This window comes from Rhinatrema bivittatum, chromosome 2, assembly GCF_901001135.1.
Source record: "Rhinatrema bivittatum chromosome 2, aRhiBiv1.1, whole genome shotgun sequence".
Taxonomy (NCBI): domain Eukaryota; kingdom Metazoa; phylum Chordata; class Amphibia; order Gymnophiona; family Rhinatrematidae; genus Rhinatrema; species Rhinatrema bivittatum.
The window spans coordinates 5,725,990-5,870,168 of NC_042616.1; the positions used below are offsets into that span (position 1 = coordinate 5,725,990).

General features: G+C 47.0%; 3 protein-coding genes across 7 annotated transcripts; 2 read left to right on the forward strand and 1 right to left on the reverse strand.

Annotated features, from left to right (window-relative positions):
• The first annotated feature begins 11,086 nt into the window (after positions 1–11,086).
• On the forward strand, positions 11,087–87,328 carry LOC115083446 (zinc finger protein 585A-like). Of its 2 annotated transcripts, XM_029587264.1 has the most exons (4): positions 11,087–11,208; positions 21,965–22,088; positions 41,609–45,538; positions 83,295–87,328. In XM_029587264.1, exons 3-4 carry the CDS (start codon positions 41,699–41,701, stop codon positions 84,132–84,134), a joined length of 4,680 nt encoding a protein of 1,559 aa, XP_029443124.1. In that variant the 5' UTR covers positions 11,087–11,208; positions 21,965–22,088; positions 41,609–41,698; the 3' UTR covers positions 84,135–87,328. The 2 variants fall into 2 exon arrangements, with proteins under 2 accessions (XP_029443124.1, XP_029443123.1); XM_029587263.1 differs by lacking the exon at positions 83,295–87,328 and having other exon boundaries at positions 41,612–46,786.
• An 11,804-nt stretch (positions 87,329–99,132) lies between these two features.
• Positions 99,133–117,880, reverse strand: LOC115083451 (zinc finger protein 567-like). 4 transcript variants are annotated; one of them, XM_029587272.1, is made up of 3 exons: positions 117,572–117,880; positions 103,968–104,078; positions 99,133–102,324 (listed from the first exon to the last, which is right to left on the reverse strand). In XM_029587272.1, exons 1-3 carry the CDS (start codon positions 117,645–117,647, stop codon positions 101,468–101,470), a joined length of 1,044 nt encoding a protein of 347 aa, XP_029443132.1. In that variant the 5' UTR covers positions 117,648–117,880; the 3' UTR covers positions 99,133–101,467. The 4 variants fall into 4 exon arrangements, with proteins under 4 accessions (XP_029443132.1, XP_029443133.1, XP_029443134.1 ...); XM_029587273.1 differs by having other exon boundaries at positions 99,133–102,321; positions 117,572–117,876; XM_029587274.1 differs by lacking the exon at positions 117,572–117,880 and adding an exon at positions 105,654–106,709.
• A 1,629-nt stretch (positions 117,881–119,509) lies between these two features.
• LOC115083448 (gastrula zinc finger protein XlCGF57.1-like) lies at positions 119,510–142,571 on the forward strand. The gene is made up of 3 exons (XM_029587267.1): positions 119,510–119,639; positions 130,488–130,614; positions 140,250–142,571. The coding sequence occupies exons 1-3, from the start codon at positions 119,613–119,615 to the stop codon at positions 141,677–141,679; spliced, it is 1,584 nt and encodes a 527-aa protein (XP_029443127.1). The 5' UTR covers positions 119,510–119,612; the 3' UTR covers positions 141,680–142,571.
• The last annotated feature ends 1,608 nt before the right edge of the window (positions 142,572–144,179 follow it).

The window sequence follows — 144,179 nt, forward strand, 5'->3', positions numbered from 1 at the left end:
AATCAGCAGCCAAGAAAGCAAATAGAATGCAAGGGATTATTAGGAAAGGAATGGAGAATAAAACAGAGAGTATCATAATGTCTCTGTATCACTCCATGGTGCATCCTCATCTTGTGTTCATATATCATACACAAACAGAATGCTGGGGATTATTAGGAAAGGAATGGAGAATAAAACAGAGAATATCATAATGCCTCTGTATCACTCCATGGTGCATCCTCATCTTGTGTTCATATATCATACACAAACAGAATGCTGGGGATTATTAGGAAAGGAATGGAGAATAAAACAGAGAATATCATAATGCCTCTGTATCACTCCATGGTGCGACCTCATCTTGTGTTCATATATCATACACAAACAGAATGCTGGGGATTATTAGGAAAGGAATGGAGAATAAAACAGAGAATATCATAATGCCTCTGTATCACTCCATGGTGCATCCTCATCTTGTGTTCATATATCATACACAAACAGAATGCTGGGGATTATTAGGAAAGGAATGGAGAATAAAACAGAGAATATCATAATGTCTCTGTATCACTCCATGGTGCATCCTCATCTTGTGTTCATATATCATACACAAACAGAATGCTGGGAATTATTAGGAAAGGAATGGAGAATAATACAGATAATCTCATAATGCCTCTGTATCACTTCGTGGTGCATCCTCATCTTGTGTTCATATATCATATACACAAACAGAATGCTGAGGATTATTAGGAAAGGAATGGAGAATAAAACAGAGAATATCATAATGTCTCTGTATCACTCCATGGTGCATCCTCATCTTGTGTTCATATATCATACACAAACAGAATGCTGGGGATTATTAGGAAAGGAATGGAGAATAAAACAGAGAATATCATAATGCCTCTGTATCACTCCATGGTGCATCCTCATCTTGTGTTCATATATCATATACAAACAGAATGCTGGGGATTATTAGGAAAGGAATGGAGAATAAAACAGAGAATATCATAATGCCTCTGTATCTCTCCATGGCGCATCCTCATCTTGTGTTCATATATCATACACAAACAGAATGCTGGGGATTATTAGGAAAGGAATGGAGAATAAAACAGAGAATATCATAATGCCTCTGTATCACTCCATGGTGCATCCTCATCTTGTGTTCATATATCATACACAAACAGAATGCTGGGGATTATTAGGAAAGGAATGGAGAATAAAACAGAGAATATCATAATGTCTCTGTATCACTCCATGGTGCACCCTCATCTTGTGTTCATATATCATACACACACAGAATGCTGGGGATTATTAGGAAAGGAATGGAGAATAAAACAGAGAATATCATAATGCCTCTGTATCACTCCATGGTGCATCCTCATCTTGTGTTCATATATCATACACAAACAGAATGCTGGGGATTATTAGGAAAGGAATGGAGAATAAAACAGAGAATATCATAATGCCTTTGTATCACTCCATGGTGCATCCTCATCTTGTGTTCATATATCATACACAAACAGAATGCTGGGGATTATTAGGAAAGGAATGGAGAATAAAACAGAGAATATCATAATGCCTCTGTATCACTCCATGGTGCATCCTCATCTTGTGCTCATATATCATACACAAACAGAATGCTGGGGATTATTAGGAAAGGAATGGAGAATAAAACAGAGAATATCATAATGCCTCTGTATCACTCCATGGTGCATCCTCACCTTGTGTTCATATATCATACACAAACAGAATGCTGGGGATTATTAGGAAAGGAATGGAGAATAAAACAGAGAATATCATAATGTCTCTGTATCGCTCCATGGTGCGACCTCATCTTGTGTTCATATATCATACACAAACAGAATGCTGGGAATTATTAGGAAACGAATGGAGAATAAAACAGAGAATATCATAATGTCTCTGTATCACTCCATGGTGCATCCTCATCTTGTGTTCATATATCATACACAAACAGAATGCTGGGGATTATTAGGAAAGGAATGGAGAATAAAACAGAGAATATCCTAATGTCTCTGTATCACTCCATGGTGCATCCTCATCTTGTGTTCATATATCATACACACACAGAATGCTGGGGATTATTAGGAAAGGAATGGAGAATAAAACAGAGAATATCATAATGTCTCTGTATCACTCCATGGTGCATCCTCATCTTGAGTACTGTGTGCAGTTCTGGTCACCACATCTCAAGAAAGATAGAGCAGAATTAGAAAAGGTACAGAGAAGGGCGACCAAGATGATAAAGGGGATGAACAATTCCCCTATGAGGAAACACTAAAGTGGTTAGGACTCTTCAGCTTGGAGAAGAGACAGCTGAGAGGAGATATAATAGAGGACTATAAAATAATGAGAGGAATGGAACGAGTAAATCTTAATCATTGTTTACTCTTTCAAAAAGTACAAACACCAGGGGACACACAATGAAGTTACTGGGTAATACATTTAAAACTATTAAGAATATTTTTTTTACTCAACGCATAATTAAGCTCTGGGATTCATTGCCAGAGGGTGTGGTGAAAGCTATTAGTGCAGTTGCATTTAAAAAAGGTTTAGACAAGTTCCTGGAGGAAAAGTCCATAAACCATTATTAAGGTGGAGCTGCAGAAATCCCCTGCTTATTCCTGGCATCAGCAGCTTGGAACCTCTCTGTCCCTCGGAATCCTGCCGGGGACCTGTGACCTGCCTTGACCACTGTTGGAAACAGGATTCTGGGCTTGATGGACCCAGTATGGCAATTTCTTATGTTCTTATATTCCCCTGCCCCCCAGGGAATGCCTCTTTTCTGAGCGGTTAAGGGCATATGCAGTGTTGTACACAATGTGTAATTTTACACAGGCAGAAAACTGTTTTGCATGCCTAAGTATGTTTTCACCCATGTAAAATGGGTAGAAAATTGACATCTGTTCGTCGCATGAGAAATTCGTTTTCATTACATTTCATGTTCAGATAAAGGTTGTTCATGGGCTGTTTGGGATGGGGTCCCAAGAGTAGATGCTAAGGAAATGAAATCAGTCAGTAAGTATTCAGCACAAAGTGACTGGCACACAAATGGAGCAAATTATGTAGAGAGAGAAAAAAAACACATTTTTTGTTAATTACAGTTTGATATAGTTCATACGCATCTTAATGTGGCGTGGGGAGTACAAAAAGCAAAGCATGGATTATGTAGAAATGGCAAACTAAAAGCTTTTGATCCACTTCCAGAAATATGGTTATTACGGCTAGACAATCACAGCATGCAAAAAAAAAAAAATGATGATCTCCAAATGGAGCTAGCAGAAGCCATGTGGGGATTAAGGAGACACTGGCGGAATTCAAAAATAGGTCTTTAAAAGATATGCTAATATTTTTATATGATGCCAGAAATGTGTAAAGAAAATCAACACAACTCTGCCAGACAAGGCGCCGTCATAATTCCCCAATTGAAACTCTAGCACAGACTTAGACAAAATAACGTTACATCTGGACATTGTGTAGACTGCATCAGTGCCTAACTTACTAGGACGTCATCAGGGCACGCCAGCCGGCTAAGTTGAGAAGCCAACCTGAAGGCCATAAGGGAAGCAGGTTTGGTATCGTCTGTTCACTTGTTACCCAGAGATCTGCCAGGGTATTTAACCTTGTTTGCAACCAGGGCAACAGGACACGGATAGAGGAGGCGATTGTAGAATTCAACTAGCAGTTGGGTCTGTCTGTCTGGCCGGCTGTGCAGGGGACATGGGAGGCTACATGTCTGGGCAATGTGCGATTAAAAGATGAAAGGCGAGGGATACTCGAGTACAAAAGCATGGAGTGCTGAGGAGAAAGGTGACCAAAGCTGTTCCTGGCAGCTGGGATGAATCCATAGCAGCGTTGCTTACCTGTAACAGGTAATTCTCCCAGGACAGCAGGATGTCAGCCCTCCCACGTGGGCGACATCATCTGATGCATGATATCACCCGTCTCGTGAAGATATCTTGGACAAAACACCTGTTACAGGTTAGCAACTCTGCTTTCTCCAAGGACAAGCAGGATGGCAATACTCGCACCCGGGTGAATCCCTAGCTACAGCTTGCCTTCCAATAAAAAAAAAAGGGGACAACAAAACCAGTGCCAATAATAATATTTTTGTTGGCATCGGGCCTTTTTTTTATAATGTATATACCCTAAAGGGGGGGTTGCAACCTGAACAAAAACCACGGGCCCTAGGTGGGAGCACAGTTTGGGCTCTGTCAGAACTGAGGGGACCCACACGGGAGCAGCCCAGGACTTCAGGGCAAGACAAGACAGAGCTGGAGAATCTTCTGCCTATGGCAGCCGCCTCCCCTGCAGGTTGAGCCTTTGGCATTCTGGTGGCCGGCAGGACTTGGGTTGTGGCTGAAGTTGAGGTATAAGACTGGAGACCAAGGCAGGTTTGGAGCTTGAACATTGTGCAGGGACACGTGGAGCTGGAACAGAGTGGAACATCATGTAAGTAAGCGAGGAGCTGGAACAGAGTGGAACATCATGTAGGTAAGCGTGGAGCTGGAACAGAGTGGAACATCATGTAGGTAAGCGAGGAGCTGGAGCAGACTGGAACAGCATGTAGGTAAGCGAGGAGCTGGAGCAGACTGGAACATCATGTAGGTAAGCGTGGAGCTGGAACAGAGTGGAACATCATGTAGGTAAGCGAGGAGCTGGAGCAGACTGGAACATCATGTAGGTAAGCGTGGAGCTGGAACAGAGTGGAACATCATGTAGGTAAGCGTGGAGCTGGAACAGAGTGGAACATCATGTAGGTAAGCGAGGAGCTGGAGCAGACTGGAACATCATGTAGGTAAGCGTGGAGCTGGAACAGAGTGGAACATCATGTAGGTAAGCGTGGAGCTGGAACAGACTGGAACATCATGTAGGTAAGCGAGGAGCTGGAGCAGACTGGAACAGCATGCAGGTAAGCGTGGAGCAGGAACAGACTGGAACATCATGTAGCTAAGTGAGGAGCTGGAGCAGACTGGAACAGCATGCAGGTAAGCAAGGAGCTGGAGCAGACTGGAACAGCATGCAGGTAAGCGAGGAGCTGGAACAGAGTGGAACATTATGTAGCTAAGCGAGGAGCTGGAGCAGACTGGAACATCATGTAGGTAAGCGTGGAGCTGGAACAGAGTGGAACATCATGTAGCTAAGTGAGGAGCTGGAGTAGACTGGAACAGCATGCAGGTAAGCAAGGAGCTGGAGCAGACTGGAACAGCATGCAGGTAAGCGTGGAGCAGGAGCAGGAACAGATTGGAACATCATGTAGCTAAGTGAGGAGCTGGAGCAGACTGGAACAGCATGCAGGTAAGCGAGGAGCTGGAACAGAGTGGAACATCATGTAGCTAAGTGAGGAGCTGGAGCAGACTGGAACAGCATGCAGGTAAGCGAGGAGCTGGAGCAGACTGGAACAGCATGCAGGTAAGCGAGGAGCTGGAGCAGACTGGAACAGCATGCAGGTAAGCGAGGAGCTGGAGCAGACTGGAACAGCATGCAGGTAAGCGAGGAGCTGGAGCAGACTGGAACATCATGTAGGTAAGCGTGGAGCAGGAACAGAGTGGAACATCATGTAGCTAAGTGAGGAGCTGGAGCAGACTGGAACAGCATGCAGGTAAGCGAGGAGCTGGAGCAGACTGGAACAGCATGCAGGTAAGCGTGGAGCAGGAACAGACTGGAACATCATGTAGCTAAGTGAGGAGCTGGAGCAGACTGGAACAGCATGCAGGTAAGCGAGGAGCTGGAACAGAGTGGAACATCATGTAGCTAAGTGAGGAGCTGGAGCAGACTGGAACAGCATGCAGGTAAGCGAGGAGCTGTAGCAGACTGGAACATCATGCAGGTAAGCATGGAGCTGGAGCAGACAGGGATAGGACAGACTGAACAGAGAACAATGAACAAGATGCCTGAAGGCAGCAAGCTAGATTAGAGAGCCTGGGAGGCCACAAGGAAAAGCTAAACCAAAGGCCACAGGGCAAAACAAGAACTGAAGGCCACAGGACAAACCTAGCACAGGAGGCCTGAAAAGGCCATTAGGCTACACAGGACAGGCTGGAAGGCCCAGAGGCCAGAGAGTAGTCCAAGGCAGGACAGGGCTAAGCAGGGATCCAAGTAGATTTGATGACAAGGCCCTGAGCTGTGCAAGAGGCAGGGTTAAGTATGCTGAGCCCTGCTAAGTCGAGGGATCACAGAGACTCTAAGTGGAGCAAGGGCAGGAATAGCTCCGTGGAGATCTCTGCTGGCAGGGAGGCTGCCTATCAGGCAGGATCCTAACAGGTTCTACACCTCAAACAAGTTCCAGAGGACAGACTGGCCAAACCTGCTGTCAAATCGGCCATGTGTGTTGTGAATGAGTGAAGTGAATTTCATATTGCAGCCTTGCAGATCTCCTCCATGGAGACTGGTTGCAAGTGAGCCACTGACACTGCCATGGCTTGGACAGATTGAGCCTTGACATGGCCCATGAGATCGAAACCTGCCCAGGCATAAGAGAAGGAGATGCAATCTGCCAGCCAAATGGAGATCATCTGTTTGGCAACGGTGATCCTCATCCTGTCTGGTCAAAAGAAACAAAAAGCTGAGTGGACTTTCTATGGGCTTCTATCTGTTCCAGGTAGGGACGTCAAGGCTCTTTTTCAGTCCAAACTGTGCAGGACTTGTTCACCTTGCTGAGCCTGAGGCCTGGGGAAAATGTTGGAAATTCAATTAACTGGTTAAGATGGAAGTCCAACACCACCTTAGGAATGAACTTAGGGTTCGTACAAAAGACCACCCTATCGTGCAAAAATTTAATGTAAGGCGGATAAGTCACTAAGGCCTGGAGCTCACTGATCCTGTGCGCTGAAGTCACCGCCACTAAAAATATGACCTTCCAGGTCAGGTACTTCAGGTCAAAAGGAGCTTTCATCAATTGAGCCAAACAGAATGTTGGGAATTATTAGGAAGGGAATGGTGAATAAAACGGAAAATGTCATAATGCCTCTGTATCACTCCATGGTGAGACCCCACCTTGAATACTGTGTACAATTCTGGACGCCGCATCTCAAAAAAGATATAATTGCGATGGAGAAGGTACAGAGAAGGGCAACCAAAATGATTTTATTTATTTATTTGTCGTTTTTTTTTGTTGGTGTAGCCATCACAACGGTTTAACAAATTCTAGTACAAATAAAACTGCGTACTAAAAAATAAAATACAATAATATTCATGATAAAAATAAAATACAATTACATATTAAAAGAAAAAATATTAAAAACATATAAAAGAATAACGTCTTCTGCTGTTAGTGTAGGATGGGTAAGGGGGGGGAGCGAGGGTTATTATGAATCTTGGTATGCCTTGGTAAAAAGCCAGGTTTTTAGCTCCTTCTTAAATGTTTTTAGACTCGATTGTAGTCATAATTCTGTGGGAAGTGCGAGACATGATTTTGGACTGGCAAGTGAAATTGCACGTTGGCGAACTAACGCGAGCTGCGCTGAGCCCTAATGATGGAATTGTTAATAGGCTTTGTTGGCTGACCGTAGGTTTCGTGGAGGAACGTGAAGTTTAATTGCTGCGTTTCGCCAAGCTGTCTGTTCTTCGTATATAATTTTATGTAAGATGGAAAGTACCGTGTATTCAGTTGGTGATTTTATTGGAAGCCAGTGTAGTGATGTTAGAATTGGGGTTATGTGTTCATACTTTTTGGTGCCTGTTAAAATTCTGGCAGCAAGTTTTGAAGGATTTGTAGAGGACGAATGGTGGAAAGCGGTAGGACCAAGTAAGAGCGAGTTACAATCATCGAGATTAGAAAAAATGAGTAGCTGCAGAACAGTTCGGAAGTCATCTGAAGTTAGAAAGGGCTTTCATCGTCTCAGGGTTAGTAATTTATGATAACCATCCTTCACTTTAGCCACAATGTGTGTTTAGAAACATAATTCATTATCAATGATGATTCCAAGATCTCGTGCATGAGAGACAGGGGAGATTTCTGACATCTGGTTCTCGAGGTTTAGAGGAGGTAGAGGGGTTGGACTAGTTTTTCTTTCTAGGAGTATGATTTCTGATAAAGGGGATGGAACAGCTCCCCTGTGAGGAAAGGCTGAAGAAGTTAGGACTTTTCAGCTTGGAGAAGAGACGACTGAGGGGGGGATATGATAGAGGTGTTTAAAATCATGAGAGGTCTAGAACGGGTAGATGTGAATCGGTTATTTACTCTTTCGGATAATAGAAGGACTAGGGGGCACTCCATGAAGTTAGCATGGGGCACATTTAAGACTAATCGGAGAAAATTCTTTATCACTCAACGCACAATAAAGCTCTGGAATTTGTTGCCAGAGGATGTGGTTAGTGCAGTTAGTGTAGCTGGGTTTAAAAAAGATTTGGATAGGTTCTTGGAGGAGAAGTCCATTAACTGATATTAATCAAGTTGACTAAGAATAGCCACTGCTATTACTGGCATCAATAACATGGAATAGACTTAGTTTTTAGGTACTTGCCAGTTTCTTGTGGCCTGGATTAGCCACTGTTGGAAACAGGATGCTGGGCTTGATGGACCCTTGATCTGACCCAGCATGGCAATTTCTTATGTTCTTTTGTAATTTAGGAATCCTGCCGGGTACCTGTGACCTGGATTGGCCTCTGTTGGAAACAGGATGCTGGGCTTGATGGACCCTTGGTCTGACCCAGCATGGCAATTTCTTAAGTTCTTATTGATGACATGGACCCATGGGACAGTGATTCCTAAAGGTACAAATCAGTTACTACTACTAATTATCATTCCCATAGTGCTACTCGATGTACATAGCACTCTACAAAAACATATAAAAGACAGTCCCTACTCAATAGAGCTTATAATGTAATCAAGACAAACATACAGTGCAAAAGAGACATTGGGCATTTCATTTCATCTTTTAAGGAAAGTGGTTCCTGTTCGTACCCTGGATCAGTCCAGAAGAGTGATTTTATGCATCCCTCTAGGACTTCAGGACATCACCTCTAGGACTGGAGGGAACAGGGGATGGGAGCAGGGATACAGAGCCTGTCACCTCTAGGATTGGAGGGATCAGGGGATGGGGGTGCAGGGATAGAGAGCCCGTCACCTCTAGGACTGAAGGGATCAGGGGATGGGAGCAGGGATACAGAGCCTGTCACCTCTAGGACTGGAGGGATCAGGGGATGGGAGCAGGGATACAGAGCCTGTCACCTCTAGGACTGGAGGGATCAGGGGATGGGAGCAGGGACACAGAGCCCGTCACCTCTAGGACTGGAGGGATCAGGGGACGGGAGCAGGGACACAGAGCCCGTCACCTCTAGGACTGGAGGGATCAGGGGACGGAAGCAGGGATACAGAGCCTGTCACATCTAGGACTGGAGGGATCAGGGGATGGGAGCAGGGATACAGAGCCTGTCACCTCTAGGACTGGAGGGATCAGGGGAGGGGTGCAGGGATACAGAGCCTGTCACCTCTAGGACTGGAGGGATCAGGGGATGGGCGCAGGGATACAGAGCCTGTCACCGCTAGGACTGGTGGGATCAGGGGATGGGCGCAGGGATACAGAGCCTGTCACCTCTAGGACTGGAAGGATCAGGGGATGGGCGCAGGGATACAGAGCCTGTCACCTCTAGGACTGGAGGGATCAGGGGATGGGAGCAGGGATACAGAGCCCGTCAGCTCTAGGACTGGAGGGATCAGGGGATGGGAGCAGGGACACAGAGCCCGTCACCTCTAGGACTGGAGGGATCAGGGGACGGGAGCAGGGACACAGAGCCCGTCACCTCTAGGACTGGAGGGATCAGGGGACGGAAGCAGGGATACAGAGCCTGTCACATCTAGGACTGGAGGGATCAGGGGATGGGAGCAGGGACACAGAGCCCGTCACCTCTAGGACTGGAGGGATCAGGGGACGGGAGCAGGGACACAGAGCCCGTCACCTCTAGGACTGGAGGGATCAGGGGACGGAAGCAGGGATACAGAGCCTGTCACCTCTAGGACTGGAGGGATCAGGGGATGGGAGCAGGGATACAGAGCCTGTCACCTCTAGGACTGGAGGGATCAGGGGAGGGGTGCAGGGATACAGAGCCTGTCACCTCTAGGACTGGTGGGATCAGGGGATGGGCGCAGGGATACAGAGCCTGTCACCTCTAGGACTGGTGGGATCAGGGGATGGGCGCAGGGATACAGAGCCTGTCACCTCTAGGACTGGTGGGATCAGGGGATGGGCGCAGGGATACAGAGCCTGTCACCTCTAGGACTGGAAGGATCAGGGGATGGGTGCAGGGATACAGAGCCTGTCACCTTGAAATTTTAACTGAAATTGGTTCAGATCTTTACCTACCTAATTCTATTTGATGCTTGCATGGCATGTGTGGGTGATTTGAGAATTACATTCACAAATAAAATAAACAGTAAACATTAATTATCTTTACATTCTATGTGTTGATTTTGATCATGGCTAACTATGTTTCACAGTAAGCTTGGTACAGCAGATTAGGAAGCTTGTAGGAGGATCCTGTTTCCCTCTGCCTTCTCTACAGTCTTAACCGAGTGCCTTCTTTCCTCACATGGGCAGCAGCAGTCGCAGAATGATGACTCATGAGAGGCAGCAACCCCGCCAGCAGTCGCAGAGCGATGAGTCATCAGAGACAGCAGCCCCCTCCAGCAGTCGCAGAGTGATGAGTCATCATAGGCAGCAGCCCCCGCCAGCAGGCTCAGAGTGATGATTATCATAGGCAGCACCCCCGCCAACAGTCGTAGAGTGTTGACTCATCAGAGGCAGCAGCCCCCGCCAGCAGGCGCAGAGTGATGATTATCATAGGCAGCACCCCCGCCAACAGTCGTAGAGTGATGACTCATCAGAGGCAGCAGCCCCGCCAGCAGGCGCAGAGTGATGATTATTTTAGGCAGCACCCCCGCCAACAGTCGTAGAGTGATGACTCATCAGAGGCAGCAGCCCCCGCCAGCAGTCGCAGAACGATGAGTCATCAGAGGCAGCAGCCCCGCCGGCAGTCGCAGAGTGATGAGTCATCATAGGCAGCAGCTCCGCAAGCAGTCGCAGAGTGATGACTCATCAGAGGCCGCATCCAATCGGAGGGGGCAGGAGGTGAAGTCAGCAGAAGGGGGCGGTGCCTGCGGAAGAGGAAGACGCACGAGGTCAGGCAGAGGGAGAGCTCCTCCCCCCCCCTCCTAACCCGGGAATTTCCTTTTCTTAAGGAGAAATCAGCGACTGCAGTAAAGCTCAGCCCCGCAGGGTAAGCGCGCGCGCTCTCTCTCCGGCTGCTCTTTTTCTTTTTCTGGGGTCCCTGCCACATTTTCTAACACAATGAGGGGGAGTCCCCTCTTCAGGGGAGGGGGGAATAGGAAGGGCCCCTCTACCAGTCCTCTGTCAGAGGAGGGAAGAGGGCACCCAGCAGTGCAGAAATTAAAGAATTCAGACTGGGGAGGGAGGGCAGCAGATCACCCTGTGCACTGCACACCCCTGGCTGAACTCCCCCGCCCGGCTCTGCTTTTATCCGGGCGCGCACCACTGACCCCGGCCTGCATCCTCTGCCTCCACCGCCTGACTGAGTGCCTGGCAGCGGACGGGAGAAAGGTGACCAGGTCCTCCCTCTGGCGCAGAGGCCCCCCCCCCCCCCTCCTGGTCGCTTGCCCGTAGATCAGCAGGGGGGGGGGAATTCAACCAAAAGCCCGAAAATAATCCCTTAGGAAAGGCCAGGGCAGGGGTCACCCTGGGACACTTGAGTCCCAGGTGGGAAAAGGTCCTCCTCCCGACCGCAGAAAGGACAGGAGGGGTCTGCCCTGCACCTGCCGGCGGCCACGGCTCCGTGCAGCAGCCTCCAGGAGCGGTTCCCTTCGTAGCCGGGAATCATCCCAGAGTAGAACGATTCCCAGTGGGGACTCTCCTGTCTCCCTGGCCCACTCCCAACTCTTCCTGCCAGGGCGTGTGAGGCGCTGCACCCTGTGGGTCACCAGCAGGCCCAGGTCCTACCAAGACACAGTTAGGATCTACCCGTTAGGGGCAGATCCGGCTGTGGGCCCAAGGAGGTTAGGTTTCCCGGGAGGACCTGCCTCTTGGTACCGTAGGCCCTACCAGCAGAACCGGGGGGGGATCCCCAGCTTGCAGGGTCCTCTCGGGTATAGCGTCCTCTAGAATTCGGAGAGCGCCGGCACCTTCTGGTAGATGCGCTCGACAGTAGCGATCGGGGCTTCTAGCAGGTCCCTGATCATATTCACCCGAGCCACGACCAGATGACGTCTCAGGCCCGGGTTCTCCAACCCCTGCAAACCCAGAGCGGGGTTATGCAGAAGAGGTTCTCCCAGGAAGACCCGGTTCCAGGTAGCCATTCCCCCGGTCATGCCCAGCAGTCTCCAAACCGTCAGCATATCTTTGTAGAATTCCAGCAGCCGCGAGAGGCAACGAGGGGAGAGTCCTCTCGTGTCTAAGACAAGTAGCTGACAGTCGTATCGCAGGTTGTCTGCTTGCCGGAAAAAATGCATCGCCAGCGGTCACCTTCGCAGAGCGGGCTCCATGTACAGATATCTCTGCAGGGCCCGAAGACGGAAGGTGTGCACCAGACTTCTCAGGCACACGATCCCTTGTCCACCCTCTCCCCAGGGAAGAGCCAGGTCCCTCGCGGAGACCCAGTGCTCCCTATCCGCCCAGAAGAAATCCAGCAGCTTCAGGGTCAGGCTCAGGGCGGTGTGGCGATGCCACAGCGTGCTACTCCCCAATTGGTTCACCACCAAGGCCTGACCACGGAAGGAGACCAGTCACGGCAGACCCCCTCCACGTCCCGAGGCGAGCTTCGACTTTCTCTCCAAGCTTCCTCCAGGTGGACTCCCAGGTTCCTGAGGCTCTCCCTGCCCCACAATAGGATTGCAGTCCTCTATAGAAGAGGAAATTTTACCTTTAAATTTGGAGAAAGATTGAGCTAAAGGAACTCCCCCAGTCGAGAATTCTTGAAGTGATTTCCGAGATCCCTCAGCGGTGAGCCTTAGTCCGATAGCCAGTTCCTGGCATGGACTTTGCTGCTGAAGCAGCTGAAAGGCAGCTGGTGCAGGAAGCTGAGAGAGGCACTCGAATTCAGCCGCTAGCCGGCTGAACACACAGATTACCACTAATTATGGCTCCTGCCTCAAAGAAGCACAAGCGACACTCTTTGTGCTTTCCCTATGAGGGCTGCACCGTGTGACCTGGAGTCCTTCCTGTGTCAGCACTGTGAGGAGGCCCATTGAGGTTTGGACTCCCCGAACTTTTCCAAGCCCGGCAACTCCCATTCAGAAGATGGGTCAGCCACGATGTTATCTGGTAGCACCCCAGATCCGAGTGATGCCGGGGTTACGTCCGCCTCAGGAGAGGGCAATCCAACGGCCATTCGCAAGATCGAGCACCACTGGAGATTAGTCCTTCTAGTGGCTCCGGACGCCCGTGGTACGCAGACATGTGGAGGCTTCTGGTGGAGAAACCCCTGTGCCTCTCACCACACAGGGATCTGCTCCAGCAGGGTCCGGTCCTTCACGAGTATTTACCACCTTGCTCCGCGCGCATATACGCGGGTCTGGGGATTATTTGAGGGTTAGTGCGAGGAACGCGGTGTTGCCCCTCAGACGGCCAAAATCCCTCTGGTTCTGGAATTTTAGCAGGACGGCGTGAATAAAGGGTTGTCCCTTATAACTCCTTAAAGGTCCAGATAGCAGCTCTCTCCTGTTTCAGAGGCGAAGTGAATGGAACCCGCCTGTTGGAGCATCTGGACATGGCCCGTTTTCTGAAAGGGGTAAAGCACCTCCGGCCATCCTTGCAGAGGCCAGTTTTTGGCAGGGCCTCCCTTTTGGCCACTGCCCAGTCTGCCCTTACACCTGTTAACTTCGAAAATGATGTTCCTGCTGGCAGTATACTCAGCTCGTCGCATCTCTGAACTACAGGCATTGTCATGTCGCGAACCATTCCTCCGGATGACCCCAGGGGCATTACAGCTTTGCACTGTTACACCCTTCTTGCCTCGCTCTCTTTATCAGAGGTGGATCGAAATCACCAGTAATCGTTTTGCCTTCTTTCCACCTTTCTTAATGTGTGGAATACATCTGGACTGTGCTTCTAGGATGGTATTTTTTAACAATATCCACGCCTCTTGCACACTTTTTACCTTTATAGCTGTTCCTTTCAGTTTTTTTCTAACTATTTTTCTCATTTTACCAAAGTTTCCCTTTTGAAAGTTTAGCACGAGAGCCGTGGATTTGCTTATTGTCCCCCTTCCAGTCATTAATTCAAATCTGATCATATTAGGATCACTATTGCCAAGCGGCCCCACCACAGTTACCTCTCTCACCAAATCCTGTGCTCCACTGAGAATTAGATTTAAAGTTGCTCCCTCTCTCGTCGGTTCCTTTTAAATCTTATTCCTTGATTATTTCTTACAATCGGGCCGATACAGTACAGTACGCCATTGGACGCGCGTTTTCCCTTACCCCTTATTCAGTAAGGGGCGGAAAACGCGCGTCCAATCCGCCAATCCTAATAGCGCCTTCAACATGCAAATGCATGTTGATGGCCCTATTAATTATTCCCGCGCGATTCAGTAAGTAAAATGTGCAGCCAAGCCTCACGTTTTACTTTCAGAAATTAGCGCCTACCCAAAGATAGGCGCTAATTTCTTCGGGCATCGGGAAAGTGCACAGAAAAGCAGTAAAAACTGCTTTTCTGTGCACCCTCCGACTTAATATCATGGCGATATTAAGTCGGAGGTCCCAAAGGGTAAAACAAGTAAAGAAAAAAAAAATTTGAAGTCGGCCGGCGGCTGTCTGGTCGAAAACCGGATGCTCAATTTTTCCGGTGTCCAGTTTCTGAACCCGTAGCTGTCAGCGGACTCGAGAACTGACGCCAGCAAAATTGAGCGTCGGCTGTCAAACCCGCTGACAGCCGCCACTGCGAGCCAAAAGGAGGCGCTAGGGACGCTCTAGTGTCCCTAGCGCCTCCTTTGGCCCATTTCTACCTCCGGGCCTCGTTTAAATACTGTATCGCGCGCGCCGGGAGAGCGGACGTTCACACGCTCTCCCGCGGACTTTACTGAATCGGCCGAAATGTCATTAATTGTTAAACCATTTTTGTAATAAAATTAATTCCCCACGTCTCTTTTGCCCTGTATGTTTATTTTAATTAGATTGTAAGCTCTCCTGAGCAGGGACTTTCTCTTCTATGTTTTTGTACAGCACTGCATATGTTGAGGAGCGCTATAGAAGTGATAAGCAATAGTAGTGATACAGTCAGAGTCCTCGTGTACCTCCTGATATGTCCTGGACAACAGAGAAAACAGTTAGGGGAAAGCACAGTGTACACTTGTACTTTTAGAGCTAATCTGAAGAAGAATTTCTGTGCATAAAACCCAGGATTGTGCCTGTAAATGGGCTTTTGAACATTGTCCTCGGGTTGTGCGTGAAACAGTAAGAGAGAGGTGTGTTCTGGGGGAAGAGCTGGGGCGGGGATACTGTTTACATACAAGAGAGTATAAATGCATCTGCGCACAGAGATTCACGTGCAACGGCGAACACAAAAAGCAGACTTATGCGTAATTAGTAGATGCAAACTTTAGCTCTAAATGAGCCGCTAACTCTCACCCACTTCGAGATTTAAAGTCAACCACACAGATTTAGAATAAGTCTCCCGGAGGAAGTGACGTCACTCCTTGTGCGAGCAGCTTAATCTCCTTGCTCCCCATGCACACTGGGCATAAAGCACGCCTTATATTCGCAAAAGAGCCTAAAAACTGACCCAGCGCCTTCTAAGGTCTTCCTTAACGGATCAGTAATGACCACGAAGAGGAGAGCTATCGACCTGCGCAAATATTCGTTCACCCGTGGTGGAGACGATGCTGACCCAGGGAGATCCAATACGGCGACGGAGGACCCGATCACCGAAATGGAGGAAGATTGTGGCGATATGAATGATCTGGACAGCGCATACCCTACTCGCACGGAGATAAGAGGCTGGTTTATAGAGCTCCGGCAAGATTTCAAAACGTATAGATCGGAGATAGCAGCATTAGTCGCGGATATGCGGGAAGAAACAGCAGAACTAGGCCGGCGGGTCGATGAGGCTGAGATCCGCCTCGATATTCAGGGAGAAAGCTGGGCCACCATGCAGAGGGAACACCTATACCTCCAAGAGACTTGTCGCACCCTATCTGAGAAGCTAAAGGATGTTGAAAATCGCAGTTGGCGGAGCAACATTCGCATCCGGGGGGTGCCAGAGTCAGAGGAATTCTCAGACTGCATCGCAGTGGTAGAAAAAATCTCTTTTTTTCTAAATGACTGCGCTGCACTCACTGAGGCCCCTGAACAAACCATCATAGTAGATCAGGCCCATAGGACTCTAGGGCCCAAGTTGGCTAATAAACCTAGAGAAATAGTGGTATGCTACCATTCATTTACTATTAAGGAGAAAATATATATTTCCTAGCGTGTAGCAGATGGACTCAGGACCAGTGGATTATGTTCTGTTCTGCTAGCAGATGGGAGAAGGAGTCAGATTTCAAAGCTGAGGTCACTCTAGATAGACCCCTGCAGTAACCTCAGTTTCCTAGCATGTAGCAGATGGACTCAGGACCAATGGGTATAGTGTACTCCTCTTAGCAGTTGGAGACGGATCAGATTTCAATCTGACATCAGCTCCTAGTACATTTACCCCTGCAGGAAGTGCAGCTCTTCAGTATTTTCCATCTCCATAGCAGTTAGGGACTATCTGCACGCTCTCACAGCGTTAGAGCAAATTCAACAGAGAAAAACCCTAAATTCGGAAGAAAACTTACTCTACAGACAAGCCCCACTCTCCTGCGGTGATACCCTTGGATCCCTTCCCCAGTCGAGAATTCCCGAGGTGATTTCCATGGTCCCTCGGAGGTAAGCCTTGGTCCGGCGGCCGATCCTCGGCAGGGACCTAGCCCCCGATTTTGGGCGTGGCTGAGGCGCAGCGGGTGCATCCTGAGCGCGGCGGTGAAGGTATTTGCCCTCTCCCCCCGCCGCCGGAGACCGCCCGGAACGAAACAGGGAAGCGCCTAAGACAAGGTAAGGTAGAAATCTTCTCCTAAGACTCTGGTCTCCGAGGTTCGAGGAGTCGCACAGGTCGCCAGCCGGGACCAGTGCCACCGAGTTGATCCGCCCTAGCAGGGCTAGGCCCGGTTAGAATTAAACATTGTTTGTAAAAACGGTATACAAATAAATAAATTTTTAAATAAATAAATAAAGGGTCCCTCCCACATGGAGACCCTCCGAAGTGGTTGTCATATTGCCCACGTGGTCGCCATCGCCATTTTGGCCCCATTCGTTCGCTTCGACCCGGACACACAAGGCTCACTAGGCGCACAAAATCTCATGCGCGCACAAGTTACACGCACAAGAGCCGTGCACATAAGATACGCGCACTGCACGCGTTTACTGGGCCGGGCTCATATCTACGGCTTAGGCGCACTCCTGTGCGCACACAACCCGCGCGCACATCTTCACACTTAAGCGCATAAATATTTACGCGCCAATTAAATGCACCACAGGAAACGGAGATCAAGGCCCAAGGCCTCTGCCCAGCATGCCATATCAGAGCCGCCCAAAACGAAGAGGCCAGCGCCCTGTGCGTCCAGTGCGAGGAGGCCCTGGGAGATCCAGCTCAGGGCCATCCCACCCAGGGCCGAGTACTAGCTCCTCAATGAGTACCCCAGACCTAGAAAATTTCAGCGGGACTCCCCTTCAAAAGGGAACCCCCAGGGACTCAGCGCCCCCTAGCTTGGACCCAGCATCCATCTCATGGGTGGAATTCTTCAAAGGCCTACACACCTTCGTTCACATGCAGACGGAGCCTCCGGCAAATCAGTCACGGCCTCCACCAGAAGACCTCCATGTCCCAGGCCCCAGTTTCCACCGCCCAGTAGTCCCATCTACGGGGACACGGACAACTCGGAAGAGGAATCAGAGCCCCTAGAAGAGGGGGAACCCTCCCCGGGGACAGAGCTTCATCGGACCATGAGACACTTCTTCACCAAGGACGAGCTCCCAGACCTGGTCACCCACAGCCTGAAGGAGCTCGCTATCCCGGGCACAAACGCTTCAGGGAACCTAAGACAAATCCCCTGCTAGAGGGACTCCGCCAGACTTCCCGCCATTTCCCTCTGTTACAAGCCGTCCAGCAACTAATTGACCTGGAATTGAGTGCTCCAGAGTCCTCATTCAAAGGGGGACGGGCTATGGCAGCCATGTACCCCCTGGACCCGGCGGCCAAAGACCTTCTGACATGCCCAAAAGTGGATTCCATGGGCTGCGCAGTCTGGAAGCGCATCACCTTCCCAGTGGACTGTGGTGCAGCTCTCAAAGATGCTCATGACCGATGTCTGGCATCCATCCTTAAACAGTCCTTTGATGTCGCCGCTATGTCCCTACAAATAGCGGCCTGCTGCACCGTGGTGACACATGCCTGCCTATCACAGACCAGGAGCAACACCCCTGGGGAAGCTATGGAACCAGCAGTCTCATTTCTTGTGGATGCTGCTTCCGATCTGGTGCGCATAGTGGCTAGAGGAGTGTCATCAGCTGTGGCAGTCAGGAGGCAACTCTGGCTCCGAAGATGGTCGGCAGACGCAGCTTCCAAAATGCGACTCACAAGGATGCCCTTCAAGGGATCCCTCCTGTTCGGCAGCAAACTAGAGAAACTGGCTGACAAATGGTGTGAATCTCCATTGCTGCGACTACTGGAGGACAAGAATAAGAAACACCAATGACCCTTCCCCCGATCCTCCAGGGGCAGAGGTTCGCAACGCTTCAATCCATACAGAAACCCTTATCATGCGCCTCGTCCTGCAGGCAGGAACCAGTCCTTTCGGAACAAGGACAACAAAAGGGGAACCAGCTCGGGCCCCGGCACCAGCCGCACCCCACAATGAGATTCGGCCTACCCGTCCAATGGAAGAAGCCATAGGGGGCAGATTTGCCCTCTTCTACCAAAGATAGGTCGAGATAACTTTGGACAAGTGGGTCCTAACCATCATTCGAGAGGGGTACTACCTGAACTTCCTCAGAACCCCTCCGGACAAGTTCGTGGAATCCCCCTGCCACGACCCCTACAAGAGGATGGCAGTGGAGGTGACTCTGACCAGATTACTGGCCCTAGAGGCCATAACCCCAGTGCCTCCGCAACAAATAAATACTGGACACTATTCCATCTATTTTATCGTCCCCAAGAAAGAGGGAACGTTCAGGCCCATCCTGGACCTCAAGTCAGTCAACCGCCACCTGAGGATCCCCCGCTTCCGCATGGAAACCCTACGCTCTGTAATAAGGGCAATACAACCGGGAGAATTCCTCACATCCCTGGATCTGTCGGAAGCCTACCTACACATTCCGATCCATCAAGAACATCAGCGCTTCCTTCGCTTCAAAATCCTGGACCATCACTACCAGTTCCGGGCTTTACCCTTCGGGTTAGCCACAGCACCCCAGACGTTCACCAAGATAATAGTGGTGGTGGCAGCACTGAGGAAGGAGGGAATCCTCATATATCCTTACCTAGGCGATTGGTTGATCAGGGCGAAATCCCCAGAGGAAAGTCGCCGGGCAACAAGCAGAGTCCAGACCCTGCTGGAGAGTCTCGGATGGGTGGTCAACACAAACAAGAGCTGTCTGCAACCCTCACAGACCCTCGAATACTTAGGAGTCCGATTCGACACCAGGGAAGACAAGCACCTGGTCTTTAATTTACCTAGGCGATTGGTTGATCAGGGCGAAATCCCCAGAGGAAAGTCGCCGGGCAACAAGCAGAGTCCAGACCCTGCTGGAGAGTCTCGGATGGGTGGTCAACACAAACAAGAGCTGTCTGCAACCCTCACAGACCCTCGAATACTTAGGAGTCCGATTCGACACCAGGGAAGACAAGCACCTGGTCTTTAATTTCCTTGACACCGGCGAGGAAATTAAAACTTACGAACCCTGCTTGGAGAACATCGCCCCACAGCATGGGATTACCTACAAGTCCTCTGTCTCATGGCATCCACTCGGGAAGTAGTACCATGGGCACAAGCTCATATGAGGCCCCTATAGCGCTCACTCCCATCGCGATGGAGCCCACTGTCTCAGAACTACACCGTACGTCTACCGCTCCCGGGCAGAGTTCGAACCCAACTACGGTGGTGGCTACAAGACTCTCCTCACCGACCTGGATCCTACTCACCATGGATGCCAGCCTACGAGGATGGGGAGCACACTGCGAAGAGCTAACCGCCCAAGGGCAGTGGAATGCAGAAGAATCAGGGTGGAACATCAATCGCCTAGAAGCCAGAGCAGTCAGACTAGCCTGCCTACGGTTCGGTCACAGACTCCGAGACAAAGCGGTCAGGGTAATGTCGGACAACGCCACTACAGTGGCATACATTCACCGTCAGGGAGGAACCAGAAGCCAACAGGTGTCCCTGGAAATAGACCCCCTAATGTCGTGGGTAGAAGGGAACCTCCAGGAGATCTCGGCCGTCCACATCGCCGGGAAAGACAACATCACGGCGGATTACCTCAGCAGAGAGAGTCTAGACCCAGGGGAATGGAAGCTGTCGACCACAGCGTTCCAATTGATAGTGAACCGTTGGGGGAACACCAACCATGGATCTTCTGGCAAACCGGTCCAACGCTCAAGTACCTAGTTACTTTAGCCGCAGACGGGAACCTCAGTCCCCAGGCATCGATACCCTGGTTCAGACATGGCCACAGGAGACACTGCTATACGCCTTCCCACCGTGGCCCCTACTAGGCGCAATCATTCACAAGATAAACTTACACAGGGGACAGGTGCTTCTTGTGGCCCCGGACTGGCCAAGAAGACCATGGTGTATGCAATGCTGATGTCGCTTGAGGATTACTCACAATATTTCATCTACTTTCCCTGATCACGCTCACCTTTGTGTAGGGTACCTATAAACCATCTAATCACCACTACAGCCATCTCAAGCATTGGGGGGGGGGAGGAGGGAGGGCTGGGTCTTTTGGGATAAAAAGGACACGAAATGGATAGGACATACTGGTTACCGATGAATCTTTTATTTCTTACGTTCCTTTTCTGTATGTTGACAATCTGCATTGGTACCAGTATCTATTTTGATGTACAATTCCGGTTCCAACTGTATGCATACAGGATTGTCTGTTGGATTCTTACGTTTTTATTATGGGTTTCTGACTTCTGTTGCATATGTAATATTGCGTCTTCAATAAAAACATTTAAATGTAAAAGAACATGTCTCCCAAAATGTCCCACCTACCCCCAGAGTGCCTCTCTCTTATGTCACCAAATTTGTGCAGGCTATGAAGTCATGCAGGTACTTACAGAGGTGGAAGCTATAGAAAACCATAAATGTACATTTAAATGTAATACATCACTTAATGGCCCGGCATATGAGCCATGGAAATAACTGGAAATGGGAGCCGTGTTACTGCCCAGGACACCAAACTCTTCCTGACCTGTTAATTGTTTGATTGATTGTATTTCATTAGTCTCCTGATTTGAAAAAAGACTAAGCAGGAGCTGATAAGAGAGGGGATGAGGGTTTTGGGAGCAGGCTCAGAGAGGAAGGGATAAATGCACTTTGGCAATGTTTTGGATGTGCAGAAGGAGGGAACGGCATCAAAGATGACCCAAGGTTAGGGGCTGAGCAGTCAGGAGGATGAGAGCACAGTGACGTCTCCTGATGTGACAGAATCAGATGTTCCTGAGGTTCTGGGTAATGCTCTGTCAGATCCTGGGTTTTATTATTCACTGATTTATCCAGGCAGAGGCATTTGATATTCTGTGTCTCTGGGATCATAGAATCTTTTCATAGTTAGACTTGCAAACCCCGAGATCCAGAGAGGAATCTGACTCCAGGGGAACAAGTCTGGCAGATCCTGGGGATGAGGGGTCCTGGTGTCCCCTCTTCCATGATAAAATGATAAGAGATTAAAGCCAGCTGAGCCCCTCCAAGTGTCCCTGAGCGTTTCAGGTTTGTGTTTCAGGTGCCGGTGATGTTTGAGGACCTCGCTATCTCTTTCTCCCAGGAGGAAGGGGGATGTTTAGATGAAGGACAGAAGGAGCTTTACAGGGATGTGAAGGAGAATTATGAGATCCTGAGCTCTGTGGGTAAGGATTGCATTATCTCTATTTTTAGTAAATACAGGGGGTGTTTCACTAAAAGTCATTTTTCCCTGGGTCAGCTCCACACCAGAGATGTGCAAGAAGGCCTGGATATACCAATAGGTGCATGAGGCCTAGAAAGGATGGCAGAAAAGACCAAACGGCCCATCCAGTCTGCCCAACAAGCTCCCATACTTATCAGATTTGCAGACCGCCAATGTCAGGGTCTTTGTTGGTTACTGTTTGATTCCAGTTTCCTGCTACCCCTTGCCTTTAAAGCACAGAGTAATTTTGGAGCTGCATCAAAAGTGAAGTATCAGGCTTATTGGTTAAGTGTAGAAACTGCCGCACCAAGCAAGTTACCCCCATGCTTGTTTGTTTCCCCAGACTGTACAGTTCAGTGTCCTTGTTGGTTGTTGTCTGAATCCTATTCCTGTTTTCCACATTTCCCCCTGCCATTGAAGCAAGGAACTATGTTGGAGTTACATTAACCATAAGAAGGTTTATTGGTTAAGGGTAGTAACCACCACACCAGCAAGTTACCCCCATGCGCTCTTTTCTTCATTCCCATCCTCTAGCCTTTAGGGACCCACAGTGTTTATCTCATGCCCCTTTGAAATCCTTCACGGTTTTAGTCTTCACCACCTCCTCTGGAAGGGCGTTCCAGGCATCCACCACCCTCTTCATGAATAAATATTTCCTGACATTGGTTCTGAGTCGTCCTTCCTGGAGTTTCATTTCATTACCCCTAGTTCTACTGATTTCTTTCCAGTGGAGAAGATTTGTCGTTGATTGTGCATCATTAAAACCTTTCAGGTATCTAAAGGACTGTATCCTATCTCCCCTGCACCTCCTCTCCTCCAGGGTGTACATATTTAGGACCTTCAACCTCTCCTCATAAGTCATTTGATGGAGACCCCACCACCATTTTGGTTGCCCTTCTCTGGATCGCCTCCATCCTGTCTCTGTCCCTTCGGAGATACGGTCTCCAGAACTGAACACAGTACTCCAGGTGAGGCCTCACCAAGGACCTGTACAAGGGGATTATCACTTCCCTTTACTTACTCGATATTCCTCTCTCTGTGCAACCCAGCATCCTTCTGGCTTTAGCTATCACCTTGTCACATTGCTTCGCCATCTTCAGATCACCAAACACTATCACCCCAAGGTCCCTCTCCTGCTCCCTACACAACAGCCCTTTATCCCCCATCACATACAGCTCTTTTGGATTACTGCACACCATATGTATTACTCTGCACTTCTTGGCATTGAATCCCAGCTGCCAAATCTTCAAATACTGTTCAAGCTTCCTTAAATCACTTCTCATTCTCTCTACTCCTTCCGGCATGTCCACACTGTTGCAGATCTGTTGCGCCCGTCACTGCCCGATGTCTCCACTACGCCCACCTTACCTCTTTGGCGACTCCCTCTTTGCCTGTTGGAAGTTTGGCTGCCGAGGCGTCATCGTGCCGTTCTCTTCCGGCGTCCCCAGACCGGCTGGATGCCGCACTCCGCCATGTTTCCCAGCAGCCTAAGGGCACGCGCATGGCGCGGCCCCGACTCAAGTACCAGCAGTGGCGCGTCCCCCTGAGGTGATGTCATCTCCACCGGATATTTAAGGTCTCTGATATCGCTAACTAATTGATTTAGCAAAGGATAGGTTACTTCAGGATTTCCTTGCCTAGTCTGCCTCCGTGGACTTACCAGGGGTACCCGCTCCTCAGGGGCCTCGCTTTCTCTTTGCTTTTCAGATCGCAGTCTGGAACCGGTACTCGCTCCTCGAGGGCCCTCGTACTCGTACTTGCTACTGAATACTACTTCTGCCTGGAAGCCATCGCTGCCTACTACACCAGTGAGTTATCTTCTCTCTCTCAGAGCTTTCCCTGGAACCAGGTACTCGCTCCTCGAGGGCCTAATCCTTTCCAACTCCTGGGCTGCTTCTAAGAGACTATTGTGTGAGTGTTACCATCAAGGTTCTGTTCCTGAACTCTGCGTACCCCGCCTACTCTATATTCAGTTTCTCTACAGCTCAGTCATCCTGGGATCGCTGTTCCAGTATCTGAGGGACTACAGCCCAGCCAGGCACTTCCAGCTCACTACTGCCACCTCTGGTGGTTCCATATACTGTCTAATAAAAGAACTAGTGTGTGTCTGTCTCCAAACTCTGAGCCTGACCGGTGGCCCCTCTCTGGATCTTCCCCCGGGGGTGTGGCCATCTGCCACCGGCCCAAGGATCCACCCACAACTACCTCGTACACTATCAAGATCTTAGAATCATCCGCAAATAGTCAAACTTTACCTTCTATCCCTTCCGCCGGTCGCTCACAAAGATATTGAACAGAACTGGTCCCAACATGGATCCCTGTGTCACTCCACTTACCACCACTCTCTCTTCAGATTAGGTCCCATTTACCATCACACGCTGTAATCCATGCCATCATCTTGGAGCTCACTCCCAACCATTTCATTTTATTCTCAAGCCTCCTATGTGGGACTGTATCAAAGCTATGCTGAAATCCAAGTAGATCACATTGAGACGGTCCTTCTCCAGGGTCCTCTTTAGTGAACACTGAACTGAAGTATTTGATTATTTCTGCCATTTCTTCGTCTCTCTCCACACATTGCTCCTTATCCCCTGTCAATTTCCCTATACCACTTCGGACCTTTCTCCTTTCTCTGATGTATCTAAAAAATGTTTTGTCATCTCTCTTTACCTCTTTGGCGATTCTTTCTTCCGCCTGACTTTTTGCTTTCTTAATTTCTTCGTCTCCCTCAGTTTCACCAGATATTCTTCTCTGTGTTCTTCATTTTGGGATCCTTTATATTTCTTGAATGCTGTTCTTTTTGCTTTTATCAGCCTTTGAGAACCAGATCAGTTTCTTATTTCTCTTACTTTTGTTTACTTTTCTAACATATAGATTAGTTGCCTTGGTAATTGCTCCTTTTAGATTGGTCCACTGTTGTTCCACATCTCTCTCGTTCTCCCAGCCTTTTAGTTCTTCCTCCAGGTACTTTCCCATTTCCTCAAAGTCCTTGTTTTTGAACTGCAAAACTTGGGTCTTCGTGCTTCTTCTCCGTATCCAATTTGTGATATGAAACCATACCGTTTGATGATCACTGGTGCTGAGGTGGGCACCCACCTGGACATTAGAGACATTATCTCCATTAGTGAGCACTAAGTCGAATATAGCTCCCTCCCTCGTGGGTTCCATTACCATTTATTTGAACAGAGCCCCTTGCAGGGCATCCACTATCTCTCCACTTCTGTTAGATTCTGCAGAAGGGATTCTCCAGTCCACGTCCGGCAGATTAAAGTCACCAACAATCAACACTTCCCCCTTCTTTCCCACCTTTATTATTTCTTTGATCAGATCTCTGTCTAGTTATTCTGTTTGAGTCGGGAGCCTGTACACACCACTCCAGTAAAAATGGATGGCCCCGGAGAGGCGATGACGTCACGAACCGGTATGGCAGCATGAGATTGAGCTCCCGAGCTCCATGATCCGTTAACAACCTAAATCGCCATCCATCCTGCCCCGTGCGAGGTGATTTGTAGAGGGGGAGACTACCACGACTCTAACTAAATGTCAACTAGACGGAGAGTAACTGATTTGAAGAAATATTCATACCAGAAAACGAGAGAAACGTTGGAGGGCCTGGGGGACAGCGAGGAGCCTAAGATGGCGGATACTCTCGGGGAGGACCTGGGCTCGGCAGAAGCTGAACCACCTCTAATGGAAGAGAGTCTGCCTACCCGAACTGAGTTTCGGCAGTGGTTTAGTGATATTCGACGAGATATGAAAAATAACAAAACGGAACTCATGGAAAAAATGTCGGAGCTCCGTGAAGAAATGGGGGAGATTGGACGCCGGGTGGATGATTGTGATCTCCGCCTTGAAGTGCAGGCCGAGAAAATAGAGACACTTAAAACCCACTGCGAGGAGCTGACAAAATCGGGGGAGGCCCTGACCATGAAAGTCGAAGATTTGGAAAATAGAAGCAGGCGCTGCAACTTAAGATTCCGTGGTATACCGGAGACTGAGGCATATAAAGACTGCGCATCTGTGGTACGGACTGTGAGTAAATTCCTGCTCAGTCAGGGTGGGGGAAAATTCACGGCGGAGCTCCCTACCGATATCGATATCGAACGGGCACATAGAGCGTTGGGCACCCGGCCGGGTAACCTCCCCCGGGACATCATCGTCTGTTTTACACGCTTTCCGGTGAAAGAACTCATCTGGCAGTGTTCCCGGCAGCAGCAGTCCTGGCTGTGGGAAGGGCAGCAAATAGAAGTCTTCGCGGATTTGGCCCCGGGTACTCTCAAACGGAGGCAAGCTTTTCAGCCAGTAACGGCTTTACTGCGGAAGGAACAGCTTAGATACCGCTGGTTGTTCCCGGTGGGGATAGCCATCACCATCAAAGGCATTACGTCCAGAGCCACGACCTTAGAGGAAGCAGCGGCCATTTTGAAAGCGGCGGGGATGGCGGTCCACATCAACACCGAGAAAGTGCACACTTACAGAATGGATCCACCGCGGTGGCAGAGGGTCACAAAGGGTGGCAAGCAACTGCGGCGCAATCAAGAAACAGTGGACGCCAACGAGGCGACTGGCACCGGATGATTGGATGGGCCACTGCTCAGACGGAACACCTCGTGGACTTAGGGACTGAGTCCTTGGTTGAACTGAGTTATTTCGTTATTTTGAAGTTTTACATTCACAGGATGATGTGATTTTGCACGTTTCATGTTGCTTAATTCATGGTGGTGGATTGGTATGAGGGGGGTCACTGCAGAATTGGATGGGGACACGTATAGCACTGGATAGGCAGGATTGTGGGGCAGGGCATGTTGCCTGCCAGGTTTGGTGATGTTCATCGACCTAGCCTGCTACTGCAGGGATGCCGGAGAACTCTGGCGGGGGAACAGCGGGAGAGGGGAGGGGGGAGGGAACGGGGACAAAAAATGTGACTCCAATATCAGGGTGGAGATTGGTCCCAGGGGGTAACACTGGGGAATGCAACGCTCTAGGAGGTATACGTAGCTCCAATGCTAATCAGGGGCCGGAGGGGTTTGAGGAAAGGTGGGGAGATAGGGGGGATAGCCCCTTAGGGATAGCTGTAGACTTATGATGGCTCTTACACTATTTTCCCTTAATGTGAAGGGGCTGAATACCCCGAGGAAAAGGCATCTCTTGAAACAGGATCTTAATCATAACCCCGCAGGCATTATTTGTTTACAAGAAACACACCTACAACGACGGTACGACCATCTAGTGAATTGGCCCATGTTTGCACATAGATTTTCTGCACATGCAAATACGCAGCACAAATATGCGGGGGTTAGTGTTTTCTTTGCCCAAGGGTATGATTATATTATCAAGGCACAAAAAGTAGACGTTGCCGGCAGATATGTTCTAGTGAGATTTGAGTACCAAAAAGAAAAGTTTACTATCTTAAATGTATATGCTCCCAATACAGACCAGAAAGAGTTTTTGGACAAAATGGACACTCTTTTACAGGATGAGGGGGATGGCCACATTATAGTGGTGGGGGATTTTAATTTAACATTATGTCCTCCTTTGGATAACTCAGGTGGGCAGGGCGGGGGCACGAGACTGGCTAGGAAAAGGTTGAAATCCTTCCTTACTAAATGGAATTTGGTAGATGTTTGGCGTCTGAGACATGCGCAGGATCGCCATTATACATTCTTCTCGAATCCCCATCAAACCTATTCCCGTATTGATTACTATTTGGTGGATAAATCCCTGGCGAGCAGGGTGAGGGATGCCTCTATTGCTGATATAATCTGGTCCGATCACGCCTCCATTAGATTGGAGATAACGGACAGAATCCTAGAGAAGGGATTCCGCCCCTGGAAGCTCAATGATACTCTCCTGGTAAATGAGGATTTTTGTAAACACCTGTTTAATGAAATTCAGAATTATATTAGCACTAATTCGGGAAGTCCGGCCATTATATGGGACTGTCTGAAAGCAGTGGTAAGGGGGCATTTAGTAGCACAGGGATCTCATGTTAAACACCTTAAGCAACAGGTCGTCCAGAATCTGTTAAGGGATATACAACAGTTGTCTGCCCACCACAGGCAGACACTGTCCAAAAACAGTTATGCAAAACTACAAAAAGCTAGGGACGAGTTGAGAGTCTTGGCAGACAATGACCTTAAGGCTAAAGCGTTTTTACTGCTTCAAGGCAAGTTTGAGTGGGGAAATAGATCCGGGAGATTGTTGGCTCGGTACCTGAAGTTGAAGGTATCGCAGTCTTTTATTACCGAGATTAGAACCGCTCAAGGGGACCTACTGACATCGCCCCCAGACATCCGCAGTCGTTTTCAAGAATTTTATGGGGACTTATACGATGCACATTCCTCGCCCACCGAGGATCATATAGCCAGTTATTTGCAAGACTCAGCTCTACCCTGCTTAACTGAACAGGAGCGGGAATATTTGGACATGGAGATCTCGCAGATGGAGATTTTAGAGGCTATTAAAGGGCTTAAAGCTAACAAAGCTCCAGGATTGGATGGATATACCCCCCAATTTTACAAAACATTCTTGGAACGTCTAGTGACCCCCTTGCAAGACTTATTTAATTCTCTCCGGGCTGGGTCTTCGCTGGGGCCAGGGGCAAACGTAGCGGGCATTACCATCTTGGGTAAACCGGGGCGAGATTTAACATACTGTGGTTCTTATCGCCCAATCTCACTTCTTAATATTGACCTCAAGCTATTGGCCAAAATTTTGGCTACCCGGCTTAATAGAATTATTGCCCGATTAGTACACCCCGACCAAGCGGGATTCATACCAGGGAGGATGGCAGCGGACAACATTAGAAAGGTGGTGAACTTATTGGGTTGGGTGCGACACCAACATATCCCGGCGGTCCTATTATCCGTCGACGCTGAAAAGGCATTCGACATGGTCCACTGGCCTTTTCTTTTCCGGGTATTACAACAGCTAAATTTTGGGCCCTTCTTTCTAAATTGTATACAGCAACTATATACTGATCCCAAAGCGCGTGTGAAAGTGAATGGGCTATACTCTGACTCATTTCCCATCCGTAGAGGGACACGGCAGGGGTGCCCACTCTCTCCGTTGCTATTTGCGTTATTCCTAGAACCTTTGGCTAATAGAGTCCGAAGGAACCCGGAGATAGAGGGCATTGATGTTGGGGGTGTAACCTATAAAATGGCAATGTTTGCTGACGACGTATTATTTACTTTAACAAACCCGGCTCACGCTCCAAGCCACGCTGGATGAGCTGCACACATTTAGCTCAGTATCGGGATTTAAGCTTAATATTGAAAAATCGGAAATTTTAAATGTTACGGTACCAGCGGGGGAAGTACCTCAGCTTCAGGTGTTATTTCCTTTTCAATGGGCTCAAAAGAAAATTAAGTACTTAGGGGTATACTTGAGTGGGGACCCTTCAGAGCTCTTTATGCTAAATTATCCACCTCTCATCCAAAAAATTTTTGGAGATCTCGATCGCTGGTCAGAATTATATCTCTCTTGGTTTGGGAGAATATCATCCGTCAAAATGAACGTGTTGCCGCGTCTAGGGTATCTCTTTCAATCGCTACCAATTAATATACCTAATAAGATTCTCAAAAAATGGCAACAGAAAATTTTTTCATACATCTGGGAAAGGAGACCCCCAAGAATAGCTCGTCTAGTTATGTACCGATCTAAATTGAGGGGTGGGTTGGGGGTGCCCAACTTAACCTGGTATTTTATAGCTGCTCAGGTCTGAGCTGCGGTGGATTGGAATCGAAAGGGGGTACAGAAACAATGGGGGATTATCGAACAATCTTTTGTAGGTCAGATGCCTCTAGCAGCACTACTTTGGCTGCCCAGAGGGGCATGGCGACCGCTTATTTATTTATCCCTTCCAGTTCAGACTACTATCTCAATTTGGGAAAAATGGGAAAGTTATCTGGTGGGGGATAGACAGTATTTTCACACCTCCAGCATCCAGGACAATTGTGTTTTGTTTGCGGGGGGTTTTCAGAAAACATATCAGGGTTGGGCGAACAAGGGCATTCGAACATTGGGACACCTGTGGACAGGAACTCATGTGATGTCCTTAACACAGTTACAGGAACGCTTCCAGCTGTCTTCAATGGATGTGTTCGCATACTTGCAAATTCGGCATTTTGTCCAAACAAAGGAAGTTAACAGAGGCCTGGGTATGGGCAAAACACAACTAGAACATTGGTGTGAGCAGGCAGATACCTTTCAGAAGGCAATCACGCAACTCTATAGCTACCTTAATAAAGAACCCCAGACTAAACCTAAGCATATTAGAGCCTGGGAACTTGACCTGGGGAGAGAGTTAACTGAATCGGAATGGGATGCAGTATTATTAGCAACAAAACGGGGTTCACCGTATACTGTTTTAGCAGAGAATTGTTATAAAGTTTTACTGAGATGGTATCTTTCGCCAGAACGCCTTCAAAAGATGTCGGCTTCCCAAGCCGGTTAAGGTTGGAAGGGATGTGGGCTTGTCGGCACTTACTATCACATGTGGTGGACTTGCCCCAAGGTGTTGGCCTTTTGGGCCACTATTTCCGAAGTGCTCAGCGGCATTATGGGGGTAGAGGTGATTTTGAAACCTGAACACGCCCTTCTAAACTTACCCTTAGAAGTCTCTACTCCTAAATGGAAGTTATCTCAAATCAGAAACTTACCAGCCAACCAGAGAAAGCCCGACAGGGCTTTAAATCCCGACTGCAGGCGCCATTACCTCCTTTTCCTCCTGCTACACGCGGCGACCGAAGACCTGCGCGACCGGCGCCGGAGCCCCACCGGGGGAAGGTCAGGTCAGTGCTCGGCCTCCCCACCCGGGGGACCCCAACGCCAGCCGCGCGCGCCGAGGCCCAATCCGGCGGACACCACGAGGTAAAACGCTAAGGCCCGCCCAAATCAGAAACTTACCAGCCAACCAGAGAAAGCCCGACAGGGCTTTAAATCCCGACTGCAGGCGCCATTACCTCCTTTTCCTCCTGCTACACGCGGCGACCGAAGACCTGCGCGACCGGCGCCGGAGCCCCACCGGGGGAAGGTCAGGTCAGTGCTCGGCCTCCCCACCCGGGGGACCCCAACGCCAGCCGCGCGCGCCGAGGCCCAATCCGGCGGACACCACGAGGTAAAACGCTAAGGCCCGCCCAAATCAGAAACTTACCAGCCAACCAGAGAAAGCCCGACAGGGCTTTAAATCCCGACTGCAGGCGCCATTACCTCCTTTTCCTCCTGCTACACGCGGCTTGCCCCTTTGTGTGCCCCTTCGTGTGAACCTGAGCACAACAAGAAACCACCTATGCTAAACGACTCTGCCACACAACCCAGCCTACACTACAGAAGCACGCTACATCAACGTTATCCAATCCATTTGTCCAGCGACCTCATTCTCCAGGGCCCATACACATAACAGCCTTTCCAACACTCACAAGCTGCTCCAGCATGTAATCAGACTCTCCAGCATTCATCCAGCATTCTCCAGCACTCATCCAGCCTCCAGCCTCTCCAGCATTCATCCAGCATTCTCCAGCACTCATCCAGCCTCCAGCCTTTCCAGCATTCATCCAGCATTCTCCAGCACTCATCCAGCCTCCAGCCTTTCCAGCATTCATCCAGCATTCTCCAGCACTCATCCAGCCTCCAGCCTCTCCAGCATTCATCCAGCCTCCAGCCTTTCCAGCATTCATCCAGCATTCTCCAGCACTCATCCAGCCTCCAGCCTCTCCAGCATTCATCCAGCATTCTCCAGCACTCATCCAGCCTCCAGCCTCTCCAGCATTCATCCAGCATTCTCCAGCACTCATCCAGCCTCCAGCCTCTCCAGCATTCATCCAGCATTCTCCAGCACTCATCCAGCCTCCAGCCTCTCCAGCATTCATCCAGCATTCTCCAGCACTCATCCAGCCTCCAGCCTCTCCAGCATTCATCCAGCATTCTCCAGCACTCATCCAGCCTCCAGCCTCTCCAGCATTCACCCAGCCTCTCCAGCATTCACCCAGCCTCTCCAGCATTCATCCGGCCTCTCCAGCATTCATCCGGCCTCTCCAGCCTCTCCAGCATTCATCCAGCCTCTCCGGCATTCAGTCAGCCTCTCCAACCTTCTCTCCAGCCTTCTCTCAGCATTTTCCAGCATTCAGTCCAGCATTCAGTCAACCTCACCAATACTTAGCCCAGCATCTTCAATATCGAAACATTACTCCCAACCAACTGAACCACAACAATGCACCTCTGCACCATACCCAAAATCTGGCATAACCTCAGAAAGCACACAAAACCTGCAATTCATCACATCGCACGACAACAAAGGCTTTTACCAATAATGATATCACCTATAACACAAATCTTAGGACTCTCTTTATTTACATTAACTCTATTCAATGCTCAGTCTCTTTCCAAAAAAATGGACATCCTCAGTGACTATCTCATAGAAGTCAACCCAGATATCTGTGCAATTACAGAGACATGGCTAAAACACACAGATACTGTACTTACAAATCAACTGCCCATTCAATCTTATGACTTATTTTCTGTCCCTAGACCCAAAAAAAGAGGTGGGGGACTCCTCCTTGCAGCAAAAAAAGGACTTAATATAACTTTACAACTTACCAACGCCTCCACCAAACTAGAATTCTCCCTCTTTAAATCGGATCAAATCCAAATAGCCTTAGTCTACGCCCCACCAGGTACCCTAGAACTGGATCCCTCCCCACTGATCGAACTTATAGCTAAACACATAAACACTGAAAAACCTGCTATAATCCTCGGAGACTTTAATTTACATGTAGACGCTACTCCACAATCTATCAACTGCCAAACCTTTCTTTCCTCACTCAACCACTTGGGCTTCGCTCAAATTATCAACAGTCCTACCCACAAGGCAGGCCACACTTTGGACCTCATCTTTATTAACGAACTCTTCAACATTTACACCAACCCCACTTGTTTACCAGTTCCATGGTCAGACCACAGAGTCATCCACACAACCCTTAGGATCAACAAACCTCCACCTCAAATCACTACCAAATCCACCATCCAATTCAGGAAACCTTGCTCTCTAGACATACTCAGTGAAAAGATGTCCGAAGCTTTAAATCAACTTGACCTCACAGACGCAACAACTGCTACCACCTCTTGGATCAATATTAACAATAAAATTGCAGATAAAATCTGCCCAACCACAACTAAAACCATACAACCTACATTAGACAATAGAAAACCTTGGTTTACAGCCGAACTTAAATCCCTCAAACAATCTCTTAGAAAAAAAGAGCAAAGCTGGAGAAAAAACTCATCCACTTCGACACAAACCATCTACAAATCCCACCTCAACTCCTACAGGAATACTATCCTTAGAACAAAGAAAGAATTCTATGCAAAAAAAATACACAACTTCATTTTCGACTCAAAGGCCCTTTTTTCTTACGTCTCCTCTCTAACCAAACCATCTCCTCTCACGATCCCAGACCACCAAGCGCTCAACAAAGCTAACGAGCTAGCCAACTACTTCAAGACTAAAATCACTAACCTTACCCATTCAATTACATCCAATAGCCCCACCTTAACACACCATCTAACAACAGTGCCGCAACAAAACACAAGCTTGGACTCATTCGAGCTCACTTCTTCACTGGAGATCGAAAATACACTCAAAAAACTAAAACCATCCTCACACCCATCAGACCCATTACCAACAAATCTCCTCATTGCCATACCAAACACCATCTCAAAACCAATAGCAGAAATTATCAACACATCCCTGTCTCAAGGCTCAGTTCCTAACCAGTTAAAATTGGCAATCCTGAAACTGTTACTGAAGAAACCAAATGCTTCTCCATCAGACCCAGCTAACTTCCGACCGATTGCAAACTTACCACTCATCGCCAAACTGATGGAAAAAATTGTCAACAAGCAACTGTCAGAATATCTGGAAGATCATAACATTCTATCCTCAGCTCAATATGGCTTCCGAAAACGACTAAACACCGAATCTCTCTTTTTATCGCTCACTGATACCATCCTCGTGAACCTGGAGAAAAAACAATCTTACCTGCTGGTTCTACTTGATCTTTCTGCGGCGTTTGATACGGTAAAACATACTACACTTATAGACCAACTAACTAATATAGGGATCAAAGGCACAGCTCTCAAATGGTTTCACTCCTTCCTAAGCAACAGATTCTACAAAGTAAGGATAAACAACAAAGAATCGCATCCAATCCTTACAGAGCAAGGAGTCCCGCAAGGATCCTCACTTTCTCCCACCCTATTCAATATCTACCTCCTCCCTCTCTGCCACCTACTCTCAAACCTCAAGCTTACCCATTACCTCTATGCAGACGACATTCAAATCCTTCTCCCGATTACAGAATCCCTTCAAAAAACCATCACTTACTGGAACGAATGCCTACAGCCCATTAAGGAATTACTCTCAAGCCTCAACCTAGTATTGAATGCCAATAAAACCGAAATGCTCATTGTCTCTCAGGATCCTCTCACAATCTCCTCTAGCTTCTCTCTACCAAACGCTAATAACATGTTCTCACCGGACGTCAGAAACCTTGGAGCATGGCTTGACAATCATCTTAACCTAAAAAAGTTCGTAAACAATACCACGAAGGACTGCTTTTACAAACTGCAAGTCCTCAAAAAACTTAAACCCCTCCTTTATTTCTCCGACTTCAGGCTAGTACTTCAATCCATAATATTATCAAAGCTCGACTATTGCAACTCCCTGCTACTAGGTCTACCCAACAACACGATCAAACCATTACAGATGGTACAGAATTCTGCTGCCAGAATTCTAACAAGCACTAACAAAAAAGATCACATCACCCCAATCCTTAGTAATCTACATTGGCTTCCCATTAAACAAAGGATACTCTATAAGGTACTCACAATCATCCACAAAGCGACAAACAAAATAGCTCCCATCACGTTAAGCTTTCAACTCCAACCGCACACATCTTCCAGACCTATCAGAAGCGCTTACAAAGGATCACTGCATGCCCAACAAGTAAAATCATCTCTGAACAAAAGAGCGCTATCCTTAGCAGGCCCCCACCAGTGGAACATGCTCCCCCCAAATCTAAGACTTGAACCCAATCATCAAGAGTTCAAAAAAAGGCTAAAGACTCTTCTTTTCCAACAAGCCTTCCCAGACTCACAATCCTACCAAGACGGAAAGTCTTCCAAATAAGAAGTATCCCCTAATTATGGTCACATACCAAGTCCTACCTTCAGGTCTCTGCAAATAAGAAGTATCCTCTGCAAATCCTCTGCAAATCCTCTGCAAATAAGAAGTATCCTCTTCCAAATAAGAAGTATCCCCTAATTATGGTCACCATACCAAGTCCTACCTTCAGGTCTCTGCAACTGGACAACAATCTTTGAGTTCTAAAAATTAATCTTATTTATATTTTCCTCTGCAACTGGACTACAATTTCTAAGTTCAAAATTCATTTTATCTTATTATTTATATTTGGCATGGTTAATATGTCACTATATCCAAGTTAAATATTTAAATTATACAGTTTATATTACATAATTTTATTAATTACAAGTAAAACTATTCTATATTATTGATTATCATTATGTTAAATTGTCATCCAGTTATAATGTTCCATATGTACCACTGTTCTATGTAAAGCCCCCTTATCTCTGTTGGGCAGTTTATCGTTATATGTAAACCGGAGTGATTTATAGTCTCTATAAGAACCTCGGTATATAAAAATTAAAAATAAATAAATAAATAAATAAAATCTCACATAGTTATTCTGGCGGCTAGGAGCACACTAGCTAAGTCGTGGAGATTGCCAGGGGTGCCAACTATACATGAAGTTAAAACTAGGCTGCTCCAGCTATGGGAGATATACAGGGGAATGGCTAACACTAATGTTCGGAATAGGAGATACTTGAAACTATGGCAGCCAATATTGGGATGGCTTACTCAGCAAACCTAAAGGTCAATTGGCAGCGGAGGGAGGCCGCAGATCAAGAGCTGCGAATGCCACAAATTGTAGGGCTGGGCCCAGGAGATACTGGTGCATCGGGAGGTATTGTGTCAGAACCTGCATTGGTTCTCTTTCCTCTCACATTTTCAGAAGGTTAAAGGACACTTGGAGTACACAGTTTACCTACTTGCATCGTTAAGAATTGGGGGTAGGGGGGTAGGGAGGTTTATTGTTTGAGGGGGGGATAAATGGGGGGGGAAACAAAAAACTAGAAACGACATTTGTGGTTGGAAAACTTGGTTTATTGTTGTGACATTTTGGTTTGTGTTATGGATGTTTTCTATGAAAGAACCCAATAAAGTACAAATTGAAAAAAAAAAAATGGATGGCCCTGTAATGCCTCTTCTCTACCCCACTTTCCTTGCAGTTCAGTTGCTTGGATATTATTTTTGACATAAAGTGCTACTCCTCCCCCTTTTCTGCTCTCTCTGTCCTTCCTTAACAAGTTATAGCCCGTTATGGCCGTATCCCAGTCATGAGAATCTGTGAACCAGGTTTCCATAACAGCAACAACGTCCAAGACCACCTCTACCATTAAGGCCTGCAGGTCTGGGATTTTATTGCCCAAACTGCGAGCATTTATAGTCATAGCTTTCCAATTTTTCTCCCTTGCTATGTCGCTCTTCCTAGGAACCTTTTCTGTTTTTTTGAGCTGATTGATTATGTTATTTTCACTTTGCATGACCGTCACAGGTCTTATTCTGCCAGAGCCTACTGTTATCCAATTGATTCTGTGTTTTTGAATCCTGGATGTCTGATAACTCTGTGGGAGTGGAGTTGAGGTACAGGTTGCTATAAACTTGGGGAAGGTGGGTGCCTGATTGTCACATATCTAGTTCTACCAGAGCCCGCTGTAAAACATTACTTTGCTGAAATGGGAAAATTCCTGGATGTGGAACTAGAAGATTGGGAGAAAATGGGAGAGGTGGAACAACAGCGGGCCTGACTTCCGTCCTTCCCCTCACCCTTTTCCTGGCCCTCTCTCTTTCTCTCCTCACCCTTTCTCCTGGCCCTCTCTCCCTCTCCTCTTCCTATGCCTGGTCCTCCCTCTCCTCTCCTCATCTCTGGTCCTCTCATCCTTTCTTCCATCCCTAAGAGCTCCTCTCTCTGCTGATACTTGAGATCACTTTCTCTCAATAAAAAGAAAATAAATTTATACAGACACACGTAAGGTTGGAAAACAATTTTATTTATATAATGTAATAGAGAAGATGGAAATGTTAGGGATGTGAGATATTTTTAAGTGATCTGGGCTTTAGATGTAGATATGCTGTGATATAATGATAGCGTTAGGGTTCACATTAATTACAGATAGACCGACACACAAAGCAGGGCACTCCCTTGACCTGACATTTATCAACCATAGCTTCTTAGCACCAATTATAATCAAATCCCATGGTCAGATCCTTTTCTTATTCAAACTACCATTAAATGCCTGTCGACACAAGAAATACAAAAAAAGGAACCACTGGAGTACAAATATTGCCCACCATATAACACTGAAATACTAAAAAACAAATTAGAAGAGAAATTAACACACTTTGACCACAAAGACTGTGAAGCCGCAACAACAGCATGGCTAACAACCATGAATAAATTAGCAGAGGATCCCACAAAACAAATAAGAATCTATAAGCCTAAACAAATAAACCTATGGTACAACGAGAAGATACAGGAAGTAAAACGTAAGCTGAGAAAAAAAGAAAAGGATTGGAAAAAAGATAAAACAGAGAATCTAACCAAATTCAGGAAACAAGTAGCTTATTACAAAAAAATAATTCTTGACGCAAAAAAACAATTCTTCAGCTCAAAAATTGAAAAATTTGCAAACAACCCAAAAGCTCTATTCAACATAGTAAAAAAAATCTGACAAATGATAAAACAGAGGCTTCCCATAACCTACCAGAGAATAAATGCAACGAAATAGCACACTATTTCATAGACAAAATTACAAACCTAAAAACTAAGATCCCAAACGCAACCAAACAGGATATTAAAATGCTCAAAAGAGATGTAACACAATGGTTAATGTTTGATGAAGTCTCAAATCTTGAAGTAGAATCCATGCTAAAAAAACTAAATCCTGCCCCACATAAAATCGACACCATATCTACCATGGACATAAAAATACTAGTCCACACAGCTTCCCATACATTAACCAAAATCATAAACCTATCCCTTAACGAAGGATCGTTGCCAGATGTACTTAAAGGAGTTATAATCAAACCAATACTAAAGAAAAAAAACAGCGACCCAAATATCTTAAGTAACTACAGGCCAGTGTCAAACCTACCCCTACTTGCTAAATTAATAGAAAAAACGGTACAAAAACAACTAGCTGAACACCTAGATAACAATAACATACTCTACCCCTCGCAACACGGCTTCAGAAAGCACTATAGCACTGAAACATTATTAATCTCTCTAACAGACAATGTACGGCGAGAATTTGATAGTGGTAAACACTACATAATGGTACTATTAGACTTGTCAGCAGCATTTGACACAGTAAACCATATCATACTACTAAAAAGGCTTGAAGAAATAGGACTTCAAAATAAAACAATTGGCTGGTTCAGATCCTACCTAAACAACAGATACTTCCAAGTACAGATAAAAAACACAATATTGGACAAAATAGAGCTAAAAACAGGAGTACCCCAGGGATCTTCACTCTCAGCGACACTATTTAACATTTACCTGCTACCCCTATGTCACCTCCTGGCTGGACTAGGTATCACACATTACATATATGCAGACGACATTCAACTAATTTTACCCGTAGATGAAACAATTGAAAAAACATTAAACCTAGCAATTATGTATCTAGATATAATTAAACAACTGCTAAACCAAATGGAGCTAGTAATCAACATTGAAAAAACGGAATTTATAAACCTAGAGCGAAAAAGCATTGAATTGATTCAAACCCCAATCAGACTTAAAAATGATAAAAAAGTAGAGCTAGCCGAGAAAGCTCGAAACCTAGGTGTAATAATAATCGACACGGAACTCAGCCTTAAGCAACACATATCACTGAAGGTTAAAGAAGGTTACGCCAAACTTTTGGTTCTCAGAAGGCTGAAACCCTTACTAACCCTAACACACTTTCGAACAGTCCTACAGGCACCTATATTCACCAGCACAGACTACTGCAACACACTGTTTCTGGGATTACCGTATTCAACGATAAGACCACTCCAAATCCTATAAAACTCTGCCGCCAGAATACTTACTGGTAAAAATAAAAGAGACCACATCACTCAAAACACTTGCCAAACTTCACTGGCTACCAATAGAACAAAGGGTTCAATATAAAACACTCTGCACAATTCACAAACTAATTAATGAAGAAAAAGCAGATTGGTTAAACACAGCACTGCGCTTACATGTCCCCAGAGAAATCTTAGATCAGTCAATAAGGCCCTTCTAACCATCCCTTCAGTCAGAACAGCCAGACTGACCCAGATTAGAGAGCGAGCCCTATCCTTAGCTGGCCCAATTTTGTGGAACACAATGCCCCTGGAAACTAGATTAAAGAGAGATTTAAAACTATTCAAAAAAGTTTAAAAACCTGGCTTTTTAAAAAGCTTTTTACAATGAAAACAGAGAATAGAACATCAACATACAGCACAAAGTCACACAGATGCATACTTGCATATTTTTATTTTTTTTTCGCACATGTTAATTCTAATGCTAGATAGAGACAGTATAAAGTACTATAATTATGTAGTTACCATATTAATCATACATTTGGAAAAGTTTAATGTCACCTTTCATGTAGATGGTATTATTGAAACATGTAACCGAAATTATATTGGCACTTTGTAAGATAGCATTTCCCAAGCTGAACATTAAATATATGTGTCTCTGTGTAAACCGTTGTGATGGTGCTTGACCAAACGACGATATAGAAAAGATTTTAAATAAATAAAATATTGTATGTATATTAAATGTGGTTTATTATTATTTAATTTATTATTATAATTCACTTAGTATTGCAGGTCCACTATAAATGGATAATAATAAATGTTTTTAAAACATTTGTGGTTCCTCTGGATAAGCCCAGAGAAACCAGACCCACAGGAATCCTAAAGGAGGGACCTGTGTGATCTCCAGCGTTCCTGCATTATGCCAAAAAGAGAGATCATATCACCCCAATTCTCAACCATCTCCACTGGCTTCCGATTAAATACAGGATCCAGTTCAAGTCTTTAATGATGATACATAAGGCCTTACACAACATCGCACCTCTCAACCTAACATTCCAAATTCAATTACACACATCTGTGAAACCAACCAGAAGCGCCTATCAGAACAGACTTATCACACAACCTGCGAAATCCGTTCTGAGGAAACGTGCATTATCCACAGCGGGCCCTTCACTTTGGAACTCGTTCCCTCCAGACCTTCGTTTGGAACCATGCCACTCTACTTTTAAAGGGAAACTTAAGACTTGGCTTTTCAAACAAGCTTTCCCCTAGAGCCAAGAACACAAAGAAAAGTCTTTTCAAGCCCATAACGAGTTATTCAAATCTATTTTTTCTTCCTTTGTTAATCAGAAATTTACACATGATGACTTCAATGTAAAAAATCTTGTTTACTTAGTTTTTGTTCAATGTAAAACTTCTTTTATTCTGTTCTATGTAAACCGCTATTTGTAGCGATAGTTACTGTTCTTTGTGAACCGGGGTGATATGTATATTATACAGGAACCTCCGGTATATAAATTATTTAAATAAATTTAAATAAATTATGCATTACAGCAGCTTTATTGCTTCTCAGATAAAAATGTCACATCATTAGTGGCAGTAGAAAGTATGATCACAACTCCTGTGTTAAAAGATCTTCACTGGCTCCCTGTGCAGAGTTGTTCTTAGTTGAAACTGATGGTGATATTCAGAAATAAAGGGTTTGATGTCTTCTAAGTTAGGACATTATGAGCCACTGCTATCATTGAGGGCTGAAGGGACAGGGATGCTTCTGTTCCCTCTGTTCGTGAACACTGCTTGCTACTAACACGTAAGAGAGCCTTTACTTCCTCCTGCTCTTCCAGCTGAGTTCAGTATGGAGGGTGATTTATGAGTGTTTTAAAACTTTGTGTAAAGATGTTTTTAATTTATCCATTTTATTTGATGTTGTTTTATCTGTTTTATTTGTGATTAAATGTGCAGGTATCTTTGTAACCCAGCCTGAACAATTGCATTGGAGGAGGCGGGGTATAGGTTTTATAAATATATGAATAAATAAAATAAATTGTACATAGTATGGTAAAGAGAACCACAGGAGCTGTATAAAGACATCACACAGGAGTTTTCACAGGCATCTCCTAAAGCTTCTGCTACTTCACAGAATTCTCCAATATCAGAGATCCCATGTGATCATTGTGTGATCCTTCAGAAAGTCTGATCCCAGGTCTTTGGAAGCTTTCCATGCCATTGTCACTGATACATAATTGATTCCTTCTTTTTATATCCAGCAGCCAAGGGGGTCATACAGGAAGAGAAGAGGGAGGAGAATCGAGAAGAACACCCTATAGTACTGGCACTTATACCAAGACAATCAGGAAATGTCTCTGAGAATCTTTCCCAGAAAGCTGAGTGGGGAGACTTGCCAAAATCAGCAGGCATTGGAGAAGAAGCAGCAAGACCCTGCAGGAGATGCTCCAGATTGTGTCACCACGTGTGTGAGAAGTGACAGGGAGCTCACAGACAACCCTGAGCATCAGGGAGACCTGAGAGCAGAGAGACCCTTCCAATGTACTAACAGTGATCAAATGACTTCTGACCTCCACCAAATAGAGGAGAAAGGGAAGAAATCCTTTCACTGTGACACCTGTGGGAAAACCTTTGATAGGAAATGTCATTTTGTATTGCACAAGAAAACCCACAGAGGAGTGAAACCTTTTCCCTGCTCTCAGTGTGGAAACTTTTTCAAACATAAGTTTACCCTGAAATTACACCAGAGAATCCACACTCAAGGGAGCACTTTCACTTGTATTGAATGTAGGAAAACCTTTTCTAGCAGGGAATCCTTAGTAATACACCAAAGAACACACACAGGTAAGAGTCCCTTTCAGTGCCCTCAAGATGGGGAATCTTACAGCTCTGAGTTCTCTTTATTAAATCACCAGAAAATGGAGACAGAAGAGAGAACATTTTCATGTTCTGAAAGTGAAGCAAACATTCACAAGCAAGACCTAAATGCAAACCCAAACCCACAGAGAGAAGAACAATTATTCATGTGTACTGGTGGTGACAGAACCTTCAATCAGAAACAACACTTCACAGAACAACTAAAACTCCAACCAGGAGAGAGAGCAATTACAAGTAATGAATGCAGTGAAAGCTTATGTGAGGGGAAAGTCTTTTTAGGAGGCAGAAAAAACCTTACTGGTGAGAGAACATTGTCTTATATTCAGTCTGAAAAAAGCTTCAGTAGGAAGGCAGACATCCCACAACAGAAGAAAATCCCCAAAATAGAAAACCATTTTATATGTAGTGAGTGTGGTAAAAGCTTCAGGAAGAAGCACAACCTCATCATCCACCAGAGAATCAGCAATGGAGTGAAACCATTTATATGTCCTGAGTCTGGTAAATGTTTCAGTCAGAAGTCATCTCTCATATTGTACCAGAAAATACACACTGGAGAGAAATTGTTTACATGTAATGAGTGTGGTAAAATTTTCCATTGGAAGGATAACTTCAAATGCCACCAGAAAAGCCATACTGGGGTTAAAACATTTCCATGTTGTGAGTGTGAGAAAAGCTTTAGGACAAAAGGAGAGCTTCAGATTCACAAGATCCATATGGGTGGAAAACAATTTACATGTAGTGAATGTGGTAAAAGCTTCAGTCAGAAGATTTTTCTTATATGGCATCAAAGAATCCACACAGGAGTCAAACTGTTTCCATGCTCTGAGTGTGATAAAAGCTTTAAGACAAAGGGAGAATTGAAAAGCCATCAGAGAATCCACACAGGAGAGAAACCATTTACATGTAGTGAATGTGGTAAAGGTTTCAGTCGGAAAGAACATCTCAAATCCCACCAGAGAATCCACACAGGAGAAAAGCCATTTACATGTAGTGAATGTGGTAAACGTTTCAGTCAGAAAGCAGTCTTCAAATGCCACCAGAGAATCCACACAGGAGAGAAGCAATTTGCATGCAGTGAGTGTGGTAAAAGTTTCATGCAGAAAGAACATCTCAAATCCCACCAGACAATCCACACAGGAGTGAAGCCATTTACATGTAGTGAGTGTGGTAAAAGTTTCAGTCAGAAAGAAAGCTTCGAACGCCACCAGAGAATCCACACGGGAGAGAAACCATTTACATGTAGTGAATGTGGTAAAAGTTTCAGTCGGAAAGAACATCTCAAATCCCACCAGAGAATCCACACAGGAGAAAAGCCATTTACATGTAGTGAATGTGGTAAACATTTCAGTCAGAAAGCAGTCTTCAAATGCCACCAGAGAATCCACACAGGAGAGAAGCCATTTACATGTAGTGAATGTGATAAAAGTTTCAGTCAGAAAGAAAGCTTCGAACGCCACCAGAGAATCCACACGGGAGAGAAGCCATTTACATGTAGTGAATGTGGTAAAAGTTTCAGTCAGAAAGGAAACTTCAAACGCCACCAGAGAATCCACACTGGAGAGAAGCCATTTACATGTAGTGAGTGTGGTAAAAGTTTCAGTCAGAAAGAGGACTTCAAACGCCATCAGAGAATCCACACAGGAGACAAACCATTTACGTGTAGTGAATGTGGTAAAAGTTTCAATGTAAAAAAAATTCTCAAATCCCATCAAAGAATCCACACCGGAGAGAATCCATTTACATGTAGTGAATGTGGTAAAAGTTTCCGTCAGAATGAATATCTCAAATCCCACCAAAGAATCCACACAGGAGAGAAACCATTTATATGCAGTGAATGTGGTAAAACTTTCAGTGAGAAAGGAAGCTTCGAACGCCATCAGAAAATCCACACGGGAGAGAAGCCATTTGCATGCAGTGAGTGTGGTAAAAGTTTCATGCAGAAAGAACATCTCAAATCCCACCAGAGAATTCACACTGGAGAGAAGCCATTTGCATGCAGTGAGTGTGGTAAAAGTTTCATGCAGAAAGAACATCTCAAATCCCACCAGACAATCCACACAGGAGTGAAGCCATTTACATGTAGTGAGTGTGGTAAAAGTTTCAATCAGAAAGAAGACTTCAAACGCCACCAGAGAACCCACACAGGAGAGAAGCTATTTACATGTAATGAGTGTGGTAAAAGTTTCAGTGTAAAAAAAAATCTCAAATCCCACCAGAGAATCCACACGGGAGAGAAGCCATTTACATGTAGTGAATGTGATAAAAGTTTCAGTCGGAAAGAACATCTCAAATCCCACCAGAGAATCCACACAGGAGAAAAGCCATTTACATGTAGTGAATGTGGTAAATGTTTCAGTCAGAAAGCAGTCTTCAAATGCCACCAGAGAATCCACACAGGAGAGAAGCCATTTACATGTAGTGAGTGTGGTAAAAGTTTCAGTCAGAAAGCAGTCTTCAAATGCCATCAGAAAATCCACACAGGAGAGAAGCCATTTACATGTAGTGAATGTGATAAAAGTTTCAGTCAGAAAGGAAGCTTCGAATGCCACCAGAGAATCCACACGGGAGAGAAGCCATTTATATGTAGTGAATGTGGTAAACGTTTCAGTCAGAAAGGAAACTTCAAATGCCACCAGAGAATCCACACAGGAGAGAAGCCATTTACATGTAGTGAGTGTGGTAAAAGTTTCAGTCAGAAAGCAGAATTCAAAGGCCACCAGAGAATGCACACAGGAGAGAATCCATTTACATGTAGTGAGTGTGGTAAAAGTTTCAGTCGGAAAGGAAACTTCAAACGCCACCAGAGAATCCACACTGGAGAGAAGCCATTTACATGTAGTGAGTGTGGTAAAAGTTTCAGTCAGAAAGAGGACTTCAAATGCCACCAGAGAATCCACACAGGAGAAAAGCCATTTACATGTAGTGAATGTGGTAAACGTTTCAGTCAGAAAGCAGTCTTCAAATGCCACCAGAGAATCCACACAGGAGAGAAGCCATTTACATGTAGTGAGTGTGGTAAAAGTTTCAGTCAGAAAGCAGTCTTCAAATGCCATCAGAGAATCCACACAGGAGAGAAGCCATTTACATGTAGTGAATGTAATAAAAGTTTCAGTCAGAAAGAAAGCTTCGAACGCCACCAGAGAATCCACACGGGAGAGAAGCCATTTACATGTGAATGTGGTAAAAGTTTCAGTCAGAAAGGAAACTTCAAACGCCACCAGAGAATCCACACTGGAGAGAAGCCATTTACATGTAGTGAGTGTGGTAAAAGTTTCAGTCAGAAAGCAGACTTCAGACGCCATCAGAGAATCCACATTGGAGAGAAGACATTTACATGTATTCAGGTGAAAGTTTCAGTCTGAAAGGAAACTTCAAATACCACCAGAGAAAACATTTACATATATTGAAAGTGGTAAAAGTTTGTCAGAAGATATCTTTCACATGGCAATGGAGAAACTACACTGGAGTGAAACCAAGTCCTTGTACTTTGTGTGGTAAAAGCTTCAGAACAAAGGAAGAACTTTCAAGCCACCAGAGAAGCCACACAGGAGTCACATGCATTTTATGCACTCTCCTATAGTTTTGGAATTGTAGAATGGCCAGATAAAGATATTAAAGAGTTGGATGCAAGAACAATACAACTTTTCCCTATGCATCAAGTAACTTCTAAGAGTCAGTATAAGCTGAGATTGTACTTTCCAAAAGCTGAAGGAAGTGTGGGCCTTACAGATGCAAATACTCAAACAGTGCTGAGGTACGAAAGTGAATGGCCAAAATTGGTCTCCATCCTTAAGCTTGGACAATTGTTAGAATGAGTAGAAGGAATAAGTGAGATTCCTCCAGTACATGAGGTGAAAGAAGCAATGAAATTTGCAAAACAATAGCAAAAGCTTTGCAAATGATTGGACCAGTAAACAAGGAAAATCAATTCCCCAAAACACAAAAATAGTGGGAAATACAAAGAGTTACTTCAGAAACCCCATAGGGCTCAAAACCTGACACAGGAATGGCCCTGGAATGGTGAGTTTAAACACAGAGATGAGAGATTGATAACTGAAGTACAGGATAGTGGATGGTTCACAGCAGGCAGAGATAAAACCTGACACGGGAATGGCCCTGGAATGGTGAGTTTAAACACAGAGATGAGAGATTGATAACTGCAGTACAGGATAGTGGATGGTTCAAGCCAGCAGAGATAAAACCTGACACGGGAATGGCCCTGGAATGGTGAGTTTAAACACAGAGTTGAGAGATTGATAATTGCAGCACAGGACAGTGGATGGGTCACAGCCAGCAGAGATAAAACCCGGTAGAACAGATAAATGCAGGGTCTGTAAAACAGAACTATAATTAGTTACACAGCTTGCTGCTGGAGGTCAGGTGCTGATGTGAGAAGGCCTGGATATAGAAAGACATAATAAGTTGGCCCGGCTCATCCTTGGAAGCTGTGTAAACATTATAACATCGCTGAATTAGGAAAGCACAAGCAGATTGTGATAAATTGCAGGAAGACCTTGTGAGACTGTAAAATTGGGCATCCAAATGGCAGATGAAATTTAATGTGGATAAGTGCAAGGTGATGCATATAGGGAAAAATAACCCATGCTATAATTACACAATGTTGGGTTCCATATTAGGTACTACAACCCAAGAAAGAGATCTAGGTGTCATAGTGGATAACACATTGAAATCGTCGGTACAATGTGATGCGGCAGTCAAAATAGCAAACAGAATGTTGGGAATTATTAGAAAGGGAATGGTGAATAAAACAGAAAATGTCATAATGCCTCTGTATCGCTCCATGGTGAGACCGCACCTTGAATATTGTGTACAATTCTGGTCGCCGCATCTCAAAAAAGATATAATTGCGATGGAGAAGGTACAGAGAAGGGCTACCAAAATGATAAGGGGAATGGAACAACTCCCCTATGAGGAAAGACTAAAGAGGTTAGGACTTTTCAGCTTGGAGAAGAGACGACTGAGGGGGGATATGATAGAGGTGTTTAAAATCATGAGAGGTCTAGAACAGGTAGATGTGAATCGGTTATTTACTCTTTCAGATAGTAGAAAGACTAGGGGGCACTCCATGAAGTTAGCATGGGGCACATTTAAAACTAATCGGAGAAAGTTCTTTTTTACTCAACGCACAATTAAACTCTGGAATTTGTTGCCAGAGGATGTGGTTAGTGCAGTTAGTATAGCTGTGTTTAAAAAAGGATTGGATAAGTTCTTGGAGGAGAAGTCCATTACCTGCTATTAAGTTCACTTAGAGAATAGCCACTGCCATTAGCAATGGTTACATGGAATAAACTTAGTTTTTGGGTACTTGCCAGGTTCTTATGGCCTGTTGGAAACAGGATGCTGGGCTTGATGGACCCTTGGTCTGACCCAGTATGGCATTTTCTTATGTTCTTATCCTGATCCTGAGAGAAAAGCGGACATTGCAGTAACAGAAAAAAACACAAGAAGAGCATTGCTGATAAAGGTGTCAGTAGCAGGTGTATACTCTGTGGGGTAGATTTTCAGACGAGCGCGAACAGCCTACTTTTGTTTGCGCTCCAGGCGCAAACAAAAGTACGCTGGATTTTAGTAGATACGCGCGTAGTCGCGCGTATCGGCTAAAATCCTGGATCGGCGCGCGCAAGGCTATCGATTTCGTATAGCCTGCGCGCGCCGAGCCGCGCTGCCTACCCCCGTTCCCTCCTAGGCCGCTCCGAAATCGGAGCGGCCTAGAAGGGAACTTTCCTTTGCCCTCCCCTCACCTTCCCCTCCCTTCCCCTACCTAACCCACCCGCCCGGCCCTGTCTAAACCCCCATCCTACCTTTGTCGGGGGATTTACGCCTCCCAGAGGGAGGCGTAAATCCCCGCGCGCCAGCGGGCCCTCCTGCGCGCCGGGCCGCGACCTGGGGGCGGGTACGGAGGGCGCGGCCACGCCCCCGGGCCGTAGCCACGCCCCCGTACCCGCCCCCCAAACGCTGCGACACGCCCCCGCAACGCCGCGCGCTCCGGCCCCGCCCCCCGACACGCCTCCCGACACGCCCACTCCGAAAACCCCGGGACTTACGCGAGTCCCGGGGTTCTGCGCGCGCCGGTGAGCCTATGTAAAATAGGCTCACCGGCGCGCAGGGCCCTGCTCGCGTAAATCCGCCCGGTTTTGGGCGGATTTACGCGAGCAGGGCTCTGAAAATCCGCCCCTGTGGATCATAGGGGAAATCAAAGACCCTTAAGTGCCATAAGATGGAATCAGAGACCAAGAAAATGTGGCAGAAGGACGCAAAACTGGTCGAGATGTATTGGGTGCCAGTGGCCTGATTAAGAAGAATTTTCAGGTACAGCTGGAGCTGTTGCCTGTACTTATAACATCGTATGATCTCCAGAAGGAGGCTCTCTTTAGCACAATTCAAGTATTATGAAAGGCATTAGCAATGAATGTGAGAGACTTGAGATCTTATTCTACAAAACCTGACTTAGCATTTGTCTGTACTGAATGTGACAAGAAAGTCAATCAGCTCCTCACCTTAAAAAGCACCAAGTGCTCCATTCACAGCTAAAGGACAGAAAATAATGGAACAGAGTGATTCTTGATATTCCTTGCCAGTACTTTCACTTGGTACAAAATCTATTTTCTTCAGATGGATCCTTCTTCCAGTTTTTCAAGGATTTTTTTTTTGGCTAAAATAGCCTCTTTCACCTCACCTTTTGTGGATTTCAAGCTGGTTAAAAGACAGGAAACAGAGTAGGATTAAATGGTCAATTTTCTCAGTGGAAAAGGGTAAACAGTGGAGTGCCTCAGGGATCTGTACTTGGACCGGTGCTTTTCAATATATATATAAATGATCTGGAAAGGAATACGACGAGTGAGGTTATCAAATTTGCAGATGATACAAAATTATTCAGAGTAGTTAAATCACAAGCAGACTGTGATACATTGCAGGAGGACCTTGCAAGACTTGAAGATTGGGCATCCAAATGGCAGATGAAATTTAATGTGGACAAGTGCAAGGTGTTGCATATAGGGAAAAATAACCGTTGCTGTAGTTACACGATGTTAGGTTCCATATTAGGAGCTACCACCCAGGAAAAAGATCTAGGCATCATAGTGGATAATACTTTAAAATTGTCAGCTCAGTGTGCTGCAGCAGTCAAAAAAGCAAATAGAATGTTAGGAATTATTAGGAAGGGAATGGTCAATAGAACAGAAAATGTCATAATGCCTCTATATTGCTCCATGGTGAGACCACACCTTGAATACTGTGTACAATTCTGGTCGCCGCATCTCAATAAAGATATAGTTGCGATGGAGAAGGTACAGAGAAGTGCAACCAAAATGATAAAGGGGATGGAACAGCTTCCCTATGAGGAAAGGCTGAAGAGATTAGGGCTGTTCAGCTTGGAGAAGAGACGGCTGAGGGGGGATATGATAGAGGTCTTTAAGATCATGAGAGGTCTTGAACGAGTAGATGTGACTCGGTTATTTTCACTTTCGAATAATAGAAGGACTAGGGGGCATTCCATGAAGTTAGCAAGTAGCACATTTAAGACTAATCGGAGAAAATTCTTTTTCACTCAACGCACAATAAAGCTCTGGAATTTGTTGCCAGAAGATGTGGTTAGTGCAGTTAGTGTAGCTGGGTTCAAAAAAGGTTTGGATAAGTTCTTGGAGTCTCCCCTGCAACTCATACATACGCACATACTAGAGCAATTCCACCTCCCCTCAGAAAACACCCTATCCCTCTCCCTCCCCATCTCCCTCTCTCCCCCTGCAACTCATACATACGCACATACTAGAGCAATTCCACCTCCCCTCAGAAAACACCCTATCCCTCTCCCTCCCCATCACCCTCTCCCCTGCAACTCATACATATGCACATACTAGAGCAATTCCACCTCCCCTCAGAAAACACCCTATGCCTCTCCCTCCCCATCTCCCTCTCTCCCCTGCAACTCATACATACGCACATACTAGAGCAATTCCACCTCCCCTCAGAAAACACCCTATCCCTCTCCCTCCCCCCATCTCCCTCTCTCCCCTGCAACTCATACATATGCATATACTAGAGCAATTCCACCTCCCCTCAGAAAACACCCTCTCCCTCTCTGCCCTGCAACTCATACATACGCACATACTAGAGCAATTCCACCTCCCCTCAGAAAACCATACAAAGGTATTTCAGATTGCCAGCCTCCTAACATAGAATCCCATTTCAACTTAGGCTTAGGCTTATCTAAAAGGGCATAAAGAGAGGAAATGGTTGGCTATGAAGGATCCTCCACATCAAAAATCTCAGATAAAAGTAATCCCTGTTCTGACCCCCAATTTGTCACCCACAAAGATTGAATTATAATGACGTACTTGCAGATATGCAAAAAAATGTTTATTTTCTAATTCATATTGGTCTCGCAGTTCCTGGAAAGATAAAATCTCTCCCTCTTCCATAAAAAAAAAATTTGCGATCCAATTTATACCTTTTTGTGACCAATGGTTAAAGACGCGGTGGGATCGTCCCGGTAGAACATAAAAACATAAGAAATTGCCATGCTGGGTCAGATCAAAGGTCCATCAAGCCCAGCATCCTGTTTCCAACAGTGGCCAATCCAGGTCACAGGTACCTGGCAGGATTCCTAAATTACATAAGGACATAAGAACATACGAAATTGCCATGCTGGGTCAGATCATGGGTACATCAAGCCCAGCATCCTGATTCCAACAGAGGCCAAACCAGGCCACAAGAACCTGGCAATTACCCAAACACTAAGAAGATCCCATGCTACTGATGCAATTAATAGCAGTGGCTATTCCCTAAGTAAACTTGATTAATAGCCGTTAATGGACTTCTCCTCCAAGAACTTATCTAAACCTTTTATGAACCCAGCTACACTAACTGCACTAACCACATCCTCTGGCAACTAATTCCAGAGCTCTACTGTGCATTGAGCGAAAAATAATTTTCTCCGATTAGTCTTAAATGTGCTACTTACTAACTTCATGAAATGCTCCCTAGTCCTTCTATTATTCGAAAGTGTAAATAACCGAGTCAAGACCTCTCTTGATATTAAAGACCTCTTTCATATCCCCCCTAAGCTGTCTCTTCTCCAAGCTGAACAGCCCTAACCTCTTCAACCTTTCCTCATAGGGGAGCTGTTCCATCCCCTTTATCATTTTGGTTGCCCTTCTTTGTAACTTCTCCATCGCAATTATATTTTTTTTGAGATGCAGCGACCAGAATTGTATACAGTATTTGTTGTGAGTCTGTGTTGCGGGCTCCTGAAAGAGGGAGGAGTTAGCAATCTGAAATGAATCTGTTATGAGAAGCTCTATGTTAGAGCTGGGAGTTAGCAACCTGTAATGATTGATTCCTAAGAAGGAGGAGTTAGTAATGTTCTGAATCTGTATGCTGATGGGAGGAGCAAGCAGAAAGAAATCTGTACTAGTAGACTGCGGAGTAGCAATCTGTAGTCTTTGATATAGTTGTGGGTGGATCCCTGGGCTGGTGGCAGATGACCACGCCCCCGGGAAGATATCCCGAAAGGGACTACCGGCTAGGCTTGAGTATGGAGACAGACACACATTAGTTCTTTTATTAAACAGGCTTTTGAAACCACCAGAGGTGGCAGTAGTGAGCTGATATGCCTGGCAGGGCTGTAATCCCTCAGGTACTGGAACAACGATCCGGGATGGCTGAGCTGTTGAGAAACTGTAGAAAGTGAGTAGGCAGAGTAGACAGGGTTCATGAACAGAACTAGATGACAAAACTCACATAAGGTCTCAAGGAAGCTCAGGAGCTGGAACGGTATAGGCCCTCGAGGAGCGAGTACCTGGTTCCAGGAAAAGCTCTGAGAGAGTGATGGTAACTCACAGTTGTTTGTAGTAGTGATATCTTCCAGGCAGTAGAGAATCTTCAGAGTATCCAGGAACATGGGCCCTTGAGGAGCGAGTACCGGTTCCTATCTGTAATCTGAAAGGTAAAGAGAGAGCGAGACCCCCGAGGAGCGGGTACCTCTGCTAAGTCCGAGGAGGCAGAGTAGCTTGGGGGGAGTAGTCCATAGGTAGTGAGACACAATCCCATACCCAACCCCTCGCTAACTCAAGCTGATAGTGAAAATAGAGACCTTTAAATATTGGAAGCGGATGACGTCATCTCAGGGGGACGCTCCTGAGGTTCGCGCCCTTGCTGGTACTTCAGTCAGAGCGCGCGCGCACCCTAGGTCATCAGGCAACATGGCGGATCTGCAACGTCGAGCCGGTCCGGGGACGCTGGAGGAAGACGGCATGGAGACGCCGCGGCAGCCAGCCGTCCATCAGACCCGGAGGGAGTCGCCACAGAGGTAAAGAGGGCGGAGTAAGGGCGTCGAGCAGCAACAGATGCAACAGTATTCAAGGTGCGGTCTCACCATGGAGCAATACAGAGGCATTATGACATTTTCAGTTTTATTAACCATTCCCTTCCTAATAATTCCTAACATTCTGTTTGCTTTTTTGACTGCTGCAGCACACTGAGCCGACGATTTTAAAGTATTATCCACTATGATGCCTAGATCTTTTTCCTGGGTGGTAGCTCCTAATATGGAACCTAACATCGTGTACCTACAGCAAGGGTTATTTTCCCTATGTGCAACACCTTGCACTTGTCCACATTAAATTTCATCTGCCATTTGGATGCCCAATCTTCCAGTCTTGCAAGGTCCTCCTGTAATGTATCACAGTCTGCTTGTGATTTAACTACTCTAAATAATTTTGTAACTCTTTATTCCCCTTCAGTGGTAAAAATTAAGAAACCCGCCAGTCTAAGCACATCAGACAACATAAAGCTCGTCATGCTTGTCTTACCGAGCTTGTTAATGGGCTTTGCCTGTACTGAGTGGGTAATATTGACAGTTTAAGAGTGCAATACATAGCTGGGTTTCCAGGGTGCCATCAACACTGACTCTAAAGACAAAGGAGTGTAATATTGTGTCTCTAAGAGCCAATCAGTCACATGACGTAGGTTACAGGCTACATTATAATGATGTAGATCCACTAAACCTAGGCCCCCCCCATTTTCCAAGGACGCATCAATTTCCAGAGCGCAATGCGTGGTTTGCCATGTCTCTGTGGGTAAGTTCGAATTAGTTTTTCCAGTCTATGGATATCTCTTTTTGTTAAATGGCAAGGAATGGTTTGAAACATGTATAACCATTTGGGCAAAATAATCATTTGAAATAGATTCACCCTTCCTGCCAAACAGGCCAATACAGTACAGTGCACTCCGGTGCAGCGCACTGTTAACCGGCATTTGGACACGCGTTTTTGACGCGCTAGCTTTACCCCTTATTCAGTAAAGGATAATTGCTCGTTGAAAACGCGCGTCCAACCCCCCCTCCCCGAGACTAATAGCACCCGCAACATGCAAATGCATGTGATGGCCCTATTAGTCATTCCCGCGTGATACAGAAAGTGAAATGTGCAGCCAAGCCGCACATTTTACTTTAAGAAATTAGCATCTACCCAAAGGTAGGCGTTAATTTCTGCCGGCGCCGGGGAAGTGCACAGAAAAGCAGTAAAAAATGTTTTTCTGTGCACCCTCCGACTTAATATCATGGCGATATTAAGTCAGAGGTCCCAAAAGTTAAAAAAAAGTTTAAAAAAATAAAAAATTGTAAATGGGCCCATGGCTCACGGGTTGAAAACCGGACACTCAATTTTGCCTGTGTCTGGTTTCCAAACCCGTGGCTGTCAGCGGGTTTGAGAAACGACGCCGGCAAAATTGAGCGTCGGATGTCAAACTCGCTGACAGCCGCTGCTCCTGTCCAAAAAGAGGCGCTAGGGACGCGCTAGTGTCCCTAGCGCCTCTTTTTACTGCGGGCCCTAATTTAAATAAATTAACTTACTGAATTGCGCATACATCAGCCTGAAAGATAGGGTGAAATCTCGCCAGCTATGAAGTAATTGCTCTGTTTCTTTGAGTAGCTTATCAAAGTTAACCGACGAGATTTGCTCCACATCCCTAGGTAAAATAATTCCCAGGTAAATAAAGGATTCTGAGATCCATCGCATGGGAAAAGTCCCCGCCCAGGTTGCTCGTATGATATCATCAGTAGGCAAAGCTTCACATGTATCAAGATTCAATTTCAACCCTGCTAATCATCCATAGGTTGTAAATTCCCCAAGCATGGCCTCAAGGGAGAATTGGGGGTCAACAAGGTGAAGCAATATAATTGTCTGCAAAGACTGCTAACTTAAATTATTGGGAAGGGCTGTCTCCAAAAGGCACTCCCTGAATATGTGGATTGCCCCATTGGTGTTGAAGTAATGGTTGTAAAGAAAGAATATAAAGCAGGAGAGAAAGGGGGCAACCCTGCCTTGTGCCCCTACTTAATGTAAATGCAGACGAATGAATTCCATTGACCCTTATATAGGCCTGGGGATCGCGATACAACAACTGTATCATTTGGACAAAGTAACCCTCTATCCCAAAGGCTTGTAAGATTTTGAACATGAATTCCCATTCTAGGCAGTCAAATGCCTTCTCCATATCTAAACTTAATAAAAGAAAAGGTATTTGAAACCATTGACACCGTTCCAGAGAAGCCAGAATTTTCCATATATTACAGACCGCATATCGGCCACGCACGAACCCCACCTGTTCTTCTTTAATGAATCCAGGCAGGACCCTGGCCCAACGAATAGCCATAATTTTGGCCAGCAAGTTCACATCAAAATCCAAAAGGGAGATTGGACGATAAGAGGACGTAAGAGATGGATCCCTCCCAGGCTTAGGGAAAACTATTACAGCCACCCGATTTGTGGGAAAAGGAAAGTGGCCTAGGGCAATCAGAGTGGTATAAACTTCTTTCAAAGGAGGGCTCACGTTGGTGAACGATAGTTTGTAAAATTCGGAGGGCAAACCATCCGGACCCAGGGTTTTAAATAGTTGCACCTCTTTTACCCCCTGTACAATTTCCTGTAATTGGATAGGTTTCTTGCCGACCTTGCCCCTTTCTTGCCGACCTTGCCCCTTGCCCCTTTCTTGCCGACCTTGCCCCTTTCTTGCCGACCAGCGCGACCGACGAACGGACCGAGCACTCTCCACGATCCCGCAGGCGCTGGGAGAAGGGCCCGCGCAGCCGGCGCAGGACCCATCGGGGTAAGGCCTTAACTTCTCGCCCTACCACCGACGGCACCGCACCGGCCACGAGGCTTTAATCTACGCGCTCAATTCGGAATTACTTACCTCCAGCCGGCCTCCCCTTGCCGCATCGAATCGCCACGAGTCGAGTCACACGGCCGATGACGTCACAGAAGAGCGACTAAGGTGGCAGTCAATCTATAAAACTTAAAGCAAGCTAGGCGTCACGCGCCGAAGGAGCTCGACAAAGGGGCCTGCCCCTTTGTTTCGCCCCTTCGTTTCGACCTTCGCTTCCCCGAGCAGCTTCATAACAGTACAGCACCAGAGCTCTTCCAGCGTCCATACAGCTCACGCTCTCCCAGCTCTCACCTAGCAAGTACCATCCTGCGCCCAGCCTGCGCCATCTTCAGCAAGCTTTCAAAATACGTAAGTGACTACAGCTGGAAGACCCATACCCACGAAAGTGACTACAGCCTATGACTACAGCCTCAATAATACAATAGTAACAAACAGTAAAAGTGCTGAACCTCTACGATACTTACTGCCTGCATTAAAGCCACTACCCGTTATAGCCACTGTAGTATCCAGTCCAGCCACTCCAGCATCCAGTCCAGTCACTCCAGCATCCAGTCCAGCCACTCTAGCATCCAGTCCAGTCACTCCAGCATCCAGTCCAGCCACTCTAGCATCCAGTCCAGCCACTCCAGCATCCAGTCCAGTCACTCCAGCATCCAGTCCAGCCACTCTAGCATCCAGCATCCAGTCCAGTCACTCCAGCATCCAGTCCAGCCACTCTAGCATCCAGCATCCAGTCCAGCCACTCCAGCATCCAGTCCAGCCACTCCAGCATCCAGTCCAGCCACTCTAGCATCCAGTCCAGCCACTCCAGCATCCAGTCCAGCCACTCCAGCATCCAGTCCAGTCACTCCAGCATCATGTCCAGCCACTCTAGCATCCAGCATCCAGTCCAGTCACTCCAGCATCCAGTCCAGCCACTCTAGCATCCAGTCCAGCCACTCCAGCATCCAGTCCAGTCACTCCAGCATCCAGTCCAGCCACTCTAGCATCCAGCATCCAGTCCAGTCACTCCAGCATCCAGTCCAGCCACTCTAGCATCCAGTCCAGCCACTCCAGCATCCAGTCCAGTCACTCCAGCATCCAGCATCCAGTCCAGCCACTCTAGCATCCAGCATCCAGTCCAGCCACTCTAGCATCCAGCATCCAGTCCAGTCACTCCAGCATCCAGTCCAGCCACTCTAGCATCCAGCATCCAGTCCAGCCACTCCAGCATCCAGTCCAGCCACTCTAGCATCCAGCATCCAGTCCAGCCACTCCAGCATCCAGTCCAGCCACTCTAGCATCCAGCATCCAGTCCAGCCACTCCAGCATCCAGTCCAGCCACTCCAGCATCCAGTCCAGCAAACTAAGAAGAATGTCTCCATCCTTTCCAATCCCAATCCTCCCTCACGGTCCACCTTCCAAAGGACATTCAACTCGACACGCCCACTACCAGAACCTTAAATCCATCTCTCCAATCATGATCACTCCCATTACCCAAATGCTAGGCCTCACACTATTTACGTTAACACTATTCAATGCACAATCCCTAACTAAAAAATCAGTAATACTAAATGACTATCTCATCGATGTGAAACCGGACATATGCGCAATTACTGAGACATGGCTCAAACCTTCAGACACTGCAATAATTAACCAACTACCCACAGAGACTTACAACTTCTTCTCCATCCCACGTCAGGGAAAAAAAAAAGGAGGAGGAATCCTCCTAGCTACAAAAAGGTCCTCAGATTCACTCAACACTCCTCCAATACCGACTTGAAACTCGAATTTGGCTTCTTCACATCAGACAAACTCCAAATTTTACTTCTCTACGCTCCTCCAGGTTTACTGGAAACAGACGCATCTCCCCTGGTCGAACTAACTACCTCCCTTATCAATCTAGATGCCCCAGCGATAATCTTAGGTGACTTCAACCTGCACATCGACAATGCCAAATTATCACCCAACTGCGAAGCCTTACTCACAGCATACTCCGCTTTAAGTTTCACTCAACTAGTTAACAAACCCACACACAAAGCTGGACACACGTTAGACCTTATCTTCATCAATACAGCAATCAAACTGGTCCAGCACCCAACCTGCACGAAGGTACCATGGTCAGATCACTCCCTCATAACTTCCTCATTCTCAATAAAAGATACCAGTCCAACTTGCATACCCTCACATTGCTTTACTTACAGGAAAACATGCACCACAGAAGATCTTAGCAATCACTTATTATCACATCTCACCCAAGTAGACTTCACCAACCCGAATTCAGCGCTTCGATCTTGGAACAACATCACGGAATCGATAGCCAACAAGCAATGCCCCCTAACAACAAAAAAACCTCACCCCAACTCGTCCAAAAGACAACCATGGTTTACTCTAGAGCTAAGAAAGCTTAAACTATTGCTAAGACAAAATGAGGCTAAATGGCGTAAAAACCCATGCACCATCACTCTATCTACCTATAAATCTACTCTTCACCAATACAAATCCAATACATTAAGATCCAAAAGGAACCACTACGCTTCCAAGATCCACCACCTAATCTTCGACGCTAAAGCCCTCTTTAGCTACGTCTCCAACCTCACTCAAATAAATTCATCAGAAATCGCTCTCAACCAAGCCAAATCTAAAGCGGAAGAACTAGCGCTATTTTTCAATAACAAAATCAGCAAACTTCTAACTCAGCTGCCCTCTAACACCGCATCTACTTCTATACCACCTCAGACTACCTTCAAAAATTCCCGCTTAGAAGAACTGGAACTAACTTCTTCCATCGAGATCCAAGGTATTCTACGGAAAATGAAACCATCTTCTCACCCTTCGGACAACATCCCCTCGAAATTGCTTCTATCAATTCCTGACTCCATCTCCAAATCCCTGTCAGACATCATAAATTGCTCAATAACACAAGGTTCTTACCCAGATGACCTAAAATTGGCCTCTCTCAAACCATTACTGAAGAAACCTAATCTAGATCCTAATGACCCAAACAACTACAGACCGATCGCCAACCTCCCCTTCATAGCTAAGATTATGGAGAAACTGGTGAACACCCGACTCTCAAACTACATTGAAGAAAACAACCTCCTATTCCCATCACAATACGGTTTCCGCAAAACACTAAGCACGGAGTCCCTCCTCATTTCCTTAACGGATCACCTCATCCTGGGCCTCGATAAAGGTCAAGCCTTCTTACTGATCCTACTGGACCTTTCTTCAGCCTTTGACACCGTCAATCATGCCTTACTCATTAACCAGTTAGCCTCCATAGGCATCTCAGGCACAGCACTATCTTGGTTCATATCATTTCTCAGCAATAGAGGATACAAGGTCAAGATACAGAACAAAGAATCCTCTCAACACCCTTCATCAGTAGGAGTCCCACAGGGGTCCTCCCTGTCTCCTACTTTATTTAACATTTACCTTATACCATTATGCCAACTACTCACAGACCTCAACCTCAAACACTTCCTTTACGCGGACGATATCCAGGTCCTGATACCCATTAAGGATTCCTTCGCAAAAACTCTGGCTTACTGGGATACATGCCTTCAAAAAATTAAACTCCTCCTCACCAGCTTAAATTTGGTATTAAACTCCGGCAAAACTGAACTCCTGCTCATCGCCTCAGAGAACAGCACCATCACCTCTGCACAGCAAGCCACGCCAACAATCACACAAGTGAGAGACCTAGGAGTCCTAATTGATAATCACCTGAATTTCAAAGCCACTATTAACAAAACCACCAAAGACTGTTTCTACAAACTACAAGTGCTGAAAAGAATTAGACCTCTTTTCCATGCCCAAGATTTTAGAACCATTCTACAAGCAATTATTTTTTCAAAATTAGACTATTGTAACACCATCCTACTCGGCCTTCCCGCTTCATACACTAAACTACTCCAGATGGTGCAAAATGCAGCTGCACGAATTCTGACAAATACCAGGAGAAGGGACCACATAACCCCCATACTAAAGAGCCTCCATTGGCTACCTATACACTTTAGAATAATATACAAGGCCATTCTCACCACATACAAAATCACCCACCAACTGGCTCCCATCGACCTACAGATCCCCCTCCGACTACACAACTCATCAAGACCGACAAGAGATGCATACAAGGGATCGCTACAGGTACCACCGTCCAAATCTACCAGACACTGCACACTAAGAGACCGGGCTTTCTCTATAGCCATCCCTCCATTATGGAACTCCATCCCCTCAAATCTCAGAACAGAACCTTGCATCTCAACCTTCAAAAAAAGACTAAAGACCTGGATATTCTTACAAGCCTTCCCGGACGCCAACATAGTCTACTAATCTCCAACTACACCTTGGTTATCCATTCTATTGTTTTACATATGTAATTTAATAACCTATCCTTTCTCTTCCTTCTCATCCAAGTTCTTATCACCCTGTTATATGTAACTGCCTTTTCAGCACCTTTGTTATAGTTATGTTTTCTATGCACCCCTGTTTTATGTGAACCAGCATGATGTGACTGCTGTCTCGAATGCCGGTATATAAAAATTTGAAATAAATAAATAAATAAAATAGGTTGATTTAACATATGTAATTGATCTGGTGGGATTTGAGAGAGCCCAGAGGCTTGTAAATAGGCTTCCATATTTGCTCAGGAATCAGGAGAGGTAGTATACAAATTCCAATAATACTCCTGAAATACCTCACAAATGTCTTTCCCAGAATTTACCAACCTGCCCCCTGAAGATTGTATCACCATAACATATTTGTGTCCAGCCCAGTTCCTTGCTAAATTAGCTAAGGTCTTCCCCAGCTTATTGCCATGTTAATATAACTTGCTACAATAATAAAGTAGAGATTTTTTTGCCTTTGATGTAGCAGCTCATTTAATGCTACTTGGGTGGATAAAAATTTTTCCTTAGAGGCTTTAGTAGGGTGATTGTCAAATTGTTGTTTTATCCCTACATAGTTGATGCTCCATCCTCAAAATGGTGGCGGTGATCGCTTTTCGCTTGGCTATTGTGTAAGAGATCATTTCTCCTGACATCTTTTTGTTGTGGTCAGATACATCAGAAGCGTTGTCACAGTTTCTTATGTGGTTAAACGGATGTAACATCCATCTACACTTTACAGCAGACATACAATATTACAACATTCATTTTTTGGATATTAATATAATTACGACCACACATGGTTTTGAAACCACGCTATATAGGAAATCAGTATCAAGTAACACCTTCCTTCATTTCACAAGTGCTCACCCCCGCAGTCTGAAAGAAAATCTTCCAGTTAGTCAATTGCTCAGGATTCGACGTTTATGTACATCTTTAACAGATTATCAACATCATGCCAGAGATTTATGCAAGCGTTTTCAAACTCGAGGCTATCCATTACGCTGCATTAAACGTGCCTACACTCGAGCAAAATTTGCTCATCGAACCTGGCTACTGCTTCCACGGTCTGCTGACACTATTGAAAAACTTACCTGTGTTCTACCATTTTCATCCATGAGCCAGACAACAAAAAACATCTGTAACAATTGGCATATTTTACAATTACATCAAGAATTCCGAGATACTCCTAGATTTACATACACTCGGGCCAGTAATTTACAGGACCAATTGGTACATTCTGACTCCACAACAAAATATTGTTACCACTAAAATTATTGGTTCTCATCAAGCCTGTGGGGCTTGTTCTGTTGGCCACATTATGATCTCTACATCTGTAATCTTTTTTACAAGACTCAATTACACTTGGACATTGAAACATCACACCAATTGTTCCACCACAGGAATTGTTTATCTAATCCAGTGTCCCTGCAACCTCTGGTACATAGGGAAAACATCATATTCCTTCAGGACTCGTTTAGTGGAACATCGTTCATGTCTCAACAAAAATCGCTTATCCGCTCCTCTAGTAGCTCATTGCATTGACAAAGCTCATACTTTTGACTCTCTGAAAGCCTGCATCCTCGAGCAACTTCTGCCTTCGTGGCGCGGTGGTGATTTTAACAACAAGCTATTACAGGCTGAACAACGGTGGATCCACAGATTAGATACTGTAAATCCCTCAGGACTTAATTCATCGCTGGATCTACATGTTTTTCTGTAGACGGTCCTTGAACTCTTTCAGCGTCCTTCACCGTAGCACCCGATACGTCATGACGTCACGGCGTCATACAGACGCGGGCTTTTTAAAGGGCTAGACTGGGTTCGTAAGCGGTCTCTGTCCCGGTTCCCGCGTATTCTTTTGAGACTTGGCGTCCTCTGCATTTTTGCTCTCCATCAACACTTCAGTTAAGTAGAAAATAGTGTCTAGTGCAACTGTCCCATTTTTGTCTTACATTTTTTCTAACATTTTCAGAGTTGATTTTTGACTTACGTTTTTTCTAACATTTTCAGAGTTGATTTTTGACTTACGTTTTTTCTAACATTTTCAGAGTTGAGATTTAATTCCCCCTGAAGAAGCTGCATTTTTGCAGTGAAACACCGGCCGCTGTCGGGGGCGGGCTAAACCGTATTAATATTGACGGGACATACCATAAAAACATCGGAGACATGCTATGTGAACATTTGCAAACTTTTGCTAATTAACGCTGATATTTAAACAGGAGCTGTCATCTAGCCGCAAATGATTAGTAGTCCGGGCGGTTCCAGTGCGGTAGAACAGAACACGCCGTCAGGCTTGCTGATGCGGCGCCCTACAAAAATTTGATTTTTCATTATTTCACTTTTCCATGCTACCTGTTGTATTGATGGAAGAGCAATTGTGAAGTTTGTCCTTTGTTGTCGGTTCCTTTGTTAGTTAAATATAAATAAAGGAACCATAAACCCAAAGTAGGTTGTGGGTTAGGGAGAGTCCAGACCTGCGTACATCAGCAACCTGGCTGAATTTCCATGACTGGCACCGTGGCAGGTCAGGGGGGTAGTACAAGTTATACAAATCGGCACAGCCACAGATGCCCGAGGCAGGCATCTCACACCCCCCCCCCCCCCCGAGCTGACAACATCAGCTCCAGCCGTGCACTGCTGCTCCAGGAAATCATTTGGGCCACAGCTTTATCTGTAAACCGATTAGAAAATGCTAACAAGTAATAAATAAAACTCGTGCAGGGGGGGGAGGGGCCTCCAGTTCTCACCATGCACCACCGCTACAGGGACTACAACTCCCAGCATTCAATGCACGTTCAGGGTGCACCTTCGGGGCTTCTACGGGGAAGGATCTCCCCTCCCAGCGCCAGTGCCCGCGCTCCTCCCCTGCAGGCATCCACCCTCCTCCTCTTCCTTTCACAGGAAGCAGCACACGCATCCCCCCCCCCCTCTTCTTCACCGCCCCACACACCCAGCCTGCCTTGCAATCAGGCAGCAGCCATTGCAAAGAGGAAACTGAAAATCCAGGAGTTCCTTCCCAGTGCGATAAACCGAGCCTTCCAGGAAAGAGAGAGGGGCATGGCGGCAGGGCAATGTCTGCAGGTAGGAGGCTCTCACACCCCTTATCCTGGGAGTACAGGAGACTGACACCAGCCCTGACACTGACCCTCCCTCCCCAGGATCCCCAGAGTGAGGGACATGGCTGCAGGGCAATGTGTGCAGGTAGGAGGCTCTCACACTCCTTATCCTGGGAGTACAGGAGACTGACACCAGCCCTGACACTGACCCTCCCTCCCCAGGATCCCCAGAGTGAGGGACATGGCTGCAGGGCAATGTGTGCAGGTAGGAGGCTCTCACACCCCTTATCCTGGGAGTACAGGAGACTGACACCAGCCCTGACACTGACCCTCCCTCCCCAGGATCCCCAGAGTGAGGGACATGGCTGCAGGGCAATGTGTGCAGGTAGGAGGCTCTCACACTCCTTATCCTGGGAGTACAGGAGACTGACACCAGCCCTGACACTGACCCTCCCTCCCCAGGATCCCCAGAGTGAGGGACACGGCTGCAGGGCAATGTGTGCAGGTAGGAGGCTCTCACACTCCTTATCCTGGGAGTACAGGAGACTGACACCAGCCCTGACACTGACCCTCCCTCCCCAGGATCCCCAGAGTGAGGGACATGGCTGCAGGGCAATGTGTGCAGGTAGGAGGCTCTCACACTCCTTATCCTGGGAGTACAGGAGACTGACACCAGCCCTGACACTGACCCTCCCTCCCCAGGATCCCCAGAGTGAGGGACATGGCTGCAGGGCAATGTGTGCAGGTAGGAGGCTCTCACACTCCTTATCCTGGGAGTACAGGAGACTGACACCAGCCCTGACACTGACCCTCCCTCCCCAGGATCCCCAGAGTGAGGGACATGGCTGCAGGGCAATGTGTGCAGGTAGGAGGCTCTCACACCCCTTATCCTGGGAGTACAGGAGACTGACACCAGCCCTGACACTGACCCTCCCTCCCCAGGATCCCCAGAGTGAGGGACACGGCTGCAGGGCAATGTGTGCAGGTAGGAGGCTCTCACACTCCTTATCCTGGGAGTACAGGAGACTGACACCAGCCCTGACACTGACCCTCCCTCCCCAGGATCCCCAGAGTGAGGGACATGGCTGCAGGGCAATGTGTGCAGGTAGGAGGCTCTCACACTCCTTATCCTGCGAGTATAGGAGACTGACACCAGCCCTGACACTGACCCTCCCTCCCCAGGATCCCCAGAGTGAGGGACATGGCTGCAGGGCAATGTGTGCAGGTAGGAGGCTCTCACACCCCTTATCCTGGGAGTACAGGAGACTGACACCAGCCCTGACACTGACCCTCCCTCCCCAGGATCCCCAGAGTGAGGGACATGGCTGCAGGGCAATGTGTGCAGGTAGGAGGCTCTCACACCCCTTATCCTGGGAGTACAGGAGACTGACACCAGCCCTGACACTGACCCTCCCTCCCCAGGATCCCCAGAGTGAGGGAAATGGCTGCAGGGCAATGTGTGCAGGTAGGAGGCTCTCGCATCCTTTTCTGCGTTTTGGTTATAGATCAGAGATTGGTGCAGCAGGATATGGTTGGAGGTGTGAATGACACACAGTTGTCAGTATCACAGCCCATTAGCCTAAGACAATTCTGGAAGTCGTCATGAAATGGAGATGTGTGCACCTGCAGATAAAGGGAATGGTGAACCGGTCCTGCCACACCAGCCTGAATGGAGGAGATTTTGCAAATGCCACCCGCAAAGCTGGGGTTTATAACAGGGATCTGGCTTCTCTCCGCATATGATCCTGCAGCACAGGATGACTTTCGGAGCGAAGCAGCCACCGTTTACAAGCCTTGGAGGAAAGCTGCCGCTGGTCCTGAGAGGGGGGGATATCTGGTTGCTGATTAGCCTGTTCCCAAACGCCGCAAAACCTCTGTTGGCAGGACTGAAGAGGAGCCGGAGTCGCGGTCATCCTGCGCCAGCCTCGCATGCTGAGAGCCGGGGCCTCTCTTTAGCGCAGAGCAGAAGGCAGTGTGGCCCTTTCTCTCCGGGTACGTCCCCCGGGCCCCCCCTTGGTGGCCTTTCTGTCTGGGCACGTGTGGCCGCCAGATGTGGCCGTACGTGCACCCTCGCCTGCTGGGTCCTCCTTAAAAGCAGCTGCAACTGGCTCCGCACAGGACATTTTTTTTTTTGCAGCTCTCCGCTCCTCCCTTGCCGACAGGAAAGAGGGCTGCGCGGACGGGCTTTATTTATTTATTTATTTGGGAACTCACTCCCACCCCACCTCAGACTTGAACCTTGCATCACCAAATTCAGAGCCCAGCTCAAAACCTGGCTATTCAAACAAGCCTTTCCCCAGCACCCTTGATGAATATTGAACTGTGATGGATCATGACCTGAATTTGACTATGACCTTGTTCTTATGACATTATAGTTCACTTGTTGTTTGTTCCTATGCTTCTCTGCTCTCCTTATGGTTTTTTGTACCCCTTACCCTTCCCCTGTTACTTGTAATTTCCGTTGCTTTTGTTCCATCTAAACCGAGGTGATGTTTCGACTAACATCGGTATAGAAGACTTTTTAAATAAATAAAATAAATACATTTGGAACTTTTATATACCGACATTCATGTGCAAAAGAACATACCAGATCAGTTTACAGCAAAACGAAAAAAAAGCATAGGAGAATGCATTACATCGAACAAAGGGTATAGGTAACTGGGATCAGAACGGCAACAGATAAATATTAAGCTCTCCCTGAGAGCAACAAACTGCAAAAAAAGCAAAACACAGCATACAATGTCACAATTCTATGATACATCAAAGATGACCAGCATACAATGATACATTACTATAATACATCATATTATAAAACAATAGATGAATAGGGCTGACAGTGCTGGAAGATGATGTCCGGGGGGACAAAACCAATGAAGGCGTGGGGATCGTGGGAAACAATGCGCAAGTTACACTGGGAAGGGATTAGACGTGGAGATAAACCGAAAGTATAAGACAAATAAAGTTGAAAGGATTAGCAGCATAACCTGTCTGCGATGCTATGCCCGGGTTAGTAGAGCGAGGAGCTTAACAGAGAGAAGGACCTGAGGGCAAGTGAATAGGTTGAGGGATGGGGCAGCTGGGATCAAGGAAAGGCTTGACCGAACAGCCAAGTTTTGAGTCTTTTTTTTGAAGGTTATCGGGCATCATTCTCGTCGGAGGTCTGGTAGGAGAGCGTTCCATTGAGGTGGGCCGGCAGTGGAGAGAGCTCGTTTCCGTAAAGAGGATTTGGCAGGGTGGGGCGTAGAGAGTGTCTCTATAAGCAGATCTAACCGGTCTTGAAGGTTGGTGAGGATGAAGTGGGATGAGGATGAAGTGGGATATTTAGATCGAGTGGAGTGATATTGTGGATGGCTTTATGGATAACCATTAGGGCTTTGTATAAAATTCTGAATTTGATTGAAAGCCAATGAAGGTTCCGCAGGATAGGTGTAATGTGCTCTCTTTTGTTGGACTTGGTCAAAATCCTGGCTGTAGCGTTCTGCAACATCTGTAAGGGTTTGATGGTGTTGGCTGGGAGACCGAGGAGAAGCGAATTGCAGTAGTCTATTTTTGAGAAGATGATGGATTGAAGGACTGTGTGGAAGTCATGGAAGTGTAGGAGGGGTCTCAGCCGTTTTAAGACTTGTAATTTAAAAAAGCAGTCCTTTGTGGTGTTATTAACGAATTTCTTTAGGTTCAGCTGATTGTCAACGATGACTCCGAGGTTTCTCACGTGGGAGGAGAGGGTTGATTGGATGGTGAGATGATTGTTGTATACTGCGTAGTTATCATCCTGAGAAATGAGAAGGAGTTCTGTCTTGTTGGTGTTAAGGATTAGGTTGAGGCTAGTGAGAAGGAGGTTGATAGATTGGAGGCAGTTGTTTGAGAAGCTGAGGGTTTTTGTTAGAGAGTCCCTAATCGGGATGAGAATTTGCACATCATCGGCGTATATGTAATGAGTTAATTTTAAATTCAAAAGGAGCTGGCAGAGTGGAAGTAAGTAAATATTGATGAGGGTAGGGGATAGAGAGGAGCCTTGAGGGACTCCCAAGGTTGAGCTAACAGGGTGGGATTCTTTGATGTTGATTCTGACCTTAAAGGATCTGTTGTTAAGGAAGGATTTGAACCAACTTAGTGCCGTACCCTTGATGCCTATGTCAGATAGCCGATCCACGAGAATTGAATGGTTCACCGTGTCAAAGGCGGCTGATAAATCGAAGAGAACGAGAGGACAGGGTTGTTTCTTTTCCAGGCTTAGGAGAATGGTGTCTGAGAGTGAAATTAGGAGGGCTTCTGTGTTTAGGGACTTGCGGAAGCCGAACTGAGCAGGAGCTAAGATTTTATTTTCATCCAGGTACTCAGAAAGTTGTCTGTTGACTATTTTTTCTAAGAGTTTGGAGATGAAAGGAAGGTTAGCTATAGGACGGAAGTTAGCTGGATCGGCCGGTGACAGATTAGGTTTTTTCAAAAGAGGCTTGAGACTGGCAAGTTTTAGGGCGTCTGGAACTAGGCCTTGAGCTAAGGAGCAGTTAATGATCTCTGCAATAGGTTTAGCGATAGTTTTGGGGATGGATATGAGGAGATTTGAGGGAATCTGGTCCGATGGGTGAGATGCAGGTTTGTGCTTCTTGAGTAAGGTTTCTATTTCTGGGGAAGAAGTGGGCTCAAAGGCTTTACCCTGTGAGGAAAAGAAATGCAGCTTTAGGATTTAATGCACAGAGTCGTTCCCTTCCCTTCCCGGAGAGCGGGGTGTCCTTCTGACTCCAGGGGGTGCAGCCTCGGGGCCCGGCGCAGGTTACGAGCGGCAGCTGGCCTGGTCCCTTTCAGGGCACATGAAGGCACGCGGCACGGGAGGTCGTGCGGTCCCCTTCCTGGCTGCCAGGGGGACCTGTGACACCGCTGTGGGACAGATATCAGGCAGAGGGGGATGTAGGGTCTGAAGTGCCCTGCAGTGTGGGAGGGGGAGAGGCAGGCGAGGACCACGGGCCCGATTCACTTCCATGGTGAAAGCCGTAGACACCCCCCTCCCCCCCCCCCCAGCTGATTCCTGCCTTTCCCTGGCATCACCGCCCCGGAGGGGGGGCCCTCTGTGCTTATTCCGGGCTCTTTTACCTTCTCTTACTGTTCCAGCTCCCCTCAGCTTCACCGGCAGCACCCTCTCTCTCTCTCTCTCTGTCTGTGAAGACGGGAAGGGCCACGGTGGCCTTTACCGCGTTACCAGATGTTACTGCTCCGACAGAAAGAGGGCATCTTTCCCCCCCCCCCCCCCCCGCAGCAGGGAATAAGGTGTGCAAGTCCTCCCTGCCCGGCTCCGGCCACGCGGAGAAGCCGCCGCACCTTCTGGACAGTGAGGACAGGTACGTGGGCAAACGGATCCGTTCCTGCCGCCCAGCAGAAGTCACAGGGGCCGCGACGGCAATGTTTCCGGCACTGGTCTGACAGCACTCTCTGCCCGTTTCCCGTAAGTCGCTTTCCCAAGGTTTCTGCCAGCCCCGGCTTCATTCTCCACGTGGAAGACCCTAGCGGTGAAAGGCTCTGGCGGCGGTGACTGACGACTTCCCCTCCCCCCCCCCCCGTCACGGTCACAAAAGTCACATGGGAAAGGCAGGCCGCGCGCATGACGTAATAACAGGGGGAGGACAAAGACGAGCAAAACGTGACCGACGGCACTGAGGGAAGAAAGAAACCGCAGGCGCCTTTCCACCGAATGCGCTCGAAGCCCACAAAGTGAACACCCCCCACAATGCGCACCGCCCCCGTAGGTAAGAGAGGAGCAGAAGGAGGGCACAGGCAGTCTGCAAAAGAATGAGCGTAATGAGACAGAAAGCGAGAGAGAGAGTGCTGGGACCGGTCTGGCAGGCACACACAGCACTCGCAGGAGGAGACCTTGATCCAGTAAGGGGGGCAGCAGGGGTTCAGAGAGTGTGTGGGGGGGGGGGGGCATGCTTGTCTTTCTATAACGTATTCGGCGTCACCACCGGGTCGGCTAATTATCAGCATTGCATAAAGGGCCCGGGTTGGGCCGGTGCGAGCTCTGACGATTCTAACGAGCAGGTTTTACAGAGAGGAAGTCACACGTGCGTGCGTGCACGCACGTGTGAGTGTGCGTGTGCGTGCGGCGGCGGCCAGGAGAGGTGTGCGGGTACCACGGAGGTGGCAGAGCGGGACGCGTGAAGGCAGAACGCTCCCCCCCATACCAGGGGATGCAAGCTGAGCGACGGCTCCCAGGGGCCGGGAACCAGGTTGTGGCAGCGGTGCAGCTCCTTTAGGGGAAATGGCAGCAGTCACAAGCTCTTGCCCGGGGTTCTCCTGCCCCCGCCGCACGGTCCGGCCCTTGCGGCGGGGGCAGGCCACGAAGAGGAGGAGAGTCAGAGGGGCCTGTGGGCGTCCGTCCCCCCCCCCCCCCCCCCACTGCCTCTCTGCCCCGAGCCGCTCCCGTGACCGAGGCCCATGGGACGGGTGCAGTACAGTAGGAAAAAGGGGGCAGAGGAGTAGCGTTGGCTCGGGGACAGGAGCCGGGTCGTTTTCCGCCTGCCCTTCGGCCCTGGCGTTGTCTGTCAGCGGCTGCCCCGGAAGGAGATGGCTGAGGGTTTCTGCTCTGTGTGTTTCAGGTGCCGGTGACGTTTGACGACATCGCAGTCTACTTCTCCCAGGAAGAGTGGGAGGACTTGGATGAAGAGCAGAAGGAGCTGTACCGAGAAGTGATGAAGGAGAACCTGGAGCTGCTGACCTCTCTGGGTGAGAAGGCCCCTGTCCTCACCAGAAGTGCGGAGGAGCGGCTGGGCTGGGATTAGAGTTTCTAAGTGGACGCATTCAGGCAGAACCGACTTTCAGCAGGGCAAGCGGGGCGATGCCGCCCTTTCCTGTGGCGCACGCGTGCACGGCCAAGCAAGCTCCTTAAACAGTCATGCACATCCCAGCTCCGCTACGCAGAGCAAAGCCGGACCCCGTGCTGGTGCCAGCACTACCTCTATTCCTTCTCATGTGTGCCAGCCCTGTGAGCGGGCCGGCACTTCCTGTAAGGGGCAGGTGGTGTGGGACGAAGATAAGGGAGAGAATACAGGGGTCAGTACCTGGAGTCAGTCCAGGAGTAGTCAGGTCAGGCAGAGGTCGGTTCCAGACAGCGGTCAGACGCAACCCATGCACCGCAGATGGGAAATAGCAGGGGGCACAGCCAGCCCAGAAAGTGGAGTCCATTAGAAAGCAGGGGGGGTCTGGGGCACGTCCTCCGTATGCAGGGGAGTCTCTCGGGATCGGCTCCCACGAAAACAAAATCCTTTTTTCTGCACCCTGAAGGAATCCCCCCCCCCCCCCCCGACCCTGCAGGACCTGGGGCAGCCACCTGGGGGCCGTCCCTCCCGCTCCCCCTCTCCTGGGATGTCTGGGGAGGCACTCGGGCTGCGCTAGCAGGCAGCGGCAGTTTGCGACGCCCGCCCACCGGACCCGAGCTGTTATCTCCTGGGGGGTTAGGCCTAGTAAGCGAGCAGTTAACGACAGCTCCCTGTGCCCCCCACAGCTCTTAGAAACAGACAAATCTCTTACAGGGGCATTAGAAACGGAGCTTCCCTTCCCTGCCGGGGCTAAGGCTCCCACAGGCGGCACCCCCAGTCCTGGGCTCCTAGAGAAAGAAGCTCGTGAATCTTCCGCTCTGCCCCCAGATATCTGCTTTCACACCTCCTCTGCCAGCAACACTTCCATTTCCCACTCAGTTTTAGGGACCATTTTGCCATTGCGTGATAAAAGTTTTTCTATTTTTTTTTCCCCGTAGTAAAAATGTTTCCAGCAAAGTCTTTATACCGTGCAGCCTTTCCCCCTCGCGTCGCAGCGACCCCCCCGGATGCTGCTGGGGTTGCACCTGGGGTTGCGTGGAAACGCCGCCCGGGCTCTGACTGTGCCCAGGCTCGGATTTCCCATAAGGCCAAGCTAGGCCGTGGCCTAGGGCACGGCAGTCAGGGAGGGGGGCCGTATATACAGCAGAAATAACATTTACAGATTTTTCGGTATCGTTTTGAAAAGGCCATATAAAACGCTTTTCTTTTTTCAAATTTACAGCCACATACTTTCAATAAATTGAGCGATAGATTTACGTCGCCCATTCTCTACGGTTTGCGCTGTCTCGCTTCAGTCACAGGCGAAAAGCATTTGCTATTTCTCTCTCACACACACGCTCAGCGTAAACCGCGTGTTAAAGGAAACCTCCAGATTTGGCCTTACACTAGCGATTCCAAGTGATTCGTTACGCTCACGTCGCTCGTCTTCTACACATCTACTGATGATAGCCACGTAAAATACATCGTTACTGCTTTTATATTCTGTTTTGTTAACTCAGAGCTGAGAGAGCCGTAAGCAGAAAAAGTTGACGGGGGGGCCAAATTATAAGGGGGCTGCGGTTTTTATTACTAAAGAATGAAACATGCACAACTTGTGGCTTGTTTGAGGCATCGCTTAATGTGACACGAAATGCAAAACATTTCAGTAAAATTCCGTAATGTCGGATGAGAATCGATGTAAATCTTCTGCATTTTTATGTCAATTTTATTCGCTGGTTTTTTTGTATCGAATACGCCATCTGGGTGAATAATTTGAACTAACCAAAGAAGTGATCGTCGTACCTCGAATGGGTTATATAGGCAGACGTCTGCATTTTGCGGGCCGGGTTCAAAGTATTTCGGCGCGGGTCGGATCGGGCAGAAGAACTTCCGCGGGGCGATGCGGATCCCGCGGGCTGAAATTTTTTTTTTTTTTTTTTTTTTACTGGTTTTGGTCTGTTTCATTTTGCTTCTGGGTTCACTCGTCGCAAGTTTAATACGTTTCGAATAACTGGCAGGGATTACATATTAAACTGACCCTGGCTCTCTCTCTTTTCTGTGTTTGTGGAACGAGCAGGGTACCCGAAGGCTGCCCCCGACATCGCCCTGAAGATGAAGGAGTGGGAAGAGTCCTGCGTCTGGGAGCAGCGGGACCCGCAGGGAGCCGAGATCCTGCTCAGCTTCTCTCCAGGTGAGGAACGGGGGTGAAGTTTCAGAAAACTCAAGGGAGAGGGGAGCTGGGAGTCTGCCCAGCTCTGTCCCCTCTTACATTTTTTTCAGCACTTCGGGGGTAAATGTTCCCTAAGCTGCCCAGCAGCAGGATAACACAGGCACTTTCGCGCCCACGCACTTCCCCAGGTGTGAGGACTACATGCGTGCACAGGCTCTTCAAGTATCCACACAGGGGTCTCCCGTGCAACCGCAGCTGCGGAAGGGGAGGGGGGGGGCATCAGAAAAGTCAATCCGCGCAGGCGGTTTTCTCCCACAGACTGAAGACGCCCCCTAGAAAGCTCTGGGTTTTTACACAGCTCGAGTCTGACGCCAGGTGGGAGATGTGGCTGCCCCGGGTGTGATGCCGCCCACTGTTTGCAGGGGTAAAAGCCGTGGCCCTCCCTGCGTTGGCGGAGAGTGCCGAGCATATCAGGGTCCGAAGGCTGAGGACTGTCCGGGCGTCCACCTGTAAAGGGGAGAAGGTGGGGGGAGCCATCAGGTTAAAAGGAGCTTAGGGAGAAAGGCAAACACAGCTTTTCTGTGGGGAAAGTGAAACCGATCTGCTCCTCAAAGGAGGTGGCTGAAAAAAAAATAAAGGGAAAACGATCAACGTGGAGAAAGAGAGGCTTCCCTGGGAAGAACATCTGGTGAAGCTGAAAGAGAGAAAGAAAAAGTACAGGGAGGTGAGCAACGGTTTTCAGATCCATGGAAGACCAGACGTGGCATCGTAAGACTGAAAGGAGACGAGGAGCAGCGAGGAGCATGGGCTTCAGACATGGCATCATAAGACTGAAAGGAGACGAGGAGCATGGGCTTCAGACGTGGCATCGTAAGACTGAAAGGAGACGAGGAGCAATGAGGAGCATGGGCTTCAGACGTGGCATCGTAAGACTGAAAGGAGACGAGGAGCAATGAGGAGCATGGGCTTCAGACGTGGCATCGTAAGACTGAAAGGAGACGAGGAGCAATGAGGAGCATGGGCTTCAGATGTGGCATCGTAAGACTGAAAGGAGACGAGGAACAGCGAGGAGCATGGGCTTCAGATGTGGCATCGTAAGACTGAAAGGAGACGAGGAGCAGCGAGGAGCATGGGCTTCAGACGTGGCATCATAAGACTGAAAGGAGACAAGGAGCATGGGCTTCAGACGTGGCATCGTAAGACTGAAAGGAGACGAGGAGCAATGAGGAGCATGGGCTTCAGATGTGGCATCGTAAGACTGAAAGGAGATGAGGAGCAGCGAGGAGCATGGGCTTCAGACATGGCATCGTAAGACTGGAAGGAGACGAGGAGCAATGAGGAATATGGGCTTCAGACGTGGCATCGTAAGACTGAAAGATGAGGAGCAACGAGGAGCATGGGCTTCAGACCTGGCATCGTAAGACTGAAAGGAGATGAGGAGCAACGAGGAGCATGGGCTTCAGACGTGGCATCGTAAGACTGAAAGGAGACGAGGAGCAACGAGGAGCATGGGCTTCAGACATGGCATCGTAAGACTGAAAGGAGACGAGGAGCAACGAGGAGCATGGGCTTCAGATGTGGCATCGTAAGAATGAAAGGAGACGAGGAGCAGCGAGGAGCATGGGCTTCAGACGTGGCATCGTAAGACTGAAAGGAGACGAGGAGCAGCGTGTGCAGGAAGAGCAGGGAAAAGCAGAAACAGCCTTTGTTTTGCGTTTCACTAATGAAGGCGTTGGGGAAGGAGCACTGCTGGTTGTAGGTAGGGTAGATACCACTCCGAGATGTGGAAAAGAGTGTAGGGGAGGTGCTAGCTGGAAAGCCATGGGGCCTGATGAGGTTCATCCCAGGATACTGAGGGAGCTCAGAGATGTGCTGGCGGCTCCGCTGTGTGACCTGTTCAATAGATCCCTAGAAACGGGAGTGGTGCCGAGTGACTGGAGAAGAGCGGTGGTGGTCCCGCTTCACACGAATGGGAGCAGAGAGGAGGCTGGAAACTACAGGCTGGTTAGCCTCACCTCGGTGGTGGGAAACGTAATGGAGTCGCTGCTGAAAGAAAGGATAGAGAACCATCTATAATTCAGTGGGCAGAATGTATTTACCAGGGGAAGGTCCTGTCAGACAAATCTGATTGACTTTTTTGATTGGGTGACTAGGAAATTAGATCAATGAAGGGCAGTAGAAATGATTTAACTGGATTTCAGCCAAGTTTTTGCACTGTCCCGCATAGGAGGTTGATGAACAAATTGAATAGCATTGGAATGGATCAGAAATTGCTTGACTGACAGATGATAGAGCAAGGATGTAAATGGAGCCTAGTCTGAGGAAGGGAGAGTGATATGAGGTGTGCCTCGGGGATCAGTTCTTGGACCAGTTCTTTTCATTATCTATGTTAGTGATATTGCAGAAGGCTTAGAATGAAAGGTTTTGTCTTTGCGGATGACACTTAAATCTGCAAAAGAGTGGACACACCTGAAGGAGCAGAGAGAATGAGAAGTAATCTAAGAAAACTCAAGGTGTAGTCAAACGTTTGGCAGCCGGGATTCAATGCCAAGAAGTGCAGAGTCATGCATCTCGGGTACGGTAATCCAAAAGAGCTGAACGTGATTGGGGGTGAAGAGCTGTTGTGCACAGAGCAAGAGCGGGATCTTGGGGTGATAGTGTCTAACGATCTGAAGATGGTGAAGTAATATGACAAGATGATAGCTAAAGCCAGAAGAATGCTGGGCTGCATAGAGAGAGGAATATCGAGTAAGAAAAGGGACGTGATTATCCCCTTGTACAGGTCCTCGGTGAGGCTTCACCTGGAGTACTGCGCTCAGTTCTGGAGACCGTATCTCCGAAGGGACAGAGACAAGATGGAGGCGGTCCAGAGAAGGGCAACCAAAAAGGTGAGGGGGTCAGCACTGGAAGACTCATGAGGAGAGGCTGAAGGATCTGAATATGTACACCCTGGAGGAGAGGAGGAGCAGGGGAGATGTGATACAGACCTTCAGATACCTGAAAGGTTTTCATGATGCACAGGAATCAAACCTTTTTCAGTGGAACTATAGAACAAGGGGAGATAATATGAAGCTTTGTATGTTCCATTTTAGCTTTATTTGTTACTGCAGTCATTGCACTCTCCCTCCTGCAATTAATCTCACGTTTGACTCTATTTATGGCCACTGTTGCCAAGAAGCTCCAGCATCAATAAACTTTGCATCCCACTAGGCCTCAAGGTAGCCAATTTCTCCCCTCCCCCATCTCCCCACCTTGTCACTTCAAGGAGCAGCTGCTCTAAGAAGCAGGCGTCTATGGGGTCTAGGAACTTACCCTTGAAGGTGTCCTGAGGAGACATTCACCCAATCGTTGTTGGGTAACTGGATCAATGAGAATGGCAGCCGAACCTCTTCTAACACAGAAGAGAACCAAAGCAAAACTTCCACCATTAATGGAGAAATGCACACCTAAGTCCCAGAAATATCCTGGAGAGAGGAGACCAGAACCCCAGCAAAGCCACCCTTAATATAGTATCATCCGAGCACACTCCAGAGATCCAGAAAGGTTCACTGCAGAGGACCCCCAGAGACTGGACAGATGTGGCTCGCACAAGGACCATGAGCGGAATGACACAAAAGCAAAGCTGAATATCACCTGAGAGTAACTTTCATAAAAACAGACCTGGGAACTTTCTTGGCATGACAGTTTGTACAGGTAATACATAAAATGTTTCCAAAATGTGTTTCCCTCTCTCCTGTGCATGTGTTTGTGCTCTCCAGCGTGGCAGTCCCCGGACGTCTGCATCCCTCTGCCCCTGACACGGTAGTCTGCAGGACTGCACTGGCATCTTCATTCCATACACAGCCTACCTTCCCTCGCTGCTATCTGTGGAGGTTGGATTCTTGTTTTGTAAGCATGCAATGATGCCTCCATCTTCTGTGCACAGGTCCCGCCCCGAGGGAGCCAGGTGTCATCGTGAGCAGTGGTCCACCAGAGGTTCCCTGCACGGGGGAGCAGCAAATCTTGTACCAGTCGACTAGCGCCTCTCTCTCCTGCACAAGTAAGAATGATGGCCTAGAATTAGTGTTCATTTGGGAGGGTCCTCTGCTGACCTCTCAGTTTTCTGGGGCATACTATTGGGTGATTCCTGATTCTGACTTCATGTCTACTGTGGCTGCCACCACTCCACGTCCTGCCATGACTGCTCAGACTACCATGGCAGACAGCACTCCTCACCCCAGCCATGATCACTCAGGTTTCCTTGATACGATAATTAATAAGCAATAGTAACTTGTGATTTATCTAATGTTTGGGTATTTTCCAGGTACTTGTGGCCTGGTTTGGCCACTGTTGGAAACAGGATGATGGGCTTGATGGACCCTTGGTCTGACCCAGTATGGCAATTTCTTATGTTCTTATGTAATTTAGGAATCCTGCCGGGTACCTGTGACCAGGATTGGCCACTGTTGGAATCAGGATACTGGGCTTGATGGACCCTTGGTCTGACCCAGCATGGCAATTTCTTATGTTCTTAATGTGATCGTATATGCATCAATGTATAGCTAAAACTAGTGTGGGGAAAGCATATTCTATTTTTGAAGAGACTTATTACTAAAGTTTATAAAGTATTGAGCGGATCCCTAGGTGGTCTTCTCAAACATGAAAAAGATTGGGAATTGTACTTAGGATGTTTGGGGAAGCTTAAGATGGAGGGTATGGATATCATCTATTGCTGTATCTTTGTATAAAACTCATATAAAATATACTTTCTTTGTAATTACACCCCAGCTAGACTGAAGGCTATATTTCCAAATATGACTAGTCTTTGTTGGAGAGAATGTGGAGAACAAGGAACAATGGGGCACACAGGGTAGGCATGCCCGCGTATTATTTCTTATTGGGATATGATATGAACTTTAATCAAGGATATAACACAATTCATCTTGGAAAAAGACCCGATGGTGTTTCTTTTATCAGCCTCTGTTGAGGGAATGCAGAATACGAAGGATCATTTAGTGACCCAGATACTGTTGGCGGCGAGACATGAACTTGCTGCTCACTGGAAGCAATAGAGATCCACCTAGCAAGTTTCCTGTCTACCAAAGACTGCTATATGTCTGTCAGATGGAGAAGCTAACGGCGATTTATCACAATAGAATGGAAAAATGTGGGAAGATTTGTAAGGCCTTCTATTAAGAACATAAGAACATAAGAAATTGCCATGCTGGGTCAGACCAAGGGTCCATCAAGCCCAGCATCCTGATTCCAGCAGTGGCCAATCCAGGTCACAGGTACCTGGCAGGATTCCTAAATTACATAAGAACATAAGAAATTGCCATGCTGGGTCAGACCAAGGGTCCATCAAGCCCAGCATCCTGATTCCAGCAGTGGCCAATCCAGGTCACAGGTACCTGGCAGGATTCCTAAATTACATAAGAACATAAGAAATTGCCATGCTGGGTCAGATCAAAGGTCCATCAAGCCCAGCATCCTGATTCCAACAGTGGGCAATCCAGGTCACAGGTACCCGGCAGGATTCCTATATTACATAAGAACATAAGAAATTGCCATGCTGGGTTAGATCAAAGGTCCATCAAGCCCAGTATCCTGTTTCCAACAGTGGCCAATCCAGGCCATAAGAACCTGGCAAGTACCCAAAAATTAAGTCTATTCCATGTTACTGTTGCTAGTAATAGCAGTGGCTATTTTCTAAGTCAACTTAATTAATAGCAGGTAATGGACTTCTCCTCCAAGAACTTATCCAATCCTTTTTTAAACACAGCTATACTAACTCCACTAACCACATCCTCTGGCAACAAATTCCAGAGTTTAATTGTGCGCTGAGTGAAAAAGAACTTTCTCCGATTAGTTTTAAATGTGCCCCATGCTAACTTCATGGAGTGCCCCCTAGTCTTTCTACTATCCAAAGAGTAAATAACCGATTCACATCTACCCGTTCTAGACCTCTCATGATTTTAAACATCTCTATCATATCCCCCCTCAGTCGTCTCTTCTCCAAGCTGAAAAGTCCTAACCTCTTTAGTCTTTCCTCATAGGGGGGCTGTTCCATTCCCCTTATCATTTTGGTAGCCCTTCTCTGTACCTACTCCATCGCAATTATATCTTTTTTGACATTCGGCGACCAGAATTGTACACAGTATTCAAGGTGCGGTCTCACCATGGAGCGATAGAGGCATTATGACATTTTCCGTTTGCTTTTTTGACTGCTGCAGCACACTGAACTGACGATTTCAATGTGTTATCCACTATGACGCCTAGATCTCTTTCTTGGGTTGTAGCACCTAATATGTAACCTAACATTGTGTAACTATAGCATGGGTTATTTTTCCCTATATGCATCACCTTGCACTTATCCACATTAAATTTCATCTGCCATTTTGCTGCCCAATTTTCCAATCTCACAAGATCTTCCTGTAATGTATCACAATCTGCTTGTGATTTAACTACTCTGAATAATTTTGTATTATCTGCAAATTTGATTATCTCACTTGTCGTATTTCTTTCCAGATCATGTATAAATATATTGAAAAGTAAGGGTCCCAATACAGATCCCTGAGGCACTCCACTGTCCACTCCCTTCCACTGAGAAAATTGTCCATTTAATCCTACTCCCTGTTTCCTGTCTTTTAGCCAGTTTGTAATCCACGAAAGGACATCGCCACCTATCCCATGAATTTTTACTTTTCCTAGAAGCCTCTCATGAGGAACTTTGTCAAACGCCTTCTGAAAATCCAAGTATACTACATCTACTGATTCACCTTTATCCACATGTTTATTAACTCCTTCAAAAAAATGAAGCAGATTTGTGAGGCTAAGACTTCCCTTGGGTAAAGCCATGCTGACTTTGTTCCATTAAACCATGTCTTTCTATATGTTCTGTGATTCTGACGTTTAGAACACTTTCCACTATTTTTCCTGGCACTGAAGTCAGGCTAACCGGTCTGTAGTTTCCCGGATCGCCTCTGGAGCCCTTTTTAAATATTGGGGTTACATTAGCTATCCTCCAGTCTTCAGGTACAATGGAAGATTTTAATGATAGGTTACAAATTTTTACTAATAGGTCTGAAATTTCATTTTTTAGCTCCTTCAGAACTCTGGGGTGTATACCATCCGGTCCAGGTGATTTACTACTTTTCAGTTTGTCAGTCATGTCTACCACATCTTCTAGGTTCACCGTGATTTGGTTCAGTCCATCTGAATCATTGCCCATGAAAACCTTCTCCAGTACGGGTACCTCCCCGCTGAAGCAAAGCAATCATTTAATCTTTCCGCAATGGCCTTATCTTCTCTAAGTGCCCCTATAACTCCTCGATCATCTAACGGTCCAACTTACTCCCTCACAGGCTTTCTGATTCGGATAGATTTTAAAAAGTTTTTACTGTGAGTTTTTGCCTCTATGGCCAACTTATTTTCAAATTCTCTCTTAGCCTGTCTTATCAATGTCTTACATTTAACTTGCCAACGTTTATGCATTATCCTATTTTCTTCTGTTGGAACCTTCTTCCAATTTTTGAATGAAGATCTTTTGGCTAAAATAGACTCTTTCACCTCCCCTTTTAACCATGCCGGTAATTGTTTTGCCTTCTTTCCACCTTTCTTAATGTATGGAATACATCTGGACTGTGCTTCTAGGATGGTATTTTTTAACAATGACCATGCCTCTTGCACACTTTTTACTTTTGTAGCTGCTCCTTTCAGTTTTTTTCTTACAATTTTTCTCATTTTATCAAAGTTTCCCTTTTGAAAGTTTAGCACGAGAGCCTTGGATTTGCTTACTGTCTCCCTTCCAGTCATTAATTCAAATTTGATCATATTATGATCACTATTGCCAAGCGGCCCCACCACCATTACCTCTCTCACCAAATCCTGTGCTCCACTGAGAATTAGATCTAAAATTGCTCCCTCTCTCATCGGTTCCTGAACCAATTGCTCCATAAAGCTATCATTCATTCCATCCAGGAACATTATCTCTCTAGCGTGTCCCGATGATACATTTACCCAGTCTATATTGGGGTAATTGAAGTCTCCCATTATTACCGCACTACCAATTTGGTTAGCTTCCCTAATTTCTCTTAGCATTTCACTGTCCGTCTCACCATCTTGACCAGGTGGACGGTAGTATACTCCTATCACTATAGTCTTCCCCAATACACAAGGGATTTCTATCCATAGAGATTCAATTTTGTATTTAGTCTCATGCAGGATGTTTATCCTGTTGGACTCTATGCCATCCCGAACATAAAGCACCACACCTTCTCCCGGGTGCTCCTCTCTGTCATTGCGATATAATTTGTACCCCGGTATAGCACTGTCCCATTGGTTATCCTCTTTCCACCATGTCTCTGAGATGCCAGTTAAGTCTATGTCATCATTTACTGCTATACATTCTAATTCTCCCATCTTATTTCTTAGACTTCTGATATTAGCATACAAACATTTCAAAGTTTGTTTTTTGTTTGTATTTTTATTCTGCTTTTTAATTGATAGGGATAAGTTAGAATTTTTTAGCTCAGGTGAGTTTTTAGTTACAGGCACTTGGACTATTTTTCTAATTATTGGAACCTCACTGTCGGGATGCCCTAATTCTAATGCATCATTAGTATCCTTTGAAGATACCTCTCTCCGAACCATGTGCTGCTGAGCGAATGTCGGCTTTCCCCTTTGTTCTAGTTTAAAAGCTGCTCTATCTCCTTTTTAAAGGTTAGCTCCAGCAGTCTGGTTCCACCCTGGTTAAGGTGGAGCCCATCCCTTCGGAAGAGATTCCCCCTTCCCCAAAAGGTTCCCCAGTTCCTAACAAAACTGAATCCCTCTTCCTTGCACCATCGTCTCATCCATGCATTGAGACTCCAGAGCTCTGCCTGCCTCTGGTGATCTGCGCGTGGAACAGGGAGCATTTCAGAGAATGCTACCCTGGAGGTTCTGGATTTAAGCTTTCTACCTAAGAGCCTAAATTTGGCTTCCAGAACCTCCCTCCCACATTTTCCTATGTCGTTGGTGCCCACATGTACCACGACAGCCGGCTCCTCCCCAGCACTGTCTAAAATCCTATCCAGGTGATGCGTGAAGTCTGCCACCTTCGCACCAGGTAGGCAAGTTACCAGATGATCCTCATGCCCACCAGCCACCCAGCTATCTACATTCCTAATAATCGAATCACCAACTATGACGGCCGACCTAACCCTTCCCTCCTGGGCAGTAGGCCTTGGGGAGATATCCTCGGTGCGAAAGGATAATGCATCACCTGGAGAGCAGGTCCTTGCTATAGGATCCTTTCCTGCTGCACCAGGTTGATGTTCTCCAATCATGAGACTTTCTTCCTCCAAGGCAGCACCAGGGCTGCCAGTCTGAAGTTGGGACTTGACTACTATGTCCCTGAAGGTCTCATCTATATACCTCTCTGTCTGCCTCAGCTCCTCCAGGTCTGCCACTCTATCCTCCAGAGATCGGACTCGTTCTCTGAGAGCCAGGAGCTCTTTGCATCGCATGCACATGTACAACTTCTCACCGGTGGGTAAAAAATCATACATGTGACACTCGATGCAAAAGACTGGGAAGCCCCCCTCTTGCTGCTGGACTGCTGCCTTCATCTCAATTTTGTTCAGTTCCTAGTTAAGTTTTAGGTTGCTATGGGAGTAGGAATGTATCAAATTAACGTCCTTTAAATGTATTAGTGAATTCACTATGTCTAGTAGTGGCCTACAAGGGACTGATCAAACTCTCAATAAAGTTTTTGTTGGTTTTTTGTTTTTTTTTGTGAAAGTGGCACCTGCCTATAAATTAAAGGATGAGCTAGGGGTGGGTGGGTTGGGAAATAAGAATATAAGAACATGCCATACTGGGTCAGACCAAGAGTTCATCAAGCCCAGCATCCTGTTTCCAAAAGTGGCCAATCCAGGCCATAAAAACCTGGCAAGTACCTGGCAAGCACCTGCAAGTTCCCAAAAACTAAGTCTATTCCATGTTACAAACAGTCTAACTTCAGTTAGTCAGCCAGAGTGACTCACTGCTCTCTTGATTAATAAATATTGGTACCTAATCAAACCAAATCACACTACCTCAACACCTTTCCAAGGTGATTAACCGAACTGAACTTTTCAACCTTTTTACTTAGGTATACACTGCTCCTAGCTTATTTCTAGCTTCTGGCTACTTTTCTTTTAAATACAAACAGTTCTGCTTACTAGCTGCCTTACAGACTTTTAAAAATAAACACACTAACTACTGTTTACTAGCTGCCTTACTGACTGACTATTTAAAAATACAAACAGTCTAACTTGTTTATTCGCTGCCTTACTGACTATTAAAAGGATAAACACACTAAATAATATTCCCAAATAGTTAACTTTGTCCCAATACTTTAAAAAAAGACAGTGTCCCAAGCAAAAACTTACTGATTCCTTTCAGCCACCAGCAAGGTGATCCTCTCCTCTCAGTGCTCCCACTCGAATGTGGATTACTGAGCTCTTCCCTTGCAATATATATTGTGCTTCTAAGGTAAATTAATGCAAAACAATCCCTTTGGAGATTTACACTACAGTTAGTTGTCCTGAGTGACTCACTGCTGTTCTGATTAACAAACAATGGTACCTATTCAAATCAAACACACTGCAGGTAGTTGCCCTGATTCACTCACTGCTGTTCGGATTAACAAACAAACAATGGTACCTATTCAAATCAAACACACAACCTTAACACTTCAGTTAGTCAGCCAGAGTGACTCACTGCTCTCTTGATTAACAAATGTTGGTACCTAATCAAACCAAATCACGGTCCCTCAACACCTTTCCAAAGTGAGTAACTGAACTGAACATTTCAACCTTTTAACTTAGGTATACACTGCTCCTAGCTTATTTCTAGCTTCTGGCTACTTTTTTTTTTTAATACCTTTTCTGATTTCAGTGGGAAGTTAGAGATTACCAGTGATAAGTCAGCAATTTCATTTTACAGACCCCTGCAACTCTCTACTGTCCTCTCTATGCCAGGCAAAACTTTCTGTGTGTTTTGTATAACTGTAAATAAAGATTGGATATTAGCTGAATGAAAGTTTGTGTGCCAGTAAGTTAGCTGATAAAGCCCACCAGTAAAAAAAAAACCTCTTAATCAAATGACATTGTCAAAGCTTATATCTATTTAATTCAAATATTTATAACTCACCCATCCACAGTTCTGGGCAGATAACAATAGTTAGAAATTTTCTATCAAGTCTGTTGCATGCAGTGAAGCTTATGGCTTTACCTGGGCTAAATGTTCCTGTCCATGGTACTAACCCAAGTTTTCTTTACCACATTTTAGGGGGTACACAGGAAAATAAGAAAGAGGAAGGGCCTGTGCAAGTGATGCCAGCACCGCTGGTCCTGAAACGCGTGGTGCCAGTGAAAGACAAGCTGGATCCCTTCTACCACAGGACGCATGTTGGAGAGCGTCCTCCGCACATGTGCAGTTACTGTGGGAAAAGCTTCCAGAAGACGTCCTACCTCCGGACCCACCAAAGGATACACACGGGCGAGAAGCCGTTCCAATGTGCCGAATGCGGGAAGACCTTCACTTTCCGCCTGCAGCTGGTGAGACATGGGCGGAGCCACACGGGGGAGACCCCATTTGCCTGCATGGAGTGTGGGAAAAGCTTCAGTGGAAAGCAGAATCTGAAGGTGCACATGAGGATCCACACCGGCGAGAGGCCGTACACGTGCACAGAGTGCGCAAAAAGCTACATCCACAAGACCAACCTCATTGCGCACCAGAGGATCCACACCGGGGTGAAGCCCTTCCCCTGCACCGAATGTGGGAGAGGTTTTGGGCAGAAGTCTGACCTTATGAGGCACCAGCGAATTCACACAGGGGCACTGCCCTTCCCCTGCACCGAATGTGGGAGAGGTTTTGGGCAGAAGTCGGACCTCGTGAAACACCAAAGAATCCATGCTAGGGATGGCAAAAATAAAACCAGTGGAGCGATGGTTGCCCACCGAGAGAGAGCACCTTTAAAGCATCAGAAAATCCCACCAGGGGAGAAACCATTCTCTTGTGTGGAGTGTGGGCGGGAGTTTGTTAAGAAGTCCAACCTCGTGCTGCACCAGAGAATTCATGCTGGGGTTGGGAAGTGTTTGTGCAGTACGTGTGGTAAAAGGTTTAATCGGGAGGCAGATCTCGTTAAACATCAGAAGGCCCATTCAGAGGTTACCCCAGCAGATAATGGTGGCTCCAGGGGAGAGGCAAAGACAGTTGTGGCGCTGTTGGACTCTCAGAGTGACTGTTACACGAGCCTCCATGAAAATCTTCTACTATCTACGACATTCCTACAGAATCTCCTCACCTCCACCAGTACCTTTCAGTATGAATAGGAGGAGGGTAGAAACTCGCTCCTGGCATAGGCCGCGAGACCCTTTAAGAACATAAGAAACGCCATGAATGGTCCATAAAGGTCATTATCTTGTCTCTGACAGTAGACAATCCAATCCACTTGGAAGCAGCACCCAAGAGATCCTAATGGAACGATCCATTCCCTGTGGCTTATTGCCAGTTTCCGGCATTTAAGAGATCGTGGCTTAGTGCATAGCTGTTAATGGACGTGTCCTGCAGATAATTGTCCAGACGTTTAATAATCCAGCTACAACAGCCTTGACCACATCTACCGACAACAAATTCCACAGCTTATCTGTGTGCCAACCAAAAAATATATTTTCTTAGGTTTATTATAAATAACTTGCCAGTTGATTTAATGGAATGTTCCCAGTCATGTGAAGGAGTAAATAACCGTTGCCTATTTACTCGTTCCACATCACTCATGATTTTATGAACTTCTGTTGTCTGTTCTCCAATCCTCGCGGAACTTTCTTCATACCCTGCATCCCTTCTGTCGCCTTTCTCTGTGTATACCGTGTTTTGAGATGGGGCAGCCAGAACTGCACACAGTATTCGAGGAGCAGTCGCAGCATGGATTGATACAGAGGCATTATCGTATTATTAATTTTGTTCTCCATGGATTTAGAATAATTCCTAACCTTGTTTGCTTTTTTGACCGCTGGTGCACACGGAGCTGAGGATTGCAGTGGATTATCCACACCTTTAATTCCTTTTCCCCGAGCACTGTCAAAGCCGTTTATATGGGTAAATAGCGATTTCGGCAGATGAACCAGCTGAAACCACTGATGTGCGAGCTTTCAGACTTTGCACTTAGGCAGGGAGTTTGAAAGTTGCCCCCAAACAACATCGGTCCAAGTGCAGATCCTGGGGCCTGCAACTATTAAACTCACTTTAATGGGAAAACTGAACATTTACTCCTCCGTTACCCATCCACAGTAGGACACTTTCTCCTGTCTCATTGCTTTTTAGTTTCCTGAGGAGTCCCTCATACGAAGTAATTTATGAAATCCAGATATGCAAGCTCACCATCATCCACATGCCTATTTCCACCCTCCAAGTAGTAAGGCAGAACTTTCTTTTGCTAAATGTCTAAAAAATGGAAATGAAGAAAAGGGGGTAACCTGTGTTAACTAGGGGAACCTACATAGAGCACCAGTTACCTCCCTTAATAGAAACATGGGGGTAACCTGCACAGAGCGGCAGTTATCTCCCTTAACAGAAAGCATGGGGGTAACCTGCACAGAGCACCAGGTACCTCCCTTAACAGAAACATGGGGGTAACCTGCATGGAGCGGCAGTTACTACCCCTTAACATGAGGTATGGGGGTAACCTGCATAGAGCAACAGTTACTACCCTAAGCAACTTGCTGGGCAGACTGGATGCCCTAATTGGCTGTCTGTCTTTCTGCTATTATTTACTATATTTCTATGTTAAATCTTTGCTGGTTCTTCCCCATTAAGTCATGTTTATCTATAGTATATGACCAGACTTCTGTCCTTAACCATTAGTGCCAGCATTTTGCCTGACATGGAACATCTGGCTCCTTAGTCCGTAGCTTCCAAACTCACCCCTACAATATGTAAAACCTCTTACATTGGCTATCCTCTAGTGTTCAGGTACAGTGATAGATTTTAACTATATGTTACAGACTACCAGTAGCAGGTCTGCAGTTTCATATTTGAGTACCTTCAGAACTCTGGGGGCGAATACCATCTGGTCCTGGTAATTTACTACTATTTACTTAATTTATCAGATTGCTCTGCCACTTCTTTCAGACTCACAGTGATTTATTTCATTTTCTCTGAATCATCACCTACAAACAATGGTTCAAGCATGGGTCTCTTCTTAATATCCTCTGCAATGAAGACTGAACCAAAGAATGTATTTACTTTTTCTGCCTTGGCCTTATCCCTTTTATCTAATGGTTCAATTGGCTCCCGCATAGGTGTCTTGCCTCTTTGGTAAATCTCTCAAATTATTTCTTCGCTTATCTTATTAATGTTTTACTTCTAATTTGCCATTGCTTATGCTCTTTCTTATTTTCCTTATGAGGTCCTGCATTCCATCTTTTAAAGGATGCCATTTTGGGTTTAGTAGACTGTTTCCCAGCTCCATTTAGTTATGCTGATGAATGATTGGTATTCTTTCTATCTTTTTTGTCCTATGGAATACATTTTATCTGGACTTCAAAATGGTATTTTTAAATCTCTATATCTCATGCAGACTTTTCGGGGGGTTTTTTTTTTTAATAATTTTATTTTGTAATGTTTTTAAAGTTAAATGCTACTGCAGGAGTTTTATTTATCATTTTCCGTCTGGTAATTATGTCAGATTTGATTGCATTGTGATCACTATTGCTAAGCGTCTCCACCATCGTTACCTCCTGCACCAGGTCCTCCGAGCGACTGAGAACTGCATTTAAAGCAGCTCTTTCTCTTGTTGGCTCCAGGGCCAGGTGATGATTGTAGGTGATGATTTTAGATGATGATTATATGGTATTCTAGAAACTTTGCCTGTCGAGAATGCATGCAGGGAACATTCATTCAATCGATATTAGGCTGACTGAAATGTCCCATTATTATTGTGTTTATGCTTTTAGTAGCCTGTCTAGTCAGTCTCACCCTTTTCTGATCATGGGGGACAATAGTAAAGCTGCCCTAATATACTCTTCCCCATCCCTCGCAGAATTTCTGTCTAGAGAGCCTATTTCCTGCTGAAATGTAATTGTACTTGACTCTGTGCCATTCTTGACGGATGGTGCCACACATCTGTCCCGTCAATATATTTTCCTCCCATTGGTAATCCTCTTTCCACCAGATATCAGAGATGCTGATCATGTCTATATCTTCATTTAGATTCATACACTTTAATTGCATGATTTTATTTTATTAGATTTTGAGAATTTGCATATAGACGCCCAAAGCAATTACTTTGATTCATATTCACAACCTTTTTCCCTTCTCAATCTTCCATACATGGCCTCTGTGGCACTGCACAGCCGTTCACGCACTACTCAATATTAGTATGGTTTCCTGACTGCCGGTGAATGGGGGACATGTTGGGAAGATATTGAGGCTTAGGAATAGCTAAAGCAATTTTGGTTCTTGCTTATTTTTCAAATTGTCAAAATTCTTTTCATTTATTCTGAACAATAAAATTTTCTGGTGCTTTCTTGGCGTTTGCTTACATGGTGATAGAAGAGAGAAGCCTGCTTGGTGAGGGTGGAGGGAGATTTTCATGGTTATTAATGAACACAGGTTTCCGTGGAGCATCTCGGACTTCCTGTGTTTCCTACGCACATTTCTGCCCTCATAGGAACCTTCTGGAATCTGTGCATATGCAAGCTTTTGGCCAACTTTCATTGTGTGCACATGACAGAGGGGAGGGGTGGCAGGAAAAAGGAATATGGATTTAGAGACCAACCAACATGAGCCCCTACTTTTACAGTGTAGGGTACTGATGCATAGATATAAGGGGAAAAACACAGGACTGCTTCTACGGCCAAGTCCATGAGCAAAGCACGTCAAGCAGCAGTGTCTGAATTTTCAAGAAAGCTCATCACCCAGTAAAAATGTTGCTAGCAGTACATTTTTTTATAGGTTATCATAAGGCTTGGGAATAACTGCACGGAGCAGCAGTTGCTACCCTTAAGAGACACATGAGGATAACCTGCATGGAGCAGCAGTTACTACTATAAGAAGCTTGCTGGGCAGACTGGATGAACGGTTTGGTCCTTTTCTGCCATCATTACTATGTTACTATGTTTATAGCAGGACTAGTCCCTGGGTCATCATGCCTTACTGGTAAATATAACATCTGAGCTCTTTCTGCCTCTGCACCAGTCTATGCTGGAAAAATGTCCTCATTGTAAATAAATGGATGTATGAGGAATCTAGATATGGAAAACAGCAGCTGGTAGGCAGATGCAAGTAAAGAGAGAGAGGATACAGTCGTTGAGGAAATTTGTCGACAGTGCACTACAGCTTCTATCGGAAAGAATTCATGCAGTGAATATGTGCACTATTCCTCATCTCGCTGTGCCTTCCACGATGGGAAGAAGGTGCGAGCTCCAGTAGGTGTGGGTTTCACCAGCAGTTGGTGTTTGTTTATAAAGCTATATTATGGTTTAGACTCAACAAAGGACTTCCTCTACTGGCATCCTTGCTCTTTGTATCCCCATCTCCTGCTGTAGCAGAGAGACGGAAGAGGTCTATGGTCCATTGAGTCTGTCCCTCCTGCTGTAAAAGAGTAACGCAAACGAGATAAACTCAGGGGTAACATTACAAAACATTTCTTCACGGAAAGGTTGGTGGATGCACAAAATAGCTTGTAAGTAATATAAATAATCTCAAAGGAAAAGCAGAAATCAACAGACAGTAAACTGGGCAAACAAGATCTTCCACTCCTTATCTGCTGTCAAATTTTGTGTTCTTGTAACACCGAGAGAAAAGGGAGCTAAGATCCATCACATATCTCCCTCCACCTCGATGCAGAGTGGTGTACGTAAAATATTAACAAATAAAATAAAAGGAGCTTAGGAGCCATTGGGACTTTCCTCCCACTGATAACATGTAAAAGGCGTTTATAGCCCATCATCTCCCTGCCGGCCACTGCAACACAGAGCGAAAGGGGTTTCTAGTTCATTTTCTTTCTCCCTCTTAACACAGAGATGGATGGGGCTTATGGTACGTTAAAGAACTCCCTCCCACAGTAACGCGCACACAGAGAGAAGATGGGTGTCTGCCCACAATAACTTCAGTCTTATAACGCAAGGCCACAAATGCAACAGAAATGGCTCATTTGAAGTCCAAATATATTTTCACTTATGCAATGCAACACTGAGGGATGATCTTTGGCAATCAAGTAATGTATAGACTCTTGAAACATTCATCATCGATGTTTGACAGGGAAACCATCTTGCAACTTCCAGATTCTGTTCCAAGGTCTCTAGTCATATGCTGGTTGCTTTGCCACATCTGTCTGTAAGGAGATACAGAATGAGGGGGCAGTGTTGGCCAACAATTCCATAAGCTGACTGAAACTGAGTGGATTGCAAATAAGCATCCATCAATGTATACCACCATACTGTACAGGGGGGTAAAGAGGTTGTACAGTTCTGGGCTTCTGGAAAAGATCACTACCTGCCTTTCACATTCAGATCAGCACACTAAGGGAAATCATACAATCCAGATCTCTGCTTCATCTCCTATTAAGAAAACAGCAGAAGACTCATTCTTTCCAAATTTCCCCACATGCAACATAGTCCCATATAAGTAGGACTTTCCCAATATCCCGCTGCGATTGGTGGAGCGTGCTGCTGTTAGGATTTTGTTAAGATCAGCTAGTACGTGAACCCTGGGCCGAAATGAGAGGTGGTACTGCCCACAGGGACGAGACCCATGAGCCTCACTGTTGGGAGGCTAGGCCTCCGCTGACCTCAGATAAAGAAGCAGTATAGAATCTTTATTAAAGAGATAGAAGCACTACTCGCGGAGCAGGGAGTGCCAGAGAGGAGGTCTCACAGACCCCGAGACCCAGGGTCGGTGGAATGGGAAATACCCAGAGGGAATATCTCCGTAGCGTTGGTAATGATCCATGAAGCGGGTACACTGGAAAGGTCTATAGAGCTGGTAGTGGCCCGCGAAGCGGGGTACACCGAAGAGGTCTTTAGCAGAGATGGTAGTGGCTCGCGGAGTGGGATACACCAAATATTGTCCTCAGTAGAGATGGTAATGACCCTCAGAGCGAGGTATGCTGGTGAGGTCCTCTGTAGAGATGATGGAGGTCCGCAGAGCAGGGTGCACCAGCAAGGCCCTTGGTAGATATGGTAATGGCCTGCAGAGTGGGGTACACTGGTGAGGGTCCTCGGTAGAGTTGGTAGTGGTTCGCAAGGCGAGGTGCGCCAGTGAGGTCCTTGATAGAGTGGTAAAGGCCCGCAGAGCTGGTACCTCTGAAGGGATCCTCCGTAGAGATGGTAGTGGTCCGCATAGATGACTATGGCCCATTTGCATTGGTTCCACCTCCTCAATGTTAGGTGTAGGGATAACCTGATTAGCGGACGTTGGGCGAACACAAGGGGCACTAGAAGCCACTCTCTTGGTTTCTCTGATCTCTTGGGAATGTGTAGACGACGATCTATGCGACCAGCAAGATCTATAAGGGAGTCCAAGGCCTCAGGGAGCTCTCGTGCTGCCAACTAGATCTTCAAGGAATATGGCTCGCAGGCAGTCTAGATCTCAGTGTAAGTCTGACGAGAGAGTCCGAAACTCGATGACGTAATCAGTCAGTGATCTGGAACCTTGCTGCAAATGCAAGAGTGTAGATCCGGAGATGGCCTTTCGCCCCGGGTATGCTGGTGAGGTCCTCTGTAGAGATGATGGCGGTCCGCAGAGCGATGTGCACCAGCAAGGCTCTTGGTAGAGATGGTACTGGCCCGCAGAGTGGGGTACACTGGTGAGGGTCCTTGGTAAGCTGGTAGTGGTTCGCAAGGTGAGGTGCGCCAGTGAGGTCCTCGATAGAGTGGTAAGGACCCGCAGAGCGGGTACCTCCGAAGGGCTCCTCCAGAGAGATGTTAGAGGTCTGCAGCGTGAGGTACACCAGGGAGGCAATTGGTAGAGCAGAAAATGGTCCGCAGGGCGGAGTATTCACGAAAAGCAGTGTTGGTTCCAGGGAAGCCCCAGGGAACGGGGCAGGCAGAGTCCCAGGCGTCAGGCCCTCCGAGGAGTGGATAGCCAGAATGAGAGAGAGTGCCCCCGAGAAGCGGATACTGGAGAAGTCCATGCCGGAAGCAGGAACTGGAACTTAGAGTCCTCAGGAAGTGAGGTGGAATTAGCAAGGATGGATCTCTTTGCCAAGTTGTCCTTAGGCAGGGCCAGCTGGTTTAAATATCCGAGGAGAATGATGTCATCTGGAGGGGACACCCCCGAAGTTCCTGCCATGATGTGGATAAGACTGGGCGCCTAGAGGGACCCGATGGGAAGATGGCGGTCGGTGGCGTCCATGCCGGCCCGGGAGGCCTGGGAGCGGTAGGCAGGTCGGCGGCAGCTAATGGAGGCTGCCAATCTACCCCAAGGAGTCAGGGAAGCACAGAAGGAGGTGAGCAATAGTGGTCGCAGCCGTCTGCGATCGATAGGCATAACAGCTGCAAAGAAAATGTTTAAATAAAAGAATAAAGAAATCATATCCAAGCTGGAAAATTGCTGGATCTTTTCAAGGACAGACTTTGTTAAGATGGAAAAGTGCATCAAAGAGGCATTAACTATATGGGTTAAGCTAAGGGACGTAGAGGAGCAGTGGGCAAAATAAAAAGGAAATATTGTAAGGGTGACAACAAATGTTTCTCTCAGGAAAGTAAATAAAGGCAAGAGGAAAAAGACACCACTGTCGTTTCCTAAAGAAACGACTGAAAAGGCAAGGGGAAAAAAAGGTTTAGTAATTATAAAGTATAGGAGATCTCAGAAAGAGGAAGACAGGAAACAATATCTGGAAAAGCAAAGAGAATCTGGGAAAGCAGTCAGGAGAACAAGGCAGATTAAGTAAAAACGGGGACAAAATCGTTTTAGATTTTATTTATTTAAAAAGTTTTTTATAACCCACTTCTTCCATACTATGTTCAGTGTAGAATACAAAACAACAAACAAAAGGACTCTTATGTATGGAATAATAATTTTCCAATGCCGTCAATATTATTCACAAAGAATACAAACAAACACTTAAAATTACATAGCGCAGTAATAAAAATTAAAACAAAGCAAAAAAACGCACATAAGAGATAACAATCAAAGAGCATCACAATATTGCCTCTGCAAATCACCGAGCCTTTACCTGTTTCTGGAATATTTTTCTCTGTCTCTTGCCATGGAAAACCGATAGCGAAAAGTTCCAAATAGTTAGCGCAAAGTAAGGAAAAGGCAGGTGGATTTGTCACCTGCAACTTACGGTTCCGCGCTGAAGACAAGGCCAGCAAGTTAGAATCAGAAGCTCACCGAGGAGTCCCTGCAATTTGTTAGCAAAAGAGCCAGGGGTTTCGGCAGGTAAAGGTTTGTGCACACTTATACTCCATTTAATGGGAGGCCAGACGTAACGGGGGGGGGGAGGGGGGCTATGTGATCCCAACAACCTACACCAGGCAATGAACGGGCTGCTGCATGGTTGGATTGGTTGCAGTGCCCTGGAATCTGTCAAGTACATTTTCAAAAGCCCGCGCGCCCAAACACCGGGGTTCACGCGCGTGGCCGGGGCTTGCACTCGCTGCGCATAAACCCCGGTACACGCCGAAGTGTCCGGCCTCTCCAAAAGGGGCGGGCCGGGACAGCGTGCACCAGCAGCCGGCCGGTGCACGCAGATTACCTCTGCTCCAGAGGAGCGGTTAGTGCTAAAATAAAAAATTTGGGGTTAGATTAGGTTTTGGGGGCTCCGGGAGGAGAAGGGAAGAGGTGAAAGGTTAGCTGGGGGGGGGGAAACCGGGGGAGGCCCGATTGCATCGCCTTGCGTATTTAGCAAAAATTCCCCCACCCCCGCCATCTGCACATGCACGTGCCGGCGCGCAAGTTATAAAATTGACGTGTCCGTGTGCGCGCGCCGGGAACCGCATGCACGTGGATGGCCGTGCGCTGCTTTTAAAATCGACCCCTTTATTTGGAAGTCCCCTGTATTTTTACTGTTTCACTTATCTAGTTGGTTGTACAACATCGACTCTAAGACTGTTCTAAACAAATCTCCTGACAATATTCACTTCAAAGGCTTTAATAAGTCAGGCTTACAGAAGGAGGATTTTACAACTTTTTTAATCTGTGTCCTTAATGTCAATTCAAAATCCAGCATAGTCCCCGGGGTTTTGGATTTTACCAGCCTCTTGGATCTGCAGGCCTGCATATTCCAAGTTGGGCAAGCCCTCCAAAGCCAATTGCTCACCTACCCACAAAAGGGGAGTTATTTTACGACATTAAGCACTGATTTGTTCTCCCTGAGCCAAACATAAACAGCATCCATGCATTGCTAAACAAACCCCACATCAAGCGACACAGCACTCCATGCCAGCTGGAAATGTAAACCTGGATGTCGTCTGCATAAATCAAAGACTTGAAACGGTATTCAAGCAGTCGACAATAAAGCCCATTGAAGAGCTGCACCAGACTCAACCGGCATCCAATCTGAGCGCGCGTCTCCTGGTGCACAGGCCGCTCGCTACCTGACAGGAAAGAGCGAAACCAACCCTCCTGATCCAATTTCTGCAAGCTGGGATAACAACACTTCGTGATCCCTGGTACTGAAAGACGCAGTGACATCGGGCTGAACCGACATACCACGCCACGCGCATTCCATCCAACTCCCAGAAAAGAAAATCTAGCAAGGATAATATTAAAGTTTCTGTGCCGTGATGCTTTCAGAAACCATATTGTTCTTTATCCAGCACTACGTTATCCTCTATAAACTCATCCGGCTGTCTGAGCACACATTTCTCCAGAATTTAGCCCAACTGGGGGAGATTTGAGATTGGGAGATAATTTGAAATTTAGTCCAAAGGTAAGGACGCGTCTGTCTCTCTAGGCCTAAGTTGTTGCAGAAGAAACCCCTCACCAGAGGCTGCCGGTGAGAGGAATTACAATCTTTTTCTGATACAGAAAATACAACTTTACCTGGTGAATTTCGTCCCTGTAGCGCCAGCCCTGATGTCAGTGGGAGCGCCGGAAGAACTGAATAAAGGGCGATTTCCTGCGGCGTTTCAGTAGAGGCTGCCGGCGAGAGGAATTACAATCTTTTTCTGATTCAGAAAATACAGCTTTACCTGGTGAATTTCGTCCCTGTAGCACCAGCCCTGACATCAGTGGGAGCGCCGGAAGAACTGAATAAAGGGCAATTTCCTGCAGCGCGTCGCTGCCGCCGGCGCATCGCCAAGGGGCGTGCGCGACTTTGTCTGACTTAGTCTGAATTAGGCTTACTTATAGTAATTTTCTAATTCTCTCTCACCATTTAAAGGATCTGCGACATAGTTTGTCAAAAGTTGATAACATTGTTGAAATGCCTGCAAAGAGGAAGGGAAAGATCAGGGTGTTTCCCTCAGTGTCCACATCTTCTACCCTAACTCAGCTCGAGATCAACAAATTTTTGACACAGCTGGAAAATCGAGGAGCTGAGGACTCTGTTGGAGCCACACAAAATGGAGATTTGGGTGGCTCCCAGGAAGAAGTGTCCCTCAGTCCAGACAACCGTCCACCCCCAGTACAACATAGCATGGACGATGGAATGGTTTTGTTGTCACCCAAAGGAGTAGTTGCAGCAGAACTGGAGGGTCCATCAGTTCATAAAGCTGGAGAACTATCACTGCAGCAACCACCTCTGGTGGGACAGGTAACACTGGAAAAGATATTGGAAGCGGTTAACAGCTTGAGTTTGGTAATGGCTAGATTGGAAGGGAAGATCAACAATGTGACATCTGATTTCCAAGGACAATTATCTAATGTTCAGACTCAGAATAATCAGATTATACAAAAAACGAATGAAAATGAAAGGAATATATTGTCCTTACAGAAAGTCAATGTCTCTCTAATTAAAGATCAGATCGCTAGCTCTAGACGACTTGAATTTTGGAGAATCGTGTGTGACACCTAAATATAAGAATGGTAAATTTTCCTCAGGTTCTGGGCGAGATTTCATATATTTCTCTAAAAAGATATTTTAGAGAAGTATTATTATATAAGGAGGAAGACATTCCTTCAATTAATTCTTGTTATTTCCTTTCTCAAAAGTCCCAAGTCCCTGTGAATTTAACAAATTTCTTAGAAGACTCAAATTTAGATGTCGTATATCGAAATACACTAAGGGGTAGATTTTCAAAGGGATACGCGCGTACCCCCCCCGAAAACTACCCCAACCCCCCCCCCCTGCGCGCGCCGAGCCTATTTTGCATAGGCTCGGCGGCGCGCGCAAGGCCCGGGACGCGCGTAAGTCCGGGCTTGCATGGAGGGGCGTGTCGGGGGGCGTGGTTCAGGCCCAGGGGTGTTCCGGGGGTGTGACAGCAGCCCCTGGACCAGCCCCCGGACCGGAACATGGAGCGCGGCAGCCGGCCTGGCGCGCGCAAAGTTACGCCTGCTGGAAGCAGGCGTAACTTTCGGGATAGAGGTAGGGGGGAGGTTTAGATAGGGCCGGGGGGGGGGGGGGTAGGTAGGGGAAGGGAGAGGAAGGTGGGGGGAGGGCGAAGGAAAGTTCCCTCTGAGGCCGCTCCGTCCCTCAACAGGACCTGGGAGCACCGGGGAAAGAACAGGAGGAAGATTCTCTCCAGGTTCCGAAAACGTGGGCCTGACCGCCGGGGGATCCAAGATGGCCTCCGTTCCCGTGGTTACCACGCCGGGACGGCACACGCGGCCAGAAGTGCTGGGAGCTGCAGGGGAAGGAGAACAACCATCCCTCCTTCGTTTGGCCGGCACCGGGAGGTCCGAAGGACCCTCCCCCCAGAAATACATGCTGCACCCAAACTGTGGTGATTCAGCCGCCCTGGAGTTGACCTGCACACACGACAAGTCACCCCCTCACCATCGCGCTGCCGACAGCCCGAGGAAATGTAAATGAAGAATATTAGAAAAAACCGCAAACGCCAAGAAAAAAACGCCGAAACCGCACCGGGGGAGAGAGAGCCGGCCCAAGCTGTTGTCCCTCCCTGTTCCTGCAAACTCCGTTTCTCTTTTTTTTTTTTTTTTTTAAACAACTTTACTGCTCTAAAAGCAGCCTCACTGAAAAGTTCCCCCTCCTGTTACCAAAGAGAGCTGTCCAGCTCAATTCAGGAAGATAATTAAAACAGGAGGGGAACATGAGGGACACAAATTTAGGGAGCCCACATGTGACAGCGAAGGATCAAGACCACCGGATGTGTGCCTCACGGTGACTCGGGGAGTGGGCGTACAAAAGGGTCACCGACCCCCAGCCTCCCCGCCTCAACCAAACAGGGTAGGTGTCCCTCATGAGCAACCCCGACCCCTGGGGGGAAGGCTCAAATGAGAATCCAAAAGAAAAAACACCAATAAAAAAAAGACCAAAAAAAAATACTGGACCAAAACTGCAGGTTTAAGCATCAGTCACCCACTGCTGGAGACAGAGAAATACTGTAACATGTATTCAAACATTAAAAAACAAAAACTCTATAACCCTGGACAAAAGAATTGTCTCAACCGGACCTTAACTTCTATAAGATCTTCGTTATGTACTGCAGCAATGATTACCTTTTCTTTTATTCTATGCAATATTCAATCTGTGCGAAAAAAAAAGTTCCTATCCTACGGGATCTTATCAGTGTAAACAAACCTGATTTTTTCTTAATCACAGAATCTTGGTTAACTAACTCTGATATAGTTACAGTAAATAACCTAACTCCCACAGGATAGACTACCATATCAGAACCCAGAGCAAACCGCAGGGGTGGAGGTCTATTAGCTATCATCAAATCCTCCCTGAAACCAGTAAAAAAACAGATAGTGTTCTCTGGCTCCTTTGAAATATTATTGATCTCTACTACAATATTAAATATAGGAATCATTTACTGCCTACCTGGATGACTCAATTCAGAGCTCTCCAACTTTTTAGAAACCATTGCTACACTTCTGATAGATTTAAATAAAACTATATTACTTGGCGATTTCAACTTACACATTTCCAGCCCCTCTGTAATTACAAACTCTTTTCTCGACTCTATGACTGGCCTTGGGTGGGAACAACTTATCAAGACCCCCACTCACATAAAAGGTCAAAAACTAGACCTAGTATTCTTCAATCCTCTTCTTCACTTCCCAAATTGGAATAACATTAAAGTCGCCCCCTTTCCTTGGTCAGACCATTACAGAATTCATTTTTCTTTTAATATAGATAACAACACACACACATCTATAAATAAACAACCGATAATATATAAAAGGAAATTCATTAATATAGACTCATTCGTAGAGACAGTTACACCCAACCTGCCCACTACCACATTATCCAATATAGACGACACAGTAGTATCCTGGAATTCAACAATTACAACTACGTTAGACACTATTGCTCCTCTTAAACAAATTCAGCAAAATAACAATAAAAAGAAACCCAGTACTCCCTGGTACACAAAGGGGCAGATATTTAAAAAATACGCGAGCGCGTACTTTTGTTCGCGCACCAGGCAGGAACAAAAGTACGCTGGATTTTATAAGATACGCGCGTAGCCGCGCGTATCTTATAAAATCCGGGGTCGGCGCGCGCAAGGGGGTGCACATTTGTGCAACTTGCGTGCGCCGAGTCCAGCGCAAGCTGCATGTTCCCTCCGAGGCCGCTCCGATTTCGGAGCGGCCTCGGAGGGAACTTTTCTTCGCCCTCCCCCCACCTTCCCCTCCCTAACCCACCCACCCCTGCCCTATCTAAACCCCCCCCCTTACCTTTGTCGGCAAAGTTACGCCTGTCGCCGGCAGCCCCGGTCTGTCCTCCGGTCCCGGGGGCTGGTCCGGAGGCCTCGACCACGCCCCCGGGCCGGCGCCACGCCCCCGGGCCCGCCCCCGAAACGCCGGGGCCCGCCCCCGAAACGCCGCATCGTTTCAGGAACGCCCCGGACACGCCCCCTCCCTCCCCTTTTTGAAAGCCCCGGGACTTACGCATGTCCCGGGGCTTTACGCGCGCCAGCGGCCTATGCAAAATAGGCGTGCCCTGCGCGCGTAAATCCGGAAGGATTTACACGCGCGGGCCTTTTAAAATCCGCCCCAAAATCCTTACATACTTTTAAAACCCTTCTTAGAAAACTAGAGCGAAAATGGCGCAGTAACAGAACCATTGAATCAAAAAACATATATCGTTGTACACTACGTAGTTACAATAAAGAAATAAGTCAAGTTAAAAAACTTTACTATGCAAACAATCTCTAAAGCTAACGGTAACCCCAAAACACTGTTCAATATCGTAAAAACACTAACTACCCCTCATAATGAAAATTTCATAGATCTTGACACTAATTTTTGCAATAAAATTGCCAACCACTTTAAAACAAAAGTAACCAATATCTCCATGGAATTCTCAAACCTACCCTACATATGGAAAAAAAGATCCCAGCCATTTATGGACAGAATTCACTCCTGTATTAGAAAGCTCCATCCTAACCATCATAAACAAGCATAAGCCTTCTAATTCACCTTACAACCCTTGTTCTGGAGTCTTTTTTAAAGCTCTTAGACAACAAGCTTGCTCTTTTCTTTGCCTCTTAGTCAATCAATCTCTAGAAACAGGACAATTTCCACATGATCTGAAAAAAACCTCTATCTTACCAATTTTAAAATCAAAAACAAAAGATACATCCAACCTTAATAATTACAGACCAATCGCCACTCTCACCTCTCTGGCCAAACTAATAGAATCCGTGGTACTGAGTCAACTTTCTGACTTTTTGTCACAATATTTTGTTTAGTAAATGATTTTTGTTTATGCTAGTATTTCATCTAGCTATTTGTCAATTTTATGTACATTTTAAATTTAATTTTATTATTTTGCTCGTTTTATTTTTTTATTCCTGTAAACCGTTTTGACAAAAATTTATTTTATAAAACGATATATAACTACCTCTAAATAAATAAATAAATAAATAAATACTGAGGAACTGCAGGTGGCATCAGTGTATATAAAGCAGTGTTAGTTTTACTTTCTCTGTCTCCACCTGCTGGCACGGATGAATAAATCCAGGAGCCTGGACTGATCCGGTACGTACAGGGAAACTTAGGGGCAGATTTTAAAACATATGCGTGGGCGTAGATTTGTTCGCGCAACACGAGGGGAGCCCCGATGGCTTTCCCCATTCCCTCCAAGGCCGCTCCGATTTCGACTTTGGAGGGAACTTTTTTCTATTAGAATCTGCTCCTGGGGTTTTTCACCTTTTTTTATAGACAGCTGATTGCCGAGATTATTTTAACTCACATGCCTATCATCCGCTTAAAGGGCTGAGACATAAGGATATACATACAACCGAGTAATGGTTTGCAAAAAATGTTTTATTTCATTTTTCAATTCATTTCATTAGCTGTAATATTCAATATATGTGTATCGCTGACATTATGTGGTCATTGTTATTGACGTATCACCAGTGTTACCATCGTCGGCTACTTACGGGTTTTAAAACAGAAGGGACTTTGCACACACCAATTCTATGAAAATCACTGAATTATCACCAGAGGTACAAAAAACAGTCATCCGCCACCATATACAGATGAATATTTAATTTTTGTCTTGTGAATGATTTCAGTATATTTTAATTTCATTGATTATACACAATTTTAAATTTTGTTTGTAATTTCTTATGGTTTATGTTTTGTGATGTCATTCAATTCTTTATGGTTTTAAATGCTTTACACATGTTTTATTGTTATAGTAGCCCCAGAGGCAGCTCCAAGTATAGAGTTTCCAGTGGATGAGCTATGCCTCTCTGTATACAGGGCTTCATGCATCAAGATCTCACACCCAGCGATGTTATAGTGTTACACAGTCTCCAGTGGATGAGCTGTGCCTCTCTGTATACAGGGCTTCATGCATCAAGATCTCACACCCAGCGATGTTATAGTGTTACACAGTCTCCAGTGGATGAGCTGTGCCTCTCTGTATACAGGGCTTCACGCATCAGCACCTCACACCCAGTGATGAAGTGTGTAACCAGTTTCAGGTCTGTTTTACAGGCTCTGCATTTCTCCATTATACTCTGTTTGCTCTGCAGTTTGTAAACCATCTTGTCTGTAGTCAGCTGTTCTGTGCTGCAATGATCAAACTCTCGTCCCCACCTCTCCCTACCCATTCCTGTATCTGGTTTTGCTCTACGCATGGCTGTTTCAGTAACTGCATTTCATGCTCTATGTATTCTTAAGCCACTTGCCTTTCCTGGTTTGATGCTTTTTTTTATTTTTAAAGAGTTTTTGAGTTTTTTCCTCTTGCTTCTTTATGCATGTACGCTGGGGGGATTCTCACTCATTCCTTCTGATCATCAGAATACTCATCCAAATTTAAGGATGGAGACTATTTCTGGCCATTTACTTTCATACTTCAGCACTTTTAAGTTGTTTGGGCCAGCTGATGCTAATGGATATGCCTGAAGGCCTGCGATTGTAACTCCGAGGTCCATATTTAAAAGCTTGTCCAACTCAAGCAACAGACTTAGAAAATCCCACTAGTTTCATCCAACTAAGTATTTAGCTGATAAACACTTAGCCAGATAAGTCAGGGGAAGCTCAAGGCTATTCCAATGTGGAGCAAAATGATCTGGCTAACTTAGACAGATAACACCAATATTCAGTGTTATCTGCCTCAGAGCACTCCTAAAATTATCCAGATTAACTTATTTAACATTTAGATAGCTGGATATATTCAACAGCATTCCCACCCCACTAAATATCCTGTACAAGTTAGCTGGATACGTTTATCCATCTAACTTAGGCAGACTTTTCTCAGCTGAATATTGCCCCCTAAATTTCTATTAAGACATACACCACCTTCAGCTCTTGGGATGCATAGGCTCAGCATGTGCTACTTCTTATATATTAGCTGGTGGGCATGGGTTTTCTTGTTCTTACATCCAACTGATTGAGGTCTTTCTCGATCAGTCTGCAGTTCCAATGCTGTATGACAGTGTGGGACTTGAAAGCTGATTGATGGCTTGTATTTTTATTCCATGCTGTTAAAGCACTTTTCAATATTAGTTTCAGTCTCCTCTTGTACTTTTTGCTACTCATTTTCCTCTGTGTTTTATGCCACATTATTTCACCTTAATCTACTCCTATATATCTACTCCTTTTGTTCCCTATCCACTTGTTAATTGTAAACTGACATGATGCGATATTTATCGCGAATGCCGGTATAGAAAAACTTAAATAAATAAATAAATAAATATAGATAGATATACCTGTTTGAGTGTTTTTCTACTATAGTTCTCAGTAAAGGAGCATTTTCAATTTTGGTTAATTTTCCTTTTTGAAACAGTATCTTTGGCACATTTGTTGAGGGAAAATTCATCCTGCCATCATCTAAGGAGTTCTTCACTACTCAGAGTTGTTCCTCTAAATGATTTACATGCAAATAGTTTTTCTTTGGTCAGTATCCTATGTGGATCCTTTGGTACTTTCTCAGCTGTGATTTGTAACTGAACATTTTACCACACTCAGTACATGTAAATGGTTTCTCTCCTGGGTGGAGTCTCTGATATATTCTCAGATATGGTTTATGACTGAAGTATTTGTTACATTCAGCACATTTAAATGGTTTATCTCCTGTGTGGATCCTATAGTATATGTCCAGATTTGACTTTACACTAAATTTTTATCACATTCAGAACATGCATATGGCTTGGCTTTCCATATTTAGTTTATCTTTATGAGTTCTTTCATGTAATATTAAAAGGTCCTTGCGACTGAACCTTTTCCCACATTCAGAACATGGAAAAGGTTTCTCACCTGTGTGAATTCTCTGATGTATTCTAAGACCTTCCTTACGTGTGAAACATTTTCTGCATTCATTGCAAGGATAAGGCTTCTCTCCTGTGTGAATTCTTTGGTGCAATATTAGGTAATCCTTGCATATGAAGCATTTTCCACATTCAGTACAAGGAAAGGGTTTCTCCCCTGTGTGGGTTCTCTGGTGTATTATTAGAGTTTTTCTCAAAATGAAACATTTCACACATTCAGTGCACTGGAATGGTCTCTCTCGGGTTAGTGTCCCTGTGTGTATTTTCTGGTGCCTTTTTAGACAATCCTTGCGCATGAAACTTTTACTACATTCTGTACATTTATAGGGTCTCTCCCCTGTATGGTGTCTGATGTGAAATATTAAATGTGATTCTCGATTAAAGTTTTTGCCACAGGTGTCACATTCAAAGGATATCTGTTTTCTCTCATCTCTCTGTTGAACCTTAAAAGTCATTTGTTCACTGTTATCTTTCTGGAAGGGTCTCTGGTGCTCAGGGATTTTTGTGCATTCCCGGACACTTCTCTCACACACGGCGATTCCAGCCAGAGAGTCTCCTGCCGGGTTTCTTGGCTTCTCCAGTGATTCTTGTCGGCTTCTCGTAGCTTCTTCCCTCTCCTTCCCTTGAGTAACACAGACTTGTCTTGGCCGCAGTTTCCCTTTTAAACGACATTCTTCTGTTTTCTCCTCGCTCTTCTTTTCCTGCTTGACCTCATAATCTGCTGGATGTAAGAGAAGGAGGCGTTAATGGTTAACTTTGCCCTGGGATTTCTGCTCTGGAAGTGTTTCACATTGATTAGAGCCCCAGTAATATATGTGAAACTGGAAATAAGGGATGAGTGTCACAGGAGCCAGCCCACTCATCTCCCATCGATTCCAGTCTGCTCGGATCAGAACCTAAGGCTCCACTCCACCCTCCCCTTACTCCGACTCCCCATGCAAACCTACCTTCAAATGCTTCTCTCTCGTCGACCTGAGAGCATCTCATCCTCACGGTCATCCCGCCTTTTCTCCTATCCCTAATCTTCACGTCCTCCTCCTCCTCTCAGCTGGAAAGTCCCTGTCCTTCTGAGGCGACCCCTCCCACTATCTGTGCTTCCAAATCGCATGCCTGCCCCCCTGCCTCCTATGCAAGGCCCTCATCTGAGGCTGCAGGCAGTGAGCGGTCCCTGCTGGCGCTCTATTCTCCATTGGTTCTGTGGAGGACAAAACAGGGACATTTTCCACTGTTTATCCACTAAAAGCCAAAAGGACTTGGGGACAAATTGAGCTTCTACTGTATTTACTTCTTCCTAAACTTGCTTGTCTTCTCTGCATTTCTTAAGTGTCCAAAACTAAGATGATCCCATGCTACTGATGCAATTAATAGGAGTAGCTATTACCTAAGTAAACTTGATTAATAGCAGGGTAATGGACTTCTCCAAGAACTTATCCAAACCTTTTTTGAACCCAGCTACACTAACTGCACTAACCACATCCTCTGGCAACAAATTCCAGAGCTTAATTGTGCGTTGAGTGAGGGAGAATTTTCTCTGATTAGTCTTAAATGTGCTACTTGCTAACTTCATGGAGTGCCCCCTAGTCTTTCTATTATTTGAAAGTGTAAATAACTGAGTCACATCTACTCGTTGAAGACCTCTCATGATTTTAAAGACCTCTATCATATCCCCCGAGTGGGGTATGTTTATTAAGGTCGGTTATTAACACTAAAACAAGGGGACACACCTTGAAGCTAACAAGCAGCAGATGTGGAACAGATCATAGAAAGCACTTTGTCACTGAGTGTACTGTCAAGCTGTGGAATCTGCTGCCAGAGGATGTGGTGAAGGCGACTAGCATGGCAGAGTTTAAGAGAAGTTTGGACAAATTCCTGGAGGAAATGTCCATGACACATTAGTCAGTCAGAGTAAACAAAGTCATTGCTATCCCTGAGAGTGAGTAACAGGAATTAAATCTACTTTATGTGAGGGGCCAGGTACTTGTGATCTGGGCTGGTCAGTGTCAGAGACAGCATGCTGGGCTCGCTGGACCTGGGTCTGACTCAACAAGGCACTTCTTAGGAGAATAGTTTGAGGCTGACTCTCCAAATATCCCGTACTCTGTAGTACCTCCCTCTTACTCCATACAGCTATAACACTGAAATTCCCAGGAAAAATAAAACAAACGGAAAACCAAGGACCCTAAATATTTGGTATTGTTAACCACCTGGTGAATGTATTACTCTCCCGTATTCGATAACATTTCCTCTTCCTCTGCGTATTATTTGTCACTCCTTCTCGCCTGTTATTTCAGACAGCTCTGCTTAATCTGCATAGGATCTGCGATTACTCACTTGCGCTCTGTAATTCCGCCTCTTATTACTCACCTGAGTATGAGTGAGTAACGACTCCCGCGCCTGACTTCTCTGCATCCCAGACATAGGATTTCTCCTCTTGTTTAATCCTTGATAATGCGCCAGGGTGGATTATTTGATGTCCTGTTGGGAGAATGGGTTACATTTTTATTATATGCACAGAGAAGTTACAGATGTAACGTAGCAGATGATCTCTGTCCAGTTACTCCTGTTCACACTGCTAAGGAAACGTCCCAGCCGCCAGCCACAGATCGGAATCACTCGTAAGGTTGGTCTCTCCTGTTCCACTGACTCCCCATCCTTTCCCTGTTTACGAGATCCGAGAACTGAACTTTACCATCAGCAGGCTGTAATTGACTCTCCTAGGGTTTCTTCCCGATACTCCTAACGAGGCTTCATCCTGGCACTCACATCCGAGTCAGGACCTTCCATCTGAGGCTCGTTACCTAAGAACATAGGAAGTGCCAGGCCGGGTCAGACCAGGGGTCCACTGAGCCCAGCATCCCGTCTCAGACAGGATTCCCAACGTGCCGGGCCCTTCCAAATCCACCTGCCTAATGACGACTAATGGATCTGCCCTCCAGAAACCCCGCGAGAGTCCCCTTCCTGAACCCAGACATGCCCTTAACTCTTCGGCACGACCTCCAGCGTAACAGTGTGGCGACTGAAAAAAAAACAAAACACCGTCGCCAAATTCTGCCAAACCTGCCACCCGTTTTAGGTACATCTGATTTATATTCTGCCTCTTTAAAACGGATTACGTTCAAGTTACCGTCCCCGATGGTAACTTTCGGATCCATGGCCATCGCACGCGTAAATGCACGCACATTATGGAACGGCCACGCACGTAAATCACGCAGGGGAATTTTAAAAGATGCGCACGTACACGCCACTGCTGGTTAAGAGCTCGGTCCTCCGAAACCCCCCTCCCCAGTAACCCCAGACCCTTTAAACCCCTGAGAAAAGGCTCTGTTTACACCTCCTCTACAGCAGAAGTAATATGTCCCGGACTCACCCTCCACCCCCCGTGCAGCGGGAGATACCTGCGTATCCGGGCGCCTTCTTGAGTGCACGTCCTCGAGGCGATGGAGGGTGAAGGGACTTGCCCAAGATCATAAGGAGCGGCAGTGGCTGCCCTGGCTCTCAGCCCCCTGCTCTAACCACAAGGTTGATCCAGGGCCTCGCTTTTCATTTGAAATTTTATTGTGACCTGCTCGACGCTCTACTTACCAATTGTATTCTATATTTAATTTTACTGTGAATTGCTCTGGATAATTTGTGTTTACGTGCGGCATATCAAATTTAATAAATAATAATAATCCTCCAGTTAATTTCTTGGACATGAGTTAAATCTATTTAAAAGGGTAGATGACCATTTCTTATTAAACACGAGAGCAGAACAGAAAGTGTAAAGAAGGGTAGGATAAGATTATGCACAGCACTCGCTCACTGCCATTCACACATTCATCTGCTTGTCAAAAGATTTTAATATGGGGAAGACCAAGAAATCTGTTCTGGGGATCCTGCTCTCAGCAGAAACCTGGGGCTGATCTTGAGTGAAAAGATCCAAACACCCAATCTCAGGAACCAGCCCAGACCCAGAGCCATGCAGGAGCTGCAGTCAGGAGAAAAGTCACAAACGACCTTCAGTAAATCAGACCCTGGGTCTACTAAAGACTCAGATAATGCAATCCTTACCCAGGGAGATCAGGGTCTCATAATTCTCCTTCATCACCTCCCTGTAAAGCTCCTTCTGCCCCTCATCCAAATACCCCCACTCCTCCTGGGAGAAAGAGACAGCGATGTCCTCAAACGTCACCCGCACCTGAAACACAAACCAGAAACGCTCAGGGACACACGTGTAGGGGACTCAGCGTGCATCAGATCTCAGCTGGATTTATTCTCCCTCTCCCCCAGGAACTGCCAGGCTTATTCCTCACTCTCTATGGCCCTGTAGAGTCTGTGCTTACTACAGGCTGTCTTGAATTCCACTTTTCTCTCCAGCACTTTCCCTGGGAGACCGTTCCATGCATCACTTATCCTTTCCGTACAACCTTCATCATATCTCACGTGCTTTTGCAGAACGTCTGAAACGTGATTGCTTCTAGTGCATTTCCAGGTCAGCTCAGAAGTGTTTGGAACTTCAGAAGAAAAGGAATTGGGTCCAGACAGAAATGGGTTATATCTCAGAGGGTACAGAAAACGCTCCATCAGGCCCCGCAGTTCAACGGGCTGCAGTGATTACATGTGGAAATCCCAGGCCACAAATGGATTGCTAAGGTCCAAGATGTTCATTGAAAGGAAACATCTGTGTGCGCCCTCTGCTGGAAGACGTTTGTCTTTTGCAAGTGACACAAAGATCTGCAATTGTGTGGACATGCCAGAGGGAGACAAAAAAAAAAATGAAAAGAGGGCTCTAAGGAAGCTCAAGAATTTGCACTTTGCTGCATGAAATTTTAGATGACAAAGTCTGCATTTAGGAGTGCAGATATCCAAGGGAATGGTACACAATGGGGAACAAAATGCTATATACACCAACAAGATAGATCTCATGGTAAACACTTCTAATGATCTCACAGTAGCAAAACACTAGAGCCAGGCTGTGACCAGATACAGAGGGATGCACAGGGTGTGGACAATTATTTAAGGAGTTATTTAGTTAATGTGAAGAACTTTGTAACACGATAGTAATTAGTGGAACAAAGATAATCACTAACAGGTCAATTCAGTAAAAACGCGGGAGAGTGGACGAACGCCCGCTCTCCCGGCGCGCGCACCAGCCACTCACCGGTGCGCGCGATACAGTATGCAAATGAGGTGGTGCGGTAGAAACAGGCAAAAGGAGGCACTAGGGACACTAGCGTGTCCCTAGCGCCTCCTTTTAGCCCGGAGCGGCGGCTGTCAGCGGGTTTGACAGCTGACGCCGGTTCTCGAGCCCGCTGACAGCCACGGGCTCGGAAACCAGACGCCGGCAAAATTGAGTGTCCGGTTTTCAGCCCGACAGCCGCCGGCACATTTAAAAAAAATTTTTTCACTTTTTTTTACCCTTCGGGACTTCAGACTTAATATCGCTATGATATTAAGTCGGAGGGTGCACAGAAAAGCAGTTTTTACTGCTTTTCTGTGCACTTTCCCGGTGCCAGCAGAAACTAGCACCTACCTTTGGGTGCTAGTTTCTGCTGGTAATTTCTTAAAGTAAAACGTGCGGCTTGGCTGCACATTTTACTTTCTGTATCGCGGGGAATACCTAATAGGGCCTTCAACATGCATTTGCATGTTGAGGGCCCTATTAGGTGCTGCGGGTTGGACGTACGTTTTCCGCCCCTTACTGAATAAGGGGTAAGGGAAAACGCGCGTCCAAGAGCATGTTAACAGTGCGCTCCGTCGGAGCACACTGTACTGTATCGGCCTGTAATATAGCTAGTGTAATTGCTGGAAATAAGGCCTATAAGTTCTGAGAATACATATGCCAGTTCTCTTAGCTTGTTTGTAACAAGAATCAAGACATGAGATCAGATATATTAAACGAGGGGTAAATCATGAGGCTAACAGTGCAGATATCAGGGAAAATAGGACATCAGCAACTCAACCACACCTATCTGTTGCTGATATGATTACCACAGAGTTGAGACCTCAACAAATGATAAGAACATATGGGAGTAGCCCAGAGAAGAAACTGGGACATAAGTCAAGAAAATTAGCATAAAAGACCATAGTCAAGACAGACTGGTTAGATCAGAGAAAGAACAGTTCTGAAGAATAGCTTGTTGGATATTAAAGTGACTGATTATCTGTTCCTGATCTCCAGCACTGTGTTTCCGATTTTTCAAGATATATAAAAGACTCACACTGGAAACTGTGAGGGGAAGTATCTTTGTATATATTCTTAATGCAAAATCTACTATGCTCCTTGGAAAAATTACTTACCTGATAATTTCATTTTCCTTAGTGTAGACAGATGGACTCAGGACCAGTGGTTTATGATCCCCTGCTAGCAGATGGAGACTGAACAAGCTGACGTCACAGTATATATAACCCTGTAGTGATCCCAGCCTGGCAGTATTCTCTTCAAAAGCAACTGTGGACTAGCAAAAAACTTGATTAATACATGATTAAAAACAGATAACCAGAACTGTACTCAACCAACCATAAACATTGAACTCGCATAAGATTCTAGGTACCCCAAGCTAGGGACTTGTTGAACACTTACCAGTAATCCCTTGGGACCCAGAGCCCCACAGGAGGATAACTGACACACTCATGCAGCAGCCGAGGGTGGAAAGCTTAGTCCATCTCTCTACACTAAAGAACATGAAATTATCAGGTAAATCATTTCTCCATTTCCTAGCGTATAGACAGATGGACTCAGGACCAGTGGGATGTACCAAAACTACTTCCCAACAGGGTGGGAGACTGCCCGTGGTCCAGTCAATACCACACGTGTAAAGGCCACATCCTCCTGGGCCTGCACGTCCAGACGATAAAACCTGGAAAAAGTGTGTAAGGAGGACCACGTGGCAGCTCGGCAGATATCGACGGGAGACAACAATTGAACCTCTGTCCAGGACACTGCCTGTGCCCGAGTGGAATGAGCCTGAACCTGAGTAGGCAAAAGTTTTCCAGCATCCACATGTGCAACCGTAACCACCTCCTTATTCCAATGAACTATGGTAGCCCGCGAAGTCGGAGTGCCCTACTTACTCCCAACCATGGAGAACAGACAGGCAATCCTTCTTTTGAAAAGACTCAGAGACCTCCAGATACCGCATGACAATATGCTTAACATCCAAGGAGCACAAAACATGAAATTCCTCCACATCCCTGACCAAAAAGTCCAGCACCAAATTAAGACACCACCACAGAACCAGTATCCTCTTTAGGAGGCCTAAGGTGCTTCACTCCCTTCAAAAAAATGGGCCACATTAGGATGAGACAAGGAAACACCATTCACCAGGCCTCTGAAACAGGCAAGAGCTGCAACCTGCACCATCAAGGAATTAAAGGCCAAACCTTTATTCAATTCATCCTGCACAAAATATCCAGAATGAGAGGGATCCTAACTGAACGAGGAAGAATATTCCACTCCTCACACCAGGCCTCAAAAATTCTTCAAAACTGTATATAAGCCAAGGAAGTGGAGAACTTGCGAGCGCGGACTAAAGTGGCAATCACTGCAAAGGAATAACCATGCTTTAACAGGCAAGCCCTCTCAAGGGCCAAACCGTAAGACAGAATAGAGTCAGATCCTCGTGAAGAACCGATCCCTGCTGAAGCAGATCGATGTACGGCAGAAGACGAAGGGTGGCCTCCACCAGGAGTTGTTGCAAATCCACATATCACGGACACCTGGGCCAGTCCAGCGCCACCAGGAGTACTAGCCCCCTTTGGCCTTCGATCTAGCAAATTATCCTGCCCAGCAAGGGCCATGCAGGAAAGGCATAAAGCAATCTGTCTTCCGGCCAGACATGTATGAGAGCGTCTATTCCCAGGGTTCATGGCTGTCTTCTGCAACTGAAGAAGCGAGGAACCTTCGAATTTCGAGAAGTTGCCAGCAGGTCTAGGAAAGGAAGGCCCCAGCTATCCACAATCAGCTGCCTCAGCTGACATCACCCACTCTCCTGGATCCAGACTCTCCCTGTTGAGAAAGTCCGCTCTTTCATTATCTTTTCCTGCAATGCAACTGTTTCTTATCCTCCGGCAACCGAGGCACCAGAGACTCATCCCATGCACTGGCCAGGTTCTCCAACTCACTCCCAAACAAGAGCAAACCTAAGAACATAAGAACATGCCATACTGGGTGAGACCAAGGGTCCATCAAGCCCAGCATCCTGTTTCCAACAGTGGCCAATCCAGGCCATAAGAACCTGGCAAGTACCCAAAAAATAAGTCTATTTCATGTTATCGTTGCTAGTAATATAGCAGTGGCTATTTTCTAAGTCAACTTAATTAATAGCAGGTAATGGAATTCTCCTCCAAGAACTTATCCAATCCTTTTTTAAACACAGCTATACTAATTGAACTAACCAAGTCCTCTGGCAACAAATTCCAGAGTTTAATTGAGCATGAGTGAAAAAGAACTTTCTCCGATTAGTTTTAAATGTGCCCAATGCTAACTTCATGGAGTGCCCCCTAGTCTTTCTACTATCCGAAAGAGTAAATTCACATCTACCCGTTCTAGACCTCTCATGATTTTAAAGACCTCTATCATATCCCCCCTCAGCCGTCTCTTCTCCAAGCTGAACAGCCCCAACCTCTTCAGTCTTTCCTCATAGGGGAGCTGTTCCATTCCCCTTATCATTTTGGTCGCCCTTCTCTGTACCTTTTCCATTGCAATTATATCTTTTTTGAGATGCGGCGACCAGAATTGTACACAGTATTCAAGGTGCGGTCTCACCATGGAGCGATACTTTGTTCCATTAAACCATGTACTGTGATTTTGATGTTTAGAACACTTTCCATTAATTTTCTTGGCACTGAAGTCAGGCTAACCGATCTGTAGTTTCCTGGATCGCCCCTGGAGCCCTTTTTAAATATTGGGGTTACATTAGCCACCCTCCAGTCTTCAGGTACAATGGATGATTTTAATGAGAGGTTACAAATTTTTACTAATAGGTCTGAAATTTCATTTTTTAGTTCCTTCAGAACTCTGGGGTGTATACCATCCGGTCCAGGTGATTTACTGCTCTTCAGTTTGTCAATCAGGCCTACCGCATCTTCTAGGTTCACCGTGATTTGATTCAGTCCATCTGAATCATTACCCATGAAAACCTTCTCCAGTATGGGTACCTTCCCAACATCCTCTTCAGTAAACATCGAAGCAAAGAAATCATTTAATCTTTCCGCGATGGCTTTATCTTCTCTAAATGCCCCTTTAACCTCTCGATCATCTAACGGTCCAACTCACTCCCTCGCAGGCTTTCTGCTTCGGATATATTTTAAAAAGTTTTTACTGTGAGTTTTTGCCTCTATGGCCAATTTCTTTTCAAATTCTCTTTTAGCCTGTCTTATCATTGTCTTACATTTAACTTGCCAATGTTTATGCATTATCCTATTTTCTTCTGTGGATCCTTCTTCCAATTTTTGAATGAAGATCTTTTGGTTAAAATAGCCTTTTAACCTTTTAACCATGCCGGTGATCATTTTGCCTTCCTTCCACCTTTCTTAATGTGTGGAATACATCTGGACTGTGCTTCTAGGATGGTTTTTTTTTTTTTAATTATTTATTTATGAATTTTAATTACATTACAGCAATTTAAAAATTCAGTACATTTATTCAACATTCCATTGAATATTCTTTAGGTAACAAGGGCACATCACAAATTAAACAATAAACAAGTAAATCATACCCAGCCAAAATCCTGGATTTTCCCCTTGTTCCTAGTTGCCACACTATTTGGGGAGCTTGTTTAAGCAAAAATTTTACATCAGATACATAACTTACAGAATATATTTATAAATCCAATTTACCTGGGATTTAAGATGAATTTTAAGTGCTACTATCTTCCTTCTGGTTTCTACGTTCTTCCAAAAACTTTTCTAAATGTTCCGGGTCATAATAAACATACCTTTTCCCATTACGCACTTACATTACGCACTTACACGGAAATCTAATCATTATTTGAATGCCAGATGTTCTTGCAAAATTAGCCAGAGTAATAAACTTTTTCCATCTCTGTTGTGTTTTTTTAGATACATCGGGGTATACCCATATTTTCTGTCCCAAGTAAAAAGAGGATCTTTTTAACATAAATAATTTAAATACTTTATCTCTTTCCGAAGAAAGGGCAAATTTTACTAGAAGAGTTCCTCTCTTCTCAACTTGGGAACTATACGATGTCTCAATTAATTCAGTTACATGGTATTTTTTAACAATGTCCATGCCTCTTGCACACGTTTTACCTTTGTAGCTGCTCCTTTTAGTTTTTCCTATTTTTCTCATTTTATCAAAGTTTCCCTTTTGAAAGTTTAGCACTAGAGCCGTGGATTTGCTTACTGTCCCCCTTCCAGTCATTAATTCAAATTTGATCATATTATCATCAGTATTGCCAAGCGGCCCCACCACAGTTATCTCTCTCACCAAATCCTATGCCCCACTGAGAATTAGATCTAAAATTGCTCCCTCTCTCGTCAGTTCCTGAACCAATTGCTCCATAAAGCTATCATTTATTCCATCCAGGAACGTTATCTCTCTAGCATGTCCCGATGATACATTTACCCAGTCGATATTGGTGTAATTAAAGTCTCCCATTATTACCGCACTACCAATTTGTTTAGCTTCCCTAATTTCTCTTAGCATTTCACTGTCCGTCTCACCATCTTGACCAGGTGGATAGTCTTCCCCGACACACAAGGGATTTCTACCCATAAAGATTCAATTGTGCATTTAGTCTCGTCCAGGATGTTTATCCTGTTGGACTCTATGCCATCCCGGACATAAAGCGCCACACTGCCTGCTGGGTGCTCCTCTCTGTCATTGCGATATAATTTGTACCCCGGTTTAGCACTGTCCCATTGGTTATCCTCCTTCCACCATGTCTCTGAGATGCCAATTAAGCCTATGTCTTCATTCACTGTTGTACATTCTAATTCTCCCATCTTACTTCTTAGACTTCTGACATTAGCATACAAACATTTCAAAGTTTGTTTTTTGTTTGTATTTTCATTCTGCTTTTTAATTGATAGGGATAAGTTTGAATTTTGTAGCTCAGCTGAGTTTTTACTTACAGGCACTTGGACTACTTTTCTAATTATTGGAACCTCACTGTCGGGATGCCCTAATTCTAATGCATCATTAGTATCCTTTGAAGATACCTCTCTCCGAACCATGCGCTGCTGAGCGACGGTTGGCTTTCCCCTTTGTTCTAGTTTAAAAGCTGCTCTATCTCCTTTTTAAAGGTTAGCGCCAGCAGTCTGGTTCCACCCTGGTTAAGGTGGAGCCCATCCCTTCGGAAGAGACTCCCCCTTCCCCAAAAGGTTCCCCAGTTCCTAACAAAACTGAATCCCTCTTCCTTGCACCATCGTCTCATCCACGCATTGAGACTCCGGAGCTCTGCCTGCCTCTGGTGACCTGAGCGTGGAACAGGGAGCATTTCAGAGAATGCTACCCTGGAGGTTCTGGATTTAAGCTTTCTACCTAAGAGCTTAAATTTGGCTTCCAGAACCTCCCTCCCACATTTTCCTATGTCGTTGGTGCCCACATGTACCACAACAGCCGGCTCTTCCCCAGCACTGTCTAAAATCCTATCTAAGTGATGGGTGAGGTCCGCTACCTTCGCACCAGCTAGGCTTGTTACCAGGCGATCCTCACACCCACCCGCCACCCAGCATTCTACATTCCTAATAATCGAATCACCAACTATGACGGCCAACCTAACCCTTCCCTCCTGGGCAGTAGCCCTGGGGGAGACATCCTTGGTGCAAAAGGACAATGCACCACCTGGAGAGCAGGTCCTTGCTACAGGATCCTTTCCTGCTGCACCAGGTTGATGCTCTCCCATCATGAGACCCTCTTCCTCCAAGGCAGCACCAGGGCTGCCAGTCTGAAGTTGGGAGTTGACTACTATGTCCCTGAAGGTGTCATCTATATACCTCTCTGTCTGCCTCAGCTCCTCCAGGTCTGCCACTCTTGCCTCCAGAGATCGGACTCGTTCTCTGAGATCCAGGAGCTCTTTGCACCGGGTGCACATGTACAACTTCTCATCGGTGGGTAAAAAACCATACATGTGACACTCGATGCAAAAGACTGGGAAGCCCTCCTCTTGCTGCTGGACTGCTGCCTTCATCTCAGTTTTGTTCAGTTCCTAGTTAAGTTTTAGGTTGCTATTTGAGTAGGAATGTGTCTAATTAGCATCCTTTAAATGTATTAGGGAGTTCACTATGTGTCTGGTAGTGGCCTACAGGGGAATGATCAAACTCTCAATAAGGTGTGGGGATTTCGTTAAGTGAAGTTAAAAGGCTGATTTAAAAAAAAAAGTGTGAAAGTGGCATCTGCCTATAAATGAAAGGATGAGCTAGGGGTGGGTGGGTGAGAGTTGGGAAATACAGTCTAAGTTCTGTTTATTAGCTGCCTTACTGACTATTAAAAGCACAAATACTCAAACACTTAATATACCCCAATAATTTACTTCTCCCCAATACTAAAAAAAAAATAAAAATTTCCCAAGCAAAACTTGCTGATTCCTTTCAGCCACCAGCAAGGTGATCCTCTCCTCTCAGTGCTCCCACTGGAGCACTAGGTATGCAGCTGAGGCCATGTCTTGCCCAAAGTCACAAGGAGTAGCAGTGGTATCTGAACCCTGGATCCCCCTCCCTGACCATCCCCCTCCTGTCAGACCACTGAAGGCCTCATCAGGATGGCCGGTGTCCTCCCTTTAGATATTTATTTATTTGACGTGTTTTGTATACAGTCATTAGGTTTCGCCATCAGAACGGTTTACAGTAATCGTGAAAAAAAGGTTAGATAAACATCATCACAGCAGATTGTCTTGCAGTCGGATTATAGTTTCAGGATTTGTGTGTTAGTTATTACATACAAAATGTTCTACTAAGGCGTAGTATGGGGTTAATAAGTGAGGTAGAAAGGAAGGTGTATAGGTTGGATGAGTTATACAGTTAGGTCAATAACAGGGGTTTAAAGGTTCAAGGTATATTTAAGAGGTTGTTATATATACGATGTGAGCTCAGTTGCACATTGTCTTAGGTATTCGAATGGAATAAGTTATTTTGTTGATCGAGAGATGGAGCTTTCTTCTTGGTGTTGGGTTGCGTGGGTGTCTGGTAGAGTGGTTGATTGAGTGAGTTTGCGTAGACTCTGGTGAACAGCCAGGTTTTCAGCTCTTTTTTGAAGGTTTTGATGTTTGGTTGAGTTCTTATTTCAATTGATATTAAGTTCCATAGTGTGGGGCTGGCGATGGATATGGCTCTCTCACGGGTAGTGTTCAGTTGTGTGGTTCTGGCGTGAGGGATTTTGAGGAGGCCTTTATTCGTTGAGCGTAGGTTCCGTTTTGGAGCGTGGATTTCGATGGATTTGCTTAGCCAGTTGTTTTGATGTCCTATGTTTAGTTTATGCAGGATTGTTAGTACTTTGTAGTCTATTCGGTATTTGATTGGGAGCCAGTGTAGTGAGATGAGGGTTGGTGTAATGTGCTCATGTTTTTTTTGTTCCTGTTAGAATTCTGGCGGCTGTGTTCTGAAGGATTTGGAGCGGATGGATGGTAGCAATTGGTAGGTCACGGAGTAGGGCATTGCAGTAGTCTAGGTTGGAGAAGATGAGTAGTTGCAGGACTGTTCTGAAATCATCCTGTGCAAGGAAGGGTTTAAGACATCTGAGTGTAAGTAGTTTGTGATATCCTTCCTTTATCTTGTTGGTTATGTGGATTTTGAATGATAGTTCTTTGTCTATAGTGATTCCTAGGTTTCAAGCATGGGTGACAGGAGAGATTAATATTTTGGGGTTTTCTGTTTTGAGTGGTTGCATGGGGGGGGGGGGTTGAATTTTTTGTCGAGGATGATTAATTCAGTTTTATCTATGTTTATTATGAGTTTTAGGTTGGTTAGATGCTGTTTGATTTCTGAGAGATAGATGGTTGTTCTATCGTATGTTTCTTCCAGCGTATTCTGTATAGGGACCAGTATTTGTATATCGTCAGCGTATAGGAAGTGGGTAAGATCAAGGCGTTCTAGTGTGTGACAAATTGGGAGAAGGTACCATATATGTTGAAGAGTGTTGCTGATAGGGAAGATCCTTGGGGCACTCCTGTGCTGAGGTTTACTTTATTCGAGAGATTGTTGTTGAACATTACTTGGAAATTTCTATGTGATAGGAGGAGAACCATTTTAGTGTATTACCCATGACTCCTATTTTCAGATAGTCTGTCAAGTAGGATGGAATGGTTGACTGTGTCAAAAGCGGCTGATAGATCCAGGAGGATTAATAGGTAACTTTGTCCTTTGTCAAATCCTCTAAGTACTGTGTCATTTAGTGAAAGGAGTAGTGATTCCGTGCTTAAGCTTTTCCTGAATCCAAATTGAAAGGGGTGAAGTATATTGTTCGTTTCGAGGTAGTCAGAGAGTTGGGAGTGGATGATTTTTTCTATGATTTTTGCAGTGAAAGGTAAATTTGATAAAGGTCAGTAGTTTTGAATGTTCTCCGGGTCTAGGTTGTTCTTTTTTATTAATGGTTTAATGATCCTTCGGTGAAGGAAAGGTTAACTATGTCTGTTATTATTTTGGTTATTGGGTTTTCGATCAGCTTAATTGTTTGAATGGGGATAGATTCGATGGAATGGTTTGCTAGATTCATTTTTTTGATTATTTTTTTGATTTCCAGCGAGGAGGCGAGGTCGAAGTCAGTCCAAGTCGTTGTCATTTTCAGAGACAATTCTGGGGTTTGGGTGTGTGTGTTGCTGCCAGTCTCCTACTAGATGAGCAGAAAGCCCTGCAGCCATTCTCCTGCCCCTGCTCCAGAACAGGATTTCCAGCCCTGGCTCCCTCCCTGCACGGTCCCTGGGGTGGGGGATGGGATCAGTCCCAGGCTGCATCCCCTGCCCCCCTCCTGCCAGTCTCCTACCTGCTGAGCAGAAAGCCCTGCAGCCATTCTCCTGCCCCTTCTCCAGAGCAGGATTTCCAGCCCCGGCTCCCTCCCTGCCCGGTCCCTGGGGTGGGGGATGGGATCAGTCCCAGGCTGCATCCCCTGCCCCCCTCCTGCCAGTCTCCTACCTGCTGAGCAGAAAGCCCTGCAGCCATTCTCCTGCCCCTTCTCCAGAGCAGGATTTCCAGCCCCGGCTCCCTCCCTGCACGGTCCCTGGGGTGGGGGGTGGGATCAGTCCCAGGCTGCATCCCCTGCCCCCCTCCTGCCAGTCTCCTACCTGCTGAGCAGAAAGCCCTGCAGCCATTCTCCTGCCCCTTTCTCCAGAGCAAGATTTCCAGCCCCGGCTCCCTCCCTGCACGGTCCCTGGGGTGGGGGGATGGGATCAGTCCCAGGCTGCATCCCCTGCCCCCCTCCTGCCAGTCTCCTACCTGCTGAGCAGAAAGCCCTGCAGCCATTCTCCTACCCCTTCTCCAGAGCAGGATTTCCAGCCCCGGCTCCCTCCCTGCACCGTCCCTGGGGTGGGGGATGGGATCAGTCCCAGGCTGCATCCCCTGCCCCCCTCCTGCCAGTCTCCTACCTGCTGAGCAGAAAGCCCTGCAGCCATTCTCCTGCCCCTTCTCCAGAGCAGGATTTCCAGCCCCGGCTCCCTCCCTGCACGCTCCCTGGGGTGGGGGATGGGATCAGTCCCAGGCTGCATCCCCTGCCCCCTTCCTGCCAGTCTCCTACCTGCTGAGCAGAAAGCCCTGCAGCCATTCTCCTGCCCCTTCTCCAGAGCAGGATTTCCAGCCCCGGCTCCCTCCCTGCACGGTCCCTGGGGTGGGGGATGGGATCAGTCCCAGGCTGCATCCCCTGCCCCCCTCCTGCCAGTCTCCTACCTGCTGAGCAGAAAGCCCTGCAGCCATTCTCCTGCCCCTTCTCCAGAGCAGGACTTCCAGCCCCGGCTCCCTCCCTGCACGGTCCCTGGGGTGGGAGGGGATGGGATCAGTCCCAGGCAGCGTCCCCTGCCCCCCTCCTGCCAGTCTCCTACCTGCTGAGCAGAAAGCCCTGCAGCCATTCTCCTGCCCCTTCTCCAGAGCAGGATCTCCAGCCCTCCTAGGACGCATGCAGCTTTGGGCTGTACTGAGTTAATGCACTCAGCTGTGTTTCTGATAGAGTAGGAGGAAAAGGAAGTGAGAGAAGAGAAGAAAAGCACTCTGGGAGTTATAGTTCTTGCAGGTGCTTCTCTCACTCTCTTGTGCTTTCCTGCCCCACTCTAGCCAGCGGAGGTCTCGCTCTCTTGTGCTTTCCTGCCCCACTCTAGCCAGAGGAGGTCTCGCTCTCTTGTGCTTTCCTGCCCCACTGTAGCCAGCGGAGGTCTCGCTCTCTTGTGCTTTCCTGCCCCACTCTAGCCAGAGGAGGTCTCGCTCTCTTGTGCTTTCCTGCCCCACTCTAGCCAGAGGAGGTCTCGCTCTCTTGTACTTCCCTGCCCCACTCTAGCCAGCGGAGGTCTCGCTCTCTTGTGCTTTCCTGCCCCACTCTAGCCAGAGGAGGTCTCCTCTCTTGTGCTTTCCTGCCCCACTCTAGCCAGAGGAGGTCTCCTCTTTTGTGCTTTCCTGCCCCACTCTAGCCAGAGGAGGTCTCGCTCTCTTGTACTTCCCTGCCCCACTCTAGCCAGCGGAGGTCTCGCTCTCTTGTGCTTTCCTGCCCCACTCTAGCCAGAGGAGGTCTCGCTCTCTTGTACTTCCCTGCCCCACTCTAGCCAGCGGAGGTCTCGCTCTCTTGTGCTTTCCTGCCCCACTCTAGCCAGAGGAGGTCTCCTCTCTTGTGCTTTCCTGCCCCACTCTAGCCAGAGGAGGTCTCCTCTTTTGTGCTTTCCTGCCCCACTCTAGCCAGAGGAGGTCTCGCTCTCTTGTACTTCCCTGCCCCACTCTAGCCAGCGGGGGTCTCGCTCTCTTGTGCTTTCCTGCCCCACTCTAGCCAGAGGAGGTCTCCTCTCTTGTGCTTTCCTGCCCCACTCTAGCCAGAGGAGGTCTCCTCTTTTGTGCTTTCCTGCCCCACTCTAGCCAGAGGAGGTCTCGCTCTCTTGTACTTCCCTGCCCCACTCTAGCCAGCGGAGGTCTCGCTCTCTTGTGCTTTCCTGCCCCACTCTAGCCAGAGGAGGTCTCCTCTCTTGTGCTTTCCTGCCCCACTCTAGCCAGAGGAGGTCTCGCTCTCTTGTGCTTTCCTGCCCCACTCTAGCCAGAGGAGGTCTCCTCTTTTGTGCTTTCCTGCCCCACTCTAGCCAGCGGAGGTCTCCTCTCTTGTGCTTTCCTGCCCCACTCTAGCCAGAGGAGGTCTCGCTCTCTTGTGCTTTCCTGCCCCACTCTAGCCAGAGGAGGTCTCCTCTCTTGTGCTTTCCTACCCCACTCTAGCCAGAGGAGGTCTCGCTCTCTTGTGCTTTCCTGCCCCACTCTAGCCAGAGGAGGTCTCCTCTCTTGTGCTTTCCTACCCCACTCTAGCCAGAGGAGGTCTCCTCTCTTGTGCTTTCCTACCCCACTCTAGCCAGAGGAGGTCTCGCTCTCTTGTGCTTTCCTGCCCCACTCTAGCCAGAGGAGGTCTCCTCTCTTGTGCTTTCCTACCCCACTCTAGCCAGAGGAGGTCTCGCTCTCTTGTGCTTTCCTGCCCCTCTCTAGCCAGCGGAGGTTTCCTCTCTTGTGCTTTCCTGCCCCACTCTAGCCAGCGGAGGTCTCCTCTCTTGTGCTTTCCTGCCGCACTCTAGCCAGCGGAGGTCTCCTCTCTTGTGCTTTCCTGCCCCACTCTAGCCAGAGGAGGTCTCCTCTCTTGTGCTTTCCTGCCCCACTCTAGCCAGAGGAGGTCTCCTCTCTTGTGCTTTCCTGCCCCACTCTAGCCAGAGGAGGTCTCCTCTCTTGTGCTTTCCTGCCCCACTCTAGCCAGACAAGGAGATCCCGCCTCCTTAGCAGTGATTGGTCAGAAATCTCCGGAGGGTGGGGAATAGAAGACGATAGAGACTTCTCCCATCCTCCCAGCCCAGGGACGGTGCAGGGAGGGAGCCGGGGCTGGAAATCCTGCTCTGGAGAAGGGGCAGGAGAATGGCTGCAGGGCTTTCTGCTCAGCAGGTAGGAGACTGGCAGGAGGGGGGCAGGGGATGCAGCCTGGGACTGATCCCATCCCCCACCCCAGGGACGGTGCAGGGAGGGAGCCAGGGCTGGAAATCCTGCTCTGGAGAAGGGGCAGGAGAATGGCTGCAGGGCTTTCTGCTCAGCAGGTAGGAGGGGGGCAGGAGGGGGGCAGGGGATGCAGCCTGGGACTGATCCCATCCCCCACCCCAGGGACGGTGCAGGGAGGGAGCCAGGGCTGGAAATCCTGCTCTGGAGAAGGGGCAGGAGAATGGCTGCAGGGCTTTCTGCTCAGCAGGTAGGAGACTGGCAGGAGGGGGGCAGGGGATGCAGCCTGGGACTGATCCCATCCCCCACCCCAGGCACCGTGCAGGGAGGGAGCCGGGGCTGGAAATCCTGCTCTGGAGAAGGGGCAGGAGAATGGCTGCAGGGCTTTCTGCTCAGCAGGTAGGAGACTGGCAGGAGTGGGGCAGGGGATGCAGCCTGGGACTGATCCCATCCCCCACCCCAGGGAGGGAGCCGGGGCTGGAAATCCTGCTCTGGAGAAGGGGCAGGAGAATGGCTGCAGGGCTTTCTGCTCAGCAGGTAGGAGGGGGGCAGGGGATGCAGCCTGGGACTGATCCCATCCCCCACCCCAGGGACGGTGCAGGGAGGGAGCCAGGGCTGGAAATCCTGCTCTGGGGAAGGGGCAGGAGAATGGCTGCAGGGCTTTCTGCTCAGCAGGTAGGAGACTGGCAGGAGTGGGGCAGGGGATGCAGCCTGGGACTGATCCCATCCCCCACCCCAGGGAGGGAGCCGGGGCTGGAAATCCTGCTCTGGAGAAGGGGCAGGAGAATGGCTGCAGGGCTTTCTGCTCAGCAGGTAGGAGACTGGCAGGAGGGGGGCAGGGGATGCAGCCTGGGACTGATCCCATCCCCTCCCACCCCAGGGACCGTGCAGGGAGGGAGTGCAGGGAGGGAGCCGGGGCTGGAAATCCTGCTCTGGAGAAGGGGCAGGAGAATGGCTGCAGGGCTTTCTGCTCAGCAGGTAGGAGACTGGCAGGAGGGGGGCAGGGGATGCAGCCTGGGACTGATCCCATCCCCCACCCCAGGGACGGTGCAGGGAGGGAGCCGGGGCTGGAAATCCTGCTCTGGAGAAGGGGCAGGAGAATGGCTGCAGGGCTTTCTGCTCAGCAGGTAGGAGACTGGCAGGAGGGGGGCAGGGGATGCAGCCTGGGACTGATCCCATCCCCCGCCCCTGAGGCTCTTCTTCCTGCTGCTCTTCCTCTGGCATGGAAGCCACTCCTGGGCTCTCTGTGATTTGTTTCCATTCCTGGGTTGCGTTTTCTCAGATTTAGAGGTAATCCCTGCCACCGTTCCCTGAGAGATGGGATGGGAGGCCTCCCCGCAGGCTGCAGCTCTGCCCTCAGGCTCTCTTCCCCCCCCAGCCCTGGGACGGGGCCGTTGGCCTCCTCTCTTCCTCGAATTGTTTCCCCTTAGAACGGGGATGTCTTTGGTTTCCTTCTCTCTGCTTTGGTTAACCCTCTGCTCTTCTCTGGATGGGTTCTCGGGGGGGAGGGGGGGTGCAGGGGGTCCCTTCCTCCCTCCTCTGTGTTACCTGCCCGCTCCCTCTCTTCCTTCCCCCTCACATCATGTTGCTTCCTTTTTCTCTGGTCTCCCCCTCATGTCCCTTCTTATAAACAGATTTGGGGTTCAGGTTGCTGGGGGTTTGTTGCTCCTCGTTTCGTTCTGTAATCACCGGGCGTCTTGCCAAGGTTGGGGCCAGCCCCCCATCTCGTTCCGAGGGGAGCCTTGCGAAGCCGTCAGTGCGGCTCAGTCCTCCGCTCATCGCCCTCGCTCGTTGGCCGGGGTGAGGGTAAGCTCACCTGGACCCAGCTGGAAGGTGCACGAAGTTTCCCGGAGAAGCTCTGCCCGTGCGCCGAGGCGCCGTGAAAGCACAGGAGTGAGCTCGGGGGGGGGGGGGGGGGCCTGGTCTTGCTGGTACCCGGAGCCCGGTACTCCCAGCATTGTCTGCCCTGGCCGGGTCCCTGGTGTAGAGGACGCGCTGCTGCTGCTGCCGCCGCCGCTGGCCGGTGAGGGGCTCCTGACCTGCTGGACCCGTCCGTGTGCTCGCTCCTTGCTTTCTGTATCTCGCTCGCATAGGTTGCACCTTCGTTTCCCTCGTACGTTAGCGGGTGCCGTTTTCTTTCGGTCGTGAACTGGAAAAGAGCCGGATGTGGTTCCTATTCGTAAGAGCTGAAGTAAGGAGGAGGCTGGGAGCTACAGGCCCGTCAGTCTGACCTCCGTGGGGAGCAAACTAATGGAATCGCTGGTAAAACAGAGGAGAGCGCAGCTTCTGAGATCCGATGGATCGCAGGATCCGAGGCTGCGGGGTTTTACCTGAGGTAAATCTCGTCAGACGTATCGGATCGGTTTCCCCGATTGGGTGAGCAGAGGGTTGCATCAGGAAAGAGTTGGATCAGGAGACGTAGGGCACTGGGATGTCAGCGAGGCCTCTGCCCCGGTTCTGCACAGAAGATTTATAAATAAATTGCGCGCCCTTGGTGTGGATCCCACAGAGACTGTGACTGGGTTAGAAAGTGGCTGCACGGGAGGTGACAAAGGGGAGCGGTAAATGGAGGTTTCTCTGAGGGGAGGGGGTTGTTACCAGCGCTGCACCTCAGGCATCGGACCTTGGACCGGTCCTTTTCAACATTTCAGTGAGCGACATAATGGAAGGGTTGTCGGGAAAGGTTTATCTCTTTTCCAATGATACCAAAATCTGTACAGGGTGGAAGACATGAGGAGGGATCTAGCGAAGCTCAGGGAATGGTTTAAGGTCTGGCAGCTAAGATTTGATGCTAACAAATGCAGAGCAATGCATTCAGGACGCAGAAACCCAGGGGAGAGGTTCAGTATTGAAGGTGAAATTCTTCTAAGCACACAGGAAGAGCAGGATCTGGGGGTGATCTTATCTGATGATCTTAAGGAGGCCAAACAGGTGAATTAAGCGACAGTAAAAGCCAGAAAGCTGCCTGGGTGCATAGGGAGAGGAAGGGTCAGCAGAGAAAGGGAGGTGATATTCCCCCTGTATAGGTCCCTGGTGAGACCTCACTGGGAATACTGAGTACAATCCTGGAGACCCCACCTTCAAAAGGACATAAACAGGATGGAGTCGCTCCAGAGGGAGGCTGCTAACATGGTCAGTGGTCTTCATCCTAAAGCATTAGGGGGGGGAGAGACTTAAAGATCTAAACAAGGATACCCTGGAGGAAAGGGGAGATAGGGGAGATATGATGGAGACATTCAGATATCTCAGAGGTTTCCATGCACAGGAGGTGAGACTCCTTCAATGGTCCTGAGATGAGGGTGAAAGGGGGCAGACTCAGGAGTAACCTTAGGAAATATTTCTTTACAGAGAGGGAGGTGGATGCATGGAGCAGACTCCCGGTGGAGGTGGTGGAGACGAGGACTGGATCTGAATTCAGGAAAGTCGGGGATAAACACAGGGGGTCTCTGACTGATGGGAATGATGATGCAGAATGAATTGGATGGCTGGGCCGTGCCCTCATGTTTCTATGTTTTGCCTTGGATGCCCTTTCCCGCCAGAGGTTGCTTGTGATTCGGCTCTCGGCCGTGATCTGCTCTCTCAGGAGGGCTTCCTTGGTGGAAACCGTTCTGCGTGTCCAGGCGGGGCAGCCTGTCGGTCACTTTCGTGAGCTGGGCACCGCACTCAGGAGGCGCGGTCTTTTCACGTCAGGAGATGTAAATGAGGAGAAGACGGTTCCTTCCTGTAACGGGTCCCCTTCAGCAGCGCTCTGCCGGCAGTGGCCAGCCTGGGACAGAGGGCCCTTTGACCTGGCTGTGGGGGGCTCTGTAACGGGACAGGAAACGCCATGGAAAGAGGCTACGTGAGCTGATCTGCTCTCAGCTGAGACCTGTGTGCGCCTCCTCCTGCAGGATCTGTGCCAGGCTGTATGGAGCCTGCGCTCCTCGTATTCTCCGTGGCCTCCTTTTTTTGGGGGCCGGCAGTTTCATCCTTTGTGTTTCCAGCCTAGTTGGAACCAGGGGCTGGCGTCGTGGTCCAGCGATGGCCCTTCCGGGGAGCCCTGGGTCCGGGCCACCAGGTGTCGCCCTTAGGCAGTCACCGCCAGCCCTGGCCGACCTCACCCGGGGACTGAACGGGGGACCTTCTGCCCGGTACCGCCAGGCGCTGGCCGTCTTTGCCCCCCAGGCTGCCTCGGTTGTAACGTCTTCGAGGGCGTGAAATGTTTGATCCCGAAGGGAGATGGAAAGGAGAAGGCGTTGCTGATTTGTTCTCTCACGGACAGGGGCTGCGTGCCGGGCGAGTGTCATGTGAGAACGTCTGGCTTTCCTGTGTGACCTGGGCTTTGCGGACGACGCCTCTGGTTTGCCCCGTAACCTCTCTCTCCATCCTCGGGTGACCCTGGACGACTGCGTGAATTCCCTCTCCGGTTCTGAAGCTTGGCTAAAGTGCGAGCAATAGTTGAAGAGTCCCGGAAGGGAAGTGGGCCGCGTTCTGGGAGCACTTGCCAGTGGCCGCTGTACGGTTTTGTCTCAGGAGATGGAGCGGTCAAGGAGTTGAGGCTCGGCCTGATTCAAGCGCTGGAGATTAGAACTGCAGCTCTCCACTAGTTCTCTCGTCCGCTTGGAAGGCAAGGGAGGCTGCCAGTGGGGACCACGTGGGAGGGCCCGAACGTTGATGGCTAAGAGCGGCAGAAGAACGACTGTGCCTCCTGTGGGGAAGAGCTCCAGCGCTTCTGAGTTTGGGCCGGCCAGGAACCTCTAGGAACAGGGAGTCCCAGCACTGCCTCTTCGGCTCTTGGGGCGTGGGATAAACACTGTGGATCCATAAAGTCAAGAGGCCGCCAATGAAGAGTGGGTGACTCGCCAGAATGATGGCTACTGCCTGGAGACAATACCCTTATTCAATAAACATACACATGGTTACTGTGACTCCAACATCGCTCTAAGCTTCAACAGCAAGAGGAAATGTGGAAAAAAGGATTTGCACTCACAAAGACGGGAGTAGCTGGCTTGTTATGGCGGTTACTACCCCAAACCAAATAAGCCTGATACTTCACTTTCAATGCATATCCAGCATAGTTCTCTGATTCAACGGCAGGGGAGAAGAAAAACTGATACTTCACGCATATCTAGCATAGCTCTCTGCTTCAACGGCAGAGGAGAAGTAAAACTGATACTTCACGCATATCCAGCATAGCTCTCTGCTTCAACGGCAGGGGAGAAAGTCTGATACTTCAAGCATAACCAGCATAGCTCTCTGCTTCAACGGCAGGGGAGAAAGTCTGACACTTCAAGCATATCCAGCATAGCTCTCTGCTTCAACAGCAGGGGAGAAAGTCTGACACTTCAAGCATATCCAGCATAGCTCTCTGCTTCAACAGCAGGGGAGAAAGTCTGACACTTCAAGCATATCCAGCATAGCTCTCTGCTTCAACAGCAGGGGAGAAAGTCTGACACTTCAAGCATATCCAGCATAGCTCTCTGCTTCAACGGCAGGGGAAAAGTCTGACATATCAACCATATCCAGCATAGCTCTCTGCTTCAACGGCAGGGGAGAAAGTCTGATACTTCACGCATATCCAGCATAGCTCTCTGCTTCAACGGCAGGGGAGAAAGTCTGACACTTCAAGCATATCCAGCATAGCTCTCTGCTTCAACAGCAGGGGAGAAAGTCTGACACTTCAAGCATATCCAGCATAGCTCTCTGCTTCAACGGCAGGGGAAAAGTCTGACATATCAACCATATCCAGCATAGCTCTCTGCTTCAACGGCAGGAGAGAAAGTCTGATACTTCACGCATATCCAGCAGAGCTCTCCGCTTCAACGGCCGGGGAGAAGAAAAAAAAAAGGGTTCGCACTCACAAAGCGGGGAGTAGCTGGCTTGTTACGGCGGTTACTACCCCAAACCAAATGTGCCTGATACTTCACTTTCAATGCATATCCAGCAGAGCTCTCTGCTTCAACGGCAGGGGAGAAGATAAACAACCAATAAGGCCTGTATAACATAGTCTGGGAAAAAACAAATGAGCATGGGTGTAGCTTGCTTATTGCGGCGGTTACTTCCCCTACTACCCCTAACTAATCAAGCTAGATATTTCACTTGGATGCAGCTCCATCACTGCTCTCTACATTAATGGTGGGGGAGGAAGGGAAATAGAACAAAGAGCTAAGAGAAACAGATAAGTATGAGAAAAAAATGTGAAGCTTGCTGGGCAGACTGGATGGGCCGTTTGGTCTTCTTCTGCCATCATTTATATATATATATAATATATATATATATATATATAGTTTCTATATATATATGGTCTGCGAGAAGATTTGGAAGGAGACGGGCAATCCTTCGGATGAAGCGCCCCTGCTTGTTTCGTGATTTGAAGATGCTACAGAAGGCTTTGAATTGCTCTTGGTTTGGCTTTTGAAGCAGGGCTCGTATAGAAGAGTCATTGGTAGGACCAGAGTCCGGATTTTCTTGGTGTCCTCCGCATGGATTGAACGTTGTTTCTGGTTCTTTATTGTTAGATTTATCTGTGGGTTAGGTTGTTGTTTATATTTTACCTGGGAAATGTAGTTTGCTGCTGCTGCTTTGGAGGACGGGACTTGGAACGTGAGGACTGGAGTAGGGTGGTCTCCGTAGCCGCGGTCAGATGACATCCCTTCAGGAGTTTCTGTGGGAGCGCTGAGGCAGTAATTCGGTAAGGACAGAAGGCGACTTGCAGGCTGTCTCTCTCTCTCTCCTCATGTGACTTTTATCTGCCTTCGTCACTGCGTTCTCCAGGCTTCGGACCTCCGGGGAGTACTTCCGAGCCGCCGTCGGCTCTTGCCAGGATGGGTGGGGGATATATTCAGAGCTCAGGCCTCTCTTGCGCTGGGATTGAGCTTGAGTTTACCGCAGGCAGCAGTTGTTTCTTTCACGTGTCTATTTCTCTGTCCAATCCAAATGATATAAATGCCTGAATGTTATCAGCGTAGAAAACTCTAACGCGGAGCTTTTCTGTAACCACAAAAAATCTTTCTAATGCAAATTTATTTATTTATTTATTTATTTAATAACTTTTATATACCGACGAACGTTGGGAACATCTCGTCGGTTTACATAGAACAGAACTTAGCAACAGGCTTTACAATTATTGCATAATTAAATAAGGAACATTCAGAACATACAAATAACAGATTAGATTATATAAGTAAAATTATCAGAGTGGGATATGTGAAAGAGGTTATCTAAACGGGGGGGGGGGGAGATTCTGATATATAGGGGGGTATCCACAATTAAAGGAGGTATATATACACGTGATTGGGAACCAAATTTTTATATACAAATTTTTTATATACAATATGTAGTCCTGATAAAATTCACTTTATGGGAGGTATGGGTGGAGAGGAGGATTAAAGTAGAGGGAGGGGGTAAAAAGGAGGAGAGGGAAGGGGAGAGGTTAGGAGTTGGGGGGGGTGGGGTGAGGGTGGTTGTGTGAATATTAGGGGTAGGAGTAATTGAAGAGCCAGGTTAGGTGACCCAGGTCTGCGGGGGGGGGGGGGGTGAGGGTGAGAGAGGAGGTGTGAATATTAGGTGTAAGAGTGTTTGAAGAACCAGGTCTTCAGGTTTTGCCTGAATATTTTTGGGCAAGTTTCTTGGCGGCGGGAGGTGGGTAGCTTATTCCAAAGAAGCGGGCCTGCTAGGGATAGGGTCCTTTCGTTTGTGGTGCGGAGTTTAGTAAGCTTAGGTGAGGGGGTGTGTAATGTAGCTAGATATTGTTTTCTAGTGGGTCTATTGCTGTTGTGAAATGAGAAGTGTTCTTTGTACCAGTGCATGTTCTGGTTGTGAAGAGATTTGTGTATTAGGGTGAGGGCTTTGAAGGCAATTCTAGAAGCTACGGGTAACCAATGTAGATGTTTAAGAACAGGAGTTATGTGATCATTTTTGTGGGTGTTGGTGAGTATCCGTGCGGCTGCATTCTGGAGGAGTTGTAAAGGCTGTATGGTGTTTTTAGGCAAGCCTAATAACAAGGAGTTGCAGTAATCTATTTTCGTTAATATGAGGGCTTGTAATATGGTACGGAAGTCATTGAGATGTAGGAGAGGTTTGAGTCTTTTTAGGGTGTGCAGTTTGTAGAAGCAGTCTTTGAGGGTATTATTGATGAATTTCTTGCAGTTGAGGTGACAGTCAATGGATACGCCGAGGCTCCCAACATGGGTGGGAAAGGTGAGGTTAGTGGTAGGAACATTGTTGTGTGTGACAGTGGGGGTCGTAAAGAGGGTGGGGGTGATATTAGGGGGTGATATGTGGATAAGTTCTGTTTTAGTAGCGTTGAGTGCGAGAAAGTTGTTGGATAAGAGGCTGCTAATTTCCGAGAGGGCGGATTTCCAAATTTCCATAGCTTTGTGTATTGAGTCTTTAATAGGAATAAGTATCTGCACATCATCGGCATATATGAAGTGCGGAAGGTCAAGTTTAGCAAGGAGATAGCAGAGGGGGAGGAGATATATATTGAAAAGCGTAGAGGATAGAGATGAGCCTTGCGGTACTCCTTGAGAGAGGTTGTGGGGCTTGGAGGTGGAGTTTCCCATTTGTACGCTAAATTGTCTATCAGCTAGGTATGAGTGGAACCATTGTAGGGCCAGGCCTGAGATGCCAATGCTGCTAAGACGTTCTAATAGTATTTGATGTTTAATGGTGTTGAATGCAGCGGATATGTCTAGGAGAATGAGGATGTGTGAGAGACCTTTGTCAAGACCTTTCAAGATTTGGTCGGAGAGTGAAATGAGTAAGGTCTCTGTGCTATGGTGTTTGCGAAAGCCAAACTGATAGGGGGAAAGGATGTTGTTTTCATCCAAGTAGTCTGATAGCTGTTTGTTTATGGCTTTCTCAAGGACTTTTGTGATTAGAGGCAGGTTGGAGATAGGTCGGAAATTGGTGAGATCAGAGGGGTCGAGGGAGGGCTTTTTCAGTATGGGTTTAACAATGGCATGCTTAAGGTTTTTTGGGATACTGCCAAGTTCAATGGACTTGTTTATGATGTTTGACATAGGTTTGGCGATGATCCCGGGGATGGAGAGGAGATGTTTTGTAGGAATGGTGTCTGTAGGGTGTGTAGAGGGTCTGATTTTTTTAAGGATGGATTCAATTTCTAGGGATGAGGTGGTGTCAAATGATGAGAGATTAGAAGTGGCTTGGGGTTGTGTTTGTATCGTTGTATGTTTGCTTGAAGGGGAAACGCGACATGATGTTGCTGATTTTATTATGGAAGAATAAGGCAAGTTCTTCACATTTTGTTTGGTTGTCTTATGTCTGGTATGGATGGTGTGCAAGGTTTAGTTAAGTTGTTTACTAGTTGGAATAGGGCTCTAGGGTTGAATTGTAGGTGGTGTATGCGTTGTGAGTGGAAGTCTCTTTTGGTTTTATCGATAGCTACTCGGTAGGAGTGCATGTAGGATTTGAATTTATTCAGTTGAGTGGTGGAGGGGTCTTTGAGCCATGCTCTTTCGAGCTTTTTTAGATTTGATTTCATGTTTTTTAGTTCTAGAGTATACCAGGGTTCTATCCTCCATGCTCTTTGACCTTTTACGTTTAATGCTTATCTTTCAATTCCCCTGTTTTAGAGGTGGGATGCTTACCACTGCGGTTAACGGGCCCTCCAGCCAACATACTTTTGCTTTGTGCATCATTTAATCCTCATCAACAAGGCCCCCGTTATTTTAGTATCCAAATAAGCAATCATTCGTGCAGCGCTGTTTGAGATGTCTAAAGTCCCTGCTTCTTGCACGTATCCCGAAGATACGTTTTGTGGTTGCAGGGAAGTTTCTAGTTAGAGTGGTTACGTCGATCCGTGTACACAGAACGTTGGAGCCCGCGTTTCCGTGTCCCTTCCGCTAAGGGCTTGAGATGGACATCGAGTAGGGCCGGTGTGAGGACCGATCCCCGGCCTTCATCGCATGGCAGAGGTTTGACGCAAGAGGAGGACGAGTTGCCCAGAGTGATCTGCGAATCACCAAAACCCTTGGAAGGCTGGGCCGTTGATGCCCATTAGCCTATCTCCTCGGATAGCGTGGCCGGTGGTGTTTGAAAGCGGCTGAAAAAATCAACTAGGATCCGGGTGGAGGGCTTTCCAGCAGCAGAAGATGTCATCCAGGGGCGTTCGACGATCTCTGGACCTTTTCAGAAAAGTTGTTTGGACCCAGGCAGATTTTAGGGCTGCCCCCCACACACACTCACACCTTTTCTCTTCCGCAGCCTCCTGTCCCCTCCCTGCCTGCAGCTTCTGTGACTGAACAGAGGCCGAACGATGGTTGGGGCTCAGGAAGGTGACCCTTTCCTCTTTCCCACCACTGTACTCTCGTCACAATGCAACCCAGACTGAATTCGAGCCATGGGGACTCTGCCTGGTGCGTCTGGGCCATTACACTTAAAGGCGAGCACTCCGACTGTGTGTGTGTAAGGTCTCGCTCGTCGTCTTGCTCCTGATGAGGACATTCAGAAGATAAACCTAGATGAAGGCTACCGGGCTCCTATCTGTGAGCTCGTGTTTCCCTCTCCTTGTGTATCTGCTTATTGCCCTTGCATGGAAATAGACGAGCCACAGGATTAAAACAAATCCAGAATGTGGATTTTCTTACAATTAACTGTTTACAACGTAAATAATGGTTGGGAGCAGTGTTACAGAGCGCGCGCAGAAGGAACAAGCCTGGCAGTTGCTGGGGCAGAGGGGAGCTGGCGTCCTCTGTTCAGTGATAATGCACGAGGAGAAAGAATAAATCCGGCTGAGATCTGATGCACGCTGAGCCCCCTCCACGTGTCACTGAATGTGTTTCTGATTTTGTGTTTCAGGTGCCGGTGACGTTTGAGGACATCGCTGTCCACTTCTCCCAGGAGGAGTGGGGGTATTTGGATGAGGGGCAGAAGGAGCTGTACCGGGAGGTGATGAAGGAGAATTATGAGACCCTGAGCTCCCTGGGTAAGAACATAAGAAAATGCCATACTGGGTCAGACCAAGGGTCCATCAAGCCCAGCATCCTGTTTCCAACAGTGGCCAATCCAGGCCATAAGAACCTGGCAAGTACCCAAAAACTAAGTCTATTCCATGTAACCATTGCTAATGGCAGTGGCTATTCTCTAAGTGAACCTAATAGCAGGTAATGGACTTCTCCTCCAAGAACTTATCCAATCCTTTTTTAAACACAGCTATACTACCTGCACGAACCACATTCTCTGGCAACAAATTCCAGAGTTTAATTGTGCGTTGAGTAAAAAAGAACTTTCTCCGATTAGTTTTAAATGTGCCCCATGCTAACTTCATGGAGTGTCCCCTAGTCCTTCTACTATCTGAAAGAGTAAATAACCGATTCACATCTACCCGTTCTAGACCTCTCATGATTTTAAACACCTCTATCATATCCCCCCTCAGTCGTCTCTTCTCCAAGCTGAAAAGTCCTAATCTCTTTAGTCTTTCCTCATAGGGGAGTTGTTCCATTCCCCTTATCATTTTGGTAGCCCTTCTCTGTACCTTCTCCATCGCAATTATATCTTTTTTGAGATGCGGCGACCAGAATTGTACACAGTATTCAAGGTGCGGTCTCACCATGGAGCGATACAGAGGCATTATGACATTTTCCGTTTTATTCATCATTCCTTTTCTAATAATTCCCAACATTCTGTTTGCTTTTTTGACTGCCGCAGCACACTGAACCGACGATTTCAATGTGTTATCCACTATGACACCTAGATCTCTTTCTTGGGTTGTAGCACCTAATATGGAACCCAACATCGTGTAATTATAGCATGGGTTATTTTTCCCTATATGCATCACCTTGCACTTTTCCACATTAAATTTCATCTGCCATTTGGATGCCCAATTTTCCAGTCTCACAAGGTCTTCCTGCAATTTATCACAATCTGCTTGTGATTTAACTACTCTGCACAATTTTGTGTCATCTGCAAATTTGATTATCTCACTCGTCGTATTTCTTTCCAGATCATTTATAAATATATTGAACAGTAAGGGTCCCAATACAGATCCCTGAGGCACTCCACTGTCCACTCCCTTCCACTGAGAAAATTGCCCATTTAATCCTACTCTCTGTTTCCTGTCTTTTAGCCAGTTTGCAATCCACGAAAGGACATCGCCACCTATCCCATGACTTTTTACTTTTCCTAGAAGCCTCTCATGAGGAACTTTGTCAAACGCCTTCTGAAAATCCAAGTATACTATATCTACCGGTTCACCTTTATCCACATGTTTATTAACTCCTTCAAAAAAGTGAAGCAGATTTGTGAGGCAAGACTTGCCCTGGGTAAAGCCATGCTGACTTTGTTCCATTAAACCATGTCTTTCTATATGTTCTGTGATTTTGATGTTTAGAACACTTTCCACTATTTTTCCTGGCACTGAAGTCAGGCTAACCGGTCTGTAGTTTCCCGGATCGCCCCTGGAGCCCTTTTTAAATATTGGGGTTACATTTGCTATCCTCCAGTCTTCAGGTACAATGGATGATTTTAATGATAAGTTACAAATTTTTACTAATAGGTCTGAAATTTCATTTTTTAGTTCCTTCAGAACTCTGGGGTGTATACCATCCGGTCCAGGTGATTTACTACTCTTCAGTTTGTCAATCAGGCCTACCACATCTTCTAGGTTCACCGTGATTTGATTCAGTCCATCTGAATCATTACCCATGAAAACCTTCTCCATTACGGGTACCTCCCCAACATCCTCTTCAGTAAACACCGAAGCAAAGAAATCATTTAATCTTTCCGCGATGGCCTTATCTTCTCTAAGTGCCCCTTTAACCCCTCGATCATCTAAAGGTCCAACTGACTCCCTCACAGGCTTTCTGCTTCGGATATATTTAAAAAAGTTTTTACTGTGAGTTTTTGCCTCTACAGCCAACTTTTTTTCAAATTCTCTCTTAGCCTGTCTTATCAATGTCTTACATTTAACTTGCCAATGTTTATGCTTTATCCTATTTTCTTCTGTTGGATCCTTCTTCCAATTTTTGAATGAAGATCTTTTGGCTAAAATAGCTTCTTTCACCTCCCCTTTTAACCATGCCGGTAATCGTTTTGCCTTCTTTCCACCTTTCTTAATGTGTGGAATACATCTGGACTGTGCTTCTAGAATGGTATTTTTTAACAATGACCACGCCTCTTGGACATTTTTTACTTTTGTAGCTGCTCCTTTCAGTTTTTTTCTAACAATTTTTCTCATTTTATCAAAGTTTCCCTTTTGAAAGTTTTAGCACGAGAGCTTTGGATTTGCACACTGTTCCTTTTCCAGTCATTAAATCAAATCTGATCATATTATGATCACTATTGCCAAGCGGCCCCACCACCGTTACCTCTCTCACCAAGTCCTGTGCTCCACTGAGAATTAGATCTAAAATTGCTCCCTCTCTCGTCGGTTCCTGAACCATTTGCTCCATAAAGCTATCATTTATTCCATCCAGGAACGTTATCTCTCTAGCGTGACCCGATGATACATTTACCCAGTCTATATTGGGGTAATTGAAGTCTCCCATTATTACTGCACTACCAATTTGGTTGGCTTCCCTAATTTCTCTTAGCATTTCACTGTCCATCTCACCATCTTGACCAGGTGGACGGTAGTATACCCCTATCACTGTAGTCTTCCCTGATACACAAGGGATTTCTACCCATAAAGATTCAATTTTGTATTTAGTCTCATGCAGGATGTTTATCCTGTTGGACTCTATGCCATCCCGGACATAAAGCGCCACACCTCCTCCCGACTGCTCCTCTCTGTCATTGCGATATAATTTGTACCCCGGTATAGCACTGTCCCATTGGTTATCCTCTTTCCACCATGTCTCTGAGATGCCAATTAAGTCTATGTCATCATTTACTGCTATACATTCTAATTCTCCCATCTTACTTCTTAGACTTCTGGCATTAGCATACAAACATTTCAAAGTTTGTTTTTTGATTGTATTTTTATTCTGCTTTTTAATTGATAGGGATAAGTTAGAATTTTTTAGCTCAGGTGAGTTTTTAGTTACAGGCATTTGGACTACTTTTCTAATTATTGGAACCTCACTGTCGGGATGCCCTAATTCTAGTGCATCATTAGTATCCTTTAAAGATACATCTCTCCGAACCATGCGCTGCTGAGCGACTGTCGGCTTTCCCCTTTGTTCTAGTTTAAAAGCTGCTCTATCTCCTTTTTAAGGGTTAGCGCCAGCAGTCTGGTTCCATCCTGCATGTTTAGCGGACTCGAGGGCTGATTCACTGAAGGTCGTCGGTGACTTTTCTCCTGACTCCAGCTCCTGCATGGCTCTGGGTCTGGGCCGGTACCTGAGATTGGGTGTTTGGATCTTTTCCCGTGAGATCCGCCCCTGCCAGTCAGTCTGGGAATTTTATTCCAGGTTTGTGCTGAGAGCAGGAGGCCCAGAATAAGTTTCCGGTTTATTCCTCATGATAAAACCTTTTTACGAGCAGGTTAACGTGCGGCACTGTCCTGCCACGTTTCATAAGTCTGCAGCATCTTCCAAGCACGGCCGTTCAGACCCACCTGCCCCTGCTGCTTTCATCTGATTCCATATTCTCCTCCCTGCTGATCTGTATTAACTGTTTCCCAGTACAGAAAGCAATAAATGTTTTCTCTCGTCCGTGCCGTGCAGCAGCGATGTGACTGCATCGAGCTTCCAGACAGGGCGGCTTTATTTATTTATTTATTTACAGCGGTCTCACTAACTTTGGTGGCTGTGGGGATTGCACAACTTGGCATTGCTTTGGTGAGAAGCAAAAGTTGAAATACAGCAACTCTCCCTTTTTCCTTGACTCTCATCCTACCCTTGAGCAATACCAGTTTGGATTTCGTGGTTTTCACAGCGCCGAAAGGTTCCTGCCTTCTGCGTTTGACACTGTCCGCTGTGGGTTTGGCTCAGGAGCACAGTATGCGCCTATCCCTCTTGACATCTCTTCGGCTTTGGATGTCATCCATCACGCCATCCCTTTTTCTCGTTTGGCATCCTTGGGTTGTGCTGGAAATGTTCCCTCCTGGTGGTTCTGCTTTTTCACTAACCTGAAAGTCGACTCGGATTCCTCTACTTGGTTCTCATTTTCGGCTGGCGTATCCCAAGGCTGCAGCCCTTTCCGTGGCATCATTTAACATCTGTCTGATTCCTTTCCGCTGATAACTCATGAGCCTTTGGGTGCGCATAAGCTGTATGCTGGCGACGTACAGTTTTTCTTTCCTTTTAAATATTCCTGGGCCCTCACTGAATAATTTAATTTCTCTCTCCATATTAGTAAAAGTCGACTTCTGATTCTATCTTCTTTTCTTCCTTCAAGCCTTCCAGATAAACTCTCGTTTCATGGTCATTTTATTCCCATCACAAAGACAGCGTGCAGTGTGGGATTTCTCATTGTTCCCTCTTTCTCTACGCACACTCACATTAAAACTGTAACCCAATCCTCTTTCCATAAACTTCGTTTCCTTAGCGTTCGGGAAGGTCAGTCCCAACGAGTGGGTTATGCACCTCTGCCAGCAGATGGAGTCAGAGCACAAGCTGACATCATGCCATAGAGTCCCGCCCTGACATTGGCTTGCCTGTATTCTCTGTCTCCAGCAGATGATAGACATGCATTTCCCTTCGGGGGATTGTCTGCGAGTAAAAAGAAGACAAGGAGGAATTGAGAGGAGATAACGGAAAGACGAGACATCTGTGTAGCACCGCTTGCCTCCTGAGTTGAATATATGTGGTCCCTCCCTCAGTAGAGTGCCCCCAGTCCGGTAGCCATGACTGGCATGTATCTAAAGTTTCAATAGTGGTTGCAGGCCGAGAGAGGCTCCGCGGTGAAAGGTTTAGCCTCTCCCCGTAGCCAGAACCCATTCCTGCTCTCAGCCAGGGAAGATTGGGAAGATTTACCTCCTTCAGATTTTGCCGGCAATGGTCCTTCTCCTCAGTCTGCGGGGAGTGGGACTGAGAGTGGCACGATGGGGGTGTCCCCTCCCTCAGTCAATCCACAGATCGAGTCGTTAGGAGACACTCACTCTCAGGATGTCAGCTTTGGGCCTGTGAGGCTTGGAATGGACCCGTCCTCTTTTTCCTGGGTAGAATTTTTCCAGGGATTGCAGCCATTTCTACAGGGGGGGGGGGGTCTTCTGAGGCAGCACTGCCTACTAAGGTAGATCGGTGCATGCGGAGAGTGTCTCCACGGTCAAGCGCAATGGGGCAGCGCAGTCTGACAAGGCTTGAATGCAGTTGGATCAAGATGATACTAATGATGAGGGTGGTGGTTCTCCCGGTGAAGAAGGGGAGATTCCCCCAGATTTGAAGCCTCAGACAACTGTTCTCCATTTCTTTCATATAGACGAGTTGCCAAACTTGATCTCTCAGACCTTGAAGACCCTCGGAGTGATTGGGTCTGACTCCTTGGGGGTGCAGAAGAAGGACCCCATTTTGGTCACCCTACTCAAGGCTTCTTGTTTTTTCCCTTTTCTGGATGCCTTGGTGTGTTCTGTCACGAAGCGTACCACCATGGGACATCCTCAAAAGGATGTGTGCTGCGGAGGAGGAGCTCCTCAGTCTTCCCAATGAAGTTTGTGGGCTCTCCTGGTGGTGCAGAATATAGGTGGTCACCTATCTCACTTTTATCATAGGTGGGTCCAGATTACTTCAGATCAATGGGTTCTCGATGGTTCGGGACAGGTATTCTTTCGAATTTTTGTTGCATTCCTCCGGATGCTTTTATGGTCTCTCTTTGCAACTCCCCTCAGAAGAGGATAGAGATGGAAGCAACTTTATAAAGGCTGTTGAACCTGAATACAGCGATTCCCGAATCGCAACAAAATATGAGCCACTATTCCATTTATTTGGTCATGCCCAAGAAGGAAGGGTCATTTCGGCCCATACTGGATCTCAAGGGTGTCAGCTGACATTTATGAGTCACACATTTCAGGATGGAAACAGTGCACTCTGTCATAATGGGAGTACCTCACATCTTAGATCTGATGGATGGCGTATCTACACAGTCACATCTATTGGCGCTTCCTCCGGTTTACTATTCTGGATCGTCATTACCAGTTTCAGGCCTTGCCTTTAGATTAGCTACGGTGCCCAGGACCTTTTCCAAGGTCATGGTGGTGGTAGTGCTGGCCCTCTGCAAGGAGGGCATTCTAGTTCACCCCTATCTGGACGACTGGTTGATTCAAGCCAAGACGTGCAAGAGAGTCTTCGTGCTTCCTGCAGGATGGTCTCCTTACTATAGGATCTAGGCTGAGTGGTGAATCTGGCCAAGAGCAATTTGCAGCTGTCTCAGACCCTAGAGTATCTTGGGGTTCGGTTCGATACAAGGCCGGGCAGAGTATTTCTGCCGGAGTCTCGGATCCGCACATTAATGGTGCAGGTTTGATCCTTGCAGAACTCTGTTCGTCTGCCAGTGTGGTTTTACCTGCAAGTCCTGAAGTTGATGGTTGCCGCATTGGAAGTGGTTCCCAGGGTGAAGGCTCATATGCATCCTCTTCAGCTTGCATTGCTCTCTCGATGGAGTCGCAGAACTATGAGGTGAGCCTGCTTCTTCCATTAGAAGTGAGGTTCCAGTTGGACTGGTGGTTACAGGCGGATAATCTCAGGAAGGGAGTTTCCCTAAAGGCGCTGGATTGGTTGGTGCTCATGATAGATACGAGCCTTCAGGGCTGGGGGGCTCACTTTTAGGAGTCAGTGATACGAGGGTGCTGGAATGCAGCAGAGCAGCAGTGGAACATCCACAGACTGGAAGCACGAGCAGTTTTGGTTAGCATGCCTGCGGTTTGCTGAGTGGCTAGAGGCTCGGACAGTCTTGAGTAATATTCGACAATGCGACGACGGTGGCTTACATCAATCATCAGGGTAGAACCAAGAGTCAACAGGTGTCGGAAGAGATAAATGCGTTCATGGTTTGGGCAGAGTAGCATCTCCGCCTCTCACGTTGCTGGAAAGGACAATATCGGAGCTGATTTTGTCAGAAGGAGAAGCTTGCACCCAGGAGACTGGGAGCTGGTGGACGAGGCTTTTCAGCTCATGGTGAATCACTGGGGCTTACCGATCTAGACCTGTTGGCAAACTTCAACAATATGAAGGTTCCACGCTTCTTCAGTCACAGGCAGGACCTAAAAGCGATGGGCATCAACGTTCTTGTTCAGCGTTGCCCTTTTGTATGTGTTTCTGCCTGGCCTTTGATAGGCAGGCTGCTTCAGAAGATTTCAAGTCAGACCAACAGCGTCCTTTTGGTGGATCTGGATTGGGTTTGAAGGCGGTGGTACGCCAGTCTCTGGTGGGCAGTCCCCTCAGGCCACAGTCTTGGATGGATGTGTTATGTCAGGGGCCTATTCTGCACAAAGATCCAGTCGAATCTGTCTTGCAGTTTGGGCTTTGAAATGATTGGTTATTAAAGTGGGGATTTTTACCTGCAGAAATGTCCACTCTTCTTCGGGCCTGGACCTTTTTCTACTTCTCTTGTCTATGTTAGAGTTTTTGGAAGGTTTTTGAGGCCTGGTGTTCTGAGCGAGGTGCTGAACTGATCAAGGTGGATATTCCTGTGATTCTGGATTTTTTACCAGACAGTTTGTGTAAGGGTTTGGCCCTTAACACCTTGAAGATTCAAGTTACAGCCCTGGCTTGTTATAGGGGGAGAGTCAATGGAGGGCCTAGGTCTTCCCATCTGGATGTGTCACGTTTCTTGAAGGGCGTTAAGCATCTTCGCCCCCTGTTGTGCCTTAACTTGGTCCTCGAGTTTTTGGCAGGCATGACTTTTATATCACTGCATGCTCTTTCCTTGCGGCTGCTTACCTTGAAGACAGTTTTTCCGGTAGCAATCTGTTCAGCATTTCGGGTCTCTGAGCTGCAGGCCCTTTCCTGCCATGAGTCTAACTCCAAGTGCGCTCCAGTTTTGACAGCGCCTTCCTTTTTGCCCAAAGTGGTTTTGGCGTTTCATTTGAATCAGTCCTTGGATGTTGACAGAGATGAAGCCGTGTACCGCCTTCTGTGTTCCTCGGATGTCGAGCATCATTTGCTGCGGCACTTGGGACATTGCCAAGACTGGAAGTCTGATGGCCTGTTTGTGCTCCATGGTGGAAGGAAAGAGGGAGCATCGGCAACGCGGGCAACAATTGCCCGTTGGGTTAAGGAAGTCATTATGGTAGCCGCTGAGGTTGCCTTACCGAAGCAGATTAGATCGCATTCCACGGGGGCTCAGGCAGTATCGTGAGTGGAACGTCGTTTCTTGTCGCCCGCTGAAATTTGCCGAGTAGCGACATGGTCATCCTTGCACACTTTTTACCGCTTGGATGTTAGGGCTAGGGAGGAAGCAGTATTGACTGGACGGCTGGCAGCCAGATCCACCCTTGCCTGCCGGATTTGGATTTTGTGGTTGGCCTTCTTAAGGCGAGCGATACAGAGTATGATTTCCTGCTCTTCGTTCACAACTGGTGAGTGACTTCTCTAGCCCTTAGTTTGCTAGATATGTTCCTTCTTGTGGCTGAGCGCATTGTACCTGTTGAGAAACATGACTGGTTGCTTGTTGCCAGCAGTGTTCAAGTATTAGCAGTTTTGTCCACAGTTTTGGCTTTTCCAGAGAATACTGGCGGGCTGATGTTGGGGTGGGACTATATAGCCGTGATGTCAGCTTTTGCTCCATCTGCTGACAGAGGTGCATAACCCACTTGTTGGGACTTACCTACCCTTCAATAAGGAAAGGAAATTATCAGGTAAGTAGTAATTTCTCCTTACTATGGCATTTGAAACCTCTGTTGGATCCTCTGGACTTTCAAACAGTTCTTCAATCACTACTCTTCTCGGGTAAAGATTACTGTAATTCTCTCTGTATCGGATTGTCTGCCTGTGCCAAATGTCCATTTCAGCTGCTTCAAATATTTGCTGCTCGCCTCCCTCACTGGCATTCCTAGTTGAGATCACATCACCCCTGTATTGCTCTCCCTACATTGACTTCTTGTCGTGTCCTGAATTCAATGTAAGCTTGCAACCATCATACACAACCTACTTACTGACATCCCTTCTCCTTGGATCTCTGCCACTTTGAAGAGTTTCATGCCTACACGGCCTCTGCGACCTTTGAACCAGGTCTCGGTGTCTCATCTCATAAATACGACCATCTGGGTGAGACTCGTGAACGTGCCTTTTCAATTGCTCTCCTTTCCAGCTGAGCTTAAGATCTATAAAGGATTCTTCCTTGTTTTACCAGGCTCTTAAGACTTGCATCTTTCAGCTTGCCTATAGTGAGCTTATTTGAGTCTGGCTGTCTTTGATGAATGTATGTTTGTTTGCTGAACTATGGAAGGACAGGTAACATATTTTAAATAAATAAGATGGCAAGCCCTGAAATGGCCTACAGGGAGGCCATCGCTGTAACAGATTGTGCACTACTGGAGACAAATATGGAAGGGAGTGGGAGGAAAATGGTTCGGAGGAGAGATAAAAGACCTCTGGGAAACGTCATGATGGATTGTGTTTGGAATTTATGCCCAAAGTGGATTGGGCAGACTGGAGGAACTGTTTTGGTCTTTTATTCATCATTTATTGTATTACTATGTAGTCACTAATACATGATTAATGTCTTACTTTTTGTATCCAACAGATAATGAGAAGGAGAATCAAAAGGAATGTCCTCTGGAACTGATCTTGAGACAGTCAGAAGATTGCGGTGAGAATGTTTCTCAAGGGCCTGAGAGGAGAGATGCTAGAAGTCAGCAGGTATCGAAGAAAAAGCTGACAAACCATGCAGGAGACTCACCGAATGGAGTCACTGAGTGTGAGAGGAGTGAGAGAGCGCTCACAGACATCCCTGAATACCAGAGACACCTGAGAGCAGAGATTACCATTCAGAGTGAGAGCAGATATCAAAGGACTTCTGACCTCCACCAGAGAGAGGGAACAGGAAAGGAATCTCTTACCTGTGACACCTGCGGAAAATGCTTTCAGAGGAAATCACGTTTGATATCGCATAGGAGAATCCACACGGGAGAGAAACCATTTAAATGTACTGAATGTAAGAAGTGCTTCACGCGCAAAGATACTCTAACAACACATCAGAGAATTCATACAGGAGAAAAACCTTTTGCATGTACTGAATGTGGGAAATGTTTTGGCCGAAAGGACTTCTTAACATTACATCAGAGAAGCCATAAGAAAACATTGTCAGTGGAGAAACCATACGCATGTACTGAGTGCGATAAGCGATTTCAAGTAAAATCAAATCTGACAATACACCACAGGACCCACACAGGCGAGAAACCATATGAATGCATTGAGTGTGACAAAAGATTTAGTGTAAAATCACTTCTAATCCAACATCACAGGACACATACAGGAGAGAAACCATTTAACTGTACAGAGTGTGGTAAATACTTTGGCCGCAAAACATATTTGAAAATACACAAGAGGACTCATACAGGAGAAAAACCAATTTCATGCAGTGAATGTAATAAATTATTTGGTGATAAATCACAACTGAAAAGGCACCAAAAGATCCATACAGGAGAGAAACCATTTCCATGCACTGAATGTGGTAAATTATTCAGATATAAGTCTGCAGTGAGAAAACACAAAAGTACCCACAGAGGCGAGAAAATACTTGCATGTACTGAGTGCAATAAAATATTCGGTACTAAATCACAGCTGAAAAAGCATCAAAAGAATCACTCACGAGAGAAATTATTTATATGTACAGAGTGTGGTAAAAGCTTCATGCAGAAAATACATCTGAAAATACATTGGATGATTCACACGGGAGAAAAGCCGTTTAGATGTAGTGAGTGCAATAAATTGTTTAGAAATAAAAGTACACTTATAGGGCATGAAAGGATCCACACAGGAGAGAAACCATTTCCATGTACTGAATGTGGGAAAGTATTTAGATATAAAACTTCGCTGAAGAAGCACCAAAGGGCGCACTTGAGAAGGAAGCCTTTTAAATGTATTGAGTGTGATAAATACTTCAGTAACAAAAGAACTCTGAGAAGACACTGGAAGCGCCACTCAGGAAAGGGGCCGAGAGGTATGGAATAGAGTAAAGTAATCTTGTCAAGGCTTGCTGATAGCCTTCACTGGTGATCTTGTATAACATCTAGACTAAATATGACCAAGACGAATACTGTTTAAGGGCCTGGACTAATGTGCTGAGATAACCTTCAACCATCATCTATTCTGGGTCCCATAAAACATCTTCAGAAATATCTCATTCAACTAAATACAAGAATAAGAGATCTTATCCATACCCAGCAGCTCTTCTGTAAGAAGCAGTGCATGTTGAGACTGAAACTATCCTAGGCCTCCAGCAGTAACAGAACCACATGCTCAAAAAGCACTGAAATAGGAAAGTGAATGGCCACAAATATTCTCCACCCTTTCACTTGGATCCACATTACAGTGAATAGAAGGAACGAGTGAGAATCCACAAGTACATGTTAGGGAAAGGAAGAAGAGAATTTGTAAAGCAGGAGAAGCTCTTTAAAATATCAGACTGGCAAACAAGGAAAAAGAAGTGGCTTAGAGATACAGCGAGAAATCAAGAGCTACTTCAACAGCCGCCACGTGTAGATCAGAATCTAATGCAGGAATGTCAAAGGAGAGGTGAAGATGAAAGACTGATAACAGCACAGGATGAGAGAGTTCCCAGCCTGCATGGAGAAAACTGGTACCATGGACAAATGCAGATCCAGTAAAACAGACCTGGAAGTGGTTACCCATCTCAGCGCTGGGTGTCAGGTACTGACAGCAGAGGCCCTGAACACAGAGAGGCACAAAAAGGTGGCACAGCTCACCCACTGGAGACTGTGTAACACTATATTTCCTAGCGTGTAGCAGTTGGACTCAGGACCAATGGGTACAGTGTGCTCCTGATAGCAGTTGGAGACTGAGTCAGATTTCAATCTGACGTTAACCCTACATATACCCGTGCACGAGGCTTTGCTCTCCAGTTTTTTCCGTCTCCATAGCAGTTCGGGCCTTCACACACGCTTGCACAGCGTTAGAAAACCAAACTCCAAATTTAAAGAAGAAACAAAGAAAACCGTACCTGCAAAACGAGCCCCGTTCTCCTGCGGTGATACCTAAGGGTCTCTCCCCCAGTCGAGATTTCCTGAGGGGATTTCTGAGATCCCTCAGAAGTAAGCCTCGGGCCCGGCGTGGACTTAGCCCCCGGGAAAGGGAGCGGCTGAGAGGCAGCAGGTGCAGAACCGAGCACGGCAGTGAAGGTAATTCCCTCTCTCCCCGCAGCCGGAGACCGCCCGGCAGAGGACCGGGAAGCACCGAGACAAGGTGAGGTAGAAAGCTTTCTCTAAGTCTCCGGTCTCCGAGGCTCGGACAGCTGCACAGATCGTCCCTCCGGCGTCTGTACATTCGGGTTGAGCAGCCCCGTCCGGGCTAGACCCCGATCCGGCAAGAGAGTCCTCCCACGTGGCGACCCCCTGGGGGAGCTGCCATCTTATCGCGTGGTTGCTGGCGCCTTCCCCCCGGTCGCCGCATCGTCCTCACAACCGAGCCTTGCGCACGCATCTACGCCATGCGCAAAGTGGCGTGCGCATCGGGGCCAGGCGCACAACTAGACCCATGTGCATCTTCCGTGCCTACACGCACAACATAGGTGCACCCGGAACGCATAACCAGGCCTCCCGACACGCGCACCTGTACAGGATATACGCGCAAATCATGGCACCGCTGTCCAAGACAGCTAAAGGTCCAGTCCTCTGCCCGGCTTGCCACCTGAGAGTGGCGCAGCCCGAGGTGACCTCCGCCTTGTGCCTGCTATGCAAAGAAGCTCGGGGGGAGCTGAGACAAGGTCCCCCTCGGCCTGTAGAGGACTCCAGATCCACCAGCGAGACTACCACGGACCTCTCTATTCCCGACTCGGCCCCTCCACAGTGGGGGCCCTTGGGGAGTGCCATCGGACCCAATGCGGTCCCAGTTAACTTCACCTGGGCGGGATTCTTCGCTGAACTGCAATCCTACATCCACGCACAGACAGGGCCACCAGCGGCACGCCCAGAACCTCCCAGGCCCCTCCCAGCCTCCACCAGATGAGCCTCCCCTGGACAAATACCTCCTCTTAGGGGACACAGATGATTTGGAGGAGGAATCAGAACCCCTGGAAGAGGGGGGGAACTCCCTCCAGGAATGGAACCGTATCGCACCATGATGCGCTTCTTCCCAAAAGACAAATTATCAGATCTCATAGTCACGAGTCTGAAGGCATTGGCCATCCCGGACACAGGCAACACAGCAGAGTCCAAGGCGAGCCCCTTCCTGGCCGGGCTCCGCCAGACATCACGCCATTTCCCTACACTACAGGCCGTACAACAACTCATCGACCTGGAATGGGATGCTCCAGGGGCCGCCTTTAAGGGAGGTCGAGCCCTAGAAGCTCTCTACCCCTTGGACCCCGCGACGAAGGAACTCCTGAGGTTTCCCAAGGTCGACACCCTGGTCTGTGCCACCACAAAGCGCACTACCATACCAGTCGAGGGAGGAGCTTCACTCAAGGATGCCAATGACAGACGGCAGGAATCCA

Bases quoted from the DNA above. Each gene is read 5' to 3' on its own strand.
- LOC115083446 (XM_029587264.1), top strand. From the start codon at position 41,699: ATGTCTCTGAGAATCTTTCCCAGAAAGCTGAGTGGGGAGACTTGCCAA. The intron at 45,539-83,294 runs ATTGGAGAGAAG...CAAAGGATACAC, and splicing joins GACGCCATCAGAGAATCCAC to ACGGGCGAGAAGCCGTTCCA.
- LOC115083448 (XM_029587267.1), top strand. From the start codon at position 119,613: ATGGCTGCAGGGCTTTCTGCTCAGCAG. The intron at 119,640-130,487 runs GTAGGAGACTGG...TTTGTGTTTCAG, and splicing joins CAGGGCTTTCTGCTCAGCAG to GTGCCGGTGACGTTTGAGGA. The intron at 130,615-140,249 runs GTAAGAACATAA...TGTATCCAACAG, and splicing joins TGAGACCCTGAGCTCCCTGG to ATAATGAGAAGGAGAATCAA.
- LOC115083451 (XM_029587272.1), bottom strand. From the start codon at position 117,647: ATGCGTCCTAGGAGGGCTGGAGATCCTGCTCTGGAGAAGGGGCAGGAG. The intron at 104,079-117,571 runs GTAGGAGACTGG...TTCTCCCAACAG, and splicing joins CAGGGCTTTCTGCTCAGCAG to GACATCAAATAATCCACCCT. The intron at 102,325-103,967 runs GTGAGTAATAAG...TCTTACATCCAG, and splicing joins CGTTACTCACTCATACTCAG to CAGATTATGAGGTCAAGCAG.